Source organism: Aristolochia californica, unplaced genomic scaffold, assembly GCF_029961685.1.
Source record: "Aristolochia californica isolate CCGP_79_NKW_82.1479 unplaced genomic scaffold, dmAriCali1.0.hap1 SCAF_5, whole genome shotgun sequence".
Lineage (NCBI taxonomy): Eukaryota > Viridiplantae > Streptophyta > Magnoliopsida > Piperales > Aristolochiaceae > Aristolochia > Aristolochia californica.
Window position 1 is genome coordinate 42154438 of NW_027182214.1, and position 142241 is coordinate 42296678.

At 38.3% G+C, this 142241-nt stretch overlaps 13 protein-coding genes, 1 non-coding gene and 1 pseudogene across 19 annotated transcripts; 6 read left to right on the forward strand and 9 right to left on the reverse strand.

The window, feature by feature from the left end:
- Positions 1-5886: 5886 nt before the first annotated feature.
- LOC137966466 (protein SODIUM POTASSIUM ROOT DEFECTIVE 2-like) lies at positions 5887-7387 on the reverse strand. The gene is made up of 3 exons (XM_068813087.1): positions 6845-7387; positions 6682-6757; positions 5887-6273 (listed from the first exon to the last, which is right to left on the reverse strand). The coding sequence occupies exons 1-3, from the start codon at positions 7304-7306 to the stop codon at positions 6074-6076; spliced, it is 738 nt and encodes a 245-aa protein (XP_068669188.1). The 5' UTR covers positions 7307-7387; the 3' UTR covers positions 5887-6073.
- A 2784-nt stretch (positions 7388-10171) lies between these two features.
- On the reverse strand, positions 10172-20606 carry LOC137965049 (UDP-glucuronic acid decarboxylase 1-like). 4 transcript variants are annotated; one of them, XM_068811446.1, is made up of 8 exons: positions 20526-20606; positions 19492-20149; positions 18622-18768; positions 18388-18467; positions 17053-17136; positions 16866-16940; positions 10584-10676; positions 10172-10497 (listed from the first exon to the last, which is right to left on the reverse strand). In XM_068811446.1, the coding sequence occupies exons 2-8, from the start codon at positions 20120-20122 to the stop codon at positions 10306-10308; spliced, it is 1302 nt and encodes a 433-aa protein (XP_068667547.1). In that variant the 5' UTR covers positions 20123-20149; positions 20526-20606; the 3' UTR covers positions 10172-10305. The 4 variants fall into 4 exon arrangements, 3 of the variants coding, with proteins under 3 accessions (XP_068667547.1, XP_068667548.1, XP_068667546.1); XM_068811447.1 differs by lacking the exon at positions 20526-20606 and adding an exon at positions 20236-20327; XM_068811445.1 differs by lacking the exon at positions 20526-20606 and having other exon boundaries at positions 19492-20340.
- Positions 20521-22419, reverse strand: LOC137965364 (caffeoylshikimate esterase-like). Its single transcript, XM_068811667.1, has 7 exons — positions 22396-22419; positions 22253-22306; positions 22102-22153; positions 21632-21987; positions 21382-21519; positions 21175-21273; positions 20521-20823 (listed from the first exon to the last, which is right to left on the reverse strand). Exons 1-7 carry the CDS (start codon positions 22417-22419, stop codon positions 20521-20523), a joined length of 1026 nt encoding a protein of 341 aa, XP_068667768.1.
- Positions 22420-23300: 881 nt separating this feature from the next.
- Positions 23301-25844, forward strand: LOC137965657 (large ribosomal subunit protein uL29-like). The gene is made up of 4 exons (XM_068811945.1): positions 23301-23372; positions 23477-23612; positions 23723-23879; positions 25668-25844. The coding sequence occupies exons 1-4, from the start codon at positions 23369-23371 to the stop codon at positions 25740-25742; spliced, it is 372 nt and encodes a 123-aa protein (XP_068668046.1). The 5' UTR covers positions 23301-23368; the 3' UTR covers positions 25743-25844.
- A 1021-nt stretch (positions 25845-26865) lies between these two features.
- On the reverse strand, positions 26866-26939 carry TRNAR-UCG (transfer RNA arginine (anticodon UCG)). Its single transcript has one exon. It is a non-coding gene; the product is annotated as a tRNA-Arg (tRNA).
- A 23762-nt stretch (positions 26940-50701) lies between these two features.
- Positions 50702-52832, forward strand: LOC137966171 (exocyst complex component EXO70H1-like). Its single transcript, XM_068812717.1, has one exon. It carries the CDS (start codon positions 50816-50818, stop codon positions 52691-52693), a length of 1878 nt encoding a protein of 625 aa, XP_068668818.1. The 5' UTR covers positions 50702-50815; the 3' UTR covers positions 52694-52832.
- A 4916-nt stretch (positions 52833-57748) lies between these two features.
- LOC137966082 (ankyrin repeat-containing protein ITN1-like) lies at positions 57749-63412 on the forward strand. Its single transcript, XM_068812558.1, has 4 exons — positions 57749-57975; positions 58089-58634; positions 60050-60459; positions 62085-63412. Exons 1-4 carry the CDS (start codon positions 57954-57956, stop codon positions 62916-62918), a joined length of 1812 nt encoding a protein of 603 aa, XP_068668659.1. The 5' UTR covers positions 57749-57953; the 3' UTR covers positions 62919-63412.
- Positions 63413-67829: 4417 nt separating this feature from the next.
- Positions 67830-69074, reverse strand: LOC137966690 (probable membrane-associated kinase regulator 4). The gene has a single exon (XM_068813377.1). The coding sequence runs from the start codon at positions 68994-68996 to the stop codon at positions 67992-67994; it is 1005 nt and encodes a 334-aa protein (XP_068669478.1). The 5' UTR covers positions 68997-69074; the 3' UTR covers positions 67830-67991.
- Positions 69075-83588: 14514 nt separating this feature from the next.
- Positions 83589-89577, forward strand: LOC137965527 (isocitrate dehydrogenase [NAD] catalytic subunit 5, mitochondrial-like). Its single transcript, XM_068811791.1, has 8 exons — positions 83589-83858; positions 83974-84284; positions 87890-88210; positions 88315-88476; positions 88571-88645; positions 88857-88966; positions 89052-89124; positions 89194-89577. Exons 2-8 carry the CDS (start codon positions 84105-84107, stop codon positions 89383-89385), a joined length of 1113 nt encoding a protein of 370 aa, XP_068667892.1. The 5' UTR covers positions 83589-83858; positions 83974-84104; the 3' UTR covers positions 89386-89577.
- Positions 89541-98364, reverse strand: LOC137965526 (phosphatidate phosphatase PAH1-like). 3 transcript variants are annotated; one of them, XM_068811789.1, is made up of 12 exons: positions 98191-98364; positions 97142-97215; positions 95656-97006; positions 94954-95552; positions 94808-94881; positions 93790-93874; positions 93475-93561; positions 93079-93151; positions 90426-90469; positions 90187-90315; positions 89981-90079; positions 89541-89870 (listed from the first exon to the last, which is right to left on the reverse strand). In XM_068811789.1, the coding sequence occupies exons 3-12, from the start codon at positions 96992-96994 to the stop codon at positions 89814-89816; spliced, it is 2586 nt and encodes an 861-aa protein (XP_068667890.1). In that variant the 5' UTR covers positions 96995-97006; positions 97142-97215; positions 98191-98364; the 3' UTR covers positions 89541-89813. The 3 variants fall into 3 exon arrangements, with proteins under 3 accessions (XP_068667890.1, XP_068667891.1, XP_068667889.1); XM_068811790.1 differs by lacking the exon at positions 97142-97215 and having other exon boundaries at positions 94808-94854; XM_068811788.1 differs by lacking the exon at positions 97142-97215.
- Positions 98365-100328: 1964 nt separating this feature from the next.
- Positions 100329-101960, forward strand: LOC137965958 (protein CANDIDATE G-PROTEIN COUPLED RECEPTOR 7-like). The gene has a single exon (XM_068812369.1). It carries the CDS (start codon positions 100480-100482, stop codon positions 101788-101790), a length of 1311 nt encoding a protein of 436 aa, XP_068668470.1. The 5' UTR covers positions 100329-100479; the 3' UTR covers positions 101791-101960.
- Positions 101961-103967: 2007 nt separating this feature from the next.
- Positions 103968-110563, reverse strand: LOC137965515 (calcium-transporting ATPase 4, endoplasmic reticulum-type-like). Its single transcript, XM_068811775.1, has 8 exons — positions 108777-110563; positions 108189-108255; positions 107975-108096; positions 107572-107850; positions 107087-107464; positions 106649-106758; positions 104852-105080; positions 103968-104750 (listed from the first exon to the last, which is right to left on the reverse strand). The coding sequence occupies exons 1-8, from the start codon at positions 110184-110186 to the stop codon at positions 104178-104180; spliced, it is 3168 nt and encodes a 1055-aa protein (XP_068667876.1). The 5' UTR covers positions 110187-110563; the 3' UTR covers positions 103968-104177.
- Positions 110564-115557: 4994 nt separating this feature from the next.
- On the forward strand, positions 115558-115968 carry LOC137965365 (uncharacterized). Its single transcript, XM_068811668.1, has one exon. The coding sequence runs from the start codon at positions 115558-115560 to the stop codon at positions 115966-115968; it is 411 nt and encodes a 136-aa protein (XP_068667769.1).
- A 1671-nt stretch (positions 115969-117639) lies between these two features.
- Positions 117640-136365, reverse strand: LOC137965367 (protein RDM16-like; annotated as a pseudogene).
- A 30-nt stretch (positions 136366-136395) lies between these two features.
- On the reverse strand, positions 136396-139496 carry LOC137965600 (receptor-like protein kinase HERK 1). Its single transcript, XM_068811868.1, has one exon. The coding sequence runs from the start codon at positions 139160-139162 to the stop codon at positions 136673-136675; it is 2490 nt and encodes an 829-aa protein (XP_068667969.1). The 5' UTR covers positions 139163-139496; the 3' UTR covers positions 136396-136672.
- Positions 139497-142241: the final 2745 nt, after the last annotated feature.

Here is a 142241-nt window from a genome sequence, read left to right on the forward strand (position 1 = left end):
ATGACGAAAGCTTTCGGCATTCCAAAGAATTTCAATAAAGATCTCTTCCTGAAGATTCTTTGTTCGCAAAGCATCTCCACAATCTGCAGTCCTCAGCTCATTCAAGTCACATAACAGTGTTAAAATCATCAAAGGCCACCAAGCATGAAAATGGTGATAGACTGATAGTTGTTGTGAGTTAGATCGAAAGATAGAGGGAAACTTACAGCCAGGAAGACATTCTGTTTGTCCTTCCCACAGATTGCCCAAATCTCAGAGTGATGTGAAAGTTGAGCCCTCCCAAGTTGCCTACAAGAATTGTAGTTTAGAAACCAAGGAAAAAACACAAAATTCAGCTAAAGACACGTCAAAGCAAGTCCTTATGCTTCATACCGAAAGCATAGAGAATCTCTAAGGACTGCAAATAGAGAGTTTTTTCCTGAGTTAAGGAGCCGGTCAAAATTACCCCTTACTTCAGAACTGAGGAAGAGAAGATGCCAGAACCCTCATGTATCATCATGGATGTGACTGAAAGAGACTCCCTGATTTATGATCAGAACAATTTGATCTTGCACTTTTCCATAAATTTAGGATTTCTCTTCATCTTGTTTATTCCCAATACTATGGTTCTTAAACGTCGCATGTTTTTCACATCTCAAAGTAGTTTGAGATATTTTGACATATACACTGCATTTTCTAACAGAACTTTTATTTTTGTTCCTTTTCGTCGTCTTCTTCTTCTTCTTCAGCTTCTTTCACATTTACATCACATCTAATGAATCCCTTACACCTGAAACTGTAATATGTTTGTTGTTGAATATTATTCCAGGAAACTTCCTTGAAACTCCTTTGAAGCTTTTTTTCTCTGCAGTTTTCATGTTTCTATTGTTGTTTCTCGCTATTTGGCTTTGATCTGCTCCACCTGTTGTATGATCTGGTTTTTTCAAGACCGTTCTTTCTTTAAAATTCTGTCAGGATCTCAAGTTTAGTGTAATTTTTCCTTTACTGGGCTAATGTTTTATGTATTGTTTCAGGATTCATGTGCAGAACACTCTCCATTTATGTCCCGTTCAGATGTCAAAGAATCAGAATCTCCATAGAACTCTTAAAGGAGCTGAGCAACCTAGTCCTGTATCTGTTCTGGAACCCCTGTTTGAAGAAGAAAGAGAAATTCCGAATTATCATGCTCAAATCTGCTTCAAAGTTATGTCCCTAAACTGGAGATATAGTCCGTCAAAATGATCTGTAGTGCCGCTTCTAATTTGATAAAGAAAACCAGAAACCTCCTTGCTTGCACTAATTGAAACTGACAGAAGGTAAGAGTACCAACAAAATGAACAATAATGGCCTGACAGAAGGTTGTAAACACCAGCGAGTTAGACCATTTTCACTCTTAATAATCTTTTTCGCATTAAAAGATTCCTACTTGTTACATAGGTGTGAGCACATTGTCCCCCCGTCCTTTTAAGACTCCGAAGAATCTTGAAGCTATTATTTTAGCAATGTCAGAATCAGGATTGTTGTGTTGTTTGCAAATGTTGCTATACATCAGTATTTTTTGAGTAATTTCGTAAATCCGATATTCAAAAAAACCATCTATGTTCCATTCATAGATTCTTTTACCATCATAAAATTTTTTATCAAGATATAAATTTTCCTCATAGTGTCCCCATTGTAGTTGGGATTTCTTGTCATAATCCACAGATTTAATATATAAGAGAACTTACAAGCATAAACAGGCAACCTTGTAGACAAACTCAGACGACTTCTAAGTGATACCTTACACGGAGGGAGGTTCCATATTTATAGACATAAGAACCTTCAAGGCTACGTAAAGTTATTTGATGTATTTTTTTGCAATAAATATTTTGGAGTAATTCCCTCTCCTATTCTGTATTGGAGGTAAGAGTGCCAACGAAATGAACAATAATGGCCTGACAAAGGCTGTAAATACTATCATCGTCATTAGTTTGAGTGAGCTGACCATTTTTACTCTTAATAATCTTTTTGGCATTAAGAGTTTCTAATTGTTGCATAGGTTTGAGCACATTGTCTCACCGTCCCTTCAAGACTCCAAAGAATCCTGAAACAATCATTTTAGCAATCTCAAAATCAAGATTGTTGTGTTGTTTGCAAATGCTGCTATACATCAATATTTTTGCGAATAATTTCGTAAATCTGATATTCAGAAAGACTATCTATGTTCCATTCATGGATACTTTTACCGTCATAAGATTTTTTATCAAGATATAAATTTTCTTCATAACGGTCTAGGGTTTAGGTTCTGGAAATGTAAAACATTTTGTATGTTTTCCATAACCTAAACCCTAAACCCTAGACCTTAAAAACCCTAAAAGCCCGAAACTTTAAACCCTATCACCCCAAAAACCGAGAAACCTAATTTTTTAAAAAAAACCCTAAATCCTAAAAATACCATAAACTCTAAACCCTTAAATACCAAGCACCTAACCCTAAATACACTAAACCTTAATCCAGAAATTAAACCCTATAAAGACAAAATTGAACCATAAATACCATAAATCCTAACCCTAAATCTCACAATTATGTAACAATCAATACAAATTATGCATAGAAATTATAATTAAATCAAATACAATACTAAATTAATCAAAAAAATAGGGTTTAGGCTTACTTTCTAAAATTTGGGGAAAACTGAAGACAAAGGGTGAAATCGAAGCCGAATGGGGAAATCGAATTAGAATTGAAGAAAACAATGCCAAAATGTCAAAAATCAAAGAAAAACGAAATTGAAATGGGGGAAATCGGGAGGTATTTTGGAGGAAAAAATAGTAGCGATAGGGAGAAGGGAGTGGGAGGCCGAGAGGGAGAAGAGAGGGAAAGAGAGGGAAGCCGAGAGGGATAAGAGAGAGGGAGGTCAAGAGGGAGAGCGAGAGGGAGGCCGAGAGGACATTCACAGTGAGAGGGAGAAGGGAGCAAGGATATATATTGAAGGAAAAAAATTCGATGAGGGTTCGACGTGTCCCCCCGCTTCATCTGGATTCCCGAAATTAAACTGTGGAGATGATTTTTGGGTTCATCTGATTCATCAACATGAATTGGGCGTTGGTGCTCCACTAACGACATCAGGAGATGAACTGAATAATGCTACTGAAGTTCATCTCCTACATCAAGTTGACTAACCTCTCCCCCCTAAGTAGGAAGTGAAAGTGAATTACATAGTTTAGTGAAAAAATGAGTGAAAGTGAATTCACTCCATGAGACAAGTAAATTCACTTTTGGGGGATTAGTCAACAAACTTAAAATTTGAAGTTCATCTTCATCTTTTGCTTCAAATTTATTTTATTCATCTACATGAACTTCATCTTCAAACTTGGTTTTAGTGTGGACGAGTTCATGTGCACTGAAAAACAGTTTCCGGTGTTAATGCCCCAAAATGAGAAAAATATCAAGAGCAAGAGAATGGGTAAATTGTAACAGTATACTTAATTAAAACATAATATTTAAACCCCAAATTAGGTCAAACAAACATGATTACTACATGAATAATTAATTTAATGTATAATTAAAATATATTAATATATTAATGAATTAAATTAGATATTATATTATTTAATGATTGCAGTTTATTGTACATTAATACAATAATTGTGTGAGCCAATCAATTGTGCACATGATTAATTGTAAAAAATAAATAAATAACATAAACGAATATAATAAATTCAGTTATTAATTTATTAACAACATATTATATACTTTAACATAAAAAGGAATAATTAAACAGGAAAAATTGATCAAATGCTAACTTTAACACACTATATATTGTTACGTATTATTAATTAATAATATTTTTCTGTTAAATTTAAAACTATCGATTATATTAATTATAAAAATGGGTTAATTAAACCAAATTAATTGATCAAATGCTTATTTAACAATATTTTATTTACCACCATTAAATCGCTAATATATTACAGTAATTAAAATATATCTATAATGAATAAATAAAAAATATTTTATATTTCCACAAAAATAAAAATAATTAATTGATCAAATGCATACTTAACTATATTTTATTTACCAAACTTACATATCTAGTTTAATATAGTAATAAATTTTAATGAAAATAATAATTAAATAAATATACAACTTTATTAATAACCTAAGAAAGATTATTCAAATAAAGAGTTCGTGACTTTAATATTAAAATTATCAAGTTACAAGTTTAGTACATATGAACGACACATGTTCAAAAACAATAAGATACAACCATCATTTATCATTCCACTTACAAGTCGCTATAGCATTTTGAAATTGTGCGACTCTTGTGGATTCTAATGCACGCTACCTTTGAATGCTTATTGATTGACTATCCTCATCCACAAGACCATCGCTCATCATTGTCTGTATCACCCGTTGCACCTAATTGGACCCCATCATCTCCTCCACTAAGCTCGTCACCCGAATTATCATCTTCCAATTCAAATATAATAATTACATGTGACAATTGATAAAATAGTTTTATTTAAGTGGAAATTAATAAGGACTCTTAGGCTTCTAAAGTACTTATTTCAATATTTAAATACATATTCAAAATTAAGATGTCATGTTTTTTAATTATGATTTTGAAGATACATTTTTATTACCTAATATCTACAATATTGGACATTTATCTTTCGGAAAAATAATAAATGTTATGTCTCGAATCCTAAAAATTATTTTAGAGTTTAAAAATACAATTTATTTGTATAATTTTTATCACATTATTTACAAAATAATAAATTATTAAAAATATATATTAGTTAATTAAAAATCTTACAAAACCTTTTATTATCAATTAAAAATATTTATTAGCTGAAAAAATATAAAATTTTTACTTGAGTTTAAAAAATAAATGTATCGGTACACTGTTTATTACCTTATATTTAAAATAATAAGTTATAAAAAATCTTACTCTTACCATTTTAACACCTTTTTATTATCGATTTAAAAATTATTTTAATAAAAAAAAATTTACTCTTACTAATTTAACATATTTTATTATCGATTTAAAATATTTTTTAATTTTTTAATTGAGAGGGGGGCGTCGAGGACGAGGTTTGAGGCCGAGCGGCAGGCATTGCGAGAGGGGAGAGGAGAGGAGAGGAGAGGAAGCCGAGGCTGAGCGCCTGCAGCGAGCGGAGAGAGGGCGAGGCCAAAGGAGGCCGAGGCCTAGTGGCGGTGAGAGGGCAAGAGGAGAGGGGGAAAGAGGAGAGGAGCGGAGGCCGAGCGGCGGCGGCGAGAGGGCGAGAGGAGAGGACAAAGAAGAGAGGGGACACATAAGGCATTTAAAATAACCTATTTTGAAAAACAATGCAGTGGAATATGGTGAGGATTATTTAATTTTTATTTAGTGACCTGTCAGTTTACGTGTCAGACGACGTGTTGATCTATGTTTATGCACTAATGACGTTGCAACATATAAGCAGTCAAAGCTTATGTGTCGTTTTTGACTGCACACATAGGTATTTGACCGGTCAAAGTTGGGTAGTTTTAGAAATATTTTGATGAAGTCGGTATTTTTAAAAATATTTTATTTTAAATAGGTATTTAAGTGAAATTCCCATAAATCAATAAAAGTGTTATATTTACAGTATCCATTTCGTTTACGTGAATTTGGTTTTATTCTCTGTTATTTTCTTAAATGTTTTCCTGCGTAAAAATTATACGTCTAGGATTCGCCTTTGTTACGGGGGCCCCTACGCCAGATGCAGGAGGAGGGGGACCCTGTATGAATGGAGGAGCATCTCCATTAAAGCTATTGGTGGTCCGACCCAATAGCTTGACAGACACACGTTGCTGACAGAAGCAACCGACCTCAGAATCAGACCGTTTTAATTTTCAAATCGAAGCACTCAGATGACGCTGGTGATTTTTTTTGGGTTTTGATCCAAACCAAGGGCAAGTAGATTAACAGGAGTCTCAGTCGATAATTTTAAGTCTTAGTTATCTCCTCTTAAGTGAATCTACCACAGGCTGGGAAGTAGGAAATTCCATTACGTGAATCCCCGAATGCATCTACATAGGCTACGCTTACATGGGTCTTACAAGATTAAGTTAATTCCTCATCTCCTAATTATCGGTACACAGACAACGGTAACTGTAGTGTCGGAGAAGATGAAGACGGTTGTGTCGGTGGCGGTGGCGGCGGCGAAGGCGAAGGCCAGAACTGTGCATTTTTTACCCTTGATATGCTTGTGAGTACTCCTAACGGTGTGACGTCCCCGATCACTGTCACCTTCTTCGCTTGAAAATCAATGTCGAAAGATTTCACTCCTGTAAACAGTTGAAAAATCATAGTTACTAAAATGGAGAAATCATTCGAATAAAAATCTCATTTGAACTTTCCCAGGTTTGTCGTCTTTGACTACAGTTTATTCTTTTAAATGAAGCTGAGTGAGTGCCTTGTGTGAATCAGTTCATACGGTTTTTTCACGTGGGTTCGTCTAAATTAACTAATTAAGCCTGTAATCCCTTGATTCGCCCTGAGGGTCATTTAGATTCAATTCACAAGTCTCTGAAAAATTAATTCATTGGCCACTTATGCCTAATGGTAAGAAATGGAGTGGCGGCTCTGAGCTTCAATGGCTCTTCTGAAAATTAACCTTAAGCTATGTGGAAGACAACCAATTATGGAGATGTATAAATTTGCAGTGATTTTCGTTAAGCTTTGATAATTCTCACCTTGCATTCTGGAAATGTGCTTCTTGACCTTCATTTCACAGCCTTTGCAGTGTAAAGACACCCTCAAGACCACAACCTGTAAATATAGTCACCTCATCAGCAGATTCCAGAAACTGAAAGACGCAGAAGTAGAAGGGAGGTTGGAGGGGTAGGGAGAGAGAACCTGTTCATGTCGCGTTGGGGAAGAAGGCTTGAAAACCTCAGATGCTTCAGCCTTGTTCTTGATGGGTCGAGAGAGTACTACTTCTTGCTGGACTGGAACCAAAGCCGAAAGAGGGCCGAAATCCGGGAACACGTCAAAGTAAGAATCCTCCCTGAGGAGATATCTGGAGGAGCCTGGAGGGCTCGTTAGGCTCTTCTGCTTAGCAGAGCTCTTTCTCGATTTGGCTCGGTGGGGTTTTGGCTTAGAGTTTGGCTGTGAAGAAGAAGAGGAAGAAGAAGCACCAGCACCAGATGCAAGAAGGCTAGGCGGCCTCGATGACCTCCTACTGTCGATGATAAGCGGCGTGTGGCGATCGAGAACGCGGCTGCTATTCATCACCATCGACTTCTGATCCATGCTCACGCAAATGGCCGTCGACGCCGGAGATGCACAGAAGAGATCGATTCCTTTCATTCTTTTCATCTTTTCTGCCGCGAAAGAGAGAAAGAGAAGAAAAGAGGGTATTACAGACTAATGTAACTGCATTTTCTGTGAAGAGAGAGAGGGACAGCAAGCTAAGGAACTTCCTTGTGAAGTTGGCACTTGTGCTTTATAATGAGAGTTACAGAGAGAGAGAAAAGAAAAAGAAGAGCCCCCCCATGAATCAGATAAAATGACAACCCAATAAACCCTTTTATGTGGTCATAAACCTCTCTTCCCTTTGCTTTCTTCCATCACTCTTTTAACTTAATTAGTATCTACCCATGTACAAATCATTCAAATCATTCCATGTGAGGTCCCATACCAAGACTGACAGGCATCCGAAACTATAAATCACAGGGTTACACAGTGCATGGAGTTGTAAAAAGTTGCCAGACATTAAATGTGTTGGCCTCTGTTACACAGTGGTCCTTTCTGGTCTCCACCCACATGAAAATTTGTGAGGAACCTGGGTTTAATTTCCTTGTCCATGCCTTAACCAAAAGCTTCAGAAACCATTTCTTCTTTCAAATGAGGATGGGAGCAGATGGAGCATTTCTGGTCTGTTAAGATTAATGGAGGGAGTTAAACAAATGGGGATGCATATCTCTGTGAAATGCCAAGTTCAAAAGTATATTAAACTGTGGACTGGGTCTTCTGAATCGGAGAAATTAGTTTTTTAAACGCGAGTTTGGAATAGAAGAAAGCTTGTGTCACTGGTGACCAATTAATGGGGGAAAGCAAGTCACGCGAGACGATTTCTACCTTGTATTGGATTAATCAAACAAAGATGATAAGGTTTGGACTGGAACGATAAGGTCAATCCATGGTTTGGGCATCAGTTTCATAAATGGTGCCAAGAGCTACGTCAGTAACCTAACCCAGGTTTTCTTCTAAGACAATTGCAGGTTTCTGGCGCTAATCACTCGAAAAAAATAGCAAATCCAATCACACGCATAAGATTAAGGTCTTCTGTTTTGTTTTCGAACGTCAGATGTGCTGGTCTTAATCAGACAAATAGCAAATCCAAACTCGCTGAAAATCGGTTCTCAGAAGCAATTCAACCCAGTCTAGCGTACTCTTTCTTGTTTGATGCTGCTGTCGGTTTTGATCGCTTTTGATCTTATAGTACTAGGCTGGCTTCTGTGCTTATTAGAAATAAAATCTGGACTTGCATTATTTTATCTTGATGATCTACTTTTACACACAAATGATACTGATGTGAAGATATTATCGGTTATAACCATGAATTCTCAGTTTTTATTAGTAATCAAAGGCCATTACTGAATGGGGTTGAAGCTACAGTGTTGATCGATATTACAGTATGTTCTGGGCGGATCTGATCATCTTGTGCACACGAACAAACTAGTGAGAGAAAAAGGTTAGGTGATGGCTTGAGAAAAAATCCAAATCTTAATCGAAATTGGTGCTGCTTCACAGCCTTTCTTGCTGTTTCTGGAACGAGGACAAGTACAAAACGGAACTCCAGCATAAAGTTGCTTAACCATACTTTGTTGTTTCTTTTTCTTTTGGCAGGTCAATGGCTTGCATATACCAAGTGAGAACCAGGAGATATTTGATAGAGATAGAGATAAGTGCAGATTCCTGATCATGAACAAACGCTCACTGGTTTTCTACATGAAGGCGACAGGAACCCACTTTCTCTCAGTTCCATTGTCTGTTCCTGCTCCACCACAGCTTGGATAGAATCCGATGCCTTTCATCACTTTCTTCAGCTTTTCATCCTTTACCCAATTTGCTCTGACATCTTCCACAGTCTTCACCCGATTCCCACTCTCTCTCTCTCTCTCTCTCCCCGAGACCTTTCTTTCCTTCACTTATACTGTATCTAGTTGCCGACTTACCCCATTAACCGTTCTGCAGCGTCGTCACTGATTATTATTCTAATCAGACTTCTCTTGGTTCGTGGGTCCCCAACAACCCATTTTTCTCCTTCACGCTAAAGAATTGCCAGTACTTTAGTTAGTGAAAGAAGGATTTAGACATTTAAGTATCTTCCCGTTCTTTCTTCCTGGGTTCCTTTATCTTCTTCTTTCCTGCTCTGCACTAATGATGGCTTGATTCTTCAGAATCTTTAATTCAAGGGTAGGTGTTCCGCTTCCGCTGCTGCTGCTGCGTTCAGACAGCGGACGAAATTGTTTTAGTAAAAAGGCCAGACAATCAAAATGACGGAACTCTATTCTAACATTTCAGTTGCAGAAAGTTGTAAAAGATGAAAGCAGAGGTCCCATGGTAGGTGGATCGTTACTGCTCTTTTGACAAGATTGGTATTATTTGCCCGTGATTGTGAATGTGACGGGGAAGAAGAGGAAGAGAAGGGAAGGTTTAATAATCCAAAAATGCGGGTATATCGAGTAGACAAGATTGAGAGGCATTATCCGGGGGTTGTCCAGCAGATTTGCAGAAAGAACAAGAATTCCTGGTTATTGGGGCCTAATCTAATCTCTATTTAAAGAAGATGGTCGGGTGACTTTTAAATTTTAATCAAGAAATACAAGCAAGTTAGATTTGCTGACCAGATGCTGTCCGTGAATGGCAACATTTCAAGATACACAAACCATTGATCTTCTTCTATTAATAATTTACCTTTCTATTTCCACCAGCTTGATCATTTTCTTCCACCAAAGTAACTTCCCCTGTTTACCTCATGGTTAGAAGAAGAAATGAGAGTCATGGGAACATATTAGACCTGTTCTTGGTCCAAACAGAAGACATCAGGTGAGGAGCTTTTCATAACTGGTGCTGATACGACTGCTGTTAGTGCCTTATCCAGGAAATCCTATGAAACGATGATGAATTCCCATACATTCAACATTTCGAGACCCCTTTTCCTTTTCTAGAATAATAAGATCGAAATTTCATGGACTGAAATTTATGAAGACGATGAAGAAAACCACAAAAAGCACGAATAAGATTCCTAAGGGGATAGGTATATGCTCGTCTTTTCCATACTAATAACAGTTTCATTAGGTCAAACCAGTTTATTCCTCATTCAAGAGACGTTTCTGAAAATCTGTAACCATGCGAGGCAGACCTTCCTTAAGGGAAACTTTTGGTTCCCAGTACAGAAGCTCCTGAGCTTTAGTTATATCGGGTTTTCTTTTATGCGGGTCATCAGCGGTGTTTGGCTTGAACTCAATGGTCGCACCGGAGTCGATCACTTCTTTGACAACCTGGCGAATAAGTAGAGTATAGCTATTGAAACTCCACAAATTTCAAAAATAAAGAAGGAAAAAGTCAGTAGGCTGAAAGAATTGACCTCGGCAAGTTCCAACATGGTGAATTCTCCAGGGTTTCCCAAGTTGAAGGGTCCTACATGCTCACCTTCCATCAGCGCCACCAGTCCATCAACCTGTAAGTTTTATATGTACTCAAATATAATCTCAGCAAGTCAGCTACCGGAATATATGAAATTTGTCAGAAAAATTAAAGGTTTTTGTATGCACATTATTGACTCCAATGAGAACACATGTTAGAAGGCCAAAAACAACAAAATGAATAGATCAATTTTAACCAGCCAAATCACATTTTTCAAGTATGTTTATGTTGGGATATTTCACTATATTGGGAAATTTTATACAATCACCAATTTGGAAAAGTCAAGAAATAGCTTACAAAAGAAGCACCAGTTAAAGAGTTCAGTAAATCCCAAAATCCCTCTTTCTCTTTTATCTTCTTCCTCATCTTCTTCTTCACTCAACCACTCACACAGGGAGTCATTGCAGAGGCACTAAAAAACCCTTCGGCGGTGTTGTTCTCTTCGGGCAGCTCTTTTGTCCAAGCAACAGTAATTGGCTTCCCACTTAAGTGGTGGGGATGGGATCCAAGACATCCCACCTCCCAACATAACTTTCTCCGCCTTGGCTTGTATCCCATCCTCCACAAGACTCCTCTCTCCATTTTTCACCACCTCTCCCAGAGGCCTTCTCCTACCAACATGACTGGATATTAAATTCATGAACTTAGTAGCTGGCAGTAGTTTAGTCATCATTGTCTGCTGCATTATCACCTGTAAAGACTTCCTGTAACATGATTTGCCCCTTACACAAGCTCTTTAAGCTTATGATATCTCACGTCAATGAGCTTCTTTCTAGCATGATGCAGCAAATTTTTAGCCAAACTAATTGCACTCTGCTTATCATAATAAATGGAATCATATTTCTGACCAATCCCAAGCTCTCCAACCCTCCCTTTAACCCACTCTCCCTCCTTAGCTACTTCAATGGCAGCCATATATTCAACCACGGTAGAAGATAATGCAATTGGGTGCAACATAGACTTCCATCTAATAAAACCACCAGCCAAGACAAACAAGTAACTTGTCGTGAACCATCCCTTGCATAATCAGAAACTACATAACCATGCACAACACAACCCATGCTCCTATCCTACAAAATACATGTATCAATAGATCCTTTTCAGTAATGCAAGATCCATTTGATGACATTCCAGTGTGCTCTACCTGGATCAGCTAGATTTCTATGTACCATACTCACTACCAGTGACAAATCAGGTCTAGTAAAAACCATGACATACATTACTCATAACATTAGAATACGATACCTTAATAGGCACTACCAAATTTGACAATTGAAAAATATTTTCATAATGGAGTACTTAGTTTAGCTTCCGTCATATTGAAGTTAACTATAACTTTACACAAGTATCCTTTCTGGGACAACCACTACTTATTGTCTTTCCAATCTCTATGGATCTCCATACCTAGGATTTTCCTCGCTTCACCTAGATATTTCATGTCAAACTCTATGCTTAGCTCTTGCTTTAACTTCTTAATCTCATTCAAATCTTTAATAGAATTAAGCATGTCATCAACACATAATGTCAACCTACCAATAGAACCATCACGAAGAAACTAAAAGTAGACACACACATCATACCTGCTCTGTGAAAGTCATGACTCACCATGAAAATGTCAAACCACACACACCATTGCCTTGGGGATTGCTTATGGCTGTAAATAGACCTTTTTCAACTTGCACATGACAAGCCTCTCTTTACTCTTTAACCACAAAACCCTTTGGCTGTCATATAAATCTCCTCATCAAACTCACCAGGGAGAAAAAACATTTTAACATCTAATTGTTCAAGTTCCATGTCATATATAGTTACCATTGCAAGTAAGACCCAAATGGAAGTGTGTTTCACCACCAAAGAAAATTTTTCATTGAAATCTACACCTTCCCTCTATGCATATTTATACAAGTCCTGTCTTGTATTTCATTGGTTCTCCCTTTAATAATGTCACTTTCTTTCTGTAAATTCACTTACAACAAACAACCTTTTTCCCATTGGGAAGATCCACCAACTCCCAAGTTTGATACTTGTGAAGAGATTCTATTTCTTCCCTCATAGCATTCAACCACTCATTGCTATCTTCAACTATTATTGCTTCATCGAATGTAGTTGGATCACCCATACCCACTGTCAAGGCAAAAGAAACAATATCCTCAAACCCAAGCTGAACTGGTGCTCCTACATTTCCTTGTCCCTTCTTCTTAGCAATACAATAGGGCTCATGTAACTATGCATCCTAAACTCCACCAGAAGAAATATCAATATCTGACTCAGTAGCATCTCTTCTATCTTCATCATCAAAATCCTATCACCTTGGGGTTGCATACTAATTTTCTTTTTCTTTTCTTTTTCTCTTTCCAAGTCCAGTTGGACAGTAACTTTATCCTTCTTTTCTTCTTGGACTTCAATTTGTAAAATTTTTAGAAGAGAACCTTCATCAAACACTACGTCTCTGCTGATTTCAAATTTTCTTTGAATTAGAGTTCCACAACCGATAACCCTTCTCCCATATTCTAGAATAATACAATAATTTGATTTCGGGTCATGTTTTGACATTTGACCATCTTGCACATAAACTGTTAGGAATTAGACACCCTAATTCAATACTATCGAGAGAAATAATAATCACAGAAGAAGAAGTAATTGAGCACAAACACACAATATTTATACAGGTTTGCCTCAAGGTGAGACTATGTCCTATTCTTCAGCCGCTGCAATAATTCACTATGATGAAGAAGAAATTTACAAGAGAAATCGCACACACTCAAACTCTCTGTGTTTTTTCTCTAACCTCTCTATCACACAACTCAATATCATCAATCACCCTAATAACAGTGAAGGTTGATCCGCGTGCTGACTTTGTGTAAGGCATTAGTTAGACTCCACAACTTAACATAAACATAATCAACACATCCTAATATTCTCAAATTTGAGTAATCAACAAGCATATTTGACCATACTTCTTCTGGTGGCTTAAGAGTTTAATTGTTGTATAAGGTAACTATACTTCTTCTGGTGCCTTAAGTTCAATTGTGTGGAAGGCGACCTGTTAATGACATAGAAAGTTGTATTTACTACCTCCGAAACCCTGCAAGTAATCTCAAACACCTTGCCCGCTCAACTATTCATTCTTTCAACTATTCCACTATACTGAGGCATCCCTCGAGTAGAGAAATAATGCACAATATTCTTTCTTATAAAAATCTATAAAGCCACTCCAAGTGAATTCACCACCATTCCCAGTTCTCTAACACTTCACTTGTCTACCAGTTTGTTTTTCTACTTCTACTTTCCACTCCCTTATACTTCATAAAAGTTTCGGATTTTGGCTGCATGAAGAACAATCATACTTTCTTGAAAAATCATTGATAAATGACACGAAATATCAACCCCTCCTCTCTTTCTCTCTCTCTCTCTCTCTCCATGGATACCACTTGAGCTAGCCTCAAAATCTGCATGAACATACTAGAAACCTTAAAATTCACTCTATGTTTTTTTGTAACAACACAATCCTTAAAAAAATTCATCCTACAAGATTAATACCCTCTGAGTAAATTCTGGTTATGCAACTTTTGCCCCTCTCACTCATGTGAGCCAATCTCATATGCCAAAAGACCATAATATCATCACCATCATCACAAGATGCTACATTAGCTCCACCTATAATTGTCATCTTTATAAAGTGCTAAAGATTTCTCACTGTCTTTTCTCCTTTCTGACCACTATACTTCTTTTCTTTACTTTTCATGACTCTTCTCACTTTCTTTTCTCCCTTCTAACCATTATACTTCCTTTCTTTACTTTCATTATTCCATTGATTGCTATGCATCAACAACCATTAGAATCCAAAGCACCAAGGAAAATAAAGTTTTTCTTCAACTCTAACACATACCTTACATCCGCCAAACTCTTGACAATGACATCAAATATTCTAACCTTGATGGTTCCCATTTTCATAGTTATACACATTGCAATATTCCCCATAAGCATTGTATCACCATTATATGCTATAAAAGTGATAAACCAATTCCTATGAGGACACATATGATAAGAACAACACGAATCAAGAATCTAAGTATCATTGAGAGAATCTATACCTATGGAGATGGAAAGAATAGTCCCTTACTTCCAAATCCGAGACCAAACTAGCTTTGACCACATTTTCCCCCTTCTTTTGGTATTTAAACCGCTTCACACATTGCTTTTTCATGTGCCTTTCTCATTTGAAAAAATAACACTATGTTTTCCTTTACCCTTGGATTTGGACCTAGACTTTTCCTTATATTGTCCCTGCTCATTAGATCTTCCTCTCTCCTTACTAAATTTTTTCTCATATAATCCCTCTCCTTCAGTACTTGAGCTAGGTAACTTATTTGATAAGAGTGTACAAGTGATTTCTTCCATATCAATGTCTCTTTTCCCATACAATATGGTTATCACTAGATGCTTGTAAGACAACGGAAGAGAATTTAGAAGATACACTTTGTCATCATCTTTTAACTTTACATCCTCACTAGGAAGTTACATGACAATCTTATAAGCTTGCTCAAGTGGTCTAGAAGATTCTTCCCCTTTGTCATACAAAGGCGTACAACTGATTCTTCAAATACAGAAGACTCTTTATCATGTAAATTTTCACCAACTTTAACCACAAACCAGGTGCCAAAGTTTCATTTGTGACAATGTACGCTACATTGTTTGTCAAACATAACCTAATAATGCTTACCGCCTTCATCTCCAATTCCTCCCACTCATCATCTTCCATTGAGAAAGGTTTCATTCCTTCCAATTCTTTGAACAATCCCTTCTGCTTTAAAATGTCCTTCACCCTACTTTCCCACATTTCAAAATCCCATTTCTATTAAATTTCTCAATATCATACTTCAATGAGGACATTTCAATGAATGGTCACAATCCGGATCCCACACAAAAAAAAATTTACAAATGCCTTCTGTGAAACTGCTTTGACACCAATTGTCTGGGTATTTCACCCACCCAATATCACACACAACTACAATTGTGATAATTGTAATGCATTATATGAGAAATTGACAAGAAAATATGTAAAGTAAGACAAAATACAAAACCACACGAAAGACAAAAAATTAATGTGTTCGGTGAATATTGCCAATATCCACGGGGAGAGCAGAGAGCAACTTAACTATATTACAGAAATTTATACATGCACCAATGAGGAAGAGTCAAGAATTAGCTTAGAAAAGAAGCTACGTATGAAATAATTCAGTAAATCCCAAAATTCACTCTTTCTTCTTTCTTCTCTTCCTCATCTAGTTCCTCCCTTTCTATTTTTCCTTTTCTCCTTACTCAAACCTTCATTTTTGGGTTTCCCTTGTGCCACTGCCTCTGCACCAGCACTCTCTGTGTGAGAGGTTGACTGGCAGCACTAAAAAACCCCTCGGTGGCATTGCTCTCTTCAGGCAGCTCTTTAATTTGGGCGAGAGAAATTGGCTTCCCGCTATATGGTGGGACCCAGGATGCAAGACATCCTGCCTCCCAACATAACAATTTATTGTATTTTTAGTATAATTACCACTCAGGTTCCAGATAAAGGCTCCTCCCAAAAAGAATCCCTCTTGGCCAGTGGGCATAGTTCACATCTTCTAATCATGAACCAGCGGGAAGGTAAATACATCCTCATCTTGGGATGTCTGAAGTCCACAGGTATAGAAACTAGCAAAGTGCCTAAATCAGACCAGAGCATTTCAGCAATTCAGCTAAATTACTATCTACCGTAGGTTAATTAAAATGAAGCATGGCAGCAGAACACCCATTTTGCCTCATCTTGCACATTATGCCCCACTTGCACAAGTCAAAGCACATTGTCAAACATCTTACTTTTCATATCTCATATTATATACTATTCTTTCTTGTTCCATATTTCATTGTAAGACTGTGTTTTCTTATCCTAATACAGAAATATGAGACTCTTGGTGTGAAGTATAAAAAAGAACATGAAAATCACACACCACTACCCAAAGAATGGTCCTAAAAATTTGGCTACACTGATCATGACCAGTAAATTCTACTAAGCTTTACAAACAGAGATCTGATATCTAAACCTAATCTTCCTTTCACTACATGGAGCAATATGAATAAAATACAAGAATGTGATGATAATAATGAATTCAGAATCTGATCCGTTTTCTCTCTATACTGGAAGAAGATGTATATTAAACTCCTCAAAAAAGGCAGGCAAGTGAATTACCAAGTCAGAGACATACTGAAAGCTGCGTGTTTGCTTCCCATCTCCGTAGACTGTCAAAGGCTGTTTCCGTAGGACCTGTACATCTTAAGTACCACAGTATCACTATCAAATAGCCTACACTTTAAACCTATACAGTTCACTTCCTAAAACAACAATCAAGCAGACACAGAAGTGAAGATGAACTAACCTGAGCAACAAAATTGCTGACAACACGACCATCATCAATACTCATTCGAGGTCCATATGTGTTGAAGATCCGAGCAATACGCACCTGAACATACATATTTTCAAACCCAGTGGAACTTTTATTTGATTCAATTACATGGAGCACAATGCAAACATTTATGTACATTATTTGCAATAAACATTTGGACGCTTTCAGAGCAATGCCAGATGCAGGTACCTCTCCTCCTTTCACAACACAGTCATAAACAAGAATCTAGTCTCCTTTATATATTTATTTGCATTTTTCAATTTGGAATGTTATGAAGGAATTGACAATAAGACAGTACAAAAATGATATTTATAAAAAATGAAACACTTAGAAGTCCAAAAAAAGAATAAAGAAGCTAAAATGTACAGAGAATTTCATTTGCATCCCTGCAGATTCTGATTCTAGAAACTGCCATATGGATGGGAGACACAACGAAAACCATTCCATTCTGACTTTTTTTGTGAACATCCACATATTGAGAGCTTGCATAGACCAATAAATAACAGCTAACACTCAACATCCCTTGATCAACATGAGGTCCAGAACATCCCTTTCATGTCTTTTTATTCTTACTCATTATGATCTTGCCAGGAATGATCATATCCTAGAAGCATGACTGGAAACAAAAAGAAGTCATTTGACATAGCTTAGGCGTGTTTGACAACCACCTAGCAGTACACCACTTGAAGGGTTTTTTAGTCATGTTTGACAACCACCTAGCAGTACACCACTTGAAGGGTTTTGCCAAATTTAGTTCAGAGAACCACAAGAAATAAAGGAGGCCAAAAATCTAGTTGATGAAGAAGGATCCTTGCGGCCAACCTCAACATAGTTGGGGTCACCCCATGTTGATGATTATGACCCTGTTAACTTAAAAAGGAAAGCATCCCAGTTCATCATATGCATTTCTTTGTAAGAAAGGATACATGACTGTATGTATGACAAACCATCAGCAATACCACCTTACTTTTCAAGTATTCAGTGAAATAGTGTGCTCAAATAATCCTACTCTCCTAAATAAACTCCCTTGACTTCCTCTGTTTTACTCAGGTTTACATCGATGAAGTAGCTTGAAGTACACGTAAAGAAAATTTAGTAAGAATACTAGATTGCACAGACTCTATTGCATGGAACCTCCAATTTCCAACTTCAAAGAAATGTGAATAATTTCCTTGACCCATAATGTTTTTCCTTTACATTGGAAGAAAAATATGCATGCTCAAAGTTGGATCTAAAAAGCAACTAATAATACAATAAGTAAATAACTTCCACACTCAAAGTTATCAAGAATTCATCACTAGAAGTTACCTCGACTCCAGCACCACGATGGTAATCCATAGTTAAAGTTTCCGCTGTTCGTTTCCCTTCATCATAGCAGCTCCTTACACCTAAAAGGGCATAAACCCTTTAGAATTTAAAACACGTGCATTTTTGGACCCCAATCAGTTATTCAGATGAAATTCAAAAGTAGGAAAGTGCATAATACATGTGCAATTTTTGAAAGAGAAATAAAAAATAGAAACAGTTTATTTGATAGCTCACCTATAGGATTGACATTGCCCCAGTAAGTCTCCTTTTGCGGGTGTTCAAGAGGGTCACCATACACCTCACTGGTACTTGTCAGCAAAAATCGAGCCCCAATTCTTTTTGCTAAACCCAACATGTTTAGGGTTCCCATTACATTTGTCTTGTAATCATGGTTAAGATTTGGATTTCATTTTCATGAATGGGTGGAAATTATCATGCTCTAGTTAAAACACACATTATGAAAGTATTATCATAAACTCCTCTAGATGATTAAAAGACCCTCTTGTGTCAACAAACAAATTTGATATATCATGACATTCTAAGAACTGGTCCAAGTCAAATAACCGTGGGTTGAAGCACATCTTTTTACACTATTTTGAGAAACCTGAGTATTAGATCATATCATATATGTCAAGTAAGAATGTCCTTCCTAATTCCAGGACATCATTTTGGACACCAAAGCTGCTCCTGAGAGAAGCTGTTTCAGAAACCAAAAACTCATTCTTTTGAGAAACCAAACAAAGTCTTAACTTCTCAAACTCACACTACAAATACTCACGCTTACTAGATTTTTGATATACAATTATTCAATTTAACAAAATGAAACGAAGTTTTATATCAGCGCAACTGGCCTACATGTTGTCCAGACAGAGATAGACAATGGTACAGCTTGACAAACAACTTAATCAGTAGGGAAGAAATGGGAAACCACGACAATAACAAAATGGTGAGAACAACAAGCAGCATGCCTGAAAACAAATAACCAATTCAGCCGACATGTTCATTTAAATTCAGAGCAACATCTTACCTGAAGGGAAGTAACGCCGTGAGATATTCGTGAGCAAAACAACAACAGACCAAGAAAGAGATCAAGCTAAAAGGATATGATTGTCTTCACTGGGTTATACTTGTAATGCACTGGAGAAGCAGGGCATGCCAAGTGATAAATCTGATCAACCTCGAGCAGTATGGGCTCGACCACATCATGTCGGATTAGCTCAAATTTTGGATTCCCAAAGTGATGCATCACATTCTCCTTCCTCCCCGTAAAAAAATTATCAATCACGATCACGTTGTCCCCTCTTGCCAATAGTTTATCCACCAGATGGCTCCCAACAAAGCCAGCCCCACCGGTCACGACGATTCTCAGTGGCTGCTTACGAACACCCTTTGGCACACGAATCGTGGCGCCACCGACGGACGCGTAACTAGAGTATTCATTTGGGTATACTTGTTTGTGATCACCGACGCCCACATTGACGGAGTGAGGGAAGAGGCGGTTGGTTTCTACAGGTCCTAATTTCATCAGAGTAGGCTGGAGCATGAAGAAGGTGGAGGCAATCAGAATGCCGACGAGTACGAACAAAAGTCTTTGTTCCTTGAGCACGTAATTGACCGATCTGTACAGTGATCTAGTTCTCTGGGTTCTGCTAGAAAAAGCAGATGTATGTGACTGGACAGGCATTTCATCATCTCTTCTGTGGTTTAAGCTCGTCTGTTTGTGATACTGCTTCATCTCGCAATCTCGATACACGTGGGAGATCTGAAGAATTCACAGAGACAGATTCAGGTAACTTGCTGATGGACTACAGAGTGTTTGAAATTGAAGAGCAGGTGAGTATCTCTAACATCTCGGCTCTCTTACGACCTCAGAGCATCAGCAGCCCATAAATCGGCTTCACTGGGAACTTGGGAATGCAACGAAGACGCACCAGCTGTGTTATATCTACCCTTTGCCTATCTTATATCTACATCGTTGATTTCATCCTTACAACTTTATAAATTATTAAATATATATACAAAAAATGATTAATTAGGCTTCGTATGACGAAAAGAATCTAGTAACGTTCATTAACAGTTAAAACACATAATTATTTCCAATCTTTCTTCGTTCTTCGTTGCTAGCTATTTATCTTAACCTTCTATTTCGATCGTCTTCCATTGCGAGTCCGGAAATTGATCGTCGTGTTCGGCATTCCTCTCCTTCTCCGATCTCGAGCTCCTGTCTTCAGATCTCTCATCCAGCCAGGCGACGATGTCTGAGAAGACGTGCTCGATATCCTCCGGCGACTCGCCGGAAGTCAACGCGTGCCACATACTGGGATACATTTTCAAGGTCTTGTCCGTGCTCGACGCCGAGTTGTACAGCAGTTTGCTCACTTCTGGATCCGTCACGGTGTCGGCTTCTCCGTGAACGATCAGGAATGGCATTGTCACCTGTGGAGGAAAGAAACAAAGCTGAGTGCGTGAGTCGTGACCGAACTCGGACTCGACGCCCAAACGGAATTTGCTAATTTAACCGGCGTGTATTGAATACTCTTGTCGCGCTATGGCCATTTAAATTGACAGGAATTAAACGAACTGGAGAATCAGAAAGGACGCATGTGACGGTGGTTGAGTAGGACGGGTCCTGTTGATCAGGGCCATTGGCTTCTAAGTTTCCGTCGATGGTCAATTGATGACTCCAAGTAATTTGTCGAAAATCTATTATCTTTGTCGTCCAATTCTCAACCCTGACGTTTTACGAGATGGATTAAATGATGATCAATATAAGAAAATGCAGTTTACCTGGTCCAGCTTTTTTTCTATCTCCAGGCTGACCGTCAGCAGCTGTTGGGCGGTCCTCAACCGTGGCTTTCCCTTGTAGCAGTAAGGATTTGAACGTATCTGTGCATAATTTTATGAATTTGGATGATTCCGTTTATAAGAGAACAATCATAGAATTTAATTGAAAGGTGCTGGCTTAATTCTTGATTACTGTATTTCCTCATTTACCTCTTTTCTCTTCTCTGGATTCTTGAAGGCCATGTCGATGATATCTTGTGTTGGAACTATCTTCCATGTCGGGATGACCTTGGAAAGCTTTCTCAAAACTCTGATGACGAATGGGTGAGGCCTCAGTTTCTCTGCAATCTGTTCAAACGCAGAAATTTTGGAGAGAAAAAGATGAAGAGAGTACTCATTCCCGGTATCCGACGGTATATGGATTCAGAAAGAGTGGAGGAATTAGAAGAGGCAGCAAAACCTTGCACATGGGTGCCACCAGAATCGCTCCATCCCAGTACTTTGGCTTCTTGCAGTGGAGGAGAAGAGCAACTGCTCCTCCCATGGATTCTCCAAGGAGATATCTCATCTTGTTTTTGTATTGGATCTTCTCTGTAACGAAGGAGGAGGAAATCCCAGTTAATAACTGAGCAACAGAGGGGGAAGCGAGAACAGGTGTAGACGACTCACCGGATATGCATGTAAAATGCTCGGAGCAGTCATTAACGAGCTGATCGAAGCTGGGGATATAAGCCTGCAAACCAGACGATTTTCCATGTCCTACGTAATCGATTCCGTAGACTGCATAGCCAGCCTTTGCCAATCTTATACCAGTGCCTGATATAAAAAACCATTCCCAGTGCCGCTTCAGATCATAATTCCATTCATTCTAATGATTCCCACCAACAAATTATCGAAAAAGATGAGTAATTCGATCAAGCATCTATTCACCTCTCATGGTTATACTGCATTCCACGCCATATCCTACAGAAAATAATGGAAACTGATCAGAACAAACAATTAAAAAGCAGAAGAAATACCCAGAAGATGATTATCGAATACCATGGCAAAGAAAAACCACTGCCTTTGGCTCTTGATTAACCGGAAGCCAACGACATGTGAAAAGCTTCAATCCACGAGAATTCAATATAAATTCCTGAACAAAAAAACCAGTTAATCTCTCTACCGCATTTCAAATTACAGCACGAACTAACTCAAAAGTAATTCTAATCTTGCAAAAGTTACCTCTTCATATTTCATGTTCTCCATATCTTCACCCTGCAGAAACGAGCAGATTCATAAAAAAACAACTCCCATGCAATCGCAGAAACCGCAAAAACTATCAGAATCAGAGCCTTACAAATGAGCAGTAACGACGTGAGAATCTATACCAAAGAAGGAACGAACCCAATCCAGATCAACTGATATAGAAGGAAAGTGTAGGAGGAAGGGATGTGATGCTGCAGGGAAATAGCGGAGGATCAGATACCTTTTCGAGAAAGTCTGGGACAGTGAACGATAAGAGACTTGAACCGTAACTGAAAGGGTAGAATCACAATCCAGTCGAGCCGTGAAGGAAGGGCAGATACATTTAGTCTAGCCGCCACTGTTCCAAATGATCGAAATACTATTGAATTTATTTTTCCTCTGCCTAATCACAATAATTTGCCTGTCCGATAGTGATTAAAATTGAGACAATTCGCTTAGACCTTTAGATGATGGCTTATGATGTGCTAAACCTAAAACCACATATTGACTTAATGTGATATGACCCTACGATATTTTGTGTGTCACATAGGACGGGTGACCATTGTCAGAGTGGTTCTATCCACTCTTGTAGGCGATAACTTTCCGCACCTAATAGACCGGTCTGTTGGGTTGTATTGGCTAGCTACTGTCAACCATAATATCCATTTCTAGGGTGGTTTTTCCGAATGCTCATCAGGATAAGCCTCTTATAATAATTTTCAGTGGTTAATCTACATAATTCTAGTAAATATATAATTACTTTGACTGTCGTATTGATAAAGCCCACATGAAAAGCCCACACGACGAAACCTCAACTCCATCAAAGTAGCCCATGAAGCCCACTTTTGTTGTGGGTTTCTTTTTAAAAGCGGAAAAATTTCTGCTCCTATAAATATGTGTCGCGTCGCATTAGGAGCTCGCTCCGTTTAGGGTTTTACGAGGCAGATTTCGGAGTCCTCTTGCAGCCGCCATGGGTAAGCTCCTTCTCAATCTTTTAGGCGCGGTTTTCTCTCACTGTGATTCGCGTGTTCGTTAACGTAAGAGTTTGCTGATTCCATTTTCCTACTTCTGAACGCAGCCAGAATCAAGGTTCACGAGTTGAGAACTAAATCGAAAACTGACCTCCTGAGCCAACTCAAAGAACTGAAAGCGGAGCTTGCTCTGCTTCGCGTTGCCAAAGTTACCGGCGGAGCTCCTAACAAGCTCTCGAAAATGTAGGCCTCGATATCTTATATTTTTCTTCGGTCTATCAGAGGTGGCTTGTGGAAAGTTTGTTGATTTATTATCTGAAGAACTGTTGTTTCTTTTTATTCTTATGAACCAGCAAGGTTGTGAGGCTGTCGATTGCTCAGGTTTTGACGGTGATATCTCAGAAGCAGAAGGCTGCGCTGAGGGAAGCTTATAAGAATAAGAAATTCTTGCCCCTCGATCTGCGACCGAAGAAGACCAGAGCTATCAGGAAACGTTTGACCAAGCATCAGGTATTTTCTTTTTAATGTTGTTCGTATATTGTTGGAGATGTTATGTTAATTCTTTTTAGTGTTTTCTTCATTTTCTGGCTCCGTCATGGGAAAATATCTTGTAGTGACCCTAAGAAATGCTGCAGAACTCTGTTATGGGACAAACCAGTGGTGACATATGTGCCGTTTAGGTTAAATCCTAATGATTAATTATCTTATGCGCAGTTGGCTAATTGATATTCTTTCTCCGTGACGTGAGAATTACATTTTATTGGTTCATAAATATACCAAGTATTCTGATGTCATACAAGGGGTTTTCACTATTTCGCGCTCAAGTTCATTTACTCATGTACAGTTCTAGGGCATTCATGCTATTTCTGTATAATGTTTAACTATTTTGAGTTTCTTGGTTCATTGTTTATAACTAATACTTGCAAATTTGATCTTGATTTAGTATTTAGCTGGAAATTTTGATGATTGTGAACTTTTGAGTAATTCAAATGAAGATTTTGCGATGTTGGGCAACCTAATATGAGTAGTCATGTGCATAACTATAGTATGGAAGAATCTGTCTAATCAGTCTGGCAAAATATGCTTTTTGCATATAATAATCCTAGGATTCGGTAGAATGCTACACTCTTGAGCCTACCTGAAAAGAGAAGCTGCTGTAATATCATAATTCTAACTCTATACATTTACTTGAGTTCCTGCGGTGCCCCTGGCAAACATTTATATGCCCTTCTGTTCCATATACCGTATCTGATGAATGCAACCTCCTTTCATCTTCTCTTTTCCGTTTTAGTTTGTTTGTTTCCTCTATCATCTGTGAGAGCTTGATTTCTGAGACCAGAGGTAACTTAATGTAAAGTGAACCAAGAGGATGGGTAACCATTGTCATTTGTCACTGGGTTGCTCCTCTTATCTTTCTTTCTTTTGAGCAATAATTGTTCATTACCTATGTTATGCTCGCAGCCTAATTTTGTAAATGAGTTATTATTTTTTATTTTAAAAGGATGTTAGGTTTTATTCATGAAATATGACACAACGGGTGGTCCCTACTTTAGAGAGGGAGTACCCAAAGGCAGGGTGCCCTTGGGCAAGGTTCCCAGACACCTAATCTTTGCAAATGTATTATAATAGGAAGGTTGTTGATGCTACTCTACTAGACTCCTGTCAGTGTGTCCACAACTATTACTACTGGCTTATAAACTTCCTATATGGAATGGGTCCAGTTTTGGGGGCATTTGGACATCCCGTGTCAGCTGTATGTGAGGTGCCACCCCTTTAATGACTTGGAAATGCTGAAGTTATTTTCTTCTGATCTGTCTGCTCAAGTTAAAAAAAAAGAAAAAATTGCATCAGGTACAGGCATGGTCAAAGCAAGGCCTAGTGCTATGGTTATATGATTAATTAAGTTTGTGGTTAGGACAGGAAATGAGGAATTTGTGTTAGATGTAAGTGTCATATAATGTATAATTTGTTATACATATTGGTAGAAATGGAGACATTTTGGTGAGAAGATGTGTTTAATATGGGCAGAAGGTAGAGTTACAAATTTGGGTTTGAAGCAGTAGACAAAGTATACACACTATTTGGTAGGGTTTTCTGTAATAAGTCATTCTTGTGTGATACTCTAAAGAAGCCATATTTCTCGACGAGAATGCGATCTTTATGTATCTGGCTAGCATGTCCATGTCCAGCTTTGCAAAGCTAGGTGGTCTTTTTTGTAATTCATATTTATCTATGGTAGCTTAATGGTTGAGTCAGCCTTTTTGAGGTACTGATTTATTTTTGCATTGTATGCTGCAGGCTTCACTGAAAACAGAACGTGAGAAGAAAAGGGAATTGTACTTCCCCAAGAGGAAATATGCCATTAAGGTTTAGATGTATTTTTGGTTGTGTTTCTGCCTGACAAAACACTATTTATTTTGCGAGTCCATTTTGTTTCAAGACCATCAGATTAATTGACAGGGTTTTTGGTAGTTATTACGTGCTGAGATGATCATGAATCTTGTAGGAACTATTATTGGTTCATATCTTACTTGAATAGTTCTCTATGGAACAGTTGTTTTTGGCCTCGTGTTATTTCAATGAGCAGTAACTTGTCACGAAATAATACAGAATTGATGGGAGGTGTGATACTAAATAGCACTTCCATGGGGCACAGCTTCATATGCTTGTCTGAGTCACGGGGTTGTACGTGATTCAGATTTGTTATCATTGGAAACTCGGTCGTTATCTGAAGGATATATTCACATGGCATATGTCTAATCTTTGATGTGATTAAGTTACTGAGATACCAAAATTCTAAAAATATGGGCAATATGTCTAAGATGTTTTGTGTTTGTGCCGGGTTTTGATCAAGTGTTCAAAACCTGGAGAAATAATATTTCTCCTACAAGCAGAGAGCTGTTTGTGATACGGCTCTGAATATAGGAACTGTAATCCCTTTTTATTATTTTAGCACAGCAACAATTCATGTCTGCTTTTAAGAGAAATATTATTTCTCAAGGTTTTGAGATCAAAACCCAGTACAAACAAAAAAGATCGTTCGCCAATGCTGATTAATTACTCGATTCATTCGATATTTAGGAAGGAATTACAGGAATCAGAATAGATGAGGAGGTAAATTTTTTATCAATCAGTTAATCGAATAATCAAGAGAATTTAGACTTGAAAATTATCCTAAATTATTATGGAATAGTTACAAAGATTAAAAAAGAGATAGGGACAAATGTGGCCATACTAAACCTTAAGCTAGCTAGAGATTACTCGTCCACATGGGCTCGTATTTGTCTTTCATATCCAATATAAGCCGACCCAACACAACTTCCAAACAAACTAAGCCCAATTATTACTCACATTGCGTACGTTTTATACATTTTAAAATTTGAGAAAATTTGGTTTTTAATTCATGTCTGATTTTCAATTTGTTTCGGCTATTATTGCATATATGTGTAGTTAAATAAGGATGTCATATGAATCCTTTCTAAAACAAAAAGTAATCCGACCACAGTGGGAGTCGAACCCACGACCTTTTGATCCGAAGTCAAACGCGCTAATCCACTGCGCTATGCGGCCTTCCCTTAAGATCTTTCTAATTATTATATATCACACCAGTTTAAATTACGTTATAATTGGCTACCTTGATAAAACAATACTTTTATTTTCATAAATGCATATGGGTGACTCATGAAACTGATAAAAATATTATGGGATGGGAGTATAAGTACATCTACCATCATTTTAAGCCTGTATTAAATCATTTCTACTTCTATGAACCAACTATATATTTAAATGGAGGAATGTCTACATAATTTGGGTGACTTTACGACGGTATTATTATTTTAAAACCTAAGAGTTTATACATAATTATGCTATATTTTAGGGTTAACTTGGTATTAACCCTAAGAAAAGAGTTGAATGGTGTAATTCACTAAGTCCAAGGGCATGTGAGCAATAATTTTATCTTTCTTATGCACCCATTAAACCAAAGATAACGTCTGTCTTAGTTTAATCTGGAAGTATTAGAAAACCCAATCGAGACAAAAACTCCATCAAATTCATCTCTGCCTCATTGACTCAAGACATTTTAGCACAATATTGTGATGGGTCTTCAGTCAATTTTTTAGTTCCCATTCAAGTTCAGTCGTCGTCGTTTTCTATTTTGTTTTTTATAAGGCTCTCTTGCATTAATCAAAACCTCCAGGGTTGATTCCAAATATCGAGATAGAAAAAAGAGAAACCAGTTTGTGGTTAATCGAAGAGTTGAAATGGCGACCTTGTAAGCAAAAGCACGAGCAGTTTTGGATCTTTCTCTCTTGAGAGCTAACTCACGTTCAATAGTCTTCTGAGTTGAATTCCTTTGTTTTTCCATCTATACAGAAGCTACATTCTTGAGACAAAATGTAAGGATGGAACAAACTTTGCTGAAAGCTATGACAAATGAAGCGATTCAATCAGCAAGAAATGAATTCAATGATTTACATATTTTCTGGGAAATGAGGAACTGGGATTGCGATATTCGTCGTCCTTGACATTGTAGTAAGGTTCTGCCTCCATATCAGCCGATTTCACACCTTTATTCTCAACAAAAAGTGTGGAAGTTTCATGTTTCTGAGCGTTGATGTCTCCTTTGTAGAATTCTGCGATTAGAAAAATAGGATAGGGATGGGTGCATTCATGAGTCACGATTGCTGCTGTCTTCACGACCTGCTGCATTCATGATTCCCTTTTGGAGTTTTCTTCAGGGTGTCCATTTTTCCAAGGCAAAAACTCCAAAAGGGAAGTGCATGTCTTCTGCAATGGGAACCAAGTGTTTCGTAAATCAAGTAAGCATTATTATTTGTTTCAATCTCAGATGAGAAGTGACGTACTGCGAGAGAAGGAAAGAGACGATGAATTAAATCCCACAAAATTAATCAGAAACAAGCAAGTGAACTCGCTGCACAGTTTAGTGTCTAATGAACAATTTCGTTTTGTTTCCAGTTACGGCCATCAATGGCGCATAGGTATTAACCACGGTAAACAAAAAGATTCTGCTGAGCAAAACTGAAGCCATTGACAGGATATGCAAGATGATGGTTGATTTTTGGTTACATCCGAACTGGATATCAAATGTATGATCCTGTGATTAAGGGGATTAAATAAATTAATTAATATTGATGTATGAATTTGCCTCAATGATTTGGGATAAATAAAGAATATCTAGAGTATTTAGTGACCCCCGATAGAGATAAAGGATAATACTTATTTATTGTATCTAAGATAATCTTTATCTTGCAACACTTATCATGTAAGCGATACTTATTATGTAATCTGTAAACTATAAATACTTGTGTTTGATGAATGTAATACACAGAAAAAAATTTCTTCTCCCTTCCGATTCTTCTACATGGTATCAGAGCGACTGATCTCTCTAAATTCTTCTCTTTGGCATTGTTGAAGCACTAGAGCCGCAACTCTTAGTTCCTCCCTCTCTGTCATCGCCATATCTTTTGGCACTCATCTGAATTGCTGCTACCAAGGAACCCAACTCCGGCGAAACCTTTGAAAGTTGTCGACGATTGCTATTGAGCCAGTGCTCGGTCTTCTGACGCCCTGCACTAGCAGTCCTAGGGAAGATCCTATTATGACTCTTCGCCCGTCAAGTCTGCCACCACCTCTGTTATCGATGTCGGCGTCACCGTCGCCATTGACCTTCACGGCTGCTGTTGCTGCCAACTTTGCCAATAACCCCGTACCAATCGTGTTTCCCCTTCTTTCTCCTCCTTCGACATTTGATTAATCAAAAACTTTCTGACTAATCAAAGGAATAGGAGATAGCACATGTGCGAACAACACATGTGAGGCTTAAGTCATTCACACGTGTGGGAAAAAAAGGGAGGCACACTGCCCTCAATTCTACTTTGACGACTCCACATGTTCTAGTTTGATTTACGAGTCTGGGCTCATGGTTGATGGTCAACCCAAGCCCCGGACCTACATCAGACGCTGTCAGTGGTGTCATGCACAAGGACACACTGTTCCACAGTGTCCTGTGTTTTGTCAGATATATCCACACTTGTCACCACCTCCAATTACTCTTCAATGCCAACCACGATCATATCTTACAACTGCCACCACTTCTGTTGATTCCACTTGGCTCCTAGATAGTGGCACATTGCACCATTTTACATCTGGCTTGAGTAATCTCTCTGTTCACACTCCTTATGAAGACATTGATGACATCATAATTGGTGATGACATGAGTCTCCCTATTACAATGCCAGTTCCAAATCTCTCTCTATACCCTGCCACACTTTTTCCATAAATAATATTCTTTGGGTTTTTACCATGCAAAAAAAATCTTATTTTTATCTCCCAGTTCTTTCAATCTAATCATATTTCCATCAAATTTTTACTGATTTATTTTCATATGAAGATCTTCGCACGGGGCCAATATTTTTGCAAGGTCAAACTAAGAATGGTGTGTATGAGTGGCTGTCGTCCTCAGCTCTGTCTTCACCATTAGTAGCCTTTTTCAGTGTCAAGACCAATTCGTCTGTATTGTATTATCGCTTAGGTCATATGTCATCTCCAATTCTAAGGCATATTGTCTCTACTTTTCGGTAAAGTTTATCTCATCCTTTGACTTTTATTTTCAACTGCAATTCTTGTCATTGCAATAAGAGTTATACATTACCATTCTCCCACTCCTCTCTTGTCTCTTCTTCCCTTCTTCACATTATTTTCTCGGATGTCGAGAGCTCTCCTATTTATTCTATTGATGGTTTCAAATATTATGTTATTTTTATCGATCACTTTACAAAGTATATCAGGTTTTATCCTTTCAAACAAAAATCACAAGCTTTTGATACATTTGTGCAGTTTAAATCTCTTGTTGAAAACTTCTTTGGTAAACGGATTAAAACACTCTATTATGATAATGGAGGGGAATATAAAGCAATGCTTTCTTTACTAGTTACCAATGGCCTTTTTAATTTCATGTCTCCTCCACATACACCTAAACATAATGGGTATTTCAAACGACGACATCATCATATTTTTGAAACAGGTTTGTCTCTTCTTTCTCATGCATGCATACCTCTATCTTAATGGTCATACGCTTTCTCCATTCTTATTTATCTCATAAACCCTTTACCTACTCCCACTCTTAAATTTTCTTACACCATATGCCAAACTCTTTGGCACTCTTCTTAACTACTCTAAACTCCGAATTTATGGTTGTCTCTGTTATCTGTGGCTCAGCCATACTCTTCCCACAAACTCACTCTACGTTCCTCTCTTTGTGTCTTACTTGGGTAATCTACCACTCAAAGTGCCTATTTATATCTTAAACACGCTACCTCTCGTCTTTATGCACCACACCATGTTAAATTAGTTGACTCTATCTTTCCCTTCACTGCACTTCAGTCTCACCTCGATCATGCTTCGTCTGATACACTCTCCAACTAGTGTACCTTTGAGTCCTTATTTCCAGCTACCGGTACATCCACTACAACTTTGATCCATGTAACCTCTGCAAGCTCCATTCAAGACCTCAAACCTAACCCCACACACCTCCCTCATTGACCGACCCACAACCATCATCCCAACCTACTTCCTCTCTCCCAGTGTTATAGTCATCAAATCCAAGAACAACATTTACAAGCCCGTCCCAAAATTAAACCTCACAACCCAGCCTCCTACATCTTGCAACCACGAACAACCAACCATGACTCAAGCTCTCACCGATCCCAAATGGTGTCAGGCTATGTTTGATAAATATGATGCTCTTTTTAAGGATGGGACATGAGAACTTTTCCCTCAGATCCCTCACAGAATCTCTGCTGGCTCTATTGACAGGTACAAGTATCGCTTAGTTTTCAAAGAGTTTCACCAGTGCCCTGGGGTTGATTATCATGAAACCTTTATTCCCGTTGTCAAACCTACAACTATTCATGTTGTTCTTAGCTTTGAAGTAAGTCGAGGTTGGTCGCTTCGACAACTTGATGCCAATAATGCGTTTTTCTTACATGAGGATATTTTTTATGGCATAATCACCTAACTTCATTGATTGTGATCATCCCCATCATATCTACAAACTTTGCAAGGCTATCTACGGTCTCAAGCAAACTCTATATGGTTGGTATCATGAGTTGCGCCATTTCTCGTCACCTTAGCTTCACCAACTCTTATGCAGACTCCTCTCTATTTAGCTATCAGATAAGTATTGTTGTGCTATATATTCCGGTCTATGTGGATGACATTATTATTACATGAGATAATGATCAAGCTATGATAATGTTCATCCACCATTTTGCTGAAAGATTTTCACTTAAGGATCGTGGCTCATTGAGTTACTTTCTCGGAATTGATGTTTTTCCTTATTTTCAATGATTACTTCTGTCTCAACGTCTATGTATCTCTGATCTACTTGCTCGCACAGGCATGACAAATGTAAAACATGTACCTACGACTCTTGCCACATCATCTACACTCACATTTCAGTTTGGCATGACACTCTCTAATCCATTTGAATATCGGATTGTTGTTGGTAGTCTGCAATACTTGGCTCTTACTTGACATGACATTGCTTATGTGGTGAATAAGTTATCACAGTTTATGCATTGCCCTACTATTAACCATCGGATTATGTCAAAAGATTGTTGCACTATATTTGTGGGACTCTAGATCATGGTATTGTACTACATTGAATATCTTCTCTCCATGCGTTCTCTAATGCTGACTAGACAAGAAATAAGGATGATTTCATTTCCACAGGTTCCTATCTTGTTTGCCTAGGTCGCAATTATATCTCTCGGAGTTTTAAAAATCAACAGACTGCGGTGAAATATCGCTCAGTTGCAACCACTACAGTTGAAATCCATTGGATTTATTATCTTCTCATTGAATTTGACGTTTTTCTTCCACAATAACCAGTGCTTTATTGTAACAATGTCAGTGCTATAAATTTGTGCTCCAATCCAGTATTTCACTCTTGCGTGAAACTTGTACTTTGGACTACCACTTCATTGAACAAATTCAGAGTAGCGCTCTTCGGGTTACTCATGTCTCATTTGCTGATCAGTTAGCAGATGCTCTCACAAAACCGCTTCCATGAACACGCTTAATTCCCTTGCAGACCAAGATTGGACTCTCCTCTCGGAACTCCATCTTACGAGGGCGTGATAGAGATAACGGATAACACTTATCTGTTATCTCTAAGATAATCAATATTTTACAACACTTATCATGCAATCTGTAAACTATAAATACTTGTGTTTGATAATGTAATACACGGAAAATATTTTCTTCTCCCTTTAAATTCTTCTACAGCACCAACAACTTGATATTATATCGAATGCAACATCATGTCAAATTCATGCAATAGGCAGTGTTATAAAACTAGGAATGAACCTGGTTCATTTGGACCTAAACCCTCGTTTGGGTCATTATTCTCCTAGTCCCAAGCATAGTAGGGAAAGATGTTCTACCCCTACTTGTATATTTTTCTATTTTTTAATGAATTACACTATATATGACATTATCCGAGTTAATCTATTGTCAAACCTAGTTGACACTGGTTCACCAAACCTAGTTGACAAATCATGAGGCTCTCGATTTTTTTGTTTCAACAAATATCAACCATCTTTAAGAACAGTAGTGACGAGGATTCCGCACCAAATCCGCCCCACCCTAGTTTGTGCAAAGCAATTACAGGGAATAGGTGTCTTGTATGTCACCCAGTAGGGCACATGAAGCTTCCAAAATTAGAACCCTTATTTGATACAGACGCTTCTGAACCCAATTTAGAGCCACCTGAACAAGTCCAAGTATTTGTGAGGTCAATGTTTCACTCTTAAGAAAGTTTCCCTTGAAGGTGCTGACATTGCTAGGCATATACAATCACATTTCAAGCCAAACCTCCACATTACATTTTGACCATTCTCATCACCTATAAGATTCCGTCTTTGAACCTCCCACCGCGTCTTGAATTTCTCTCAGGCTTTCAGATATCGAACCGTTAATGCTTGTGGCTATAAGGCCCCAGTCTAGGGTATCCACACCCTGAAAATTGACCCTCCAACCGATGGGGAAGAAAGGGGCACCGTCATGGTCCCCATCCATGCCACGTTCGTATTCTCCTCCCTCCTGTCATCCCTGCAATGTGGACCTTAGCTTCATTATTCGTTTCAATCTCAGCTGGGAAGTGACGTACTGCGAAAGAAGGAAAGAGAAGATGAATCAAATCCCACAAAATTAATCAGAAACAAGCGAGAGAATTGGGCGCACAGTTTAGGGCCTGTCAGTGCACAACGTCAGTGTATTTCACTTACGCTGGGGAAAGTGGGCTGAAACCCATTAGTGCGCCCAGTAAATGACGGGGGAAAGTGAAATACAATTGTATTTCGCTTTCCCCCGTTTCAGGCATAAAACGATGGTAAGTGAAATCCGAGGGGTCGAGCTCAGATTTCACTTACCATCGTTCAAATACATCTCGCTGTCGGGGAGGAACCTTTGTCGAACGAGGTTTCGGAGAATTTTTTTTTTTCTCTCTCGCGACCTTCGGCTTCTCTTCTCTCTCGGCCTCCCTCTCCTCTCCCTCTCGACCTCCGTCGCAAAGCATGGGAGGCCGAGCCTCTCGGCCTCCCTCTCGGCGTACCATTGGAGCGCCGCCTCCGTCATCGTTGCTCGTTGGCCCGCCACCTCCGTCACCGTTGCCCGCTAGCCCGTCGTCGTAGTCTCCTGCCCGCTGAGGAAGACGACGCGTAGGAAGACAATGGTTTAATTTTTTCTAAGTTAGAAAAAATTAAACCGTCGTAAAAATAATAATTTATATTTTTATTTATAAAATGATTATTTTTATTTATTTAATATATTTATTTTATAATTACTATATTAAATTAGTGATTTAATAGTCATAATTAAAATATTGATAAAATAAATATTTGATAAATTGTTTTGGTTTAATTATCCCATTTCTATAATTAATTAAACCAATAGTTTTAAATTTTGTTACAATATATTATTAATTAATAATACATAAAAATATATTATGTTATTGATAAATATATATTTATTTATTATATTAAATTAGTGGTTTTTAATGTTAAAACATATCTTATATTATTAAAAAATAATTTATTTATTTATTATATTCACGTAAGTTATTTTTTATTTATTTATTTATTTTTGATAATTTATTTTAGTCGCACGTACTCAGAGGGAGTCTGCAGTACAATCTACAAGAACATCATATTATCGAGTTGTTTTAGAAATTTAGATGTGGCAAAATTATTGACTATTATGTTTTAATGCCACTAAATATTTTTTATGTTGTACTTTTGTATGAACAGATATAATTTTTTATATTAAAAAGGTGATTGAGTTATATTTGTATTATTTTTATTTTTATTATTACGATATTTGTGTAGTACACTATGTAGTACGATATTTTTATAATTATTTTATATTTAGATATTACAAAATTAAAATTTGATTACAATTTTAATAATATAAAAGTAAACATTTGTTTAATTAGTATATTTAATATATTTTATTTATTGACTAATATTAATTTAATTTTCTGATAGTCATATATATCAAAATATTTTATTTAATAAATAATCTATATGCACTTTACACCACACTTTCCATTGTGTACACTAACACAAACAAGTATAAAAAGTACTTTATACTGCACTTTCCATTGTGCACACTAACACAAACAAGTACTTTACATTCCCTCTCACATTCCCCAGGGAAAATACTTTTCATTGTATTTCATTTCCCTCTGCACTTACAATGTGCACTAACCCCCCTTAGTGTCTAATGAACAATTTCTTGTTTTTATTTCAGTTATGGCCATCAATGGTGCAGGGTTATTAACTACATTAAACAAAAATATTCTGGTATCAATTCTCATGAGATTTTCTGAAACAATTCCAGAATTCGATAGCTATGAAGTCATTCATTCATGTTGAGTATCCGAAAATTACTTTGAATGATATTCAACAGCTAGAGAATCCGATGAGCAAAACTGAAGCCATTGATAGGATATGCAAGGATGGTTGACTTTGATAGAGATAAGATAAATCTGATAGAATTTGAGATTGTCTCAAATTGTAACTCTAAAACAATGTAATCTTCTCTTAGGGCAGGTTAGTCAACAAAATGGATTTTTGAAGTTTATGTTCATCTCCAAAATAAAGATCATGTCAGTCATGTACATGAACTTCAACTTCGCACTTGGTGTTAGTGTTGACGACTTCATGTACACTGGAAAACATTTTCCAGTGTTAGTGCCCCAACATGAGAAAAACGTAAAAAACAAGAGAATCCCTAAACCCTTATAGTACACTTAATTACAACATAATCCTTAAACCCCAAATTAGGTAAAACAACCATTATTACTACACGAATAAGTTATTTAATGTATAATTAAATATATCAATATATTTATTAATTGAATTAGATATTTTCTTGTGCATTCACATGGTATTTTACATGAGCCAATGAAATACGCACATGATTAATTACAAATAATAAACAAATAACGTTATAAATAACAAAAACGAAAGTAATGCGTTAATTTATTAATAACATATGATATACTTTAACCTAAAAATGAATTATTTAAGAGAAAAAAATGATCTAATCATAACTTTAACACACTATATATTTGTACATATTATATTTTATGTATTATTAATTAATAATATATTGTCATAAAATTTAAAACCATTGGTTTAATTAATTATAGCAATCGAATAATTAAACCAAAATAATTTATCAAATATTTATTTTAACAATATTTTAATTATGAATATTAAATCACTATTTTAATATAGTAATTATAAAATAAATCTATTAAATAAATAAAAATAATTATTTTATAAATAAAAATTATAAATTAATGATTTTTATGACGATAGTTTAATTTTTTCTAACTTAGGAAAAATTAAACCATTGTCGTCTTCCTCAGCGGCGAGCCAGCGGGCAACGCCAACAGAGGCGGCGCTCCAACGGTACGCCGATAGGGAGAAGAGAGGAGACCGAGAAGCTCTACAACAGATGCTCGACCTCCCATGCGCTGCGACGGAGGTCGAGAGGGAGAGGAGAGGGAGGATGGCCGATGGGGGGGAGGAGGAGTGAGGGACGCCGAGAGAGAAGAGAAGTCGTCGCCGAGGGAGGAAGGTCTCCCTCCCTCTCCTCTCCCTCTCGACCTCCGTCGTAGAGCCTCTCGGTCTCCCGTACTCTACAACGGAGGTCGAGAGGGAGAGGCTGGAGAGAGGGAGACCGGAGAGGGACGGTGGAGACGAGAGAGGGAGCAAAGAGCTCGGGGAGAGAAGGGGTACGGGAAACGGAAATGAGCAAACTCACGGAGAGGGTGTGCAGCGAAGAGAGGGGCGCGCTGGTTTCATATACATGATTCTCAAAATTGGACGGAAAGCGCTTTCCCTCATTTATGCTTTGGACATGATCTCATGAGTCATGTTAGTCATGTACATGACTTGAACTCTGGCGCTCCACTAACGACATGAGGACATGAACTGAGTAATGCGGCTGAAGTTCATATCCTGATTCATGTTGACTAACCCCTCATTTGTAACCTATAAATACCTATATTGATGAATGTAAAGCATCAAGAAATATTTATTCTTTGTATTATCTATACAGTATTACAACAGGTACTCATATGTGGGTTTCACCCAAATTATCCACATGTAGAGCCACAAAAGAGGGCCTATGCGTGAGGGGGAGTATTAAGGAATAGTCTCACACGGATTAGTGAGTATAAAAATCTTGAGTTTATTAGTTGGGAAAATGGTTTCCTTAGTTGGTTAGTCATCATGGGATGGGCCCTCGACCCAACTTAACAGATTTTTGGTTATATCTAACCTAGATATCAAATGTATGATCCTATGATTAAGGGGATTAAATAACGTAATTAATGTTGATGTATGGATTTGCCTCAATGATTTAGGATAAACAACAAAAATTTGGAGTAGTTAGTGACACCAACAACTTGATATTAAATCAAATGCAACGACATGTCAAATTCATGCAATAGGCAGAGTTATAAAACTAGGATAAACCTGTTTCATCTGGACCTAAACCATCATTTGGGTCATTATTCTCCTACACCCATGTAGAGTTGGGGGAAATATTCTACTCCTATTTGTATATATTTCTAATTTTTTAAAGAATTAAAATGTATATGATTGTTGAAGAGAAGATATGGAAGACTCTTACATGACTCTCACAATAAGAAGTCTCACAAAGCTAGAATTAATATGGTAGAGTCTTACAAGAGTCTCACAGAAGAGTATCAATTTTGAAGGTATTTTAGTTATGTTAGTCTTTTATTTATGTTGAGTTGTTTAATTATACTAAGACTTATCTTTAAGTGTTAGACCTTGGGTGTAATTGGGACAAGGGTACTTCAATTGTAATTGGACTCTATTACTTTCTTCTATAATAAGTGAGTTGACTCGGTCAACCCACAAAGATAATGTGATCATTTTCTGATCAATCATCTCAAGTAGTTTAGGTTCATATTTATCTTTATTTCTCTATTTTCAGTTCCAATACCTGTTATTTTTCTTGGCGTTCGCACCTCCATACTAAGCTTTTCATATAGAAAACTATATATTAACAAAAAGATAATTAAATGTACTTTCCAACACAAAATGAATTTTGGCAATCAGAGTTCTCTAAAAAGATAAATAGATATTTAAAGCAACAAATGTTAGACTACAAGAGAAATTCGAACAACACTAGAAAGCTTATACTTTCGAGTCATCTTATAACATCAAGAACGAGATTTTATTGGGAGAATTATATATCCAAAGAATATCCAAAAGTTTATTTTCTTAAAATATCAACCAATTCTTAATCTAATTTTTGTATTGGGAGAGATTGATCTTGGAAGAACCAATAATCATGTTGGCTATAGAAGAAATAGTACTCAGTTATGCTAGATTACAAATTCCCAAAATATGTCAGCTTATTATCTCAAAATAACTACATTTTATGAAGTGAAGTTATACTTGGATGAAATATATTCAAGTCTAGTTCCATAAAGAGAAAATTTATCTCAATCTTATCTATATATAAGGAGATATCCGTATTGTGATCTGCAAGGGTCATGATACATAATGAAGATACTCAAGAGGTCATAAAATATTCAAGATCGGATATTTTTATGTCAATTTAGATATCAAATTAAATATATTTGAGTTTAGTTTCTTGATTAACAAATTGTTTGTGATTCTGACCTATATTTTTAGAGATATTGATATCAAAAGTATTAAATGTCAATTTATCAAAAATCTCTTTTTTTCCCTGTTTTCTCTCTTATTATCTCTCCAGGCATTGACGTGATTTGAGTTTTCTTTAACTCCTAAAATTTGAGTTTTTAGCCAAATTTGTCTTCTAATTAGAGAGTTTTGGTCCAACTTAATCACTTCATGATGTTCTAATTCAAAATATGCAATATCTTGCATCAATGTTGCTTTCAAGTTTTGCATTTTTGTTACTTGGTTGTATATCTTCTTCGTAGTTAACTCCAAAAAATTGTGATCACCCCAAAAAAGTTATACTTGGTCAAGTTTTTTAAGTTCTACCATTATAGGTTCCCTTATTTTTCCAAAAACAGAGGTCTCTTTGGAAGTATGAGTGTTGCATAGTCGCTTCCTTTCCGTTAAAGTTGTTTTCCTCAAATATTTCTTCAATTTATCATCTTTTGTTTTGATCACTTCAAAACAATGCCTAAACCCACTACCTAAAAAGTATAGGAGTGTACTCAACATTAATCTTGAATCAAGTCTTTTATTCTTCACCCTAGAGGTGATTTGTGTTTGAGCTACCCTTAAAAAGTGAGTAGTCTCTTTTTTTAGCCCTAAATTTGGGTTAGTTTTTAGCCTTTAAAATTGAGTGGAGTGTGTTTTAGACTATGACCGTTTTGACAGGTATATGGAGTTTTGTCGTACGACTAGGAATGATTTTCTTCTCCCATATTGTGTTTTGTCCAAGTTGGGTCTCTATGTCCTTTTTATCCTCAGTTTGAGGGGGAGTAGTAGAAAAAGTACAAGAAAGAGGTATTTTGTTCTACATGTTGTGGTAATTTTACGTGACCAAAATATTCAAGAAAGGGGGAGCGCAAAAGATGAAGTTTTTGCATCTATGAAGAATTTTTTGCGACAAAGAAAATTAAAGACCAAAAATCATTTTCATTACAAGCTGAAGTTATAAACTCCAACTTGAGGGGGTATTGAAGAGAAGATATGAAAGTCTCTTACATGACTTTCACAATAAGAAGTCTCACAAAGCTAGAATTAACATGGTGGAGTCTTACAAGAGTCTTACAGATGGTGGTCTCACATAAGGGTCACGGTTTAATTGTGTTTTAGTTATGTTAGTCTTCTATTAATGTTAAGTTGTTTAATTATGCTATGACTTATCTTTAATTGTTAGACTTTGGGTGTGATTGGGACCAAGGTACTTTAATTGTAATTGGACTCTATTACTTTCATCTATTATAAGTAAAACCTCGTGTACTTAGATTACATAAAGTTAGTGAAATTCTTCTCTTTTCAATAAATTCAACAATGACATTATCCGAGTTAATTTATAGTCAAACCTAGTTGACACAGGTTCTCCAAACCTAGTCACTTCACCAGATTGGTGACCCTGCTCGTTTGAAACAAATGAAGAGGCACTCACTTTTTTTTTGTTTCAACGAATATCAACCATCTTTAAGAACGGTAACGAAGAGGATTCCACACCGAATCCGCCCCACCCTCATTTGTGCAAAGTAATTACATGGAATAGGTCTCTTGTATGTGACCCAGTAGGGCACTTGACGCTTTCGAAATTAGAGTCCTTATATGATACAAAGCTTCTCAACCCAATTTAGAGCCTCATAAACAAGTCCAAGCATTTGTGAGGTCAACGTTTCACTCATAAGAAAGTTTCCTTGAAGGTGCTGACATTGCTAGGCATATAAAGTCATTTTCAAGCCAAACCCACATTAAATTGTGACAATTCTCATCACCTAGAAGATTCCGTCTGTGACATCTCCCACCGTGTGTTGAATTTCTCTCAGGCTTTCGGTTATCGAACCGTTAATGCTTGTGGCTGTAAGGCCCCAGTCCAGGGTATCCACACCCTGAAAATTGACCCACCAACCGATGGGGAAGGAAGGGGCTCCCTCATGGTCCCCATCCACGCCACGTTCGTATTCTCCTCCCCCCATGCCATCCCTGCAATGTGGACCTCAGATTGATTGTTTACAGAGACTTCAATGGTCTTTCAACTTCCAAGTCAAGCAATATCGTTCTCACTTCGTTTTCTGTCAGAAACGTGTATCAGATCATGACAAGGCTGCTTCCATGTTTTACTAAATCACGAAATGCACAGAAATATATCGGATTGGCGACTGAAAGCTTATTATAATCTTAGTAAAATCTTAAAGGATCTCCCTGTGGTTCTCCGTCCCCATCACTGCCGGGGCTCACCAGCGAAGGCGACCCATCACCTCTTGAAAATGTCCTACGCGGTTCTGAATGCTGAGATTCTCCAACATCGTCTCGTCTTTATCTCGAGCTAGGTCCCGTTAGTGAATCTGAATGAATATTTCAAAACCTCTCAACGTCTCCAAACTGAGTCACGGTCGGTCCCCTCCGTTGCAGAAGACGCCAAACTGATCAACTTCTTGAAATTGTCCATGAACTGAATTCCTCCAGCGCATCTTAAATAACATTCATGCTAGCTCCTGTGATAATACTAGGGCTAGCGGTGTCGAAGAAATTTTCAGAGGTTCTGTCCTCTTCCTTTGTTTGAACAGAAATCATTTTCGTCAAATCAAGAAAACCAGGCTCGTTCTCTCTTAAGAAAAAATTAAAAAAAAAAATCTGTAAAACGCATTAAACCTTCTTCGTCTTTATCTTCGTTTTCTTTTGACGAAAAAATGATCTGAAAACAGGGCCACGCAACTGGTTTCACGTTCGCAGATAGAGAAGTTATAACCAGAACTTGGTAACAATTGCTTCAGTCTACGAAAATTTGAAAACAATAACACGAGGTCGTGATTTTTCAAACGCATTAATGGATTGCATTGAAAGAGAAGATACCGTATTCGGAATCTGGAGCTGTTCAGACCTACTGAGTCGGATTTTACTTGTGCAGATTGGAGGGCTAAAAGTCTCTGAATATTACATTGGAGAGAAACGTTGGAGCTGCATGCATTCTTGAACCACATTTATCACAGGCTTTTTGGAAGACTTTCGAGGCCGGAAATGGTGGCCGAAGATTATGACAAATGAACCAACTCCCTCCACAAAGCATGAAGCTGCAAAGAACTAATAATTGAAACTTCTCCAGATCCAGCAGTTCATATCATGGAATTCCTCCTTTTTTGTGTTCACATTCGCTGCTGCTTGTTATCAGGGTTTTTACTTCCGGGATCTGGACTTCACCGGAGTTCTTCGAATGTCCAAGAACTGGACTCTGGGTCGGGGAGGGAGGGGAGTCCCAAAACAGAAGGGACAAGGCCAACCACTTCCATTGTTCTCCTTTCCTTTGCTTTGAGAAGTGGACAGCTTCAAACAAGTTGCACTCATATTTCAAAACTCCCTGACCCTATATTCTCAATGTCACCAAACTCTGGATCTTCCTAAAATAAGGTTTATTAGTTTAATTTAAACTCACATGAAGATCTTTAGTAGAAATTTGTGGCTCTCACCACCCACCAATTCCTAACCACTAAGTTGGCTAGACTTAAGTCTAGCCTCATCTCCCTCTTATAAGTCAAATGTGACAATGGGGAATCAAACATTGATTACACCAATCTTAGGGTGAATCTACCAAAATTTTCAACAACACTACTAATATAGCTTTGAAAATCAAGACACTTAAGAGTTTTAGAATTGCTTACAATGTGGAAATTTTTTAAAAACTGTCAATTGATGTGAAAATCAAGGGCCAAAATCCACAATTAAGAAAGCAAGAATGTAAATCAGATCTTAAAATGCTCATAAATACTTAGCTTTCATTGCCAAACTCAGCCAAAAGTACTTCTTCTCTACTCTTAATGACACTAGTATTTTGAGAAATCATGTGGGACACTTGAGAGCTTTGAAATTCATTTGCGAAAACATATCTTGAAGTTTGAGTCGAGTTTGACATACAACATTACAAAAACTAATGCTTGTAAGTTGATGAGGATATTTTTGGTATTTATAAAAAATAGGTAAACGTATACTCCAAAATTACAAATCCTATTTTTTTCTGCTAAACATGTTGGTAGGTCACTTAAAAAATTTATAAACCTATAGCCTTCTGAATCTGACTTTGACATTCTAAAAACTTGAAATTTTATATTGTGGGGTCGACTCTAGTGCATGAGGTTTGAATCCATTATCTCCAATGATCAGTTTTGAGGGCAAACCCTACTCTCTGAGCTCTCCCCCACATTATTTTTCTTTAAGACAAGCTTGACTCCATTTTTTTCAATGTGGTGTCCATCTAGGTGGGATGGACTCATATAGTAACATCAATGTTGGGGTCGACTCCATTTTTGGCTTTAAGCTCATTGCAAGTTGGATTCAAGCTCCGATTGCAACTATGTGTAGCACATGGGCTCAACTCCTTCAGTAAATGGTCGACTTCAACTTTCAAAAAAAAAATTATTCCAATAATTTTTGCATGAATTTCACTTATAGACCATACTTACATAACTTAGTATATTATCATCAAAATATTGGTCATTAATGGAACTTTGAATCTCAATTCCCACATCTTTCTCATTCAAAATAAGTAAAAATATCTTTAATATTTTTATCGAATTAAATCCTTAAAACTTGTATTAGATAAAATATACCATGATGATAAATGCAATTGCAACCAAATAATAAGCATGTTTTATTGGAAGGGTGAAAGAAACCATCTATCTGGTCTATCTTTAATGTTCGGTTTGAATTAGGTCTCATTGGAATGGGGAAGAAAAATCATGTCTAGATCTTAAGCAGTGACTATGATAATGTTTTTGCTTAAAACAATTTTTTTTTTTACCAATTAATGAGTTTCACAATAGTCTACAAAGTTTTTATCATGAACCAATTATTCATTTAATTTCAATTACAATATTTTTTTTGTCATGAATAAGATAGTTTATAATATTTTCATCATGAATTAATTATGTATTTAATTTAAGTAAAGTGATAAGAACTTATTTTTCTCTTTTTTCAACGATTAGTTAAGCAAAATTTGGATTAAGATAAATGGATTTTAATTTAAATTATGATTAACAATAATACATATTTCTATTTTTAAAATTTTAAACATTGTATATACTTTTGGTTTAGTATAAAATAGGGTTATCAAATTTTGATGAGACAAGCCGATCGAAATCCCCATTTCGTGTCTTCTATTTTTTCTTTCGATGTGAATAATTAAATGGTCATGGACAACTTAAGAAATAAAAAATGCCCAAAAAATATAATTTAGTGAAAAATAATTACAAATACAAAAGAAATACAAAGTGTGATGAAGCAAGGTTGCACTATTTTGGATCATGAATGGATTAAAATGGTCCTTTTTAAGCACATATAATCACCCTTTATGGATTGGGTTTTCTCAGCCTCTATGTTAATAGATAAGTGCATGATCTTAATTACATCTCGAGGAGTGCATGAACATATTTATGTGACCTAAAATGTGAATAAATAAAAAAAACACTTTTCTTAAATCTTAATTACCAATGTGACCTCTCGCTTCTTTCATGTTTATGACCGAAATACCCCTATAAAAATTGAAATAGTTTTTCCCATGGAAATTACCTGTGGTTTCTTGCGGCGCTTTTGCGTTCACCGGGCTGCGATCGTCTGAAGTCAACCCATCTTCGTCCCCGTTTCTGCCCACTTTTGCCACCATCGCGTTCTCACTCTTACCCCCTTCCTTCTTTTCCTCTTCCTCATGTCCAATCGTTAAATAACTACGTGATGGATCAACTGAGAAACCCCGCTTCCGGAGATTTTCGTAGACATGGACGTCTGGGAAGTTCTCCAGTTTTCTTCCCACTTCATGACTTACTAACCGCGAATCTGAACCTGTAAGCGTCAGAAGATTCAATTTCTTGGCGGTTCGACGCTCGGCTACGTTGTTGAGATTAGTTACCGTTTCTATGAACCAGACGCAAATTTCAACTCTATTACCTCCCGAGGGGAGCAAATTCTGCATCGTCTGCGTTCTGGGTGTCGACCTCGGTGGCGTACGTTCACAAAGATTGTTAGTCAGTAGTTTCACCAGAAAGGAAGCGCCGTGGTGACGAGAGATTAGTAACAAGAAACGAATCACGAGTGCAGATTTGGTTGTTAATAACAGTGCTGGAACAAGGAAAAGTCTTCGAAAATGATCTGTTTCAATCGGTTAACATAAGTTACTAGGAGAAACGATCTGCAATTCTTATCTCCTCTACGTGTGTAGGAGGAATCCTGTTTCAATTGATTCAAAATACCTAAATTTATACAAGAATTCATGCATTTACAGCTTTCTTATGCATAGTTCATTTACAACTATTACGCATTTATAGCTGTTTTATAGATTAACACTCCCTCTCGAGATGGGAGGTAATGCGAATGATCCCAACTTGAACCAAATAACATATAAGTAGTAATAAGCTCTTCCATCATAAACTCCCAATTTGCTACAAATGGTGTATAGGATATTCTCGTATAAAATGTCAGTCTTCCACATCTTCCAACACTCCCCCTCACGTTGGTGATCTCTTCCATGAGGCCAAGTTAGCATAAGATAAGTGAGGAAAAAATTACTCCAAGTTGTATGACATTGGTCCATACTCCAATCGTAACTCATGCTGGATTTAAGATATACTCCTATCTTCTATAAACAGTGGGTCTATACGCAATGCTCATAAGTGTAATAAAACTTCTATATCACCGTGTCCCTCCACAGACAACGACTCTCAAATAGTAGGAGTAATAAATGCCAATTAAGGGGGGAAACAGGTACAAACTTTCAAAGGGTAGAAATGGGTAATAAAACATAAATCGAAACCAACCCCAAAGGACTTCCAACAAATATAATGATAATAATCACTAAAGTGGGTAATGCGTGTCATTCACAAGATAGCAATAAAATACCCAAGGGTACCAATAAAAGATAGAGTGGGTCAAGTCTATCGTTCACAAGACGACAATAAAATACCCACAAGTACCAATAAAAAGCCTTAAAAGACTTAAAACACCCATATAAATAAAATGGACGAACCAAAGCAATGCTTGAAAAGGGTTTAAGTGATAGTCAAGTAAAAGGATGGTAGGAGGAAAACAGCCAAATAACCAATGGGTAATAGGTAAAGAGAAAGAGAAGATGTTGAGGCCACCATGGATAATTCAAATATAAACCAATGCCGACAACAGTCAGCAAATAACAAACCCTATGCAAGCAACCACGAAGTTCCTCTTCAAAAATAAAGTCTCAATCAAAGAGACACAATAGTAATAACGGAAATGGGTCAATATCAAAATAACATGTACCACATGTACAATTGTATAACAATGGATAACCAGTAAATAATAAAAGTCCTTAAGAATAATAAGTCGTAGCGAATCCATTAGGAAGTGGTGTCCAAAGTAATAAACTCTGATACCATGTTAAAAACGGGAAAAAAGTATTTTCTAGAATCTTGTTTCAATTGATTCAAAGCAACCTAAATTTATACAAGGAATCACGTTTACAACTTTCTTACATGTTTACAGTTATATCTAGGGAATTTTACCAAAATACCGGTTTTAAATAACTTATTTATGAAAATAACGAAGACCACAAATTATTTACAAAACTACCGAACTTTGACCGGTCCACCGTATATGTGGACAGTCAAAGGTGACACGTAAGCTTTGACTGTTTACGTGTCGCTCCATCATCAGTAGATGAACACATAGACTGCCACGTCATTATTATTGACACATCATTCGCCACGTCATGATAAAATTTTGAATAAATTTAAAAAAAATTAAAAAATCACATACACTTTTTATTACCTTATATCTAAAATAAAAAATTATTTAAAAAATTAATAAACAATTAAAAAATTAACTCTTACTTACTTAACACCATTTAATATCAATTAAAATATTTATTAATTAAAAAAATTATCGTTATACTTTTTATTTCTTCATATTTTACAAAATAAAATAAAATAAGTAAATTAATTAGATTTAAAATATTTATAAATTAAAAAAATACAAAAAAAATATTTTAGAGTTTAAAAATACTTTATTTGTATATTTTATCACCTTATTTACGAAATAATAATATTTACAAATTTTAAATATTTATAAATTTAAAAAATCTTACTCTTAAGTCTTACCCATATATTATCGATTTAAAATATTTAAAATTTTTAAAAAAATACAAAAAAACTATTTTAGAGTTTAAAAATATAATTTATTTGTATATTTTTATCACCTTATTTATAAAATAATATTTAGAAATTTTAAATATTTATAAATAAAAATAATCTAACTCTTACCCATTTACTATGGATTTAAAATATTTATAAATATTTTTTTTATTTTTAAGTCTTACCCATATATTATCTATTTAAAATATTTATAAATAGAAAAAAATTTACTCTTAAATCTTACCCATATATTATCCATTTAAAATATTTATAAATTAAAAAAATATACAAAAAAAATTGTTTTAGATTTTAAAAATATAATTTATTTGTATACTTTTTATCACCTTATTTACAAAATAATAAATTATTAAAAAATATATTATTTAATTAAAAATCTTACAAAACTTTACAATAATTTTAATTTGGCAAAAAATTTATTAACATAAAATCAGAAATTAAACAGTAAATCCATAAAAATCAATACAGTAATTAAACACCTAAATTCAAATTAATATTATAATTAAATAAAATAATTCTATTCAATTAACAAAAAGGGGAAGGGAAAGAACATCGGCGGCGAGAGGATGAACAGAGGGTTGAGCGGAGGGCGTCGAGGGCGAGGCCGAGCGGCGGCAGCGGGGACGAGGCCGAGGCAGAGCAGCGGCCGCAAGCGATTTTCTCCTCCACGATTTTCTCCTCGCCTCTCGTCTCGGCTGCTCTCCTCTCGTCGCTCGCCTTCTGCCGCCTCCCCTGCTGCCGCTCACCTCCCCTGTTGCCGCTCGCCTCCCCTGTTGCCGCCGCTCGGCCTCGGCCGCTCGCCTGCGGCCTCTGCTCTGCCTCGGCCTCGACCTCGCCCCTATTGCCGCCGCTCGGCCTCGCCCTCGACGCCCTCCGCTCAACCACTCTCTCTTCGTCTCAGCCTTATCATTCGTTCTTTTTCTCCGTTCCCCTCTGTTCATCCTCTCGCCGCCGACGTTCTTTCCCTTCCCCTTTCCTCTCGCCGCCGACGCTCTTTCCCTTCCCCTTTGTTCGTCCCGGCCATTCTCTCAAAACCTTGGGGTGATTTTTTAGGGTTTTTGTTAATTGGATAGAATTATTGTATTTAATTATAATATTAATTTGAATTTAGGTGTTTAATTACTGTATTGATTTTTATGTGATTTACTGTTTAATTTCTGATTTTATTTTAATAAAATTTTTGCCAAATTAAAATTATTGTAAAGTTTTGTAAGATTTTTAATTAAATAATATATTTTTTAATAATTTATTATTTTGTAAATAAGGTGATAAAAAGTATACAAATAAATTATATTTTTAAAATCTAAAACAATTTTTTTGTATATATTTTTTAATTTATAAATATTTTAAATGGATAATATATGGGTAAGATTTAAGAGTAAATTTTTTTCTATTTATAAATATTTTAAATAGATAATATACGGGTAAGACTTAAAAATAAAAAAAATTATTTATAAATATTTTAAATCCATAGTAAATGGGTAAGAGTTAGATTATTTTTATTTATAAATATTTAAAATTTCTAAATATTATTTTATAAATAAGGTGATAAAAATATACAAATAAATTATATTTTTAAACTCTAAAATAGTTTTTTTGTATTTTTTTAAAAATTTTAAATATTTTAAATCGATAATATATGGGTAAGACTTAAGAGTAAGATTTTTTAAATTTATAAATATTTAAAATTTGTAAATATTATTATTTTGTAAATAAGGTGATAAAAATATACAAATAAATTGTATTTTTAACTCTAAAATATTTTTTTTGTATTTTTTAATTTATAAATATTTTAAATCTAATTAATTTACTTATTTTATTTTATTTTGTAAAATATGAAGAAATAAAAAGTATAACGATAATTTTTTTAATTAATAAATATTTTAATTGATATTAAATGGTGTTAAATAAGTAAGAGTTAATTTTTTAATTGTTTATTAATTTTTTAAATAATTTTTTATTTTAGATATAAGGTAATAAAAAGTGTATGTGATTTTTTAATTTTTTTTAATTTATTCAAAATTTTATCATGTAATGACGTGGCAAATGACGTGTCAATAATAATGACGTGGCAGTCTATGTATTCATCTACAGCATCGCTCTGATGATGGAGCGACACGTAAGCAGTCAAAGCTTACGTGTCACCTTTGACTGTCCACATATACAGTGGACCGGTCAAAGTTCGGTAGTTTTGTAAATAATTTGTGGTCTTCGTTATTTTCATAAATAAATTGTTTAAAACCGGTATTTTGGTAAAATTCCCTTATATCTATTACGGGTTTACAACTGTTTTACAGATTAACAACTCTCTGTGTCAAATACGACTCACAAAAAAGCTTATCGAGGAATCGTAATATTTCTTCCTAGATCTCTTTGTTGTCAATGGTGATGCTCCACACTTTCAGCGATCCAATGCTTGTTCTCACTGTCATCACCAACCCCACGGAATGATGAGCTAAACAATGAAAAAAAGGAAAACCCTTTACAAAATTTTCTGCGGTGGTTAATGGCCGGCGCGGAAAAGACAGAGTTAAAGGTCTTCGAGGGATGATGACCCACGCCATTGACGAACCTCACATCGCACATAAAACGGAAAAAAACAAGTGGAAGACGTTAGATGATGTTGTAATCACTTCCCCGAAACTGGGGCAGGAGCAACAGGAAAAATGTAATGAAACGGAATGACTTGATGTAACTATGTACGTTTCACGAATTCAATTTATATAACCATAATCCAGGAGAAAGGATACGAAATTTCTCTTTTTCCCTTTTCGGTTTTATAATCAAGAATCACCAGTCGATCATTACATGTTGAACACTCTCACAGAGAATAATCATAGTTAAAAACTAACTGAAAAAACCTGGAGCAGTTAGATATGCACGGCATGCCTGTCTCACGATTTAGGAATTCAAGCTGGAGATTTGTAAGAAAGAGAGGGAGAGATAGAACCAGGTACAAAAATCAAATTTTCTAGTTATTACCCGGAGTAATCAAGTGCCGGCCATCACATTAAGGCGGAATTCTCGACAACCTGTTTATGATTGGCCGGTAAACAGGGGACAAGAAACGAATTTCCAGAATCCTCACCAGTTAATTGCTTAATTTCAGACAAAAAATACTCCAGGACAAGAAGGCTATCCACACGTTTTTGTTTTTGATGTTACTCTTTCAGGCGTCTGGGACCCTGACTCCCACCAAGTCGAAAAGCATCCATTAATTTATCCATCATCAAACGCGGTTCATAGGGGTCCGCTCGTCATTTCCTGCTCGCTATGGCCGCACCTCCGGCGGGAAAACGACGAGACGGAAACGACCCGCAGGTTGCAGAATCGCCAGCGGAAGTTCGATTCCTTCGCTGCGCTATATCTCCGTTCTCCATTAATGAAGTTTTGAAAAATCGTGACAACTTCACGCTGCGTTTTTGCACCAGAAAAGACGCGTTAGAGGGATATGGATTACAGAATTTTTGTAGCAGAACTGGTACTGTAGAATAATGGTTTCTGAATGATCCCGTTTCATTCAGTTTCAAATCGGAACTAAAATTAGAGCCGCCCACGGCCTTGTTCCATCTCAAAAAATGTTTAATTTCTCACAAATATAGTCATTATTTGGGTTTTCTGGACGGCGTTTCAAGGTTTCAGCATCATGAGACGCCCGCAAGAGGAAACGGATGTCAAAAGGGAGGCTATTTGAGGTTGAAACCCCGACACGGGGTAACAAACAACAGACCAGTAAAGGAGAAGAACACAAAGAACATGAGGAGAAATAAGTCATTTCATTCTATTCACACGTAGACAGATTCGAATAGTCAACGCTGTATTTTTTACTGTGTCACACGGACGAGCTTCGTCTCTATATATACACCCCTTCGCCTCTCTCGACTGGTTTTACAAAGCGAGCGATAGCCGACCAAGAGAGAGCAGTACCAGCGAAAGCTTCCGTTTCTTTTTCGCTCTTCAGTCTCTCTGAACCCAAAATTTCCCCAGTTTGATATTATTCGTTCTGGCGCATTTTCGACATCTGATGCCTCGTAAGGGAATGAGGAGCTTCTTCTTTTCTTCTCCTAAGAGAACCGCGACCACCGCCAATATGGCTCCCTCGTCCCCCAGGATCACCTTCTCGGAATATCTGATCGAGAATGATGTCTCCGCCGCGGAAGAGATTATCACCAAGTGGGATATCGACTCTTCCCCCTACGCCAAAATCACTTCGCTTTTCTACGACAACCGCGGGGAAGCCATGGAGTTTATCAAATCGGTGAGCAATTTGCAACATGCGATGCAAGTCTATGTATCCGCAGACTCCAGCTCTGAGAAGATTATTCGAGCTCAGAGCTTGATGCAGACGGCGATGAAGAGACTGGAGAAGGAGTTTTATCAAATACTAGCGGCTAATCGGGATTATCTTGATCCGGAGTCTATGTCGGAGAGGTCTTCCTCCAATACCACCGTCTCTAGTATCTCGGATATTGAGGATGATTTTGCCTCCGAGGACGACGTGCAGATTGCCGGGAATTCCATCCAGGAAGTTGAGAGAGTTTCTTCTATGGTGATGTCGGATCTCCGAGCCATTGCTGAGTGTATGATACAGTCCGGTTACGGGAAGGAGTGCGTGAGAATCTACAAAATTGTCAGAAAGTCGATCGTGGATGAAGGCCTGTACCGCCTGGGGTTCGCAAGGATGAGTTCTCATCAGCTTCAGAAGCTGGATTGGGAAAGTCTCGAGCATAAAATCAAAGTCTGGTTGCACGCGGTGAAAATCGCCAGCAGGACGCTCTTCACCGGAGAGCGAATCCTCTGCGATCACGTCTTCGACACCTCCGGCAATATCAAAGAATCTTGCTTCTCTGAAATCGCCAAAGAAGCGGCCGTGAACCTCTTCGCCTTCGCTGAATCCGTCACCAAATGCAAAAAGTCGCCGGAAAAGATGTTCCGGTTCTTGGACATGTACGACGCCATCGCCGAGCTCTGGCCGGACATAGAGTCGACCTTCTCCTACGAAACCACCTCCGCCGTCCGAATCCAGGCCGTTAACGCGCTGATCAAGATCGGAGAATCCGTCCGTGCCATGATTGCCGATTTCGAAACGACGATCCAGAAGGACTCCTCCAAGTCGCCGGTGCCAGGCGGCGGACTCCACCCATTAACCCGATACGTCATGAACTATGTCAGCTTCCTCGCCGACTACAACGGGATTCTCGTTGACATTCTCGCCGACTGGCCTTTACCCGTGAAGACTCCACCGATGGTCGCCTTAATTTCTGACGATTCCAGCAGCTTCTCCTCAGAAAATCCGTTCTACCCCTCGACAGTCCGTCTCGCATGGATCATCCTCGTCCTCCTCTGCAAGCTCGACGGCAAAGCCGAGCTACACAAAGACGTCCCACTCGCTTATCTCTTCCTACTAAACAATCTCCAGTACGTCATCACCAAGGTAAAGAATTGCAATCTGCGGCTAATTCTTGGAGAAGACTGGATCACCAAACACGAAGAGAAGGTGAGAGCATACGTGGCCAACTACGAAAGACAGGCGTGGCAAAAAGTTCAGATGGCGCTGCCCGACGATCCGGCAGGCCAACAGCTCTCCTCCGACAAGGTAAAAGAAGGTTTCCGGCGATTCAACCTAGAGTTCGAGGAAGCGTACCGGCGGCATTCGGGATGGCTGGTGCCGGACCGGAAACTTAGGGACGATATCAAGATCTCGTTAGCGAGGAAGATCGTGCCGAAATACAGGGAATTTTACGCCAAGTACAGGATGACGCTGAGAAATGAGAGAGGGTTGGAAGTGACAGTAAGGTTCCTGCCGGAGGACTTGGAGAACTACTTGTCTGACTTGTTTCACGGCGACGACGTCTTGGGATCCTCGACGCCATTGCATCAACCAGGCCGGAGATCCCAATGAGAGAGGGGTTGAGGGAAAGTAAACTTTTTACATCTTTCAGTATCTTTTTCCGGGCGATGTAAAATGGAAAATTCCGATAAGACATAACGAGTTCATACGCTGTATTTCATAGATCATATGTTTATTGGTTGCAGCTGGAAAATGGTCTATTCTCTTCTCTTCTCTTCTCTTCTCTTCTCTTTTGAAAATCTTATCAAGATAGGAACACATCTCCCCATTGACATGGGATTTCTCGTTTAAATTTTAAGTAAAAGATTCTACTGGCCGTCTCTGCATGGCCGAGACAAATGTACGGGACGGAGGAATCTTCCATCGTCAGCTCATGAGGAACCACAAAAATTTCTAGTTCCCTGCAAATAAGATTTCGGATGTCGATTAGAAAACTCTTTTGAGAGCATTCTGTCTCCTTCGCTACCAAAACTCAAATTTGTCTGTGGTGCAGATTTTGTGGCTTTTATTGATTCTGGAGAGAACCGATCACGACTACCAAAATGACTCGACTCCAGACACACCTCGGAGTCATCTCAAAGCTGCTGTTGATTAATGGGTATTAATGGATATAAGCGTGAATGAATGCACAGGTCCGAAGCAAAGTGAGGTCAATCTCTACCAAATCGGCCAAAAATTTCAAAATTCATTAATGGAAAGGTGCTTCTCTGATTCCTGAGGCCACAGTTGCGAATGCTTCTCATCATATCAGAAAAGCTGTCACTTCGGCACAACTTCGATTACGTTCCCATTAGTGATTTCGATTTCTGCAGTGAAAATTGTAGCGGAAGACGGACAGGCAAATCAATCAGTTGTTGGTATTAGTGCGGTAAATATAAAATACACCGCAATTTTTTGTTTTAATGCCCAAAATGAAAAATATTTTGAGAGAAAACATTACTTTTTATAATATATTTATTGAATTTATGAAAAAAAAATAATTCGTTGACTTATTATAATCAGAATATATGAACTTCTATTTATAATAGAGGAAGTTAATAGAGTCTAATTATAATAAAACTAATTTTGTCCCAATTACACTCAAACTTTAACACTTAAATAAATAAAAGATTAACATAACTAAAATACCTTTAAACTGAAACTCTTCTAGGGGCCCATCTTCCAATACTCTTAGGTAATATGGGTCTTCCTTGGTAGTATGGGCTTGAGCTCATCTTCCAATACTCCCCCTTAAGTTGGGGGTGAAAAAATATCATGAACTCTCGGCTTGCTACAAATGATGTATAAAATCTTTTTGTATAAAATGGCAATCTTCCGTATCTTTCAACATTCCCCCTCACGCTGGTGCTCTCGTTCATGAGGCCTAGCTAGCATAAGATAAGTGAAAATAAAATCACTTCAAGTTGTATTACATTGCTTTATAATCCAGTCAAATAACTCATGGTGGATGTTCGACACACTCCTATATTTTGTAGGTAGTGTCACTCTTGTTAATGTAGGTAGTGGGTTTATAAGCAATGCTCGGGGGGTATAACATAGATGTAGTAATAAGTTTTTCCATCACGGTGATGTAATATAGATGTAGTAATAAGCTCGTTCACATGATGTCCCAACCCGGGCATCGACTCTCATAGGTAGTAGATTTAGTAATAAGTTTCTCCCTCACGGTGATGTAACATAGATACTAAGGCCACCTCATTTTCAATAATAATGTCTTATCCAAAGAGACACAATAGCTGCAACTGAAATGGGTTTAGTCCCATATAACACAACCATTTTCTAACACATATAACATGAACCAAAATAATAAACCTTGTAAAATGACCCATGAAATAATCCGATATAATTTTTTTTCTTAGCTGCACAAGCTTCATTTGTACTCCCCCTTTCTTGAATATTTTGGTCACATAAAACTTATCTGCAACTTGTGGAATAAAATACATTTTTCTTGTACTTTTTGTACTTCACCCCTTCAAACTGGGAGGTAATGGTCATGATCCTAGCTTGAACCAAATATCATAGATGTAACAATAAACCCAAATAACATATATATAGTAATAAGCCCCTCAAACCAGGGAGAATTGAGATATTTTCCTGATATAGCAACTCAAAAAGTGACACAAAATAATTAGCTTAAATTCGGATTTTTCAATGTAACAGGATACCAACATGACCTTTGATTCTTCCAATGCGAATATATTTTTAAATATAGATCGGATTAACATGAAATTTTCTCCTTTTGAAACTAACTTAAATACCTTTCATCCATGTATAACTTCTCTTCATAAAATATAATTATTTTGAGATAAATAATCTGATAGATCTCGGTCTCTATAATCTGGCCGAACTAAGTATTGTTTTTCCTTTTGCTAGCATGACTATTGACTCTTCCAAGATCAATATCTCCTTATAAAAAACTCAGATAGAGAATTGGTTGAATAGGTAAGAAAATAGACTTACAGATATTTCTTTTGATATATAATTCTCCATATAAAATCTCGTTCTTGATAGCATAAAATACCTCAGAAATTGAAATTTTCTGCTGCTGCACGAACCTTTTTTTTTTCAATCTGACCTTCACTGCTTCAAATATCGATTTCTCTTTGTAGATAACTCCGATTGGAAAAAATAATTTTTCTTTGGAAAGTAGACTCGAACATCTTTCCGTCAATATATAAATTGCAATATGAAAAACTTAGTACAAAGGTGAAAAATATAAAACAACTAATGGGTATAGAGACAAAAAAAAAGAAAAAAAAATACGAAGCCTAACTGCTAGAGATAACAAATCAGAGAAAAATCACATTACCTCTATGGGTTACTGAGACAATTCACAAAACCTGCTCTGATACCATGTTGACTTTATGGGAAAAAATACTTCATTGACTTATTATAATCAGAGTATATGAACCTTTATTTATAATAAAAGAAGGTAGTAGAGTTCAATTATAATAAAACTACATTTGTTCCAATTACACCCAAACTCTTACGCTTAAAAGATAAGTCGCTGCATAATTAAATAACCCAAAATAAATAGAAGATTAACATGACTAAAACACCTTTAAACCGAATCCCTTCTATGGGTCCATATCTTATGGGCTTGGGCCCATTTTCCAACACTCTTATGTGAGTTTTCATTGGTCGTGTGGGCTTGAACCAATCTTCCAATAATAGCTAAACAAACATGGTTACTACCCTAATAAGTAATTTAATTTATTATTAAAATATATTAATATACTAATTAATTAAATAATATATTTCATTAATAAATAAAGATAATTTTATGTTTAATCTAAATTAATACAATAATTACGTGTGAAATTAACTGGTGCACTAATTAATTATTAAAAATAGGTAAAAAAAGCAATAAATATAATAAATAAATAAATAAAATTTTTATCAATAACATAAGATAGATTTTTAGGTAGTATAAATTAATAATATATTTCTACAAAATAAAAAATTATTAGTTTAATTAATTATAAAAATAGACTAATTAAATAAAATACTTGATCAAATGCTTACTTTAACAATAGTTTAATTATCACTCTTAAATCACTAATTTAATATAGTAATAAAAATAAATAATATAATCAATAAATAAATATATTATTTTATTAATAACATAAGATAAATTTTTATGTAGTATAAAATAATAATATATTTCCACAAAATTAAAAATAATTACTTTAATTAATTGTAAAAAATAGTATAATTAAACAAAAATACTTGATCAAATGCTTACTTTAAAAACATTTTAATTATCTCTCTTAAATCACTAATTTAATATTGTAATAAAAATAAATAATATAATCAATAAATAAATATATAATTTTATTAATAACATAAGATAGATTTTTAGTAATATAAACTAATAATATATTTCCAAAAAATAAAAAATTATTAGTTTAATTATTTATAAAAATTAGAATAATTAAACAAAAATACTTGATCAAATACTTACTTAACAATATTTTAATTACTTCTCTTAAATCACAATTTTAATATATTAAAAAAAGAATTAATAAAATTAATATATAAAAATAATATTTTATTAATGACATATGATAGATTTTTACGTATTAGTATAAATTAATAAAGACGGGAGGGAGGCCGAGAGCAAGAGGGTAAGAGGGAGCGTAGACGTAAAGGAAAATAGATGAACCAGGATTGACCGACTTTACTCATAAACGAGTATGTAAATGAACGGGTTCATCACTTGAACTCGCCTCCGGTGCGAGCACCAACACCCCCGGGTTCGAGAGCCACAGGTGGAGAAGGTCAATCTCTACCAATTTGGCCAAATCTTTTCAAGATTCATTTATTAGCCCAGAAGAACTCGTTAATGGCTACCTTGACAAGGCTTCGGTTGCTTCTCCGGTTCGTGATTTCCATTTCTGCTGCAAAATTTAATTGGTCGCGCGAGACAGAAGACTCGTACACAGGTAGCTATGCCCGTATCGGTGACCTTTAAATGTCTAATACATAAAATACCTAAAAATCCGATTATTTCCCTGTCGCGTTGCGTGTTAGAAATGCTTTGGGAACAGCATCTCCTCCACGTTCATGCATCAAGCCGCCTGCCTCGGTCCCCCCCCCCATGGATTTTTCTGAAAAGGCATCGCCACGACGACACGGAGAGCTTCTATAACCGATACATACGATACCGACATGCACTACAAATAACAGATCGTCGAGTTTCGGCGACGCGGCCAGGCGTCTTCGAAAGAATTTGTTGGGAAGCGAGGCGATGACGGGAGTAGGTTAACTGATACCAGAAAAGATTTCGCTCGAGTCGTTCTGGTAGCGGTGGACCAAACCGGGCCTGATGCAACTCTGGGTTACTGTTGATTTTCCTAATGGTTGGCCCACCTACTTTATTATGAACCGCATTGATAAATTTAAAAAAATTGAGAACCGGACCGGTAAAGTAGGGTGAACCGGTAGCGTGTTTTGTGGAGGGATCAAAGTCGGACCCACAAAATTTCAAGTCGCGTCGTACGGAGTCACACTGCTTGGCGTGAAAGCGCAAATGGATCAGAAAGTTTTAAAAGATGCGAGAAACTGGACCGTGGGACCGGCGGCGTCCTCGTGTTTAACAACTTGACGGGGGTAAGCGAAGACGCAGAAAGCGACGACCGAAACCACTTTTCCGCCCACCTGCGGCCTTCCTTATGCACTCATGGTCGCCCCACAAAACGGCTCTCCGGGCTCCTCTTCTTTCTTCTGCGGATGAATCTGGCTCCTGTCCTTTCTTCTGCGGATGAATCTGTAGGCTTCGGAGACTTAATAGCCGTCGCAGCTGCTGAAGATGGGTTACGAAGTCGAACACGGTAAGTTTTTCCTCGCTTTCCTTTCTTTTCTTCTTCAGTCTTGGGCGTCTTCTCGGCTGCTTTTTCGTCTGATTGCTCTTTGTTTTTTTTTTTGTTGTTTTTTTTTTAAATAGGAGAGGTAGATCTCGAGAAAGGTCCTGTCCCCAATTCTATTGGCGATCCAGTCCCCAATTGTAGCGGCGATCCAGTCCTCTCCCCGGGGAAGATCAGCTCTTCTTCGTTGTTCCCTTCTCCGTCACCGTCGCCCTCCTCCGCTACTGCTCCTGCCCTGGTTTTATCCAACTCTGGGAAAAGAATCGATCAGGCTGGCAAAAAGAAATACGTGAAGCAAGTCACCGGCAAGCATAATGATACGGACCTCCATTTGGCTGCACAACGCGGGGATCTTACTGGCGTGAGGCGAATTCTGGATGAGATCGATGCTCAGATGGTGGGCACGTTGAGTGGAGTGGAGTTTGACATCGAGGTCGCCGAAATCCGGTCGGCTGTTGTCAACGAGGTGAATGAATTGGGGGAAACAGCTCTATTTATTGCGGCGGAGAAGGGGCATCTTGATGTGATGAAGGAACTTTTGAAGTACTCGGATAAGGAGAGTATTACGAGGAAGAGTCAGTCGGGATTTGATGCGTTGCATAAAGCTGCCAGTCAAGGTCATCAAGGTAACGGCTTTGATTTTGTTTGTTTTCTATTTATTTTATTTTATGTTTTTTGGATTTCTATCGTGTTATTTTGTTTAGAACACAAATGGATAGGTGGAAACCATAAATGAACATCCAAATCATGTGCATCTATTTCCACTAGTTTAAGCTTGTCGGCCTTTTCCTTTACCTTCAGATTGGCATTGATTTCTGTTCACTTTCTGTCCTTTGATGTTATGTGTCCAATATTTTGGGAGTTATCTACAATCGACTTTTATTGCTATTGTCCTGGTTTAGATGAAGTATGCGACAGAAACCAGTGACACAGATTTTCTATTGTTCAGGCTTTGCATAGACTCATATGAAATGGTTCGGCAGTAGGTGAAATATGTTACCGATTAATTTTGGCTGTATTTTCACTTAAAACCTTAGTTTTGTGAGCTTTGAATTTGGTCAAGAAAGTGGAAGTGTGAATGATACTATGTAGGGGCTGACCATAGTCTTGCAAGAATGTGAGAAAGTTTATCATATTATCTTACTGTCTGAATAGACTCAAACAGTAAATTAAAAAGGAAAAATTATTGCTGAATAAAGAAACAAAAAGTTTTACGTTGTGCAGAGATTTGGAAAATAAGAATATCTTGTATATAGCTCCTTAATCTCATCTTCAGTGGAATTTGTTCCTGATTGGGTATTAACAAATCTTGTTTTGCCTTCTGGTTGGGCTTCTTCACATGTTTCTCTTTGAATAGTTGTGTGCCAGTGGGGTTGAATGTTGCTGAGTTTCTGTGGAAGAGATGATTGAAGTCTAAAGTTTGATGCTTTTCTCTTGTCAAGGACAATGAGACTAGATGGCAAAACTGGATATCTAGGACTACAGGAATTGGAGTGATGCTGGTGGGTTGGCGGGAAGAGAAAGAGGCCTTCAAGACTAGGATCTAGAGAAGGGGTAGCAAGTTTTCTTTATAATCATAAACATGGGTTGAAGTTCATGGGTATTTACTTGCAGGTGAAGTGCTTAGTATATTGAAGGCATGCTTGTGTTGAGCTTTGTTGAAAAGTTACAAAGCTTCCATGTTTTGTTCATTTTAGTTATCACGTAATGATAATTAGTCCTACACAGCCTTGTTGTAAACGTTTCTTTCCACATTAAATGTTTCCTGAGACCTTTATTTTGTTGGATGTTTCAACCTATTCTTGTGATTACTCTCATACTGCTGAAACATTATTTTTTGTTTGCAGCAACTAGTGGTGGAAGCAAATTATCAGTAATCACTTATCTATGTTTTTTGGTTGTTATTTTCTTTTGGCTAATAGTAGTTTTAATTGAGTGTCATTATTTGTTTTGATTGTCTTCCTTACTTTCTGAACTAACACCTTCACTTAAAGCAATGCACACTGAGGCAGCATGATTTAATATGATATGATTTATGCAGCCATTGTGCAGGTTCTTTTAGATCATGATCCTGGATTAAGCAAAACAGTTGGTCCATCAAATGCAACTCCTCTGGTATCTGCAGCATCAAGGGGTCACACAGAAGTTGTGAAGGAATTACTTTCAAAGGATTCTAGCTTGTTAGAAATTCCCAGAAGCAATGGTAAAAATGCTCTCCACTTAGCTGCTCGGCAAGGACATGTAGAAATTGTAAGCGCATTGCTTGAGAAGGACCCACAGCTGGCACGCAGGACCGATAAGAAAGGACAGACTGCTTTACATATGGCTGTAAAAGGAGTCAGCTGTGAAGTAGTAAAGTTGCTTCTTGATGCTGATCCTGCAATAGTTATGCTACCTGACAAGTTTGGGAACACAGCATTGCATGTGGCCACCAGAAAAAAACGTGCAGAGGTATTACTTCAAGACACTGTCCATTAGGAGTATGATTGACTGGATAATTTTCTCATTCTGGCTTAAGTTTGCTTGTTTTGTTCTTTTTTTGGGTTGTTTTTAATTTTCCATCGAAGCTATATACCGCAAATGAAATCGTTCATCTTTGCTAACAGTATTTATTGAGGTCTATATTTGTTGAGTGATCAGCTTCATATATGAAGTTTTCTTGAGGTTTGGGTTAAGATTGGTGAAAAGAACAAAACAAGCAATGCTTGTATCTCTTGATGGTTTCTTGCTTTTTTCACTCAGTTATATGTGAGGAAAATCTTGGATTTAACTGTTATTCATTAACCTTCGGATGTATAATATATCCAAAAGCCTATTTTAATAGCCATAGAGCCGTATTTGATGCAGAATTTTAGTTCAGGTTCTGCAGAACGTGTTTCAACCTACCCTGCTACCATTCTATTTATGAGCTGTGTGGGAGCCCAAAATCACATGCTGGCATTAGACTAGATTAGTGTAGAAGGGTTTCTTATCTAATTGGAAGTAGAAGTCTTTCAAGCATAACTGAGTGAGAGAAATTTATCCTCTGCTCCCTTTGGTCATTGTGATGCAAAGTGGCAGAGTTGAGAGCCCTCTTTGAGGGCCTTTGATTCGTCATGTACAGGGTCACTACTCCCTTCATTGTTGAGGAGATTCTGCGGTTGCCATCAAATGGGTTACTGGGGCCACAAGCCCCTGGGATTTTTTATTTTTTTTTTTGTTTATGAAATTGAACTGACTATCTCTTGGCAGCACACCCAAGGTGCGCTAACAACATGACAAACACTTTTGTTAGGGAAGGAGTCACACACAACTCCTCATCATTGGCACCTCCATCCCCGTTTAGCCTTTCTTTTCACGTATATTGGAGCTTTCTTTCTTTTGCTTGTAATGCTCGCTTGTATTTTCTCTGTTCGGAGTTTATTTGCTGTTGAATACTCCCTTCTCATTGTCATAAGGAAAATAACGTAAAGGAAATCTGACTCTCATCAGACTTTAGAATCTTAAGTGACTAATTTTCCTCGCCTTTTTTTATTACTTGGATAGACTTTTCAACTCCTCTTCTCTGTTTTATGTCATGGTACACAGTATGTATAACAATGGATATGATTGCTGAGACTCTCTCCTTCACCCTATCCTTTTCTGTGGACCTCTGTTTCCTCATTCTCATTTGTCATTAATTGACAAAAGGATATAAATCCACCTACTTAAAAGTTCTACCTCTGTACTTGGGTGGTTTGTTACTTCAGTGGATATTAAGTATCTGTTATTGGAGATTTTATAAGTCACTCTACTTTTTTGGATGCAATAAGCATGACTTACCATTTAAAGAAATCAAGTGTTCCTTTTTTTTTGGGAGAGAAGAGAGGGGTGGGGGGGGGGGGGGGGGGGGGGGGGGGGGGGGGGGGGTGCAGGTATCAGGATAGATTTATGATCATATTTGGACAGTATTTTAATGGATTTACATTTAAAGTAGCCATGGGTTTTTCTTTATTTATATTGTGGTAAAAATGTCTAGCTAATTGGAAATCTTAAAAATTGCCAACGGTATTGAATCATTTACCTTACTTTAATCAAAATCTTGTCATTTCTTGCAGATAGTAAATGAGCTCCTAAGCCTCCCTGACACCAATGTGAATGCTCTCAATAGGGACCATAAAACAGCCTTTGACATTGCAGAAGCTCTCCCCCTCTCAGAAGACGCTCAAGACATAAAAGAGTGCCTATCGCGCTTTGGGGCAGTTAGAGCTAATGAGCTAAATCAACCAAGGGATGAACTAAGAAAAACAGTGACAGAAATCAAGAAGGATGTCCATACACAGCTTGAGCAAACCAGGAGAACCAACAAGAATGTCCATGGTATTGCAAAGGAGCTTCGGAAACTGCACCGAGAGGGAATCAACAATGCAACAAATTCTGTCACTGTAGTTGCTGTTCTGTTTGCCACTGTGGCTTTTGCTGCAATTTTTACTGTGCCTGGAGGGGACACTGATTCTGGGGTGGCTGTGGTAGTAAATTATGCTTCTTTCAAAATCTTCTTCATCTTCAATGCAATTGCACTCTTCACTTCTTTGGCTGTTGTGGTGGTTCAGATTACACTAGTTAGAGGGGAAACAAAATCTGAGAGGAGGGTTGTGGAGATCATCAACAAATTAATGTGGTTAGCTTCCGTGTGTACATCTGTGGCTTTTATTGCCTCTTCTTACATTGTAGTTGGTAGGAAGTATGAGTGGGCAGCTATTTTAGTTACTGTTATCGGTGGAGTGATAATGGCTGGAGTTCTTGGCACAATGACTTACTATGTTGTAAAATCTAAGCGGACAAGGAAACTGAAGAAAAGGGAAAAACTGTCGAGGAGAAGTGGGTCCAGCTCATGGAATCATCAATCAGAGATAACTGATTCAGATATTAATCCAATATATGCAATTTGAGGCAGCCTGGTGTGGACATTCAATTGGCATTAGTTCAATATGCAGTTCAGGTTGTCAAGTTTTGAGATGTGTATATAGATCATCTGGGTAGCTACGAAGCTGACAAAGGTGCCTTGGGTTTTGCTGGAGGAATGGATTCTGCGGTTTTCTAAGAGATATGTGTTTGGGTGATCTGTTGTCTCCCAGCAACTAACCTGCTCTAGGTCACATTGAGCTCGACCTTTGGTTAGGTATATCTGTGAATGGATCATGCAATCCACTTTTTGTCTCCGAAGCTGTTTTTGTGCCTTTTAATTCGGAGTGGCAACTTTACTCGGTTTTGCCTCCAGATGATTGGAAACAATTCATATGGTGGGGATCCATGGTGATGTTGGCGGTTGCTTTGTTTGAGGCAAATTGACATCTCTATCAAATTCCAGGCTCAGTGTTGTTCCATTAAACTGATACTTTCCTTCGAGCCGATCTGCTATAAAAAGATAACATATTTCAAGAAAGTGAGCCTCATTTGCCATTCAAAAAGAAAAAAAAAGGGAAGCCTAATCTTGTTGTGATAAAAGTTAAACTATAACGATGTTGATGAGCAAAATATTTGTAGAAGTGACATAGTTTTACTGTACTCTGCTACATTTGTCAAAAGTGTGTTATTTCTAGGTACAGGAGCTCAATGCTATCTTCTTACATGGTGTCCTTTTGGACGATGACAATGCCAGTTTTAGTGAGTTCTGAAATTTGAAGCAAAAGGTTCTTGGAATGAGAGCATTATCTGTTTGGAATTTTTATAATTTTTTCCATGATTCCATTTGTAGCAAAGCCAGTGGAGGGTGGGATGCCCCATCCTCCTAGTTTCAAGTTTTGCTCTCCGTTTTTTTTATCTTGCCTTTCAGAATCGGTTTCTTTCTGTAATTACATCTCTAAACAAAACACTGATGTAGTAAACGTGGAAGCAACATCCATTACTATTTTATTCACTCTTATCTGTTTTTTTAAAAACCTTACAGTTGTTCTTCTTCTCTTCCTAAACTTCTTTTTACAATGTTTTTTTTTTTTTTAACTCTTTGATCCTCTTCAACTTTGATTATACATTATGGAAACTTAAGTTTTAACAATTATATTAAGTCTACCATCTCTAACCATTTTTTGTGAGAAAGCATACTTTTTGTCATGTTCAAGGGTTGAGATCTAGGGGCACTTTCATCTTTGTTGTAAACTTGTCTGCTTTTATTTTTTATGTTATTAGCTTAAAGCAAGTCACCGAGGCCAAATCTTCAATTGAATTTCTTTTTTTTTTTTTTTAATAAGGAGCTTCTTGTGTTTTGACTTCAGCTATGTTAAGTTCTAAGAGATCATAAATAAAATACCATGGAGGAATTTTATTCCCATGCTTTAAAAGAAAATTAATTTTTTTCAAATTGGGCTATTGAACTATGGATTATATGCTGGAATACTCTTAAATACAATGGTGCATTGAGTGAATGCTTCTTTGACAAATTCTCATGACATTATTTACTGTTAAGTTATGCAGGTTTTTTTTTAAAAAAAAATATTTTAAACACTGGTAGAGAAGGTTGTTCAAGTTGAGCACTTACATCACATCCTAATATTTGTCTCTTGTTTTTCCTTGACTCAATTGTCACATTAGGGCTTTCTAGTAGGCACATGCTAGACAGGGCTGGCATCAAGTGGAGCCAAGCTTGAACCTGCATATATTCGAGTTTGGCTTAATCTGAATACTTCAAACTCGAGCTCGAACCTAAATTTGGAATCAATCTCGAGCCGGGTTCGAGTTCCAACCTACATTTAAAACTACAAAAATAAAAAATTATAAAAATAAATAAAGAAAATATTATGACTAACTTAGTACCATTAAACTACAAGTTATCATAGAAGAGTCCAAGACTTTACAATGGAGCATACTAGTGTATAATAACTAGTTTAATAGATCTAAAAGAAAGAGTAAACACTTTCATCCATTAACCTAAAAGGGTTGAATAACCGATTGTCTTTGAGGTTTGAGGTAAATAAAAGCAACTATCAACCAACTAAAGAGGGAATTGGTGAAAACAATTAAAGTGTATTTTTATAAAAAAATTATGTTAACAAGTCGACTTACGAGTTAATAAGCCAAGTTTGGAAAATCTCAACCTTGGCTTGTTAACTTGTTATACTTAACAAGCTTTATTTCAAGTTTGATCATGAGCCAATTTATTTTTAACCGAGCTCGAACGGTTTACGAGCCAGTTTGGCTTGGTGTCACCCCTAATGCTAGACTTTAAATGGTAAAAATTGGATCAGGTAATGACTTTTTCGTAATACTTAATTTCATTATGCTTTTCATAGAAATGGGTAAATGGCGTATAGTGAACTGTGGAACGATTGTGTGGACTATTTATTTTCATGGTTTTGTTGGTCATACATGAGATGAGAGTATAAATGGGACCCAGAACCAGACAACTTCCAAGTTTCTAGAGATGAATCCTATAACTAGAAAAGCATTGCTTGGCTTTACATTTGTCAAAGCCATTTACAGCCTGAACTAGAATATTGTGTATTTCCATCAATCTTGGGTTCAAGTTTGAGTTTATATCCAGATTTTGATCCATACGTGAGGACACAACATAAAATTGGTGGGTGGAATGAGCTGAAAAGGGACAAAAGATCAGTTGATTAGGTGATTATTGTTAAGTCGTGGAGTCTAATTAATGCCTTATGCAGAGTCAACATACAAATGATTAAGGGTTAGTTTGGGGATTTTACACTTGTATTTCGGTTGTCCTAGTTTTCTCTTTATATTTGAGGGCATCATCATTAGGGTTATGATCGAAGATCGTGAGTTGCGGAAGAGAGGTTAAAGAAAAACACTCGAGTGTGTGTAATTTTTCTTGAAAATTACTTTATTATCATAGTGAATTATTGTAGCGACGGAAGACAAGACGTAATCACCTTAATTAGAGCATCCAATTTCTAACAATTAAAAGTTCCACATGATCCAACGATGTTCATTCTCATGCTTTCTTTCATTTTCTTCTATTTGTTAGCTAGGATGAGCCTCTTGTGGATGCTAGAGTGAAATTCTTTAATGACTCATGGGTGTACAGGGGTTTACATTCCTTAAAGCTGCCTCAAATTTGCAGAGAAATTTTCCTCAGAGATCCCAAGCTAAGAGAGAGTTCAGCAATCGTTAGAAGCATAAAACTTGTTTTGGTGTTCTAATCAAGTATTTGTGCACGGAGTGATACTAATATGTTGCTGCTTTGAAACTTTCTTCTTCTCCTGGTATTAATTGAAGCTTCATAGCAGGTTACAATGGCCGGCATAAAGCGACGCGGTAAGAAAAAGGGTACCTGGGATACGTTCATTTCTACTTCTCCCTTACATGCAGATTGGCTACGATTTCGCCGGAAGGAAGTGCGACGGGAATAAAGTGTTGCAGAACATGACAAATCCACTGAAACAAAAATAGAAAAGGTTGTTCTGGTGAAGATCTTCAGAACAAAAAATGAATCCGATACATCTTCCCTGACATTAGCCACATGCCTCAACTGCTTCTTCCTTGAAGTAGTACCAGAGGTATCTAGCTTATTTTGAATCGAGGAATATAAGGTTTTGGATCATCTTCTTCACTGTTGTTTATTCCGCTAGGAGAACCAGACATGAAGAGGAACAGTCAGAGCGACAAAGCAGTTATGATCGATCCCGTTCAACTTATGGTTCGTGTATTTGTCATCAAAAAGAGCCAAATGCGAAAAAGATATGAAAGATTGATTTACTTTTCTTCAACTATTTCATCGAGGGGAGTCTTTAAAAGATGAGACAGGCAAGGCAAAACACCAAATTAAATAATGAAACGTGGTTTTTCCTTGTTTTCTGCTACCAAGCAGTGTTGCTGCACGCTTATGCACCCGTGTTTGTACCTAAGTAGGTATTGCTTTTAACCAATTTCTTTTCTCTGGGCACTAATTTTGTCAAACTTTTCACTGACATTTTTGCTTGATTTGAGGTTCTGCGACAAAACCCAGAAGACACTTGGACCTCTCTTCAGTTTTCTGCTTTACAAGGTGGCTTCTCTGCGTTTAAGTGGGTTTTCCTTACTTGCTGATATTGGTATTTTAACTCCGATAATTGATAAGATTCAATTGCCATTACAGACGACATTGCTTCAGAGAGAAGCAGAAATCTTCCTTTGAATGGCACAAATGGGATCGATCTGTAATAATTTGGACACTGACCAGTACTAATCACTTCTGTTGATGAATATTAACTTTAATAATTTGGACGATGACGCCCTGCATTCATCAGCAGGCCAGTTTCAGGGCTTACACTGCAGAAGGAACAATGAAGGATAGAAGGTAGACCCACAGAGCGTTAATGGAACATCTGATGACTTCGAAAGAAAGTTGAGTGGTGCCAGTGGTTCTTTTAGGGTTTCCCGTCTTTTAACTGTTCCATCACTTTCTCCGTGTTGATCTAAACGCCATCAGAAGGCCAGAGTTGCTCCTGCAAAAGGTTTATTTCTTTGAAAGGGGAAAAGTACTTCTTTAGTACTTGAGACTGCTTTTCTTTTCCTTGTTCTTCAGTCAATGCCTTTTACCATGGGATTGAGGTAAAATGATAGGCATTTCTTCCCAGTGGGTATTGCAGAGTTGATTCTCTGGAATCTCCTGATTGGTTTTGGAAATATTTAACAATTTCTTCAGTGTAAAATTATTATTTTTCTTCCTGTCAATGTTTATCAAAGAGTAAAAAATAAAATTCGAGGATAATTTTTTTTAAAAATAAAAAAATAGAGAGAAGTAAATGGTGTTCCTCCTCTGGTAATCAGGATGGAAGGGAGAGAGGACTCCCTGGTTCGAACAAGAGGATTGAAGATGTGAAATCAGCAAGGAATGGTACAGATTGACATAAACAGTCGTAAGTTGGATGCACTTGAATTAATTCATAAATACATATTATAAGCATGCATTGGATTGGAGGCATCAAAAACAAAAAATCAGATGAGAATCTTCCATCCTATCCAATTATACTCTTATTTTTTGGTTCTCTGAAATCTTCATCCCCTACACATTCCTGGCCACTCTAGGTTTCACAAGCAGCAATTCTGGAAGCAGATATGGAACAGAACCCAACTTCACTTGCACTCTTTCTGGCAGAAAATAATTGCAGGGACTCTTTACAATGAGCTATGGCTCCTTGGATTGAGCTCTCCACCTCCGAATTGAAACTACTGCTTCTCTTGAGCATGTGTACCCCATTTGAACTTCCACTCGAGAAAGAAGAAGAAGAGCTCGATGATGATGAAGAAGAGGAAGATTTAGCTGCCAAGTTCCGTTTAATGATACATGAGAAAGACCTCCTGTGACTCCCATTGTTTTCAGCACTTTCTTCTTGAATATTTTTCAAAACAGTTGGGCTTGCTTGGTACCTTTCCCTGTGAATCTGCCCAAATGGGTTCCTCTTTGCCGCCTTGATGTAATTGTTGAGAGATTCCGTAGCCCTGGAAGCAGGTAACTCCTCTTTGATTTTTGCTGCATCAGTACTAGACTCATCCGAACACCCGGATTTGGTGAAGAAGTATTTCAGGTAAGAACGAGATGCTCTGAGCTTGTGGCTCAATGAAGACTGCTTGATTAGCTTGAGCTTCTTCGACCATGACTCCTTGGGATGGTTGATGAAACTTGAATCATCAGGTCCACATTCGTAGACATACTCATCTGGGTTGAGCTCTCGGCTGACTGGACAAGAATCGGCCCGAGAGATGTTGCAAGATTCATATGGAGTGGTGGTGGCACTGACGTAGCTCTGTTCCAAGGAGTCTACATTTTGTTCGTAAGAAGAGCTTGGGTTCTGGAGGAGCTTCTGGACCATCTGTAAACGTGGGGGCAGATGTAGAGGAAGGAGCTTCCCTTTGTAGAAGAGTTCATCGGCAGGAGAGGTGGTGGGTTCTCTTTCTGGTACATTTGATGACATCTGGAATTCGAAGTCTCTTGACGGGGGCGAGTAACAGAAGAAAGAGCTTGAACTGACATCCATTTCTATGTACTCTTCCTCTACCTGGTCACAAGAAAGAAGATCTCTGGTCATCTCATGTAGCTCTCTTTCCTTCTGTGTTGATGGTGTTGGAGAGATGGGGTTGAGACAAGGGAGGGAAGGGAGAGCATCCTTTAAAGTGGGAAGGAGGCAAATCAGAAAATAGTAAATAAACAAAAGGAAAATGTAAGACTATCAGAAATCGGAAAGCAGAGCAGTAACAGAATTCAGAAAATTATGGGGGAGTTTTTCTATGAGGCCATCATCTACTGTTCATGTGATCCATATCTTTTTTTTTTTTTTTCTACTGTGTCGTTTCATTTTCTTTTCTCCTTGCACCCAGTTTCTCTGACTCTTCTCTGAAATACTTTTATTTTTACCCAGCCGACTTGTTTTCTCTTTAGTATTGTTAAATTCATACTACTCAAAGCATGCCAGCAGTTGGGGAGGATATTAACTTCTTTTGATGCATCCCCTCAAGAAAAATCTAGGGGAGTATAAAACAAAGTTAGATTTGGTCAGAACAGCATTGATTACTGACTTCTATCCACTCACTATCATACAGCAGTCAAGACAGGCCCCAGCACTTTCTAAATGTTACAAGCTGCTCAGTGAGGTGGATTGGTGTCTCTGTCATCATCACTGTTCATTGGCAAAGGAGAACAACAGAATATATGTACAACAGATGTGGTGCACCAGTAAATCCCTTTGGATGAAAGCTGACAAGCAATCTATTTGATTCCCAAAAGAAAGACCCACCAAACTAGTAAGAGAAACAAATCTCTAAGTTAGTTCTCTTCTTCAAAAGAGGACAGGAGAAACTGTTAAGTTGTGAGTCTAATAGCTGCTCTTAGGGTTATCATCGAGGATCATCAGTTGTTGTAGAGAGAGGTTAAACACTTTGAGTGTGTGTGATTTATCTTGTAAACTACTTCATCATCATAGTGAATAGCGAAAGACAGAATATAGTCTCTCTTGGAATCGAACCTGTATAAATCTTGTGTTTTTCGTATTTGATTATTTATTTTTCTGCGATAGCAAAAGATGAACCTTCTCTAAGTCACTGCAACTCTTCTTCATAACCCAGCTCACATCTCAAAACTCGATAAACTATAAGAATGATTATAATACTTCAAATCTATAGACTGCTGCCAACTTTGACAGTAACCAAGCTTCTCAGCTTTTAGTTTATGCATATTTAATACAAAACATACTGGAATAAGATGAAGAAAGAAGAACTCTCCAAGGGGTCTCATTCACTTTATCATTTATTTTCTTCTTACTAAGTTACTGGATTCCTGGCATTGCCTTTTAACTTGTTGTTCCAATTGTTTATCCTCTTCTTTCTTTGACTTGTCTAAAGTGAGAGAAGGGGTGAGGGATCTATTTGTGGATGTTAAACATTTTATTTTACTTCACTGTGGCTGTTGCCTTCCGACATCTGTTTGTGGGTAACACTGGAGCCTAAAAAAATGCAGAGCTCGAGGCTTTCTCTGCCCTCCCAACGCTCTCACCTTTTCAAGATGTGAAAAATAAGGATCTTCTTGTATAAACATTTCTTCTTGCTGGGTATTTTCCTAGTTTGGTTTCTTTGATTAAGGAATTGAGAGTCACTGCTTGTTAGCACTAGTCAATATTCATAACGTAGCAGTAACGAAAATTTAAATGCTGATTTACCCTTTCGAGGTCGAATCTCAGCCATTTTTAACTACGCCAAAGGTGATTTTTATATTGGAAAAGACCAGAGTCTGCTATCACCTAATGCTGATAAAAGTAGCCAATGAGTTGGTAGTGATCATGGAGGGCTGCAACTGCAAGCAGCTTCTGCATATACAGAATTTCAGTGTGTAGCAAACCCATCAACAGTCCCCACCGAGAGATCCAGCAAAAGCTAAAGATCTGAAAGTTTGGCTGTACCGGTCGGAGACAACGAAGACCGGAAGTGGACAAGGCTTTATACCAGTCGCTCTTACTGGAGTAGAGGTCACTGTTGGTATGGCTTTGGGGGTGTTAATCCCACTTGGTTTTGTTTCTCATCATGAAAACATGGAAGCCCTGTGACAATGATGATGCTCTTCAAGATGGCAAACAATACCCAGATGCCTTAACTAGAAACCTTTTTCTTCAAAAGAGTGATATTTATCAGAGAATCACATAAAAGTTGTGGCTTGCATAAGATGGGTCATTTTTAATAGACCAGAACATAATTCGTTTTCTTTTTTCTCTCTTGACAGCATTGTGCTCCCTTTGTTGATTTCTGGCTGTAAGAAGACGAGAAGAGATAATCAGTCAGTTTCTCCAACATGGGGAAAGGCAGAAAAATAACCTAATATTATTTCAGGCTCAACTCAGGACACTTGAGATCCAATTATTGGATTACTAAGAGACTGATGTTATATAAAGATGCTGTTTCTTAGGTGTAAAGTATAGTCAATTCTAATGCTGGTCCCAGCACTAGAAATCTGATTTTACTCTAGATCTCATGGACCAAGCAGGACAAGGAAAAGAGAAAAAAGAAAAAAGAATCAGATGGGTTCTCTAAATTTTCTTGCAAGTATCATTACAACCATTAGTCTTGACAATCCTCCTGTCCTACATAGTCTGACTTGGGTTACTCAACTCATGATACAGAGAAAAAGTAATCAACATTTTCTACAAGCTAGTGTTGGATGCAGAAGAAGAGACTGGACGATGGTACCCAGCAATCTTATAATTACATTCTGAGTTCAAAAACTTTACATTCAATTCACAAATTTAAAGAGAACTGTTACACTTCTTCAAAAATCTACCTAAGAAAGGCAGTTACATACAGCTTAAATCTATCATACTGATGAAAACCTTTCGGTTGTTTGGTGATGTGTAATTCCCGTTTTTAACATCAGAACAAAGAGAACCAAAACTATTTATTTGTGGTAGGTGCACCGGATGTCAATTCCTGTTCAAGCTCATCAAACTCCCAGCCTCCTATCTCATCGGCTGTATAATCTCTGCTCACAGTCCCAAACTCTGACTCTAACTTCGCCAGTTCGGCTGCAGGATTTAAGGATTGCTCAGCACTGGCAGGTGCAGTTGCCTTAGGAGAGACTGTCTCAATGTTGTGCTTGGAAGTAGGAGTTTCTTGAGACTTCATCGTAATATCTCCTATGGCAGGAGTCTCAATTTGCAATGTTGGTCTTTCAATTGCATCAAATCCATTTCTAATTTCTGCAACAGCATTAAATAGTTCTTTAATTCGAGAATCATCCTTCCTGCATTGATGCAGGATGTTTTAGAATTTTTTGAGAAGGATGAATGCATAAATCAGACATTCACACAACAAAAAGGAAAGACTTTGATTCAAGAAATGACCTGGGAACATTCCCATGGAGAGCATAAAACTGCTCTTGCATGTTGTCAACAACGCCAAACGTAGTTACAATCTGAAAAAATTGAAATCATATACATCATTTATAGAAAAAGAAATAACAAATAACCATTTCTATAAAAGAATAAAACAAAAGTCAGAACTGAAATGTCCAGACAGAGATATCATTTACCTTTGCCTCGTTTTTCAGATAATCCTCTTCAAGATGTGTCCTTTGGTTTGAAATCTCATCATCGCTAATGGAGTTCATGTCTGACCTGTAAAACGATATCCACTTTCGATTTATTCAAATGAACGATTGGAACACCTATTGATTCTAACAACTGATTGCAGACTTGATCATTCAAACTTTTCAATTTGGTGAGGAGCACATTGTTTTGTGTATAGCTTTAAGCAAATATTGGACAGGTAATATGAGTTTCTGGATCCACCAATAAAACATCCCAAACGTAGATATATTCACCAAAAAAGTTAATTGAAAATTTACATTTACCTATTATTCAAATTCCTCAGATCATCCATAAGTTTCCTGATAGTGCTAACGAAAGGGCCCAACTCTTCCTATAAGAGGAGGGACAGCATACAGAAACAGAAAAGTTTGAGTGAGACAACACATCATCTTCTTTGTGATTCAAAGATTTTCAAAATATTATAATTAATAATGGAAAAGAGAATACCCTATATGCAGAAAGGTGATCAATGACCAGATCAGCAAAATAGTTCTCACACTTATCCAACTCTTTGCTGAAACATGAAAAGAAACTCTAGATCAAAGAATTTTATCAAGTCCATACAACAAAATATTTATCAAGCAGAAAGGAAAGAAGCTCAAGCTACAAATGAACTACAAAGACAAGAAGCAAATTCAGCATAAGAACACAATATGCAGCATTAACTGGCTTCTACCTAAGAAGAATTCAGACACATCAGATGTCACTAAGGCCCTCGAAGTACCATGGTACTTACTTGATCTGCGTATCTTTCCGTTTTGTATGAGCAGATTGAAGCACCCGTGTAAGAAATTGATCCATGTATGGACAACATCAGCCTCTATCTTACATGAAGCTACAGATCTTGAAAGTTCGTCTTCCTGAAATTGGAAAAAACAGGTTCATGGCTATTATGATTAGTCACTAGAATGGGACACGAAAGTTAAAGAGTGAGCAGTATTCACACCTTTGTTTTGAAGTGTGATACAATTTGATTGCTTGCTACATCAAATTGTTCTCGCTCCTCACGTGTATTATGAAGGCGTGCAAGAGCTGCAGCCAAGGAGATATATACCTGCATCTCGGCTCAAAAAGTAAGTATGTGTGCATCAAATGAATGGACACGCCTTTTCACAGAACACTGAACAAGAGGAGGGAGAGAAGGCACTATCATGGAGCCCTTAAAACAGATGAGTTAATGCAATAAATAAGCTAAGCAGATCTTTTTCTTTGTGTAGCTAGAGTGGAAAAAATTTTGTACTGGTGTCTCAAATACAAGAATATGATACAGGCTCTACTTGGCATGTTTCAAGAAAACTCACATCTCTTACAATCAGTGCCAACCTATAAAAATGGATGAGCATACAAGTGAAATTGCTCAAATTTTATCTCTGTTACTGATACAATAGCTGATGCAATACTGCCCATCAAATAATGCTAATTGGGTCTCTAGCATATAATTTTAACTTTGATATGGGTAATTGACCCTTGCGTCTCCAACTTTGGATTACTTTCAATCACTGATTGATGTGGGATCCTTAAGAGGTCTGACATACACCTATCTTGCCTTAACATATTGATTCGACTTTTTCTGATGTTGGAAACTGGTGAAAATTGATAATACATATGTATATGCATCTGTACATCTAACAATTAAGATAAAAAGTAACATTTTTTTTAATGTTGATGAACAGTAACAAGCCATAATACCTTCTTTAGCTCGGCTTCAAGGGTGTCTCTTTGTTTCTCAAGTACTGAAATCTCAGATGCTATTTCCTGTAAAATTATCTCTCAACATCAGCCACTGTCACGTCTTTTTTTTACATGTACATCACGTAAAACTGATTTTTCATCTTTGATGTTTAAATAAAAAAAATAACATCCAGCTATCATAGCAGGTGAAGATCTAACCTTCTCAACTTCCCTAACTTCATTAGCTTTAGCCACACGGAAGTTTAAGTGCCTCTTCATTTTGGGTCCTGTTGAAAGATTAATGTAAATGATGAAAAAGTTAAAAGACCAGCCCTACAAATGGAGGCAGCTGCATGGTATCGATAAAGCAGGCAACATCTTCTGTGGGAAGTGAAACAAAGTTCAAAAGAACTTTTAATTCCTATTGCAAATGGACTGAAGTCGCTCAAGACAGCAATTAGAAATTATTTAACTAATTAATTATTCTAATAAATGACTAAATGCAACAAGTGTGGGTATGGTAATTCCTTAACAAGACCTGTGATCTGAAATTCGTCTCTCTGCCTTTGAGGTGGAGTTAGCAAGTGATTCTGCCAAAACCTTCAGCTTATTAACCTGCATATTATTGTTGACACCTTTCAAAAAACAAATATCTACAAGAACAAGAAACATATTACTAGAATATCACTCTTAATTACAGGCAGTAATTATCATATTTATAAGAAGAAAAGGCAGCGATTCAAAATTTGAACTCAACAGATAAGTTTCATCGAGCCCAACACAATGCAACAAAGTACAAGTCTGTCATATCACAACATTTCCCAGTCATTGTTTTGATCTTTTTTGAGGATAGAAAATTTCCCAGTTATTCTTTCCTTTATCTTTTCAGAGGAGACCATTACTACCTTAAGAGAGAGTTTTACAAGATCTTAAAGTCATAATCAACATGCAAAATTAGGAAAAGTGAAGATGATTCATCTTCATTAAAGCAAACCATAATATTCCGCATAAGGTTTGGAGAGAGAGAGAGAGAGAGAGAGAGAGAGAGAGAGAGAGGACCTTCTGAGAATGAACCTCTGGAGAGTCTCCAATAGTAATAAATTTCTTATTCAACAAAAGGGCTTCCAACCTGGAACACAACCGAACTTCTGCTAGGGCTTCCTTTAAATCCTAAAGATTCAAGTATAAACATCTTGTGTTAGGTTTATAATAAAATTCTGAAACATGGATAATGAAGGTTTTACATAGACTGATAAATGAACATGTCACAGGCCTGCATAGGTATACAAAGCATTTGAAAGACCACGTGTACAGGCAATAGGTTTAATCTTGGATGGTATTTTCTGAGAGGAATTGACAAGTTATAAATTTTTTTACAAAAGATAAATAAAATAGCCAGACTCAAAATCCAAGAACAAACTGCAGCATTTGCACTGTTCACAAAAAAAAGGGAAAATAGCAAATTTGATAAGTGGAACAAGATTATACATGTAATGCATTAATAACCTGACAAGAATACATGCAAGCATCAGAAAAACCATTTGCACAAAAGAGAGGCTTGTTTCACTTCAAAGAACCCACAATGTAGTGAAGCCAGAAGAGGCATATGCCACAAAAAAGTCCATATATAATGTACTTTGAACCAGGCATAGCTGGCTTATTTAACAGCTAAAGTCAATTCAGTTAGCCCTTATTCCAATTGATTGAAGAAGCCTCCTTTATGTGCATCATCATTTTCCCATTTGGCTCATGGAGGAATATTATTATCCAAGTCAAGAGAGTACATCGGTTAAATAAACACAGTCGATTTGGTAATTGTGTAATGTCTGATCCATGATTTAACCCACCAGACACAGTCAGAATGAACTGTATCATGCTTTCAAAATCAACTTCACAGTAGAAAATGATGCAAACTGTTCCATCAGATCTTTCCTCCCAATAAAGCAATCATATTACATGCCAAATCATCCTTCATTGGAAAGATTGGGAGAATGAATTCCAATGATAAAATCCCAGAGGTCAGATTCATATCTTCTGGAGAAAGAGGCATTATCACAGTGTCAAAATGTAAAATAAGAAGGGAAAAGAGAAGAAATTGAAGGAGAAAAGAAGGGAGAAGCAAAAGAGAGAAGGAGACTTTTTGGGAGAAGTCTCGTTGGGGGCCGAGCTCAACCCCCCATCTATTTAATAAGTGAATTTGAGAAAATTAGAAATATGCCCCTTACATACTTAAATGACTTAAATCCTTATATCTCCCATTCTACATAACAAAAATACATGAAATTAAGTCTAGAGACATAATAAAAGATGTAGAATAAGATGGTGAGGAAATCAGGAACATCTGTTTATGAAAATGACCAAAATACCCTTCAGTAGCTTTTCTAACTCTCAGGCTAGGCACTTTCTGGCAGAACCTGTGCTGAATTATCCTTATAGACTTGTGGTGGCAGAATCAGTGCCTGATTATTCTTTTTATATATTTTTTATTTAGAATGTTGATTACATACAACACACTTTACCTCCTGTGAGACTTGAACCCAAGTTCTCAAACTAGAAACCCTCCAATGTGACCATTGAACCAAAGGCCCAATCCATTTCTTTCCATATAGCCTACTTATAGATTTCATAAGCCTTTCTCTAAATTATTTCTCCATTTTACCTGTCTTTTCTAAATATTCCTACTCTAAAATTAGTTAAAAATTTTAGCAGTAAGTGATGTATTTAGCAAGACAATGTCAGCCAACACCCACACCCACACCCCTTTGAGGAACAGTAATCCACCAGCTACACGACATTCATCATACCTCTAATGCTGCAGGTGTTGGTTTCTCCACTCCTTTTTCTTGACCTTCACTCATAGGCACTTGTTTTGCTTTTATTTCTTCAAGTTTTTGGCTCAATGTTGAGACTTCAGCATCTATTCTGCGACCAAAATACATTTCACAAAACAAAAGATGAAAAGCAATCAATTGGACCGTGTTGAACTCACTAAAACCCAGGCTTTGTTTCTAGTTGCTCAATGCAAATATAAATTTAACTTAAGGACACAATTAGAAAGAAGGAAATGAAAAAATAATAATAAGACCATAAAACTACAAGCACAACAATTATCCATATCAGAAAAAAAGTCTGAGAAACTGAATCAAGCAGGAAAAAACATTTATTATTTGAGATTTAGAAAACAAAGATGTGATGCCAGGATCCTCAGTGTTCTGATCCATTTGGATCCTTGTAATGTAACTAGGGCAGGCACCCTGGCAGCTTCTTGATCGAAACGACCATACTCTATCATCCCACATTTAGACACATGTCCTGACTCACGGGAAGGCTGTCCAAATAGCACCATATAGTCCAATTAAATTTGGCAGCTAGAAAAAGTTTGAAGGCCTCGTCCCATCACATTCAAAGCAAAATGAATTACTTCTGAGACACTTGCAATAAATCCTCCCAATCCCACATTGAAAATCGAAAGATGATTTTTAAAGTATGATGTAGAGATTTTTTTCACCTTACCGGGTGTGGAGAAAACTCATCAAATTTAATTAGGATCTCTACTGGGAGAACAAGCAATCTGACATTATTAGCAGATAAGTGACAAAATTGCTAAACTTGTTTCTTATTTTACAAGCAAACTTTACTAAGCAAGAAGAAATACAATGGAGACACAAGAAATGAAATACCAAAGAAATCGCTTTTAAATTACATTAAAATAAGATAATAGTTATTGATGATAAACCTGAATTAAGCAAGAAGAAAATACAAGGGGGACACAAGAAGAAAAAACTTAAAAGTAACTACTTTTAGATTGCATTAAAATGTGATAAACTTTTGTGAACTTGGATAAGGTGGATGTCAAATGGAACAATGCAAATATGACAAGTAGTAATGGAAATAAGAGAAAAACTGAGGATGGAGAAACTAAAATCCACTCATGTGCTTACACAACATAAAAGTAGAATATTTTACTATGAAGATACAACTGAAATATGCTTTTTCTCATTCTCCTAAAAAAGTTGTCATAAGTTGAAAGATAACGTGCCACAAGAAACCCAACAAAAGCAGGAGTCTCGTTAAAAAGAACATTACTATTCAAACATTCAAACAAATAACATCAGATAGTTCCTAGGATATGGAGCCAGAATATCTATCATGTCAAATTTACTGATCTTTCCCCACAGTAGTGGGACAGGACTTCTTGAGGCTGCATGTGGATTTTGTTGCATAACTCAAAATGGCCCCTATCAAGGTACTCCGAATCAACATCAAGATTTTTTCGTCAAATGGTGTAGCAAATCAACATCAAGATGTCAACATAACAGCCTTAAATAGTGATATTTATGAGTTGATATGAACTAGTCTGTTACTTTGTATAGAGACTGCCATAACTAACATGGGATTACATTGGCATGTTTTGAGTTAAATACATATTGGCCGGTAGACTTGAAAATATAATGACAACAAACCATGCCCTTGGCAGTTCTTTTCCTTGAACTAAGCATCAAGCAACTTATCAGAGTAAGTCTCTTTAATGATATGCAGTACATCAGATTAGTCCTGATACCGAATCAACATCTTCAGCATGAATTTAAGAGAAACAAACCAATACAATGAAATGAATCTCATGGCCCCTCAAAATTAGCATTTCAGAGACTTAATTCTTTCTTTACTGTCAGCAATTTGTAGTTTTTCTGCCAAGTCTAGTTCTGCTCTCAAAAACCAAAAACATAGGTTTCATGTGTCCTGACTTATGTGATCCACCAAGTAGGGATCAACCATCACAGCCCCTGGATCTAATCAAACATAGAGATGCCATGAAAATATCTACTAAAGATGCAAGATCAATTTCACAATCCGAAATAAGATGTTTGTAAACTACCTTATTCTAGCAACTTACATACAAGTCAGTCTTTGTATTATTGTATGAACCTCAAATTGAGGCCAATGAAAGAAATTCTCACTATTCCAGAGTTATATTTAAAAAAAAAAAAAATTGTAGTAAGTTAGAGGAATTCCTCTCCTTCTGTCTTCTAATTTGGTCCATCCTGAAAGTAATGTTCTTTTTCAATGAAACCTGTGTAACGTAGCATCCAATGATTTCTTGTGAAGCACCAGAAAATCCAAAAGCTGCTATGTTTGAAAGATGGGGACATCTTAACCATGCTCAGTTTGCATGATATCTATGAAAGCATAGTTTTTACATTCAAAAAAAAAAAAAAACATATGATGTCATCCAAACCGAGCTCACCAAGCAGCAATCGGTGGATTCCTTGTACACAACACTTCAGAAGTGAAAACATACGGCGAAAGGGGCGAAATCATTACCATGTGATCTTGCAAAATCTTGGCTCCTTCGGCAACAACTTGACCAATGGAATCAGCTGTAAGTACCCAACCAATACAACCCGAAAAAACTAGTCGATTAAGGTGCGCAAAACCAAGTCTTAACACAGACCACAAACACTAACACCCACCCCACCAAATGCAAATGCAAAACCCGTGCCAAACATGAAAACGTGCGGGGGTTCGAACGCGGGACGTGAGACAAACCTGCTCTGATACCATGTAAGTACCTAACCAATACAACCCGAAAAGACTAGTCGATTGGTCAAAAACAAAAGAAAGAATACGATTAATCAAATAAGTGGCAGTATGAAGGGTTTCCCCCCAAAATTCAGAAGGGACAAAGGCATGGAGTAGTAAAGAGCGAGCGGTTTCAATAAGATGACGATGTTTGCGTTCTGCAACACCATTCTGCTGAGGCGTATAAGGACAAGACAACTGATGAATAGTACCCTCAGACTTAAGAAAATCATTCAATAAATATGACATATATTCACCACCCGAATCAGAGCGAAAAAATTTAATGTGAATGAAAAAATGGGTTCTCACCATAGCACAAAATTGAACATAAATAGAAAAAAAGTCTGATTTTCAATGCATAAGAAATATCCAAGAGAAACGAGTAAAATCATCGACAAGCAATGCATAATAGCGGGCCCCACCTTTAGTGGATACAGATGCAGGTCCCCAAACATCGGAATGAACAAGATGAAAAGGAGAAGAAGTAACAGAATGACTTATTGTAAAAGGTAAATGACATTGCTTGCCAAGATTACAACTAACACAATCACCAATAGTGGAAAAATTAATAGTAGAATCTAACATATTATTTGTGATCATAAACTTTAAACGAGAAGCAGAAACATGTCCCAAACGAGAATGTCATAAGTAAAAAGGATTATTTATAGAAAGCAAATCATGCAACAAGGATTGAATTGAAAGACTAGACGCCTGCAAAGGTACTTGCAAATTCAAGTCATTAAGCAAGTAAAGACCACCTTCTCTATGGCTTATCCCAATCTGCCTCCCGGACTTGCGATCCTGTATAAGACAATGATCAGAAGCAAAGGCAATAATAAGACCTAAATCAGTAAGTTTGCCAATTGAAAGAAAGTTAACAGCTAAATGGGGAACATGGAAAACATCAGACAAAGACCAAGTAGGGTGAGTGATAGTTCCAACCGAGGCTAATGGCATGGGATAGCCATTAGCAGCATGGATGTTAACTGGTTTAGGAGGCTGAACACAATCATGTAACATAGACAAATGGGGTGTCATATGGTGTGTGGCCACATAATCTAAAATTCATTTATGAGTGTCACTGGAGCCAGCCAAACAAGACATACCTGCATGAGATGCAAATTGAGTGCTAGGAGTAGACGACTTGCCAAGAATGCGAGCGATCTTGGCTGCTAATGATGATAGATCAAGCGTAAAATCACTGCTAATAGGAGCATGGGTAGAAAGTGCATCCGAATAATCCAAAGATCCAATGGCAATAGATGGACGAAAACCTTGATGCTGAGGTTGACGACTAGAGTCATGACGTTGTTTAGGATTGAAATGACCTTGATTTTTATTGTTTAATATGGGGCACTGCTGTTTCCAATGACCTTTACCATGACAGTAGGAACATTCATCTGTTGCAACTTTCCCTTTAGACTTCCCTGAGGACTGATGAGCATTGGAGTGTGTTCCAGAAACAAGTACCTGTGACATATCAAGAGATGATGTTTTACTGGAAGAAAGCCCACCCAAAAACCTCAACCGCGTTTCCTCAGCCAACAACTCAGATACAACTGCAGACAAGGTGGGTAGAGGATTTCTATGGATTATGGATTCTTTTATTATTTCAAAATCACTGCGAAGAGCCATAAGAAAATCAGTAAGCTTGCGATCATCACATGCTCTGGTATATTCAGGTAGCTTCCGAAATGAAGGTGGATCCATCATATATAATTGATCCCAAAGAGGTGTCATAAAATAGTAGAATTCTTGAATGGTACGGTCACCTTGCTTAGCGGATCGAAGTTCTATTTCAATCTGATACTTTTTTGCAAAGTTTGTCTGTTCATACAGAGTTTCCAAATAGTCCCATATTTCTTTTGCAGTCTCATACTTCAAAAGTTGCAAGTTGATAGATTGATCAACAGAGTTGCTGATCCAGGTGATGATTTTTGCATTATCAGTCAACCACTTCTTATTTTCTTTTATGAAGTCAATGGATGTAGATTCTGGAGCAGTAATATTTCCATCAATGTAATCCCACAAGTCTTTCCCAACTAAAAAATTTCGCATCACAAACTTCCAAAGAGAGTAATTACTCCCATGTAACCGGACAGAAATAACCTTCAAATCATTTGCGTTACTAATAGAATCCATAGAACCCAATAATAACCAAATATCACATATCCAAATGGCAACTACAAAATCCAACAGAAATGCAACAAAGCCCGAAGCCCCTAACTCTTTGCCAACGGTAACCAAAAATGGAAAATTATGTCAATATCCAGCACCTTGAACCGAAAGCAGCAGAGTCCTAAAACGTTTCACGGAAACGCAAACTCTGCAATTCAGGACCCGGGGAACAACAAACTGAAGCTTGAAACAACAAGCTAGGCCACTGGCAAGCGCAAACCCTAACCCAACAATTTCACTTCAAAACCAGACGCACTTTGCCCTAGCTGGGGGTTTCAAATCCATCGAATACCTGCAGTAAGTCGCCCCGACCCGGCCAAAAGAACAAAAAAAATGTCCGAGAGCCAACGAAGCTCCAACCTCTCTGCCACGGAACCCCAACGGAATAAAAACCCACGAAAACCTCTCGGGACAGAAACCCAAACACCGAAATCCGACGAAACCCCAACCTCTCTGCCAACGGAAATCCAACGAAGCCCCAACGAACTCAGACAGAGCCAAGAACGTGCACCGAAAGCACCGAAAATGTCGAAGACTACGAACCCCTCTCTGATACAATGTAAATTATTCTGTGCCAGTAACAGTAGCAAACTTGTCGTTGGGACGATGAAAGAAGTTAAAGATTCTTAAACTGCACTTAAATCTTGTCTACCATCTTATGTCTGTCTCGTGTTCGAGCGAGTTTTATTTTGTGTTTTTTCATTATTTTTATAATGTTATTTTAAATTATTTAAATGATAGAATTAATATAATATAAAAAATCATTTGGTGTGAAGCATGCGAAATAGTTATCTCAATTGTTCTACTATGATCGAATGGTTGAGATAGTCGTTGATCGAATGATTGAGATAGTCATTAATCATAATCGAACAACTGAGATAGTATTTTACATGTTTCACACTAACTCGCTCTCTCTCTCTCTATATATATATACACACACACACACACACACGTGTACAAAGGTAACTAAATGAAAAAATAATAAAAATTAATAATAAAGTTGATAAAATTCTTAAATTTTTTAAAAATATTACAACATGTTTATAATATCTAAAGACATTAAAAAATATATAATAGCATGCATAATAAAGTCTTCCCACATAAGTTATGTAAAAATTAATAATAATACCTTTACATAATTGGTAATCGAGTAAATAGGTATGGAACAGGTATTACTCGATTTTGTTCTATTTAGTATTTTGGAAAATATGTAAAATTACCTGATATGTATACGAGTAAGATTTTTGTATTCCATATTTCATCAACATTGATTAACTATCAAAATTGAAGGAACTTGATCGCCAATTGATTGGTAGTCAAAATCAAATATATTGATTGAAGGAAATTAGTTTATCGGTGATCAAAGTCAAAGATCTTGATAGTCAAAATATAAAGATTTTTTAAAATAATCATTCAATTGTCAAAATTTGGATCGATTATTGAGATCAAAGCCTAATTGACAGTCAAAATAATAGATTGTAACAAGACCACTACAGAATCAAATCAGACAAAAACTACCTAAACACCACACAAGTAAACAAGATTTTTTTTTTTTTAACATAAATCAAAGTTGTTCATCTCTAAAGTTTCTCCTCTTATTTTTATCTCTAGGCACAAGCTTGATCAGTGTCTTTGATGATCAACAGTCGTTGTTAATGAATTAAATAATGGAGAAAAGGTTGATTTCGCAGCGTCCGAATCGAGCGACTGCAAGCTTCTGAAGAAGGGTGATATCATCGATCGCTTAAGCCCTCCTCGTTTCTACTTCCTCGCCAGCTTTCACGTGGGGCTCCAATAAAAAATATCTTCCTCACGAATTCCTCAGATGAACGCTTCAAATCGCTCCCCATCATGGTAGGCCACGAGAGAATATAAAGCACTCGAATGGTTCTGGTAAAGTTCGTCCCATTAGAATCGCAGCATGCGATTACGTGACGGTTTGAGTTGAGTTGATTCTATTAAATCATCTGATTTCGAAAACATTTGTGTGTCGTTCGGATTTGTGCAGATGATCTCCAATCCCCGGGCGTATGAAGGTTGAGCTCTCTCGAAGCCATAACGCGGCGGGGTTTCATTGAAAATCCTGTACAGCGTTTTGAGCGTGAATCTTCCTAGAGGTCCTCAGTCGTGTTATTTGCAATGGCTTCCCAAATTGCGAGGCGTTTTCTTCGCGGCCATCGTTTCGTCGGTGGGATCTCAAACTCAGCCAGGATTTGGACTCGATCACTATCTTCATACGATTCTCCATCTCTTCCTATTTGTGCTACTCTTTTCCCGGGCGACGGAATCGGCCCCGAAATTTCAAAATCCGTTAAGCAGGTCGCCTCTCCATCTCCCCCTCTATCACACTCACTCTCTTTGAGTGTTTACGTGGTTTTTCGTTCCTTTTTTTCGGCATTCTCTCTTTGATATTTTCTAACAATAACATATATCAACGTTTTGTCTTTTTGTTTTTTCAAATTTCATAACTCCTCTGAATCGAATAAGAAGAGAGTGTAAACGACATCACCCCGGTTAGTGTTAAATTTCTCATCTCGTGCACCTGTTTGCAGTTTAGAAAGAGGTTACTATTTGAGAACTAATGTTACCTCTTGCAATGTCACTGTGGAGCATGACAAGCTATGTTGAAGTTCCCAACACGTTTTTAGTTCCTTCACATAAGTGTTCCATGACCTTTGGAATAAATATCTGATAATTGTTTCAATTGGTAGAGCAATGCCTGTGGTTGGCTTATGAATCCTGGTTTCATGTTGTAAGATACAGGAAAGTTTAACATCAGTTGTCAACCTACCTGACGCAAGGTTCCTTTACCAACCAACATCTAAATATTAGCTTACAAAGTTAATATACCAGATAATATGAAAGGATAATAATCTTGGCAACCCTCTTAGGCCATCCTTTTTGTATAAGGGTGTTTTTAAGTCCATTGAGACTTTTCCTATTGGTACCCTTTGGGTTTTTAATGCCGTATTTTGAGTGACAAACACTTTTGTTCGAAATCCTTTGAGATTGGGTTTGACTCCGACTTTATCATCCATGTTTTTTACTTTTTGAGAGTCTATATCCGATTGAGTATTTATCCTTGGGACACCTTGATAGAGGAGATAATTACTACAACTATTTTTTTTTTTGTTTCAAGTTGGGATGATTGCTATTACCTCCCAGCTTGGTGGGGGGTATAAAAGAAGAAGTTTGAAGGATAAGATTGGAAGTTGAATGTTGCAGTGGTTGCACTTTTTTCGAATTGAAATATGAGTGTTGCTATCATGAGAAAAATAAATATAATCTATAATGAAGAATTCTACGTGTTGTAGTAATCAAATTTTATGTGACTAGAATATCCAAGTAAGGGGGAGAACAAGATGAAGACTATAAATAAGATATGAACAAGAGCAAGATGAATTAAAGCAAGACAATCAATTTTTTTTTCTAGTACATAAGTTTATAGATCAAAATTATTTGCAAAGTGAAGTTACAAACACTAGCTTGAGGGGGAGTTCTAAAAGACACCCACGTGTGTAGGGGTGGCATGACTAGTAAATAAGGAGAACTTTAATAGAGATGACATAAACTTGTAATTATGCAAGCTGGTGTATGTCCTTTTATGTGTTTTTCCTTTTGAAGAATGTAACCCTAAGGGCATTTTAATTATTGTAAACACCTTCCCACGACTATAAATATAACCTAAAGGCATTGGGTAGAACATTCAAGCCTCTTCCTCTTGGCTCAGATTCGTTCTTACATTTCTCTCTCTTTTCCTCTTATTTCTCTCTCTTGATTTCTTCTCTCATCCCTTCTAGGAGCTAGAATTCCTATCTTCTTTCCTTCCCTTGAGATCTCTTGTGTTTATGTGTTAACCCTAGAAATCAACAAATAAAAAGGAGTTGGATATTCAACAAATATATATTGCAGGTGTCTACATGAGCTCCTTGAGGGTTTCGTAAATTGGATCTTCAAGGTACTGTCATAATTTAAAAAAAAAATTATATTGGGCATCCAATATAGGATTAGAATCCTGATGTCTCCAGGACCTAGTTGGAGAAAGTCTCATGCATTTCTCTGCCTAAGCCATCTTTGAATCCTCAACCATCTTGGAATAATAGCAGAATTAGGGACAGGTAAAGATGGCTGTGTTTTCTGCTGAAGAGTGAGTAGTTCTTTTTTTGAACCTAAAGAGTGACTAATCTTCACAAAGTTGGCTAGAGTAGGGAATATTAGAGATAAGATTAGCTGCTATGACTGTTTTGAGACAGAGTTCCTTGAGACTTTATTGTGATTCATACTCTGCTTCAATTGATGTTGAGGGGGAATCTACAGTTGTGATTAGCTGGATAACTGGACTGTCATCCCCCTTGGCATCTTCATTGCTTTTTTCTCGAGGTATGGTCATTGCCTCTCAGTCGGAGATCACTTTTGACCCACATCCCTCGTGAAGCCAACCAGTCGGCTGATATTTTTGCTTGTGATGGAGTCTCTGGGCAACACCTTGTTGTTCGAGATTCCCCCCCTCTCACTTCATATTAGACCCTCAGTTGGCTGCTTTTGACCTTTTTAGTTTTCTTTTTGGTGTTTCTGGTTTGTTATTTCTTTTCCTTCTGGTTACTGTTTGCTTTTCGTTTTGTTGTTTACTTTTATGTCTTTTGTTGTTACACAAGGCCCCCTGTGCTTTCTCAATCTCTCTCATGATCAATAGAATCCTTCTCTTGCTGTCTTCGAAAAAGATTAGTAGTTATGATGTTTGAGATAACCTACTTAAAAGAATTTCATGATCCCAAACATATGAATGACTAAACTGGATTAATTTTCTTCTTTCCTTCTTCTCTTCTTCTTCTTTCTTTTAGTGGGACTTAATCAATGACTGTGGCAAGTTGCAATATGGGTCCATGCTTTATTGGTATTGGAATAGGTGGTGACTGACTGCTGGGATCAACTGGCTAATTTGGATTGCCTTTTTCTAATCTTTTGAGGGTCAATGTCAGAAAATACGGGATGTGTTGGGTGGAGAAAGACCAGATGAGTAATTGGGGCATCCAGATCTTTGAAAAAGTTCAGATGGTTTGCTGCCACTACTGATGGTGAACGAACTATAAGCGATAAAGAAGCTTATGAGGATTAAGGTTCTAGCAGTTTGAAATGTTGATAAGGACAGCCATTGACAGGTGGAGGGGAAACCATTTACTCGGTTTCCAATATTTGGGCAAAAGTAAACATTCAAAAAAAGAAACTGGACAAAGAATGAGGCTGGATGCCCTCTATATGTTTAGGAAAATTTGTGCAAATGTGGCGGCTATTTATTTATTTGAGGATCGTCCAGCTATGTTGGTAAGGTTTCTCCGTTGTGATGTGAAGAAACTTTGACAGCATGATTTATTGGTCAGAGATAGGAGTATTATCACCCAGCTGAAAGACAATAATTGTTGATGAAGATTTGAGTTCATTTTGTTTTCAGCAAGAAACATCTGCTATCACTTTTGATTTAAATACCAAACTTCGATTTAAAAAAAAAAAACCACAATATAATTGAGGAAGAACATCTCATTATAGGAGACATCCTTCTGATTGAATATTCATTTTTCTTGCAGATTTGACGCACTTTGGTTTCTTTTATGCTTTTTTTTTAATCTTTTTTTATTCTCTTGATATCCTGTATCTCTCCCTCCGGGCTACTCATGTATCTGTCCTTTCCCTCTCTTAATGAATCATATTTCTCATTATTAGTCAAAGAAAATAGTATTTTCTGGTGGATGGATCCTTGAGATGTTATTCGTTTTTTTTAATGTACTTGGCACTTTGATGGACAGTGTGTCCATAACCACTATACTATAAACAAAAAGAAAAATATACTCTGGACATGTGTTTCAGTCTTACAATTCAGGGATTTAGAATTCTTTCATTGTTTTCTCATATATTATGTGCTAATGCAGGTATTCAGAGCTGCGGAAGTACCAATAGAATGGGAGGAGCATTATGTTGGGGACACAGTGGACCCTAGGACTCAGAGTTATCTAACATGGGAGAGTCTAGAGTCTGTACGTCGAAATGGTGTGGGTTTGAAGGGCCCCATGGCTACACCAATTGGGAAGGGTCATAGGTCTCTGAACCTTACTTTGAGAAAGGAACTTGGTCTGTACGCCAATGTTAGACCCTGCTACAGCTTGCCTGGATATAAAACTCGGTATGATGATGTGGATCTGGTTACAATACGTGAAAACACAGAAGGGGAGTATAGTGGCCTTGAACACCAAGTGAGTTCTGCTTAATATTAAGAGGATTTCATGATTATTGCTGGGAAAAAAATCTGAGATAATTGAACATTGTGCCTAATCTCAGTTGTTGTCTGTTTTATCAGGTGGTGAAGGGTGTTGTTGAAAGTCTTAAGATCATCACCCGGCATGCTAGTCTGAGGGTTGCAGAGTATGCTTTTCACTTTGCCAAGGCACATGGTCGTCAAAGAGTTTCAGCCATACATAAAGCTAATATCATGAGGTTATCCGATGGTCTTTTCCTTAAGGTTAGCTGATCATAAGCTTGCACTAATCTTAACTTTGTTATTGCAATTCATATTTTTAACCAAAATGACAAAACTTCTGGTACCGAGTCTGCAGTGTTGCCGGGAAGTTGCAGAGAAGTACCCTGAGGTTACTTACGAGGAAGTAATCATAGACAATTGCTGTATGATGGTAAAGCTAAATTCAGCCCTTTCACTATGATCATTATATCTTGGATGTTGATTTTCTAAAACCCAATCTCTTTCCACATACAAATGTGAACTGTGGGTATTTGTGTATGAATGTATGTAGAGAGAAAGAAAGGCCATGGATTTTTCATGCTCTGAGGAGTTATAAAATGAGAAACTTATGATTCTTCTCACATTTTCTCTGGTTTCCCCAGCTTGTGAAGAACCCTACAGTTTTTGATGTTCTGGTAATGCCTAATCTCTATGGTGACATAATCAGTGACCTGTGTGCCGGACTGATCGGAGGATTGGGATTAACACCCAGGTATCAGTTCGTTACTTCTTTCTTGGTATATTCTATGACAAGTATATTTTCTATACTGTCTAACCTATCTGTTGTCTTCATTCAGCATCAATATTGGTGAGGGTGGCATTGCTCTGGCTGAGGCTGTCCATGGTTCAGCACCTGATATTGCTGGAAAGGTATGACTCTCTCTCTCTCTCTCTCTCTCTCTCTGAGTATTTTTTGAACTTCTGTTAACTGTTCTTCAGAATCTTGCAAACCCCACTGCATTGTTGTTAAGTTCCGTCGAGATGTTGCGACACTTGAAACTCCATGACAAAGCGGAGCAAATCCATGGTGCAGTTCTGAAGACAATTGCTGAGGGAAAGTACAGAACAGGTGACCTGGGCGGTACTGCATCCACCACTGAGTTCACAAAAGGAGTTTGCGACAACCTTTGACTTACTGAGTATCGTACCCGGGCCATCTCTTTAAATGCCCTCTCTTCCACATTTTTTCATCTTTTTGAAATAATGATTCTCTTTCCGTTTGTTTTGCAATAATCTGCAGTTTATATGAAACAAATTTTTTATTTCTTTAAGGTTTTACTCGGATAACTACAATAACGAACAGCAAGAATTTTTTACTGTGAATTGGATCCTTTATTATGTCACAGACCTTGAGATCAATCCATCCCTTAGAATTCCCAAGGACAAACCAATAGTTACAAATTGCATCGTCCTCAATATTGATGGACGAAGCGGAAGAAAAAAAAAATAGGCGGCAAAAATAAGTGAGAGGACATCCCCTGTTAAAAAGATATACCGGAGGTCCTCAAAGCCACTGCTCAGAAGTGAAAGAGATGCAATTATCAAGTGTTAATCAGACCTTAGCAGTCGATAGTAGGCAATGGAGTTCTCCAGTAATTCCAAGAGTTAAAAGCTTCCTGCAAAAAAAACACAACCATTAGGTTTAAAACTTGATATGAAACATAAGGGTAAATGATAAACTTCATTTTTATAGCCCTAATTCCAAACAATAAGAATTTGAAGTAACCTGTTCAGCCAAAGAAGTGGGTGGAAACATGTCATTGACAAGTGTATGCAGAGAGATGTATGATTTTGCATCAATGCACTGGTGAATTGCTACCTCGCCCTGCATTTTAGAAATTTTAAACTTTAAGTAATTCAAATTTATGGCTATTTTCTTTCTTCCCATACCTCCAATTATATGATATTTTAACTTCATGGGTGAAAAATTACCTTGGGGTTGATTATGAATATTTTCCCCTTTGGGATCCCAATCTTCAGATAACTAATCTCATCGGTATCTCTGTTCCCAAAGCCTGCATAAAATGGATTGTAGTCCGAGGGGAAGAGTGCTCTGATGTCCTGAAAAAGATTAAAAAAAAAAAAAAACGAATCAGATGAAGAACTATTTGCCAGAGAATTGTGGTACTGTAAAGAAGTGATATCACTCCACATTGAGGATTCAGATTTACCTCCAGACATGCAATCTTGAACTCTTGAGGCTTTCTTCTTATGACTGTAACAAGCAAGACAAGCTATTCAATTGTGAGTAAATGAACCACAAAAATACCATGATTTCCAAATAAAGACACCAGTTTAATAGAAAAAAAATATTTTTGGAAGACTCAAAGGTTGTGCCTTAAACTAAGGGTTAATGACTTGTGCCGTTGATTAAAGAAGTTACTGTGTGGTTCTATGATCCTGTGAGGATCAAATGAATTCCTGAAAAGCAATCTGGAGTTCTCCTGTCTATGTCACCTAATCTGGAACATAGGTTTGCCTGCACAGACTAAAGTGGGTCTCTTTTGATGTTATTTCTTCCTCAATTAACATAATTGCTACTAAAAGAGGATTGTTGAGTGTCAAATCTAGGTCGTTTATAAACCCTAAGTGGATTTTAGGGGTGTGGGGCCCATAGGTATTTGCATACATCAATTTGCTATTTTGGAAGGAAGTGGTCACTAGGTGTTTGTGAATTGTTCAGACTCATTATTATTGCTGGTTTAGTGGCTATTAGTGAGAAGTATTATGGCAATTCTAGACAGGTTATTACTCCTTTTAGAACTACAGAGTCAGTACAAAAGAAAGATTACATTGATAACTTATGTGAAGCAACTCAGAGAATCTTGCATATTTGAAGGGAGCTCCAGGCAAGGACCTATTATAAACCCCTCATGATTATCTCAAAATTGAAGGGTACTCGGATGCAAACTCTATCGGATCTAAACATAGATAGAAAATCCACTACAATCCACCACAGATTTTGTGTTTTTGGGAAAAATTGATTAATTGGAAGAGTAAAAAAAGCAAAACATAGTAGTATGTCCAATACTAAGGTAGAGTATCAATTGATGACCCACATAGTTAGTGAACTCATGTGGATTCAGTCAGTGTAAAGGGAGTTCAAACTTGCTTTTGAAGAGCCTATAGTGCTTAAGTGTGATAATCAAGCAAGTATCTTTATTGCAAGTAATTTGTTTTTTCATGAGAGAACAAAGCATATAGAAGTTGATCTTCATTTTTCAGAGATGCCGCGATTAGTAGCTATGTAAAACATCAATAACTTTGGTACAAAGCTGGGGTTACTTGACATATACGCTCCAGTTTGAAGGATAGTGTTAGATGTTGGGGGTATTTTGGTAATTTCATGAGTCGGTGAGTCTGCACCATTGCAGCTAGAAGGGCCCATATTAGTAGAATGGAGTTAATTATTTTGTAAGTTATAGATTAGTTGAAGGTTGTTTCTACTCATGTACACGTCCCTATGTGAAGGGCAATCTTGTCTTTCTATAAACAACTTAAGTGACTTTGTAGATGGGGGTCGACTAAATCCCTGTCAATTAGGCTCTCAACGCAGCCCTCTTCTCTCAATTTTTATTTCTTTTTCTTTCTTTTCTCTTTAGTTTCTCTTTTGTCTTTCTACTTTACAGTTATCATGTGGAATGTACAAGAAACTAGTTCAATGTAGTTGCAGGATAATTAGAGTAACTCTTTGTTCAATCAGCAAAAAATATACAATAGGTTCCTGGGGAAAGGCAACGGAATACCCACCTACCCTGACCTTATCAGCATGTTTTCTAGGGTACAGTGTCACATTAACAAATTGCACCATGGAAGATTGGTCTTGAACAATGCATAATGCATTTTACAAGGTACAACCTACAGGTGACATGTTTTAAGCTTTTCACATCATATTGCGAACACCAGAAAACTGACTTATCAATCTATTCCCTTATCACAAAACAATGGGAACCTCATACATTTTCAGAATATGAACGACCATTATTCTATTCACTGAAGGAGAACAAAAGGATCATATAAAGTATTCTGTGGTCTTTAAATTCAGTAGGAGGTTCACTAAGACATCCATAATCTTGAAAAAATAAAGGAATTGTTAGAAGGCAATTTAGAGAAGAGGAGCTACCTTTAAACTGTTCTACACTATTGGTAAGAATTCCAACATGGAGCAATGTAAGTAATCCATTGTGCATTCAACTAGGTATAACTTACAGGTGGGATTTAACTTTTTAAATCATATTGTAAAGATCAGAATCTTATCCGATCACTCTTTTCTTTTTATGCAACAATAAGAGAGTATCATGTAATTTATTTATTTTTTTGAGAAAGAATGAAATTTATTCAAGGCACATCAAGAACAAAACAAGCACACAAACAACACTAGCAAAGGAGCTCTCCGTTAACAACGAGGAGCTGGACAGAGGCTCCTTGCATAGCAAGGGACTCAGCTAAAGCGTTAGCTACCCAAGGAACATGAATCCAATTACAATTAAGAAAAGAAGAAATATCAACAATCTCATGATAAAGGCGTATATTGTAATTAGAAACTTCAATTCCCCCTACTGAATCTAAATGGCCTTCCAAAGTGAAGCCCAGGCCTCTCTATTTGCCATTTGAGTGAAGAAGATGAACAAAGGAGTATGGAAAGCTTTGTCCAGTTTTAGCCTCAGATGGAAGCTATGGAGAGACTCATAATGGTAAACACTATGGAATGGATAAAAAGTAATTTAGCGGTTTAGAGCTACTTTATAAAATGTTAAGAAAAGAAGCAGCGCAGATTATTGGATCATGACTAAAAATATATAAAATACTAAGAGGAAAATTTACCTTCTCGATACAAGGAGGGAAATAAGCCATTGGGAGAAATGACAACAGGCCCATTTGGTAAGCCTTTCCCATCCTGAAAAATCATATGTAACAGGTACAAGAGTTTATGTCAAATAACAAGACCATGCATTCCAATGAATGGAGTAAATCTTTTGGATGGCAAAATCCTGTTTATTATTGATATCTTATCTAGGCGGAATTTTTATTTCTCAAAATAAACCTCAAGAAGGTCAATTTTCCCAAGGAACAACTGCTAGTCCTTTTTTCTTCACCAGCTTTTATGAGCAATAAACCCATACAAGGAAATAGTAAAGTGAACTGGAATATGACTTGTTTGCTGGAGAAAGTATGAATGGTCAAACAGATCATGTTTAATAAGTTAAAAAGTAGAATTACCTGCTTGAGGTTCAGAAGAAAGTTTCTGGTAAGATATGCCTGCACAATTGCACGTGCACTAAGAAACAGTAGCTGATAACCATTTTCCTACATTTAAAAGCCACAAAGACCGAATATTAGTATTGTCATGCTCAATCTACATCCTCCTTTAAAGTGGTCATGAAGCATTGTAAGAGCTATTACAGTGAAGTCAACGAACAATGGGGAAAAATGTTTCTATTCATTTAGAAGGGGCAGTAACAACAATGGCACCACTCACAAAGATGAACATTTAACAAGGAGAAGAACACAAAAGTAGTAGAGATACATAAATACCTTAATAGCAGAGAAAAGTCGTGCTACACCAGATTGAGTCCAATCTTTCCCAAGCAAAGGCATGAACTGTCCCAGAACATCAGATCTAAAACAGAGGCATAGATTCAGTAAAAAACAACTCCGTTTCCATTATATAATATAAAGAACCGTGAATGAAAAAAATGCTTCACAAGAATTAAAAAAAAGGCAAAGAGCTTTTGATTGGATTACTATATGCTTACAGCATTAAAATAGAAAATTGAAAAAGATGAGAGAAAAAGAGAGAAATCTGAGGGAGAAAATATCTGCAGAGAGAGAGAGCTCCAATGCAGCAGTGGCAGCCAGTTAGTCAATCTCTCCCATTATCCTTATCACACAGATCTACATTTGAAGTTAATCACAACTATAGCCTCATTTAATACAATGGGACTCAACAACTGCATTAGAGCAGATTCTCGTATTAAACTTGTTTAATTTCCAATAGTAAATAAAAGTGGCATTTAAACTTTAATTGTCATTGCCACCTGAAGAGGAAATATGAGCAAGAAGGTGAGTACTTAAAAGAGTAAAATTTCATTTCATCATAATGATTCTGTTATTGTTGACTACAATTGACTTTTTAACATTCAGTCCACTAAAAAAAAACAAGTGCTTTGCCTAATCAAAATTTTAGAGGTTCATGTGCCATCCCCCTGCCTTACAATGCTTCCATCTTACTAGAGCACTGATATTTGCTAGCATGTCTTTAAAAGCCTATGTGATGCAAATTGGAGAATATCACTACACTGATAAAATGAGCAACATACGTCCTAAAGATCAATAAATAACCAAGTGCTAGTCAAAAAACCAAAATTGATGACTTTCAGAAATGAAATGTTCCTCTTAAAGCCTGCTTAAATGATTAGCATAAAAACAGAAATTTATGATCTATTCTGTGGGCAAAATATGATATATTGCACTCTCTACAGGAAAAACAACAAGTTGCACACCACCAGAACCACCAAATTAGCAATAGCCAAATAGTGATTTATAGGATTACTTTGTAATGGTCCCATCAACATCTGAGATTACGATTCGAGCATTCCACTTCCACAAGTAAACATGGGCATCAACCTGTTGAAGAAACAAGTCATAAGTCTTCAACAATACGGAAGAGCACCCAACAAAGCATATGAGATAGAAAACCTGTTGCTCTCCAAGAACCCTGGTTGAGAAGCTGAAAGCAATCTTATTCTGACCATCTTTCAGATTCAAAGATGCAATCTCCTCACTGGTTGGGATATTTGTTCGCAGAAGTTTTTTTTCAGGAAGCTTCTTAGCCACATAGTTGGTTGGAGTGGGTCCTGAACGTGGACTCTCCATACCAGACTCAGTATCAAGAAATATGTCCTCACTTGAGGCATTGCTATTGGAGTGCTGAAGGGTTTTAGTCCTTCTAAAAGGAATTGGCCATAGTCTCCATCTGTGGCTACGGGTGGAAGAGAGTTCAGAATTATATTGATCCTCAACCTTTGGTTGCTCATCCTGTTCAACAGGAATAGCACCTTCTGGTTCAGCAGGAAAATCTAGACCAAATGCAACCATCCCAAGAAGGATAGAAGCAGCTCTGTCCCAAGGCAAATACCTATCTCTGTATCTAACAATGAGGTTTTCATTCTTTGTGATTGATGCACCAGAGTCCATGAACTTCTCCTTAGTCACACGATGTGCATTAAAGGCCTCTGTTGCAGAATCCAGACCCATACCAGCATGAAGTAAGTTCCCACAAAGTGAGACTTCAATACCTGCATGTCATAAGAGGGAAGCATGAAAGAAAAAAACAGTATATATAGGCTACAAATGTGAAAAAATAATGTAGCTACTATTACAAATATTTGATATTCCTACCAGTGTCTATTCTTGCATCAACTGGTTGTGATTTGGGAATTTCGGCCCAACACCGAGACTCTCTAAGATCTTGGGCTCCACCCAGCTGTTCACCTTTCTGCTCTAAACTATCAGAATCTTCACAAGCTTTAAATCCTTTATCCCTTCCATCAGTATTTTCAGATGCATCCTTTTGTATTTCAGTTGGAGAACTACTATTACAGAAAGCATTAGGTTCAGAAAGCTCTGCATTTTCACTCTTTTGGATTTCAAGATTAAGCATAGCTTTCTCATTCTCCATGGCCAGATGAATGTATGAAGACTTTTTTGCTCCACCATGTTCGTTCCATTCAGATGTCAGAGAGTGTGAATCATGATTGACATTTTCCTCAGAATTGGCTGTCAGTTTAGAAAATTCCAAACAACTTTTAAAAATTTCTTTTTTGCTCATGTTAGAAGAATCTTCTGAACAACAGCTTTCTGCATTGGGGCTGTCATGTGCCCGATCAGAAAAATTCCTGTCACCAGCACAGTTTTTGCTTGGAATTTTAGAAGTTTTATCATCATCACATGCAGCAAGAAAATCCTTAGATGCGCTATCAGGGTTGGATGGCCTAATGTCACCGAGTAAACCTGCTTCCCATGAGTCTTCTCCGGTGCCGATATCCACATTACTTCCAGTAAACCCTGAAGAATCATGCAGCTGATCAATTGCCACTTCTCCAGCTTCACCAGGGTAGAGGTTAAAATGTGGTGTGCTTAGTTGCAAATTATCGTTGTTACTGTCACTTAGAGAAATAGGAGCAAGCAACACATGGCCATCCCCACTCACTAAGACTACTTCTGAACCCTGAGATTTCACTATATTCTCCACATGATCTAAACTTTCATAGTGATAAGCACCATATTCTGATGTTCCAGTTGAACTTATTTCAGATAGATGGTCATGAAATCCACCAGAGGCTTCAAAATCATCGTTACAGGAATTTTCATTTGCTTGAGTACTTTCAGTATTATCTTCTTGAAAAGTTTCCATTGTGTCTGAATGATTAAAATCCTGATAACTCTCATTCTCTTCTTGGCTATCGATCTCTCTGACAAAATAAGCTTCTCCAGAGTTATCAAGATTCATGTGAAAATTTGCTTCAACACCATTAACTATGATCTTTACATTTTTTTCAGCACCTTTCAAGACTCCTTGGAATTTACCAAAGCGTACATACCAAGGTGTACTTCTGAAGGTCCCATCTTGTTGCTCAACAACAATGATGTCAACAGCCCCTCCAAAGGGATGGAAAGGAGTGGCTACAGAGTAAACACCTTGTGAAATTATACTCCCAACTCTACCAACCACATTCATCTCGTCTAGTTGCTGGCAACAAAAAAAGAAAAAAAGTGAATAGTGACTTGTTTGATCAGAATACCAAACTTGACACAACAGGTCACCCCCAGAAAACTGATGTGGGATTTAAATTATAGATCAATTGATTTGATAACTGTAAGTTACTTGTTGTTCAATTCAAGACTAACAGAAGCCTCTGTTTTGAGCTTTCAAAGTATAACCCACTCCAACTGAGAATTCTGCAGGAGAATGTATGCCCAGTGAGCACCGGTAAATTTACAGTTGCGTAGCACGTATTTAGTAATTTAAGGTAAAGAAACTTAATGTTAGAACGGGATACATAATTTAACTTTTGGTCAGTCAGTAAGCAAGCATTCAAAAAATTAGAATGAGATGCATAATCACTTTGAGACTTGAATTAGAGTTCAGCTATCGATTCTTTAAAACTAATAAACAAAAGGATGAGGCAAATTTGGTTAAAAAAATTTAGCATGAGAAGAAATTATTACGTATCATTTCTACTACTTCAAGCGGTATTCAACAAAAAAATTTGTCAGGATAAAACCACGGCTGGACTTTCATAAAGAAGGACAAGCGAGATAATTGAGACAAAGAAAATCTAAAAGATTAATACTGAACATCTCAAAAACTGTAAATTACACCTATATTTTTCTAGCTATAATCACTTCTGCAGTTGACTATTCCCAAATGAAATCAGAGATAGAGAAAGAAAATCAAATGTATTTTCAAAAAAAAAAAAAAACAGAAAGAAAGAAAGAAAATCAAATGTCCGTAAGTACTCCTAGGATATACTCACCAAAACCACCTCTAGTCGGCTAACCATCTAAAGGAAGCCCCAGAGCCATCCGGACATGCAATTGGAAACATTTGAAAAGAATGCAAGCATGACCAATACAAAATGGGACGAGACCAGAACAGCATAATAATTCAGCAGAAGCGTATTCCCGTGAAGGTATTCCCCTAAAGAAATTAAACCTCAAATGTCAAAAACCGAGCAAAAGACCAAGTACATGCAGCAAAACAACCATTTCAAGGAACATATAAGCATCCGACGAGCGCAACAGACAGGAAGAACTCATAATTCCCGGTTCAAAACCCTCAACGCAAGGAGCTCTTAGAATTTGAAAGAAACAAACAAGAACCGCCAAAAATGATAACTACCTTTAAGCAATTCGAAGAAAACAAAAACTTACGAGCAATTCAAAAGGAGTTGCACTGCTAGATCAATCGATTCCTCGATGAACAAAACTCCGATCCCAATGAACTGAACAGAGTCCCGCCTACCAATACAAGGAGGACTCCACCAGACTGACAGGCGAGGCTCGTTTTCTGTCTCAACTCTCAAGCTTTGAAAGCTCGGTCGTGAGAAATCGGTAGGTGGGCGTCGGATCGGATAACCAGCGAACATAGCTATAAATATGTACCTACCCGCCATTCGAATCTCTAATAATTAAAATGTCCAATGTTTTAATACAATTACCAAATTGCCATTTCTAATTATCCCGCCGCCCGCCGCCCGCCGCCCGCTGCCCGTCATAACCTGTGTTTTTCTGTTTGTATATTAACTAAAATTAAATTAAAATTAATAATAATACTTAAAAAAATATTTTAAATATTTATTTAATTAATTTTTATTTTTTTGCTAAGGAGATAGATTTTTTCGTAATATTTTCTTATTATGAAGAAAATATCCTCCTTTTTTATCATTAGTTAGATTAGGATAAATTAAATACGAGGCAGTTTTGTAATAAAGAGTGATTAGAGAGGGCAAGAGCGAGTGATGGGAGGAGGGTAACGGGCGGAATCGAGGAAGGGCACGGGAGAAGGATTCGAATATGTTATGTAATATTCCACGTATCGGTGTCGGAACAGTGGCTGCTCTGTTGGGTCAGGGTCAGGGTCCAAACCGTCCACCTCAGGCTCAAATGTGTTGCACGAGAGGCTCAAAATGGGTCTCTCTATCTGACCGCAACGTTGTCGGACTACTTCAAGTCCCGTCCTTATTCGAGACCGTCCATCCTGATGTCACCATCTGAGTGACCTTTAGTGAACGGTCTATTTTCTTGGTAGAATAGTCAAAGGGCGAGGGCTCTTTGTATTTGACTCATCTTGTGCTTCATTCCAAGTTTTCAACTCTTTGCGTCTGAGAATGCTTGGTTCATCAAATTGGGTTTTTGGGTGTGGGTTAGACTTGGGGGAAGGTTTGGAGAAAAACTCACCTATTATATAATAAAGAAATTTGTGCAGCCTTGGCTTAGACTTGGAGCGGGTTAGGAGAGAAATTTGCACAATGTTGAAAACACAAGAGATCTTAAACGAAGGAGAGAAGAGATAAACTTTAGTTCTGTTATGCATTTAGCTAATACTATCCAAAAGACCAACCTACTCTAGTGACGGCCCATGGTGTGGGAACACACTCAGGTCACCCTTTCCGCATATAGCGGTGGCCCATTGGTACGGGAAGCATACTTTAGTCGCCCCTTCCGCTAGGTTGCCCCCTCTGGGATTCGAACTTGTGACGTAGCGTTAACTCTGATACCAAATGTTATGCACCTAGCTAATACTACCCAAAAGACCGGCCTATTAGGAGCGGAAGACATAGGTACTTAACCTAGGACCATAATAAGTTTAAGAGAGGAAAAAAAAACATAAGGAGAGAAAGAAGAGGAAAATAGGGAAAGTGTAAGGACGGATTTGAGCGAGGGAGACTTGAATGCTCTATAAAATGCCTTGAAATTGTATTTATTGTTGGGTCCCGATTTCATTCGGGACATGACTATAAATACTGGTCTTGTTTAGACCTTTTATGTAATTTCAATATGAAGTATTTAACTTCTTGTAACTTAGGTTTACAGTGAATAATAAAAAAGAATTCTCCCGCTCTGTTTCCCTCTGGCCGTCGTCGTCTCTTAGAAAATTTCTCGTCGCCGTCGTCGTTGTGTGAAAGTTTTTATAATAACTACAATACCTTTCAGTCTCCATGCTTCAAAAGGAAAATGATATAAGAGAACATACACTAGCTTGTATAATTAAATTTTTATGTCTATCTCCATAAAGTTCTCCTTATTTAATAGTCATACCACCCTTACACATGGGTGCCTTTTAACACCATTAGGGCTCTTCAAGAAATTTGGGCGTCTTTTAACACCATAAGGGCTCTTCAAGAAATTTATGTTTTATGCTTAAGATGAACAAATTTGTTCAAATCAAATTGGTTTTATGATACTAATTCGATCCGGTGTTAAAAATTAAATATTTTGAATTAATTGTTTGAATTCTACAGCTAGAAATAATTTAGAAACGACAAAGATGTTAATCCAGGGAACGGCTATCTTCCAATTCCCTAGTCCAGCATTGTAGATCTCGTCTTCTTCCATCTTCTGCTCCCCTCTCGCAGTGGCAGCAGGGAAGACTTCCAAGTAGCAGACTGGATCTTCGTCTTTCCTTTGGTGACAGAAGAGAAGGTACACATCTTCGCCGCCATGGGAAAACCCGGAATCCTGTGTGTAATCCTCTCGCTTTTTATTTCGATCTCTCTTATTCCTCTTGCCTTTTGTGAGATCAAAACCCTAAAAATCGTTTCCGATTCCCGCTCACTTATCCTCTTTGAGAAATTCGGTTTCACCAATACGGGTCATGTAAACATCTCTGTCTCTTCGGTCTCCTTCTCTTCGTCCCTCTCTTCTCCGGACCCTAATCTCTTCTCCTTCTTTCTGCTCTCGCAGGACTCCCTTTACCATCTTCTCATCGAATCGCAACAATCGCCTCAATTCTGTCCTGTCACTTCTCACTATGTTTTGAATCTGTTGACTTTCAAGGGTCTTGATGAGAATCTCTCGTCCGATCGCTCTCTCCCCGTCCATGTCCCTGGTGAGTATTCTCTCTTTTTCGCCAACTGCAACCCGGAGACCCTGGTCACCATGGACGTTCGCACCGAGATGTACAACCTCGATTACTCCGGAGCCCGGGACTTTCTCCCTGCCGGTCAGACCCAGCTTCCGTCCCTCTACCTCTTTTTCTTCCTCGCCTACTTTGCTTTTCTAGGGGTATGGATCTACGCGTGTTACAAGAACAAACTCTCGGTTCATCGGATACACTTCCTTATGGGAGGATTGCTTCTTATAAAAGCTATGGATCTTCTCTTTGCTGCGGAAGACAAACACTATGTTAAGGTCACTGGGACTCCACATGGTTGGGATGTGCTTTTCTACATTTTCCAATTTATCAAGGGGGTTTTGCTGTTCACGGTGATCGTTCTCGTTGGCACTGGGTGGTCCTTCTTGAAACCATTTTTGCAAGAGAGGGAGAAGAAGATTTTGATGATTGTGATCCCGCTTCAGGTTCTTGCCAACATTGCATCGGCGGTGATTGGTGAAACGGGTCCGTTTCTTAGAGATTGGATGACTTGGAACCAAGTTTTTCTTGTCATTGACATCATTTGCTGCTGTGCCATTATATTCCCGATCGTATGGTCCATAAGGTCGTTAAGGGAGACATCGAAAACTGATGGCAAGGCTGCAAGAAACTTAGCAAAATTGACCCTATTCCGCAAATTTTATATGGTCGTGGTGGGATACTTGTATTTTACTAGAATAGTTGTTGCTGCACTGAAGACAATTGCAGCTTATAAGTATCAATGGGTGAGTGAGGCAGCTGGGGAGTGTGCTAGTCTTGCATTTTATGCAGTTATGTTTTATATGTTTCAGCCAGTGGAGAAGAATGAATATTTTGTTGTTGATGATGAAGAAGAAGAGGCGGCTCAATCTATTCTACAAGAGGAGTTTGAATTGTGAGTTCAAGTGTCATCAAAGTGTAACATACAGTGGGTTGGTTTCTTGGGTTTTGATTAGAAACGATAACTATGGGTTTGCTGCTTTGGTTAACTTTTGTACTCTCTGCTATAAGGAGAAATTTTGAATTAGTTATGAATTCAATCACATTTTCTGCACTTCTACAGCTTTAACATTGAGGAAGCTTCTTTTACTTGTACCTCACAATAACACCTCGAGTTTGTGTTAGAAAATATTCTGCTAGGGTGTTGTCGCATCCAACTTGAACCTTATAAAATCTTTTGTTTCTCATCCAGTATTACTTTTAGAACTGAAATGTTTCTTTGGTTTTTTTACAAGTTGATTTACCTCACTATATCTTTACCATGTAGTTACAGGCTTAACAGAATAGAACTGATAAGATAATGATATATGCATGGAAATAATATGCTTGCAATGGATTCTTCATTGTCAAATGTTGTTTCATAAACTTTTACGTTTTGCAGCCTACTCCTATCAAACAATGGATGCCACTGAATCTTATAATAGGTTGCTTGGATTTAGTTGACTTTGTTCTAGTGTTGGTATGGAAATTTGCCACTATATTTTTGTAAGCAAAATGATTCAGGTGACTAGTGGTATAGAATTTTGATAAGAAATAAAAAAAAGGATTTGTGCAGACTTGTTAGTTAGATTACTTGTGATTTTTTATGTCAATCTGAATTGGTTAACATGGAATCTGTACTTTATACTTCACCAGCTGAAGAAGTAATAGATATTTGGTAAATGTAACATAGTGAAGTGATTCAAATTTCTATATACAAAGAACATTCTGGGTTGTGAGGTAGCTACAATTTGCTAATTGGTATTTGTTGCATGAAAAATTCCTCTGCTTGTCTAGAAAGGATAGCATTGAGCTGCGTTAAAAGAAAATGCAATTTTTTTTTTTAAAGGTCAATACAACCGACTATCTTTGTTCTGATATTGCGAGTTTAAGAAGCTTACTTAGTGGACAGTTGATAACTAAATCTAGCTGGCTTCGAGTTTCTGAAGGATATAGTACCATCGAGCACAGGATCTTAACATTTCAATGTTCTTTGGCAAAAAAAAAAAAAAATTAAGGGTTAAGTGCTGGCTTGACCTTTTCCCCTGTAAGTAGTAATTGAAAGTGTCACATGTTGGGCTAAGTTTCTAGAGTATGTCAAGAACTTCAGTAGCAGAATCAGGTGGGCTTTCTCTGAATCATGAAATTGGTTCTAGTTCTGCTTGCAAGGTTTTTTTTGTGACTTATTGATTGCTTACAATTAGGTCTTCTGATGTATCTTTCCTGAGCTGGTCAGCTGCTGCAAGTGTAGTTTACTTTGTTTGTATTAAGTTTCATGGACTTGAGGCCTCCTTCCATGGCAAACCAGTGCTATCCCAGGTGACATCCAAAAGAAAAAAAAAGGAATGCTGCTTGTGTTTGATGGTCTTGCATCCCAAAGTCTTCCTGGGGTATATCTATCTGTCTACTGAGTGGAATTTAGTGGAGTATCCACTACATTGGGATTGCCATCATTTTGAGAGTTACTGGTGCTGCTTCCATTTTTGTAAATTGTGAAAGTTTTATAGTTGCCTGAGCATGATAAGTAATTACATGGTTACAGCCATGTAATTGATGTTGTTGGCCTCAGACTACCAAATATCAATCTAGTCGTCCACCGGCCATTCCAACTCTTTCACATGCAAATCTACCAACCTACCCAGCTTTTGCCCACGCCTCTCTCCCTCTTTCACCAACCAATCCCTATTTATGGGAAATTTTATTGTCTGCTTGGTTTTTATAGCAGTTCATTCACTTCATTGCGTTTTCATATTACTGATAACTGTTCCTCATTTTCCTGCGAGAAATCTCTCTTTTTTTTCCCACTTTCTCACCGTGTTCCTATTGATGGAGGATCTCTCGTACTCCCAACTGCTCTCCCCCTTTCCACTTTCTTTCATTGAATTTGCACAACTACGTAGACTGAGTAGCTTAGTGATTCGTATAGGAAGGTTGAGAAAGCCAAGGCTTGAATGCCCGCGGAAAGATCAAGATTACAGAACGAAGCGCCTTCTTAATAAAGAGATGTCTTCGCTGAATATTTCAAGCAAACTGCAAAACTGCCCCATATTTTTGCTATGTCTAAATTATGAGTTTAAAAACACGAAAAGTCACAGAGAGAAGCAATTTGTCTCTTAGACTCCATTACCAAGTCGGTTCACTTCCCTTCTCTGATGCTCCAAACCCGCCTTCAATATTAAAAGATGAGGGCTTGGGAGCAATAATGCAGTCCACAAGAATATGAATCTTGCACTCCAGACATGTTATAGAGATCGCCTCTGTCAATGAAAGTCAGCATCAGCATCTACCGTGCCCTAGTCGCCTATCCTCACTCATGCTTGTGTTTCACAGATGAAACCTGCCGCCCACTTGTATTTCGTCCGATGAACTTGAGCACTTCATCAATAAGGATCACTGGTAATGCAACCGCCACCACCAAAAGCCACTCATTCAGGCTCAAGGGCACAATCCCAAAGACTTCAGCAAGGAAAGGAACATACAGGATCAGAAAGTGGAGGCCAAAGGAGACTGACATGGCAAGAAGAAGCCAAGGATTGACCCATGGCGGCATCGACAACAGGCTACCATCCTCGGAGAGTGCATTTAGTGAGTTGAACATCTCAATTGCAACCAACACAGACAGAGAGAGAGTCATAGCCTTCACTTTGCCAGATTGGAAATAGTCACAAGGGTTGGTATCAAACGAGAAAACCCGGGACCCTGCCGTGAAGGGAGAGACCAGGAAACCTTCCCAAGAAGGACACTGCCCCCAATTTGAGAGCTGAGAGTAGGAGACAAGTGAGTGCCCGTCACCACTCAAGTCAATACCCAAGAAGGATCCATGAGTGTACCATATGATGAAGACACCTACAGTTGCCAGACCAACATACAGCCCGATTACCTGCATATCACAAAAATGGAAAGAAACCACTAGTTAGTATATCCATTTGCCCAATTAATCCACACTTAGATCTTAGTATCAAAGAAAAATAAATGTCATACCAAGTATCTGAACAAAATCCAAGCACTTATCAATGAATCATCACTTCTTCGAGGCGGTTTCTTCATTATATCCCTATCTGGGGGATTAAATCCCAAAGCAGTTGCAGGAGGCCCGTCTGTGACTAGATTGACCCACAGAAGCTGAACAGGTATTAGTCCTTCTGGAATGCCAAGAGCCGCTGTCAGAAATATGGAGGCAACTTCACCAATATTTGAAGAGATCATGTACCTGAAATAATGTAAAATAAAATTCAACAAGGAAATTCTGTGCACCAACTAAATTTCAAAGAAGAGTCCAAGGCATACAAAGTAAACAAGCTTCTAGAATAATAACAGACAAATCCATGTTGCTTCTACAAGATCATAGTTTCATTCTAAATGGTGAAGTGCCAAATCCATGTTGCTTTTAGAAGATTATAGTTTCATCCTAAATGGTGAAGTGCCAATACGTGTGATCTCAAGTAAACATGTGTATACATTTATTACAACAGCAGAAAAAATTTCTTCTCCAAGGATAAGCTAAAGAAGGGAATCCAAGGCGCAATATTCCATTTCAGCGATACATGATCTCAACTGCAATACCCATTTCTCAACAATCTGTCATCAGTAGCAACATTCAAGAAAATTAGGAAAATTAATATCAACATAAACTCTTCTCATTTGTCAAACATGCACAAACATTCTTTTTTTTAAACATTTTCACCGTCAACTCATCTGTTAAAGAAACAGCCTTCTACATCCGTTCTACTATTAAATATCGGTGAAAACTGGTTTGATTTGGCTAGGATGCACTAGGGGACAAAGGTCCGGATTATGCAGGAATGGACCTCTCCTAATCCTAGTTACCTTAAGTTGAACTTTGACGACTCTTCTCTTGGTAATCCCGGGCTCTCTGGATTCGGCGGGGTTCTCTCGGATCACTTAGGCAACCAGCTTTACTCATATGCCGGCCCTTTAGGAATCAACAACTCTACGTCTGCAAAGCTTCATGGTCTTCTCAACGGGCTCCGTGTTTTTAGAGATAAATGCACAGGTCCCCTCCATATTGAAGGGGACTCAAAGGTGGTCATTGGATGGTGCGAACGTGCATCCCCTCCCCCGTGGCGCCATTGGGACATTTTTCAGGAGATTATTAAAATTTCTTCATTTTTATCTTGTATTTGGTCTCACATTCCGAGATCCGCAAATTCGGCAACCAATGCGCTTGCTAAGCACGGAGCTACCCTACAATCGCTGGTTGTCAAGGATATGCTCCCTTCTCTGTAAGTTCTGTATTTTTCTTGTTTATATATATACATCTTTTTCAAAATAAAATAAAATCACCACAACAATATAACACATAAAGCCCATAACATAAAATTGTATGTTAACGCTTTGTGTAGAAATTGAAGCACATGAGCATTGTTAGTAAGCTCCTAGCAAATATAATTTCAATTTTCCATAGCAGATACCAGAATAACAGTTTAGCACCAAGCTGTGTAGAAACAAGATCAGAAATATATAGCACTCTTCTGGTTGTTATTTGACCAAAGTAATGCAGCTTCGTATTAGGATGTAGGACCACTAAGTTAATCTAAATGCTATAATCAGTGCTTAACTAACTCTTCACTGATTAAAATTTCATCACAGAAGCATTTAGCTACAATGCTAATACATGCATAAAATGGCCACTTAGGGGGATTTTCTAGTGAGGTTCAAATCTCACCTGGGTAGGGATTTGACATTCAGAGAATAAAATAAAGAAAAAAGGCCGAACATCTTACCGATACAACAACTGAATGAACTATGCAATAATACCTGATAAAAGCTTTCATGTTGTTGTAGATGGATCTACCTTCCCCAACAGCAGCAACTATAGTGCTAAAGTTATCATCAGCTAGAACCATGTCAGCTGCTTCCTTTGCAACCTAGAAAAGGAAAATATACAGGTAGATTAAGAATATGAACAGGATTTTAGCAGAAAAAAGAGACAACCCTATATGGACTTGAATGTAAAAAAAAAAAAAAAATCAACAGTCAGGATGTCTGTGTGTAATCAGCATTTACTTGGTGCTGTCACATCACATAAAAAAATATTGTCTTTCCTAAATCCAAGGTGTAAAGTTTTTGTGGCTTGGCCTTCGGCTTAATGGTGACAAGGGGTGGTCCTGAGTCCGCGTCTCACAAGGGTAAATAGGGGTGTGTAATTAACATTAAAAAAAAAACACAAAGGAGTTGAGGTTTCTGAAAAGGTACCTCAGTTCCAGCCATGCCCATTGCAATACCAATATCAGCCAACTTCAAAGCAGGGGCATCATTCACACCATCACCAGTCATAGCAACTACTTCACCATCTTCTTTTAGCAGCTTCACAATCTCTTGCTTGTGCTTTGGTTCAGCCCTAGAGACAAGTAGTCCACCTGTTTGTCTTAGGTACTCTTTAGGATTTTTCAGTAACATAAACTCTCTCCCTGTTATGCTCTTTGAACTGATGTCTTCACCATGTTGGAACACCCCAATTTCCCGGCAGATAGCTTCTGCAGTGTTCTTATTATCTCCTGTAATAACCATCACTCGGATTCCTGCTACTCTGCAGTCTTCAATGGCTTTATGAACCTCTTCTCGAGGTGGATCCTGTAATGGTTTTGAATTTATAACACAAGACTTGTCACTTGCATGGAAGCACATAAACTAATAAAATAGGAAAAAATAAGGAAGAACAAACTTAATTCCCAACTCACCCTCAGGCCAACCAAGCCAACAAAGATCAGATCACTCTCAATTGATGAATAGTTAGAAGGATCAAGTAAAAGCTTATGAGCAGGATGATTTTCCCCATCATATGTTGCGAAGTCAGTAAGGTCGCCTTTGTATGCAAAACCTAAACAACGCAGAGCATCGGTTGACATATCATTAAGTGCCTGTAAGATTACATCTTTTGAAGTGCTATCCAAGGTATCAATAGAGCCATCAGACAGCTGAATATATGAGCTTCTCTCCAACAAATTCTCCACTGCACCCTGCAAAAGTAAAGCTTTTATTTCAGGACACAATAATTTATGAAATTATAAAAGTAACTGATAACTCATTATAGATCAAACAGGACTGCCAATGTGCACTCAAATGCAAGTTATGAAAGTATACCTTCACAAGCAGCACATTTCTTCCAGTGTTTGACTTCACAATCACACCCATGGACTTTCTAGTGCGGTCAAATTCAAGAGTTGCAATCCGTTGTTCCCTCTCGTTCCAACGTTCACAGCAAGCTTCATTGGTAGAAGAAATACAAAATAATAAATGACTATACATGCTGTCTACGAAGATAGACGTAAGAACCAAGTTTGGCAATTCAACTTACGTAAAGCACCAGATCCTGAAGACAACCTGTCAAACCCAGAAGGAGGTCCCATCTTTTCAACTAAAACCTGAAAAAAAGACAATTTCTAGTTATCATTTTGAATCATATGAACCTCCGCAAATCAACATACTACTGAAAGCAGACACAAGATTTTTTGAAAAATAAAGCAAGGTTCTATCCAGCAACACCCTATTGGGTCATTTGAAAAGCGAGCAAAAACAGAAAAATTCAGTTGCAAAGATATTTATATAGATGACCTTTTGGAACCTGAATCATCATCTTACATGAAAGATACGAAGGACAAGTTGGTCTCCCACCTCAAGTTATCGACTGCAGTGCAATAAAAAATTCCAAGAGCATTTGCTCTAAGACATTAACATCGATGTGCCATTAAGACTATTTTTTAGTTATCTATTTTTCTTATGGACGTTCAAACTGTCTTTTTTGTGCACGATCTCCCTGCTTCTGCAACGAACACGTTAGCTTGCTCTAATTTTGTGATGTATGCTTCAACAGGATCAATATGAGACCTACCATATAAAAGAAAAAACAGTTTTCTATCCTTAAACAAGCAGAACAGATTCTCACCTTCAAGGCTGCCTCAGTTGGCATGCCATTGGCTAAGTACTGATGACCTGAGTGTGTGACGCTTGCATCATTACAAATTGCTGCTACCTTTGCAATCATCTGAAGATTAGCATCCATATGACCTGGCCAATCGTGTATTGTACCATGATGAGGAACATAAGTGGTTCCCTCCACTTTAAAAGTACGAACACTACCAGCTGTGTGTCCCATTGCCACAAGCTTCGCGACTGACATTTGATTGGTTGTCAGGGTGCCCGTCTTATCAGAACATATCACCGTAGTACAACCCAATGTCTCCACACTGGGCAATTTTCTTACTAAGGCATTCTTCTGAGCCATCTTGCGAGTCCCAAGAGCTAAACAGGTTGTAATAACTGCAGGTAAACCCTCAGGTATAGCAGCCACGGCCAGAGCAACTGCAATCTCAAAGTAATATGTACACTTCTCAAAAGAAAACTTAAAATTACTTGGCCACCCATCAACGTAATCCCAGGTTAAGAAGTATTTCAAGTTTATTAGCCAAACTAAAGCACAGACCACTCCAATTATAGCAGTAAGTACCTCCCCGAACTCATTTAACTTCTTCTTCAATGGTGTATCTTCATCATGCTGCGCTGCTTCATGGATCTGAGAGTGTACCTTTCCAATCTCAGTATTCATTCCTATTTGAGTAACTAAACAGAGACAGCTACCATTCACCACGGTGGTTCCTGCAAAAACCATGCACTCTTTGCCCTGAATGTCTGCATCTTCAGAAACCTTGTGATGGGTTTTATTAACTGCCATACTCTCCCCCGTTAACGACCCTTGTTCAACTCTCACAGTGGAACTTATTAGGCTTATGACCCTCATGTCGGCAGGAACCTTATCTCCGACCCTGAGTTCAACGATGTCACCCGGGACGAGTTCCTTTGCAGGGAGATTCGGTATTACTTTCCCGTCACGCTTGACTGTAGCGTGCTCGGACTGGATTTCCTTCAGTGCTTCAAGGGCTTTTTCAGCATTATTCTCTTGCCAAACTCCAACTATGGCGTTTACAATTAGGATCAGAAAAATCACCAGGGGCTCAACAAAGGCAGTAATTTCCATTTCTCCCCCCTCATCTCCATCATACCAAGCAAGGATAAAAGAAATTACAGCAGCAACAAGCAGAATTCTTACTAAAGTATCGTTGAACTGGTCGAGGATGAGTCTAAAGATGGAAGGACCCTCATGCTTCTCTAACTCGTTCCAACCGTGTACCTTGCGACGTGCATCAACTTCCTCAGATAAAAGTCCGTTCACAGTAGAAACCTTGTATTCCGCCTCGCACTCCCTGATATCCCGCGCCCACGCTGGAAAGACGCTCCGATCTACAGCAGAAGGCGTATAAAGTGCCGGATTTCCTTCATCCTCCCCTCCCTTCCCCATTCTGAACCAATCTTTAGGTCAAAAAAGCTAACAACGAAACAAAAACACCAGTCACCACCAAAATCCAGCAACCTCAGCGGGACAATCTCACTCAACAACGGTTCCAGACAAGAATCACAAAAACACGGGAACCAATAGCAGAACCCAATCAAGAAATCACAGATCCCAACCCAGCTCCGAACAGAAGATACAAAAAAAACCACTCGCAGAAACACGAGAACAAGAAAAGGGGGTTGCAGAGAGGACTAGGGCTTTCCTATATGCCTCTCAGATCATAAGATCCTGAGCTTACAGAACTGGATCCTACAAACCTTCGCTAGCTTCTGTCTCTTCCACAGCTCCTCTTCTTCTGTAAATACACAGAGAGAGAGAGAGAGAGAGAGGCAGAAGGCTTCGGTAAAGTGACGCATAGAATCCCTTAAAAAGAAGACGGCTCCCTCCTCGCATCGGGAACTGGAGAGTGATCGACTCGCAATTTTTCCGCTTCTTGTTTTCTTTCCCTAATTAATTACGGTTTAAGGAAAGTACTCAGAGGTTTCGCTCGATGACGTCACCCGACTCCTCACCTCGGCGATTAATTGACGAACGATCAGTTCCTCGTGCAATTATTGGCCTGGTGATGCCGTCTCAGTCATAAACTCTCGGTTGCGGGACCCTTGGTTGGGTCACCAGATCAAATATCAACCGTCAGATCCTCACGTTAGCAATTAGTCAAATCAATCTCGCTACGGACGGTTGGATTTCAGGGCGACCTTTTTCAGCGACGCTCGTCAGTCGTCACTAGTGGTGGCTGCTTCTCTTTCTCCATTCCATCGAGGGAGCAGGTTTCCTATTCCCGTCCGTTCTCCACCATTGAAATCTCGACTCTTGCAGAGTCCACTAGTGAAGGAAAGCCTCCACCGAAGAAAGTTGGAGTTTACGTATCTGGAATTCTGTTTCATTGACCTCCTTTTCTCTGATGGGGACTCGCTCGGAAACTTCCTCGATGGTCAATACAAGTTGTTGATTTTGAAGCTTATTCTTCAGTTCTTTGCTGCTACTGAGGGTTTTGGTTTTTATAGACAGGTTCTCAACGACAAACTCTTCAATATTTTATGTATTTATTTCAGCTAACAAATAAAATATGCCCACTTTTCATATATTAAGTGATATGATGTGGGATTTTAGAGTGGAAGACGAAGACTGGATACGGGAGAGTTGTTTCCTGCAACTTTAATGGACCCAGTTTAGATTTGGCCTTTTTGTTGAACTTAACATGTGATGTTACAGGAAATTTATAGCTGCTTTCTCTTGTAAAAATTCATGGCTGCAAGGAACTGAACTTTCTTGTCCTGTTGCTTGATGCCCTCCCATGAAAACAGTTATGGAACTTGTTCTTTCTTTCCTTGTTTTCTAAGAAACCTTTCAACAACTCACCACATGAAGGGAAATGAGAAAGCAGAAGCAGCTTCACGAAGTAAGGAAACTTTACAGCCATTTTCAGAACATCCGTTTCTTGACTGGGTATCTAAAAAAATACAGTTTCTTCTTACTTCGGAGAAGTAGCAGTAACAGACAAGGGAGGCTTCTCAATCATCCCGTGAAATGGGTGAAGATGAGACACCCCAAAGATTGTCTTCCGCAAATGAGTTATGTTTGGATTTGGACGAAACTTTATTAATAATGGAGCTGCAACTTCATCTTTTGTCTTCATCTCTTGGGTTGGCTGCTTATTTTCTCACTTTGTTTACTCGTTGGTTGGAATGTTGCATCGACGGATATTGTCAAATTGTAAAATGCTAAGAAGCTGATCGAATCATTTATCCATATGATTCTTGGAAATTCACATTTTCTATATAAAATAATAATGAAAGTCGCGGTGGTTTCGTTATTAATATATACGATGGTTCCATTATTAATAATATACAGATGCGCGCCTAAAGAATTGTGATATAATTGTTTCAGGAATGATATGTAACCCAAGTGGGAGATTGTTAGGAAATTTACATTTCCTATTCTAATTTAGGTAATATATTTATTATATAATTATATTTTTTATTATTAATAAAATAGACTGAAATTAAGTGATCTAATTTTTTTAAACCCATTAAAGAATGAGCCATGAATATGGGCCAATTGAATAGATATCATAGGGAATTATGGGAACCCTAATTCTAGTATCAGAAGGCGAAATTTACGGAATGGATCCAGGTATGTTTTCAATCCTAATATTCTAACATATTGTAAATTTTAAATTAAAATTTACTATTACGGATTCCAACATCTAAGGTTCCGAGACTCAATTTATAGTAAATTGGGTGAAGTGGAAGCAATGTGTCAAACTCAACGACTTGCTTTATCTCTTTCTTCTCGAGTGAAATCATGGTCGAGGGAGCAATCTTTATCTTTTACCTCTCTGTGTTTTTTTCACAGAATAATGATTCAAAGGCGAAATCGTTTTTACTGGGTGTAGCTTTCTGGCCTCTCTTTGCTCGTCGCCTTTATCGATCTATAGTGATTCGTGCTGAAACTCTTTGTTTTGAGAGATTTTAGTGAAATGTGATCGATTTATGGATCATCGAAGTGAAGCTGGAAGCCTTTAATTACAGGGAGTGAGTTTCTAGAGATTGCGTTAAAGAGAGGAGAAAAAGAAAAGGGAAAAGCTTGGTTTCCCAATAAGAGATAAGAAAAAACAGCAGATTTGGTGGATGGATGGAGCGGCGACAGGTGGGTTCAGTGTGGTTGAAATGGCATTAATTTTCACCTGATTCGAACCCTATGTATTGAGGCACCAATTAAGGGGGGGGGGGTTAGTCCGCAAATCATCTTAAATGAATTGATTCAAGTGCAATGAAAAACAGATTCTAGTGTTAGTACCCAAAAATAAAAAATAAGATATAAATAAGAGAATGAGTAATTTTTTTTATAATATATTTGAATGTAACATATAACTAAATAGATAATTAACCAAAATAAACATGGTTACTGCGCTTATAAGTGAGATAATTAATTATAAAAATGGGATAATTAAACCAAAATAATTGATCAAATATTTTCTTTAACAATATTTTAATTACAAGTCTTACATTTCTAATGACCGAAAAATAGGTTTTATTAAACCAAAAATAAAAATGGGATAATTAAACAAAAATAATTGATTTTATAATATTTTAATTACCACTATTAAATCACTAATATAATATAATAATTAATAAAATAAATATAATAAATAAAAAACGTTTGTTTAATTTTTCCTAACTTAAGAAAAAATAAATCACAACATGGTCTTCCTCACGACGTCGATAATGGCAGGGGCTGGCCAACAGGCAACGGCGACGAAAGCGATGCTCTAACGATACGTCGGAGGCCCTACAACTACCACCACTCCGACTAGATGCTCTGCGACGGAGCGGCCGAGAGGGAGAAGAGTGGGAAGCAACTACGACTGAGTGGCCAAGAGGCTTGACTCTGTGACGGAGGCCAAGAAGGAGAAGAGAGGGAGAAGATAGTAAAAGTAAATAAGAGAGTAAAGTAAGTGTTTGTTTCAATTTTAGCCACTGAAAATTTTAAGAATCTTGTTTTTAAGAAATTTGGCCTAGTTAATTTATTTAATTTTTGTAAGGAATTCTTTAATTCCACCCACATTGTCACTTGATTGATCACCACTTCTTTTACCGGCCCATGTAGTTTCAAATGATAAGAATGCATCTTTTACTGTTAGTCTTCTCTAATGGAACCTGAGGGCACATTTTTATTTTCATATTTCTTGACACCTTTAAGACCAGTCATGTCCACACTGTAAATGGTGTGATCATGTCTGTGGGACTATGGGGCATCATAATAGTGATAACCATCCTATTGCGTATGTCTAAGTGCACTCCATGGAATATGAGGGCCCTTTTTCATTGAGAGGTATAATTGCTTACTTTTATGAGACCATAGTGGATGAAGGTTGTAGAACGAAAAAACCCCTTTCCACATTATTTTACGGTGGTTCGGCTGTGCCTTCGTCCATCGGAGCGATGGCCTGTAATTTGCACTCAACTTTCAATTAGGGTTATATTTGTATTTTATATTAAACCCTACACGTATTTGGCTCCAACAAAGGTATTAGTTTGAAAGATGTTAACTTATAATATTTTTGTAGGTTTCTTAATCCAAGATGGGATTAAGGGTCTTCCTTAAACCAAACAAGGTGGACTCCCTTGTCCCCCATATGACTTTCTACACCTAATTCTTGTACTTTTATATACGACCAGATAGCTTATTTCTAAAGACATTCTTTATAAACTTTAAAAAACTCAAATTAGATGTAGGGTACTATGCCTTAAAAACTTTAAACTTTCTAAAGATTATCTTCAGAAATAAGTGTTAAGACATAAAGTTCAGGTTCGGTTTCGCCCCTCTTATACGTAGTTGCGCCTCTTTCTAAAAGGTCGATCTTTTAGAGCAAATGGTGTTAATATGGTATCAGAGTGGGTTTGTTCTAGGTTCTATTCTCCGCATTGTCATCTGGGCGTTCCAGTGTTTATGCTGGGGTTCCCAATGTTCATTCCAGACTCCGTGTCTCCCGTGAGGGGGAGTGTTGAGACATAAAGTCCACGCTCGGTTTCGTCCATCTTATAAATAGTTGCGCCTCACTCTAAAAGGTCGATCTAACATTGGAAAAAAGATGAATAAGATGTACACAGAAAATGGTTATTTGTAAGGTGAAGTTTCTCCCCCTTCTCTTTTAGTGTTTGTTATTCACTGGAACTATTTCAAACAAAAAATTCAAATGCTACATGTTATGAAGAAGAAACAGAAATGTATAAGAAAGAAAGCTTAATTAGGGACACTTCCAAGAACAAACAAAAGCACCACTTTCATCTGCAGCAGACAGCCAAAGCAATTCGATAATTTCCAGATTTATGGAACTGTAGTTCCAGTTATCGTCCCTTTCCCTTTCAACTCTCGACACGTAAATAGCTCCAGTTACATCAATTTCTGCAAACGAAAACTAAAAGGGAAAGCGACGCAGCCTTGTATCCGTAATCTCCGACTCCTCCTCTGAAGAGTTGTTGCAGAAATTACCAGAAAACTCTTCTCTCAGGGGCATTGTCGTTACTAGAAAACCCAGAATGGCCTCAGCCATTTCTTCCCTGTCCCTGTCCCTTTTGGACGCCTGCCCTTTAATAAAATCCCCCATAATCATCTCCAAAACAGTCATAACTAATGATGCTGAATCATTCGTTCACACTCTCTCGGTCACATATAGAAAGCAAAAAATTTCCTTTTCTTGCAATCTAAGCTTACATCCATTTTATAGCCGAAGAAGCATCACTACAAATCGCCTATTCGGTACAGCGGATTGTCTGGGGAAATACTATTCTCATCCTCCCGGCGAAGATCGATGAACTCCGGTTGCATCTCCAGTTGCGTCGACGATGCTCGGGCGCCGGTCAGAGTGACCTACGTGAACCTACACAAGTGGCCGGAATCCGACGCCGAGTTCGTGAAATCGGTGGTGTACGGGGAGAAGGGAGCGGGGCCGAGGGTGGTGGATAGCTACTCGTGCAGGCAGATGTACCTGAGGAGCTACACGTTTTCCAGGGAGGAGACTGTGCCCGAGAAGACGATGAAGTGCTTTGGGAGGGTGAAGCAGAGGGTGTCGATCAAGAAAAAGAAGAAGGGAGCGAGTGGGAACGGTAAAAAGAAGTGTTTCGTGATGAGGAGGATGAAAGAGGTTTCTTGTTCTGCGTTTTTCACCATCTTCAGTCGCCTCTTGTCGTGCACCACCAGTATCGATGTGGTGGATCGTTAACTCCTTGTTTGCTCTACTTTTCTTTCAGGTTCTTTGTTTACTTCTTATATTCTGCTCTTTTACTTCTTTCCCTTATTTATTTTGAGAAAATGGGTGTGTTCAATGTCGAAACAGAAAGAGTTATGACCTGCTGTACGAGCGTCTCTCATGGTTTCTCTACTTGTAGATCGAATCAGTACCCCAAAAGAGTTCTCACTGAGAGATTGGATATGAAAGTTGCATATTTGCAGGGTTTGTTGGAGATCTGATGTAGTTTACATGTGTTTTACTGAACGATCAACTGGTAATATTTGCTCTTACTTTTCTTGTTCCAGAGCGAAAAATGAAGTAATCCGTGCGGACTGCGGAATCTTTGTTCTCAGTTCTCTCTGCTACTGTTACGATAGTTGTCTTTGTGTTCCTCGTATTGCTCCATAGGCATCAAGTTTTGCTTTTTATCAGTTTCAGGAGCTGATTCAATTCGAAAAACCGTAAAATGTAAAAAACATCAAAGAAGAGACTCAAAGAGCACGATGCCGTTACATGACAGTAAACGTATTAATGGCCCATTTCTTGAGATTCCATATTTTGCTTAGCTTTCTGAAGCTATAAACGAGTCAAGTGTCAAAAGAAAAAATCCACTTCCACCATTCTTCTCACGTTTCTGCTTGCTGGGTTCTTCCTAGTCAAATATAATATATGAAAAGGATGCTCAGCGAGTCGTGATGGAAATGGCATCTTGACCATTCGAGGCAGAAGACCCAGATAAAAAAAACTCAAGAAACAGCAGCAGCCTCAGTGATTATTACCCGTCTGAAAATAGCACTTAGAAACAAATTATGAATTTTTTTTCCCATGGCTCATGTCCTTGAATCCATTCGACGAAAACCCTCAGTCAATTGCTGCTCATCCTCAAGTTGAACCACCCGAAACCAAGTTGGTCGACGAACTCTCTTTGCTTCCAATGGTGGCGCATCCATTTACAAAAGGAAGGTAAGGCGTTCGAACTTTCTTAAATCTATTCTTCTCCATTACCAGATTAAAAAAATCTTAAAAACAAAACCCATAACAAAAAGACAAAAAATTAAACACAGCAGAACTTCTCATCCTCCCCGATCAATCACCTCTGCAATTCCCACCGCAACCATCATTTAATACAAACATCCATCATTCCCATTCATCCTCTTTAATTATACTACAGACGGTCGTTCGTTACATTCCGTTCTAGAGAAAACTTAAAAAATATATCTTGGCTGGGCAATGATAGTATCAGACGAAGGGGATCGATGAGGCCGATGGGTTTCAGGTAAGAGTTTGGCGGAGTTCCCAGAGGCATGTGGCCGTTGTTTATGATTACTTTTAAGAGGGTCGTTAAGCTAAAAAGTTGACAAGAGGGATGCAGTGGGAGAGAGGGAGAAGACAAAAGCCTACTGCTGCTTACGGATAGGATTCTCTAAATTTGCTGGGTTTTTTGTTCTAAGAAAAATAATGTAACATAGGCTGGAACGAAAGGGTGGGTAGGGCTCAGCATCAAGTACACGTCGCTTATAAGATTGGTAGTGGGTTGGTTACAGGAGAACATGATGGAGAAATGGTCCAAGACCAAACAACTGTAAATTTATCATAGGACACGCATCCTTTAAGATGTGGGTGATTTAAACAATGAAAAGGATTTTAGTAATCAGGTCAGATTCATGTTTGACACTGTTGATGATCTTCGTTTGGGACTGCAGCAGCCCAGTTGATTCGTCTAAGCATCAATTTTCCATACACCTTCCACAACTACAACACTAAGTCCATCTGAAATCACAGCACAGCCTGTCAGCCGGTTCTCCTGTGCATTGACATCAACCTTAAATCTAGTCTGAGAATGTGAGATATCATTGATCTTGTAAACAGACACAAGTGTCTCAAGAGTATTTGGGTCATCGAACAGTTTCCTCTCTTTCTTCTCTCGGCTCTCTGCTGGGGTTAGCTTGCTGGCTATATTTCTATCAACATGGGCTTGTTCACGTTCAGGTGCTGTGCTCCGAATTTCCATTTCCATCCTAGTAGGGTCTGGAGTTGCTTCAGCACCAAGTACTTTTCATGAGATTACTCATCTTCACTTTGGGTTTGGGAGGTTCTAAAAGCCCCTGTCTGATCATTTCTTGTCTTATCTTTTTCCTTAGCAAGACGACTCTGTGTCCTTAGCTTTTTCTGTTCCTTCTTAGTTAGCTTCAGAGGTTGTGGAGGTGGTGGTGTAGGCTCTGCTGGCGATTCAATCGGAAGAGGGTGGTCAACATACATGGTTATTTTATCCATCTTTAGTTTATCTTCAACATTATCTTCCTCGGTATCAAGGTAAGCAGCTGATTTTAGGAGTGGCAGACACCTGTTTTAGCACAAGAATAGAACAGAAACTAGTAAACGGAAGCCAAAATAACTCTTAGCATTCAAAATTAATTGGAAGAAGGAATGAGATATTTAAAAAATAAAAGAAAAATGAAATATTAATAAAAAATATGATAGAACGTCAAATATCTTCAAGTAAGTTGCTCAAGTAAAATATAAGGAACCTTTTAAAAAAAAACAGAAAAGAGCAACAGAACATATTCGGATGAACTTAGAATGCCATATGCAGAATTCTGTCTTGAAATGATCACTATGAAAAGTCCTGATGCTAACACTCAAGAGTCGAGGAATTCAAGAGAATAAATTTCCCAACAGCTCAAATCATTATAAAACCAGAAAACTAGATTTCACAAAATCAAAAGCCCAAGGTGATGCATCATGTTGGACTGTCTATATGTTGGCAATGTCGTTGACAACATCAAGTATAACTGCATGAACCGCTCAATTTGATGAGTCACTCTGTGTTACTTGTTTTCTTGATAATGCACTCAATGCTCCAAGACCCAAAATGGACTCGGGATACCCACCCAAAGGAAAGTGAAGGTGCATGTAAACAGTTCCAGATGCTGAGTAAACTACAGATCTGTCCAATACTACATACAATTGAAAATCTTGACAATGACTAGCAACAACTGAAACATTAAACCACCCCTGCTTGAGGGTCAAGATCCATTGTTCATCTGAAACTACTTTAATCTTTACCGCTGTCCATCAAATTACCATCTTCGATACCATCAACAAGCAAATGTTTGGAGAAGCCAAAGTTAAGGATGTTGAGGGGAATGGAAGCAACAGTCATCATCTGACATGAAATTTTTTAAATCAAATTCTAAAGGAAATCAACACATACATAATCACATTTCTGATTAGGTAGCTCCATGGCAGGAGAGAGTGGAGCATCAGCTCCTCAGGCACTGGCAACCACTGTCACCAGACAATGCACTCGGCAGGATCCTTCCTGCTCTAGGACAGGAACTGTGGACACATCATTCAAACTTTTTAGTGGCAGTAAAATCTGATGGGTTCAGGTTGTTCAAAAGAATCCCCATAGAGCAGATGAACAATTTTCTAGAAGCTTTTGAGAGACATCCTATGGCAGCATAATGAAAGAAAAAAAATTCGGTTGAGTCATATGGTATGTGGTTCTATCATGCAAAGCCATGTAGGGTGACTGTAACAATCTCAGAAAGGCACAATCAGGAGTTCATTGCCTCCTCTGTCACACAACAACTCTAACAGCCATGGCTGGAGTTGGCTAGTAAACAGCCTGATTACCATAAAAGAAGAAGTTTCAAAAATGAGGCTAAGAAAAGCAAAGCACGGCACTGGTAAGAAATGCCTTGCCTCCTCCACCATTGACAACCTATCTGGTTCTTCAAGCAAGTCCAAACTATGTAGTCAAAATTGCTCCTCCACTGCCATGCCCACCACACATCCCAGACTACAATCAATCTACAAAAAGGCATTGCTTAAGGAAAAAATGGCCACACCATACCCAACACAGTATGCGCATACAAATCAGAGGAACACATTAAACAATGCTATGGAGGCAACCACCGAAAGACTCAACAGGCTAAAAGCTTGCCTTATTCTTAAAAGTTGGAAAGAAGACATTGAATGGGACTGTTGAAGACCAGCACTCATGAGTAATTGAAAACAGTAGCAAAACCTGGGGTACAGCCCATTTATGCATGAACTCCTGGCTCATCTTCTTGCTACAGTGAAGGAAGAACATAGAAGACAGCATTGGGCCCATGCATCTCTGAAATTCTGGAATTGCACCCAGATAAAAGGGAATGAAGAAAACTGCTGGGTAACTATTCGTGGCATTCCTCTACATCTATGGTGCAAGGAAATTTTCAGATTTATTTGCAAATGTTTTTGGAGAAACAATTGAGGTTGACAATGAAGCAATAGACCAACGGGGTCAGGTGCCTTCAGTCACGCAATGTGAGGAATGGACCAAAGCAGACAAGCAAGCCTCAGAACCCGGTCAGCAGAGCTCAGAACCTGGTTCAATTGGCCATCATGTCCATTAAACTCCTCACTCCTTGAAGGTATATTGTTTCGAGTACCAAGCTACTAGACTAATAGCCAAGATCACTAGGAAACCTGGCACAGTGATGGTGAAAATCCAAAAAGAAAGGATCAGCAAAAGAACCCTGCTCCCAAACTTAAACCCTGCTGAAATGGAAAATCCAAAGTCTTTAAAACCTCCAGACTGAGAATATATAAAGCTCTGGCCGGTCTCTGGTTGCCAGAAAAAGCAAATCTTACAACAGATCCCTGAAGGGCTTGATGCAGCCTTCTCAACTTGTTAACTACAGCACTTGTCCTAACCAAGAATCAGAAGAGCAAGTCTCAGACCCAATTTAGATTACTTGTAAGAAACTTACTGCAATGGCTGGCCCACTTTGGAGCCACCATCAGGTGCTCCAAAGAATCAATTCACAGATTACACACCAAACTAGTCTTATTTCCATGTTCCACAAGTGAGCCATGTCCCTGAATCTCATGTCATGAAATGCAACAGACCCCCATAAAGAGAAATAATCAGAGAGCATCTCAAAAATCATACAATCATAGTAGTATAACAGAAGGGAAAGAAAGTCCAGTGTATGACAGAGTTTAAGGACATCTGGTATGAAAGAAACACAGAATGGACAGTGTGAAATGTCATAAGCTCAGCAGGGGGAATGGCAATTGTGTGGGATAAGGATCAGGTGGAATTCATTCAAGACAGCATAGGGGAATTCTCAATTGCAGTCCACCTCATCCAAAAGATTATAGAATTCAATGGGCAGCAATTACAGTATATGGAGCTTCCCACTACATGCAGCAGAGCCTCTAGAATGAACTTAGAAAGCAAATTGATATATGTCAGCTCACATGTGTTTGTTAGGGACTTCAACATAATTAGGTCCTGCAATGAGAGCACAAATGCACCTACTAGAACAAATGCATTGATATAATCCTTTTCCGAATTCATAAAAAACAACAGGCATGCTGTCATACCAGTTGCAGGAGCCTCCTTTACATGGACTAATAAAAGGTGAAACACACATGAACAAAAATTAATAGACTATTGGCCCTCAATCTTGGCAATTTCACTTTCCTCTAGGAACTAGAAGAATCCTGCCGAGACCAACTTCAGACCATTCACCCATCCTCTTTGAAAGGAAATCACAGTCACGAGGCCCCCTTCCCTTTAGGTTTGAGAAGATGCGATTACTGGATATTACATACATACTAATCATTGGGAATGATGGAAAGAAAATCAGCCAACAGGCTCCTTAGGTCTGAAGCTTGCCAAGAAGCAGAAAATATGTAAATGGAAGATAACAAAATAGTGTCGAAGCAAGTTTGGAACTATTGCACAGAAAAAACATTATTACAACAGATCCAAAAATATGATGTGCTTAAAGAAAGGTGAAGCCTGGATCATATAGAGCAGTTACTGAGAGATACATGGAAAGAAGAATTTGGAAAACACAATCTCACAAGAAAGAGTTTACTGGAAACAAAAGGTGAGGTTCAGATGGATCAAAGAGGGTGATGCCAATTCCAGTTTCTTCCATGCCATACCATCTCCATACCAAAAAAAGAAATAACATTTCCTCCCTCACAAGAGATGGATATCTGCAACCTGCCCTTGAGATGGAATATGTCAGAGACTTATAATACTGGCTTGTAATTTTTCTGCGATGAAATGGTAGTCTACCTCAAGATGTTTTATTTCTCATGGAAGATATATAATAAGTAATTCAACATAGGTTCAACTATGTTTTCAATTAAGCTAGAATTGACCCGGGTATTTTAAAACCAGGGTAGAGTCAGCTGAGTCTGATCAGATTGGCCGAGTCTAATGGGGTCATCTGAACTCGCCCCAAAATAAAAAGGGGTATCGGAAATCACAGGGTTTGGCAGAAAATCCTTCAACAGTTCCAAGAATGAAAGAAAAATGGTGTTCAGGAGCTTCACACAAACCTGTAAATGGAAACCTAAATGCGAGGGTCAATTCAAAGTCTTGATATTCAAGCAGCAGGAAAAGTGAAAAGATCAATTAATGGTAGTTAAATTCACCAGTGAGAGACTATCTGGCCCTTCAAGTTTCACCTCTATAAATTGATCTGGCCGTTTGACGACGTTCACATACTTTTTCTGTTTCAGACTCGGAAGTGACGACGATATGAGTGGAAAGGATAATAGTGGTGGAGGAGGCGGCGGAGACAAAGTAGGAAATGCTGGCAATGGAGGCTCAGGCGGGTCTGGCGGCGGAGGAATGATGAAAGCTCCGGGAGGAGCAGGTGAATTTATCGATAGAAAGGGGTTTGAGACTAACCCCAAGGAGTACTTTGATCAGCTTCACGGTAGAAACAAGTAGCAAGCAGTGCTTTGTACTGGTGCTCTGGTTGATACGTCCAATTAAATAAATTGAAGCAGATATGCAAGTTATCTATTAGTTTTTTTCTCTCTTTCTTTCTACTATTTTGAATATCTTGAATCATGGGCTTGTTGAATTGATTGATGTGTTCAGGAAGACGACTTAATCCATAAAAAAATTAAGAGTAATTTGAGGGAACTTGATGAGATTTTTGAATTAATATCTTTCTATCCCAGTAAAGAAAGAGGATCATGAGAATTGGCAGTGGAATCCCTCTGGGTGCTCTGTTGCCTAGACAATGCTTATTTGCTGCCGTTTCTTGAATTCAGCAACAAAACCAGTGTGTTTTTACAGGGCTCAGAAGATCTAACACGAAACCTTTCCTTTAATTTGGAGCTCTTCGCAATCTTCTCTAACGATTCAAACCCAGGATTATCATTCACAAAATTCCAAAATCTCAACTGCAGACAGTACCTGTTCGTTTTGTCCAATTTTTTTTATGAACATTCGATCATCTTGTGTTCCGCAAAAGTCAGTTCCAGACTCACTGATCAGCTTGCAAACTATTTCCGTCCAAAATACTTCACAAATATGTCCGCACTATAATTACAGGAAAAATTAATTTATCAAAAATACAGCGCCGTGAACTAAAAGATTAAAAATCAAACTGACTCTTCCTTCAATGCAGAGTACCATCCAACCACCGGAAATGGCAGGGAGACAACCAGTACCTCCCAAGCTTCGCACATAGGGGAACATCTATTTCGAGTTCTTTCACCTTCTTCACCGCCGTCACTACCTTCCTTCAGATTTTACCAACTGTGAAAAAACTCTACTCATCGACACACCCAAGAGATCTTCAACCAGTACCTCCCAAGCTTGGCAGATATGCAAGGATTAAAGCTTTATTCACTAGGATCTTTACAAACCATTATGTCACATATTTATATACAAAATTGTAAACTAAAAAATTCTAATTCTGGCGTTGTGATCTGTCTATGTCGGATCTTTGATCTGTCGGTTTCGACGGACAGAAACCTAGTCTGCAAGCTTCCTTTGCATTGCTGTTCACACCCCCCCGGCAAGCTGAGCGTTGGATTGGAACAGACGTGAAGTTTGGATTGAAAAAATTCAAAAAGAGCGTGGAATACTTTTGGTGAAAATATCTGTAATTTGTAGGTGAGATGACACATATTGTGTGTGAAGTTTGTCTACAACAAGTTCTCAAAGGAAATGATAATTTAACTCAACATATTTGGCGCTTTTGTGAGATACTGGATTCGAACTGAGGAAAATTGCACTTTTGTTGTTAGATAAGAGTAGAGGTGGTTGTGGAAGTGGAACATGTAGATCGGTAAGAAGATGCATAAGCCAAATAATTTCAGCTGCAGTGTGCGCTAGAGCACGATACTCAGATTCACAGTTGGAACGAGATACCAATGGCTGCTTTTTAGCACTGCAAGAAATCAAATTGTCCCCAAGATAAATGGAGTAACTAGAGGTGGAGCGACGAGTATTAGAACACCCAACCCAGTCAGCATCAGAGTAACCGACTACAGCAGCAGGAGTAGCGGATGGATGAAAAATAAGGCAAAAAGTGAATGGTACCTTTGACATAACGTAAAATACGTTTAACAACAAGAAAATTATCTTCAGTGGGAGCATGCAAGTATTGGCTAACAGAGTTGACCGCATGAGCGATGTCAGGGTGAGTGATGGTCAAGTATTGAAGGGCACCAACGAGAGACCTGTAGAGTCTGGGATTCAAAAAAAGTGAACCATCTACGGATAGATGTTGTGAAATGACCAAAGGCGTAGGAACCGGCTTGCTATCAAGTAGCTGAGCGTGAGTAAGAATATCCCGTGCATATTTGAGTTGACCGATAAATAAGCCATCAGTTGTTGGCGAAGCTTCCAGACCAAGAAAGTAGCTGAGCAGACCCAAATCTTTAGTTGCAAACTCAAAATAAAACTTATGAGTGAACCTGGTGATAAGGGCTGAGTTGTTGCCAATAATAATTATGTCGTCAACATAAAGGAGCATATATATAGTGTCTGAATGCTGATGAAAAACAAATAGAGAAGTGTCAGCACGACTGCAGGAGAATCCAAGTTGAGTGACAAGGAATTGAAGCGTTGGAACCAAGTACGAGGAGCTTGCTTGAGACTGTAGAGATCTTTTTTTACCTGACATACATGATGCGAAAAACGAGGGTCAATGTACCTAGGAGGCTGTTCCATGTAAACATTTTCAGTGAGAGTAACGTTGAGGAATGCGTTCTTGACATCAAGTTGGTGAAAAGGCCATTTGTTGGTCACAACAAGAGAGAGCACAATCTGGACAGTAGTAGCTTTTACCACAAGGCTAAAGGTGTCAGTGTAATCAAGGCCAGGGATTTGAGTGTAGCACTTGGCAACGGGGCGTGCTTTGAGACGCTCAATGGATCCATCAGGCAGGTGTTTTGTTTGAAACACCCATTTGGAACCCACAATATTGGTGTTTGTAAGTCGAGGGACTACAATCCAGGTCCGATAATTTTTTAGAGCTCGAACTTCTTCATCCATGGCAGCAAGCCAAGCTGGATTCTTAGCGGCAGATTTGAATCCTTCCAGCTCAATAGCGACAAGGAGAGCAGAGAGAAGTCCAGAGGAGCCCACGATACCGAGGTTGGCCGGATGACGAGGTTTGAAAATGCCAGCTTTACCTTAGGTTAGCATAGGATGAGAACCCAATGGAGTAGGAGGAGTGATTTGTGTCTCGGGCGGTGTCAGACTGAACATTTGATGCGACGAGGAGGGACCTGTAAAAGAATCAGTAGTCTGCATGGATGCATCGACCGGATCAGTACAGGTTGAACATGGGTATAATCCGGATTGAGTAATGTACGGAGAATGGTGTGAGGAGGAAGGAGGAGTTTCTGTATGGATAAGACTGGGTTCCAGAAAGTTGGAAAAATGGAGAGAGGAAGGGGGGTGAGCATGAGATGATTTTATTAAAGGAAAGTTGGTTTCATCAAATTGGGCATGGCTGGTGATGTAGAGTCGTGAGGTGATAGGATCAAGGTAGCCAAACCCTTTATAAGAGGGACTATAACCTAAAAAAATGCATGGAAGACTACGAGGTGAAAGTTTGTTAGTCATATAATCACGTAAGCAAGGATATACACAACAACCAAAGGGATGAAAATTTTCATAATTGGGAATAGAACCATATAAAAGTTCAAACGGTGATTTATCGTCAAGAAGTAATGTGGGCAAACGGTTGATGATGTAAGCTGCAGTGTTGAAGGTTTCAACCAAAAAACGAGGAGAAAGATGAGAATGAAAAAGAAGTGTCAAACTAGTTTCAGTCACATGACGGTGTTTGTGTTCTGCACGTCCATTTTGGGCAGGTGTATGTGGGCAAGAAATTTGATGATGGATTCCAGAGGTATGAAGATGTGTCTGGAAGGAAGTACTTGTAAATTCTCCTCCAGCTTCATTTTGAAATTTTTTAATATGTGCCGAATATTGATTTTCATAAGTTTTTCAAATTGGGTAAAAATATTACAAAAATCTGATTTGAATTTCAAAGGATAAAGCCAAGTGAATCGGAAAAAATCATCAATGAAGATAACATAATATGCATATCCTAAATGGGATTTGACAGGTGAATGACCCCTTATGTCACAATGAATAAGGACGTGTGGATAAGGTATACGATGATTTTTAGCAAGTTGACATGAACTACATAAGGATGGAGAAGGCAATAAAGAGGTAAGATAAAGATGTCCTTGTTTATGTAAATAAAAAATAACAGAATGATTTACATGTCCTAGGCGAGCATGCCATAAGTTATAGGAAGCATGTAAAAATTTATTTTTAAGGACCGAAAGAAGGGTAGGGTTGCCACGCTCCAACACATATAAGCCTCCATCTCTCTTTACCGGTTGCCACCACCATTCCTGTGAGACGATTCTGAATTGTGAAAAAATTGTTAGTAAAGGTAACGGTGAGAGGAAAATCAGATGTTAATTTACAGATGGAGATAAGTTTTTTTAGTGAGATGTGGAACAACTAAACATCTAACAACTAAATATTTGGGGTAGGAGAGAGTATGGGAGATAGGTAAGGAGGCACCATTCCCCACAATTACAGAGTCCTTACCCGTGTATGGAGCAGACTAATCCAGGATGGATATGTTATTGGATATATGAGAAGATGCCCTAGTGTCCAAGAACCAGTCAGAGGGTGCTGATCCAGTGAAAGAACATGATCCTGTGAACGCCTCGGCAAGATGAGCACGAGACTCATTTGTCTCACCGTGGGCATAACTTTGATTGCATCGATCTGCATAGTGACCATCAAGATGGCATATCTGACAATGAGGAGGTCAGTGGCCTTGTGTTGAATGAGGTCGGCCTTGGTTGGCATAATTGCGACCAAAACCATTTGTTCGTCAATGGGTACGACCAGAGCTGCGGCGGATCGACTGGTTTGATCCTCGGGTCGTGGTAGCAAAAGCAGCAGTAGGAGAGACAGAGCTTTCGAGTGATTTTTAAAAGAGCTCAAAGCTCTCTGCTCGGGAGACGAGGTTACACAAGAGAACGAGAGGCAAAAGGGCTATTTGTGTGACGGAGAAGGCGGAAAATTCGATGCCAAGTCCACGGAGAAATCAATGGGGTTTGTCAGTGTTGTCGACTAGTCTGTCGATTACGTGAAGTTGATCGCAGAAACTCTTGAAAGTGCGTGTATAAGCGACAACAGATTGATTTCCGCACTTTAACTGTTGAAGATTGTCTTTGAGTCGGATTTTTCGAGCCTTCGACCAATGACTGAAGGCATTTTCTAATGCGAGCCAGACCTCACGTGCATTGGAAATGCCAACGACTTCGGCCATTGCTTCCTTGGTGAGGGAGGAAAGGAGTATGCTAAGAATGAGTTGATCCATTCCTCTCCATTGCAAATATTCAGTAGAAGGAATGGTAGAATCAGTGGTAGCAAACTGAGGTTGTGGCGTGAGGGTTCCATCCACATAGGGGAGAAAATTATTACTCTCCAAAAGAGGAAGAAGTTGGCTTTTCCACAAGATATATGTTGTGGAAGAAAGTTTAATGGTAATCATATGGATGAGGGTATGGAAATGGAGAATTTGAGAAAAGTATTCGGCAGCTATTTTGTTTTTACCTTACTTGTTGGACCTAGCCGGGTTCGGTACGAACCCGATTTGTTGTGCGAACCAGAGTGGTAGCGCGACAAAAGCGAGACGTGCGGCTCGTCTCCTTCGTTTCCCACAGCGGGCAGCCGGTGTTTCGGCGAATGTCTGAGACGTTGCAGTTCGTCTCCGATAGATTTCGGCCAGCATCACTTTTCGCACCGGTGAGGTCGCCGAGAGATTGCGCTCTCTGGCCGAGGGTGGTGGTAGCCGAAGAAAAATTTTCAACATAGGTTCAACTATGTTCTCAATTAAGCTAGAATTGACCCAGGAATTTTAAAACCAGGGTAGAGTCAGCTGAGTCTGATCAGATTGGCCGAGTCTAATGGGGTCATCTGAACTCGCCCCAAAAACTAAAAGGGGTGAGTCCGAGCCCTGACTCGATCTGTCCCTTGAAAAATCGGGTCAGGGCCAGGAATCCATGCGATCGCCACCTCCGGAGCTGTAAAGACTGAAAAGCTTGATTTCCTCTTGCTAGTCAAATGAGCCTCAATGTGATTTGGTTTGCTACTGTTATGGCCATTTTCACTTCCATGGCTTTCTGTAAAGGTAAGAAATAAAGTAAAAAAATCCTAATCTGGATTATGGAAAAAATAAAAATGTATCGGAAATCACAGGGTTTGGCAGAAAATCCTTCAACAGTTCCAAGAATGCGAGAAAATGGTGTTCAGGAGCTTCACACAAACCTGTAAATGAAAACAACCTAAATGCGATGGTCAATTCAAAGCCTTGATATTCAAGCAGCAGGAAAATTGAAAAGATCAATTAATGGTAGTTAAATTCACCAGTGATAGACTATCTGGCCCTTCAAGTTTCACCTCAATAAATTGATCTGGCCGTTTGACGACGTTCATACTTTTTCTGTTTCAGACTCGGAAGTGACGACGATATGAGTGGAAAGGATAATAGTGGTGGAGGAGGCGGCGGAGACAAAGTAGGAAATGCTGGCAATGGAGGCTCAGACGGGTCTGGCGGCGGAGGAATGATGAAAGCTCCGGGAGGAGCAGGTGAATTTATCGATAGAAAGGGGTTTGAGACCAACCCCAAGGAGTACTTTGATCAGCTTCACGGTAGAAACAAGTAGGAAGCAGTGCTTTGTACTGGTGCTCTGGTTGATACCTCCAATTAAATAAATTGAAGCAGATATGCAAGTTATCTATTAGTTTTTTTCTCTCTTTCTTTCTACTATTTTGAATATCTTGAATCATGGGCTTGTTGAATTGATTGATGTGTTCAGGAAGACGACTTAATCCATAGAAAAATTAAGAGTAATTTGAGGGAACTTTATGAGATTTTTGAATTAATATCTTTCTATCCAGGTAAAGAAAGAGGATCATGTGAATTGGACCAACTGGAGAAATCAGAGAAATTCTGATTTCGATCTTCTAAGTTGTGACTCAGAAATAATCTAACTCGACAGTGGAATCCCTCTGGGTGCTCTGTTGCTTAGACAATGCTTATTTGCTGTTGTTTCTTGAATTCAGCAACAAAACCAGTGTGTTTTTACAGGGCTCATAAGATCTAGCACGAAACTTTTCCTTGAATTTGGAGCTCTTCGCAATCTTCTCTAACGATTCAAACCCAGGATTATCATTCACAAAAATCCAAAATCTCAACTGCAGACAGTACCAGTTCGTTTTGTCCAATTTTTGTGATGAACATTTGATCATCTTGTGTTCTGCTCAAGCCAGTTGCAGAGTCACTGATCAGCTTGCAAACTATTTCTGTCCAAAATACTTCACAAATATGTCCATCAAAAGAGGACTTAATGGGTGTCTTCCGCACTATAATTACAGGAAAAAAATATTCTTAATTTATGAAAAATACAACGCCGTGAACTAAATGATTAAAAATCAATCCGAGTCTTCTCTCAATGCATAGTACCATCCAACCACCGGAAATGCAGGGAGACAACTAGTACCTTTCAAGCTTCGCAGATATGTAAAGATTAAAGCTTTATTCACTACTATCTTTACAAACCATTACATCACATAGTTATATACAAAATTGTAAACTAATAAGTTTTAATTCTGGCGTTGTGATCCGCCTATGTCGGATCTGTGATCTGTCGATTTCGGCGGATGGAAACCTGGTCTGCAGGCTTCCGTTGCATTGCTGTTCACACTCCCTCGCAAACTTAGCGTTGGATTAGAACAGACGTGAAGTTTGGACTAAAAAAAATTCAAAGAGAGGGCGTGAAATACTTTTGTTGAAAATATCTGCAATTTGTAGGTGAGATAGACACATACTATGTGTGAAGTTTGTTTGCAGTAACAAGTTCTCGAAGGAAATGATAATCTAACACAACATATTTGGCGCGTTTAAAATACACTGGATTCGAACTGAGGAAGATTGCACTTTTGTTGTCACATAAGAGTAGAGGTGGTTGTGGAAGTGGAACATGTAGATTAGTAAGAAGATGTGTAAGCCAAATAATTTCAGTTGCAGTGTGCGTTAGAGTACGATACTCAGATTCACAGTTGGAACGAGATACCATTGGCTGCTTTTTAGCACTCCAAGAAATCAAATTGTCCCCAAGATAAATGGAGTAACCAGAGGTGGAGCGACGAATATCAGGACACCCAACCCAGTCAGCATCAGAGTAAGCGACTAGAGCAGCAGGAGTAACGGATGGACGAAAAATAAGGTCAAAGTGAATGGTACCTTTTACATAGCGTAAAATACGTTTAACAATAATAAAATGATCTTCAATGGGAGCATGCAGGTATTGGCTAACAGAGTTGACCACATGAGCGATGTTAGGGCGAGTGATGGTCAGGTATTGAAGAACACCAACGAGAGACCTGTAGAGAGTGGGATCCGAAAAAAGTGAACCATCTACGAATAGATGCTGTGAAATAACCATAGATGTAGGAACCGGCTTGCTATCAAGTAGCTGAGCGCGAGTAAAAATATCCCGTGCATATTTGAGTTGACCGATAAATAAGCCATCAGTTGTTGGCGAAGCTTCCAGACCAAGAAAGTAGTTGAGGAGACCCAAATCTTTAGTTGCAAACTCAGAATGAAACTTATGAGTGAACCTGTTGATAATGGTTGAGTTGTTGCCAGTAATAATTATGTCGTCAACATAGAGGAGCATATATATAGTGTCTAAATGCTGATGAAAAACAAATAGAGAAGTGTCAGCACGACTGCAAGAGAATCCAAGTTGAGTGACAAAGGAGCTGAAGCGTTGGAACCAGGCACACAGAGCTTGCTTGAGACCGTAGAGATCTTTTTTTAACTGACATACATGATGCGAAAAATGATGGTCAATGTACCCAGGAGGTTGTTCCATGTAAACATTTTCAGTGAGAGTACCGTTGAGGAATGCGTTCTTGACATCAAGTTGGTGAAGATGCCATTTGTTGGTCACAGCAAGAAAGAGCACAACCCGGACAATAGTGGCTTTTACCATAGGGCTAAAGGTGTCAGTGTAATCAAGACCAGGGATTTGAGTGTAGCCCTTGGCAATGAGGTGTGTTTTGAGACGCTCAATGGATCCATTAGGCAGGTATTTTATTCGAAATACCCATTTGGAACCCACAATATTGGTGTTTGTAGGTCGAGGGACTAAAATCCAAGTCCGATTATTTTGCAGAGCTCGAACTTCTTCATCCATGGCAGCAAGCCAAGCTGGATTCTTAGTGGCATATTTGAATCCTTTCAGCTTAGTAGAGACAAGGAGAGTAGAGAGAAGTCTAGAGGAGCCCATATTGAGGTTGGCCGGATGGTGAGGTTAAAATGCCAACTTTACCTCGGGTTAGCATAGGATGAGAACCCAATGGAGTAGGAGGAGTGATTTGTGTCTCGAGCAGTGTCAGACTGGACATTTGATGCGACGAGGTGGGACCTGTAAAAGAATCAGTAGTCTGCATGGATGCAGATTGAACATGGGTTTAATCTGGATTGAGTAATGTGCGAAGAATGGTGTGAGGAGGAAGGAGGAGTTTTTGTATGGATAAGATTGGGTTCCAAAAAGTTGGAAAGATGGGTGGGGGGGGTGAGTTTGAGATGATTTTATGAAATGAAAGTTGGTTTCATCAAATTAGGCATGGCGGGTGATGTAGAGCCGTGAGGTGATAGGATCAAGGTAGCGAAACCCTTTATAAGAGGGACTATAACCTAAAAAAATGCATGGAAGACTACGAGGTGAAAATTTGTTAGTTATATAATCACGTAAGCAAGGATATACACGACAACCAAATGGATGAAAATTTTCATAATTGGGAACATAACTATATAAAAGTTCAAACGGTGATTTACTGTCAAGAAGTGATGTGGGCAAGCGATTGATGATGTAAGCTGTAGTGCTGAAGGCTTCAACCCAAAAGGGAGGAGAAAGATGAGAATGAAAAAGAAGTGTCAAACCAGTTTCAGTCACATGACAGCGTTCTGCACGTCCATTTTGGTCAGGTGTATACGGGCAAGAAATTTGATGATGGATTCCAGAGGTACGAAGATGGATCTGGAAGGAAGTACTTGTAAATTCTCCTCCACCTTCACTTTGAAATTTTTTAATATGTGTCGAATATTGATTTTCCACAAGTTTTTGAAATTGGGTAAAAATATTACAAAAATCTGATTTGAATTTCAAAGGATAAAAGCCAAGTGAATCGGGAAAAATCATCAATGAAGATAACATAATATGCATATCCTAAATGGGATTTGACAGGTGAAGGACCCCATATGTCACAATGAATAAGGTCTAATACATGAGATAACCTATGTTCATGACGTGGATAAGGTATACGATGATTTTTAGCAAGTTGACATGAACTACATAAGGATGGAGAATGCAATAAAGAGGTAAGATAAAGATGTCATTCTTTATGTAAAGAAGAAACAACAAAATAATTTACATGTCCTAGGCTAGCATGCCATAAGTTATAGGAAGCATGTAAAAATTTATTTTTAAGGACCGAAAGAAGGGCAGGGTTGCCATGCTCCAACACATATAAGCCTCCACCTCTCTTAACGGTTGCCACTTCCATTCCTGTGTGACGATTCTGAATTGTGAAAAAATTGTTAGTAAAGGTAACGGTGAGAGGAAAATCAGATGTTAATTTACTGATGGAGAGAAGATTTTTAGTGAGATGTGGAACAACTAAAACATCTACCAACTGAATATTTGGGGTAGGAGAGAGAATACCAGTATGGGAGATAGGTAAGGAGGCACCATTCCCCACAATTACAGAGTCCTTACTGTCAGAGTGGTTCCGTCCACTTTTGTTAGAGTTTATGGTCTGAGTTAGGTACTTGGCTTTCCGCACCTTAAACGGTTAGTCTTTTCGGGTTGTATTGGCTAGGTATCTGACTTAGAACTTCGTAGTTAAGCGAGCCTAGGCGAGAGTAATTCTATGATGGGTGACATCCTGGGAAGTAGTCTTGCCTAGGACTTTGACATGGTATTAGAGCTAGGCACGCCACGGCCCGCGTTTGTATCCCGTGAGAAGTAGCTCTAGAATGGGCTGGGTGGGTGTCAGAGTGGTTCCGTCCACTCTTGTTAGAGTTTATGGTCTGAGTTAGGTACTTGGCTTTCCACACCTTAAACGGTTAGTCTTTTCAGGTTGTATTGGCTAGGTATCTGACTTAGAACTCCGAAGTTAAGCGAGTTTGGGCAAGAGTAATTCTAGGATGGGTGACCTCCTGGGAAGTACTCTTGCCTAGGATTTTGACACTTACTCGTGTACGGAGTAGACTGATCCAGGATGGATCTGTTATTGGACATATGAGCAGATGCCCCAGTCGGAGGGTGCTGATCCAGTGAGAGAACATGATCCTGTGAACGCCTCGGCAAGATGAGCAGGAGACTCATTTGTCTCACTGTGGGCATAATGTTGATTGCATCGATCTGCATAGTGACCATCAAGACGACACATCTGACAGCGAGAAGGTCGGTGACCTTGTGTTGAATGAGGTCGGCCTTAGTTGGCATAATTGCGGCCAGAACTATTTGTTCATCCATGGGTATGACCAGAGCCGCGGCGGATCAACCGGTCTGATCCTTGGGTCGCGGTAGCAAAAGCAGCAGCAGGAGAGACAGAGCTTTCAAGTGATTTTTGAAAGAGCTCAAAGTTCTTTGCTCGAGAGGCGAGGTCAAACAGGCGAGGGAGAGGCGTAAGGGCTATTTGTGTGACGGAGAAGGTGGAAAATTCGACGCCAAGTCCACGGAGAAACCAGTGGAGTTTGTCGGTGTTGTCGACTGGTCTGCCGATTACGTGAAGCTGATATCAGAGACTCTTGAAAGTGCGTGTATAAGCGACAACAGATTGATTTCCGCACTTTAACTACTGAAGATCGTTTTTGAGTCAGATTTTCCGAGCCTTCGACCGATGACAGAAGGCATTTTACAATGCGAGCCAGACCTCACGTGTATCGGAAAGGCCAACGACTTCGGCCTTTGCTTCCTCGGTGAGGGAGGAAAGGGGGAGGCTGAGAATGCGTTGATCCATTGCTCTCCATTGCAAATATTCAATAGAAGGAATGGTAGAATCTATGATAGCAAACTGAGGTGGTGGCGTGAGGGTTCCATCCACATAGGGGAGAAGATTATTACTCTCCAAAAGAGGAAGAAGTTGGCTTTTCCACAAGATATATCTTGTGGAAGAAAGTTTAATGGTAATCATATGGATGAGGGTATGGGAGGGGAGAATTTGAGAAAAAGAATCGGCGGCCATTTTTTTTTTCACCTTACCTGGTGGACTGAGCCGGGTCCGGTGCGAACCTGATTTGCTGTGTGAACCAGAGTGGTCTGAGCGAACCCGGTTCTGGACAGCGCGACAGAGCGAGACGTGCGGCTCGTCTCCTTCGTTTCTCACAGCGGGCAGCCGGTGTTTCGGCGAATACTCGAGACATTGCAACTCGTCTCCGACAGATTTCGGCCGGCGTCGCTTTTCCCACAAGTGATGGGGGGATACTCGTTTCCGACCGCGTGAGGTCTCCGAGAGATTGCGCACTCTGGCCGAGGGTGGTGGTAGCCGAAGAAAAATTTTCAACATAGGTTCAACTATGTTTTCAATTAAGCTAGAATTGACCCGGGTATTTTTTAACCAGGGTAGAGTCAGCTGAGTCTGATCAGATTGGTCGAGTCTGATGGGGTCATCTGAACTCGCCCCAAAATAAAAAGGGGTGAGTCCGTCCGAGCCCAGACTCGATTTGTCCCTTGAAAAATTCAGGGGCCAGGAATCCATGCGATCGCCACCTCCAGAGCTGTAAAGACTGAAAAGATTGATTTCCTCTTGCTAGTCAAATGAGCCTCAATGTGATTTGCTTTGCTACTGTTATGGCCATTTTCACTTCATTGGCTTTCTGTAAAGGTAAGAAATAAAGTAAAAAAATCCTAATCTGGATTATGGAAAAAATAAAAATGTATCGGAAATCACAGGGTTCGGCAGAAAATCCTTCAACAGTTCCAAGAATGCGAGAAAAATGGTGTTCAGGAGCTTCATACAAACCTGTAAATGAAAACCTAAATGCGATGGTCAATTCAAAGTCTTGATATTCAAGCAGCAGGAAAATTGAAAAGATCAATTAATGGTAGTTAAATTCACCAGTGAGAGACTCTCTGGCCCTTAGTTTCACCTCTATAAATTGGTCTGGCCGTGTGACGACGTTCACATACTTTTTCTGTTTCAGACTCGGAAGTGACGACGATATGAGTGGAAAGGATAATAGTGGTGGAGGAGGAGGCGGAGACAAAGTAGGAAATGCTGGCAATGGAGGCTCAGGCGGGTCTGGCGGCGGAGGAATGATGAAAGCTCCGGGAGGAGCAGGTGAATTTATCGATAGAAAGGGGTTTGAGACCAACCCCAAGGAGTACTTTGATCAGCTTCACGGTAGAAACAAGTAGGAAGCAGTGCTTTGTACTGGTGCTCTGGCTGATACGTCCAATTAAATAAATTGAAGCAGATATGCTAGTTATCTGTTAGTTTTTCTCTCTCTTTCTTTCTACTAGTTTGAATATCTTGAATCATGGGCTTGTTGAACTGATTGATGTGTTCAGGAAGGCGACTTATCCATAGAAAAATTAAGAGTAATTTGAGGGAACTTTATGAGATTTTTGAATTAATATCTTTCTATCCAGGTAAAGAAAGAGGATCATGTGAATTGGACCAACTGGAGAAATCAGAGAAATTCTGATTTCGATCTTCTAAGTTATGACTCAGAAATAATCTAACTCGACAGTGGAATCCCTCTGGGTGCTCTGTTGCTCAGAGAATGCTTATTTGCTGTTGTTTCTTGAATTCAGCAACAAAACCAGTGTGTTTTTACAGGGCTCATAAGATCTAGCACGAAACTTTTCCTTGAATTTGGAGCTCTTCGCAATCTTCTCTAACGATTCAAACCCAGGATTATCATTCACAAAAATCCAAAATCTCAACTGCAGATAGTACCTGTTCGTTTTGTCCAATTTTTGTGATGAACATTCGATCATCTTGTGTTCCGATAAAGCCCAGTTCCCGAGTCACTGATCAGCTTGCAAACTATTTCTGTCCAAAATACTTAACAAATATGTCCATCAAAAGAGGACTTAATGGGTGTCTTCCGCACTATAATTACAGGAAAAAAAACTCTTAATTTATAAAAAATACCACGCCGTGAAGTAAAAGATTAAAAATCAAACTGAGTCTTCTGTCAATGCAGAGTAACATCCAACCACCGGAAATGGCAGGGAGAAAACCAGTACCTTGCAAGCTTCGCAGATAGGGGAACATCTATTTCGAGTTCTTTCACCTTCTTCACCGCCGTCACTACCTTCCTTCAGATTTTACCAACTGTGAAAAAACTCTACTCATCGACACACCCGAGAGATCTTCAATAGAGTCAGTCTGATAGCTCTCGGCTGCTGCATCATGCTCCGAGTTTACAACAGCTTCAATACGCGGTGAAACTGCGGGCAGCCGATTAAGACTACTGTCTTCTTCTCCTTCCATCCCTGTTACAGCCTCTTGAAGCTGTAAAGTGTATTCAAGATTCCATAACACATCCCCCATTGACGGCCGATCAACTCCGAAATCAGCCAAACACTTCTCAATTGTGTCGCCGAACTTCCTTAAAGACTCCGACCTGATTTGTCCGGCTAAACGGGGATCTATAATTTGATGCAGTTGACCTTTCGTCTGCCATTTCAGGCCCCATTCTGCTAAGCTCACCATCTCCCTTGGTAGGGTAGGATCAATAACAGGTCTGGCACATATAACTTCGAGCAAGACAACGCCAAAGGAGTAGACATCCGACTTCTGTGTTAGCTGTTGCCTCCGGAAATACTCAGGATCGAGATACCCGAAACTTCCTTTCACTGCTGTACTGACATGGGTCTGATCGAGCTCAGGACCTGCTTTTGAGAGCCCAAAATCTGCCACTTTCGCCATGAAATTTTCGTCGAGCAGGATGTTCGCAGATTTAACATCGCGGTGGATGACGGCCTTGGAAGAGCCAGTATGAAGGTAGTGCAACCCTCTAGCAGCACCTATGCAGATCTGAAGTCTGTCCTTCCAGCTCGGACTGGGGCAATCAGACCCGTACAGGTGACTCTTCAGAGTACCATTTTCCATGTACTCGTAGACCAGAATCATCTCGTTCCGTTCATCGCAGTAACCGATCAGCGCGACCAAGTGCCTGTGGCGAAAATTCGATAACGTCTCGATTTCAGTACGAAATTCCCTGAGACCTTGCTGGGAGCTTGGATTACCTCTCTTCACCGCCACTTTAATTCCGTCCTTGAGAACTCCCTTGTAAACGTTCCCAAAACCTCCGACTCCAATGATCCGATCCTCGTCGAAGTTGTCTGTCGTTTCCAGTATCATCGACAGAGGGAACCGCAATCCGCCCCCAGCATCAAGTATTGATATGGTGGAAAATGTTCCATTAGAGTACTTACTTCCCATTGTATCGGAGAAAGGAAGCCATGTCTTGGTTTGATGTTTCCGCTTCAGTTTCCTTCTTCTGCGCATCAAACAAAGACAGGCGGCAACCATGATCGCGACGAATACTCCGACAACGGAACCCACTATGATTCCGATGTTTGTCTTGGAACCCCCCTGCGCGGATGGGCTCAAAGGGCTAAACCCATCCAGACTGCTGACCGAATTGTTCAACTTCATGATCTCCAGTCCATTCAAGATGGCATTTGAAGAAGTTCCATCAACAGGGGTAGGACCAATACTCACCCGAAGTTTATTTGACCCATCGGCGATTTCTGTTACAAAATCTTTGAAGTAAGGTGCAGCCAAAGTATAACCTGTAACAGTGGAGAGATCCAGGGTGCGGATGGCAATCTCTTCATTGATATAGACATTGAAATAGAGCTCACTGATCGCATTACTCACAATATCACAGAAATGAAAACGCAGCAGATATTTGAAAGAGGGATTCACATCGAACTCCCAAGTCATATTGAAGTTCGCATTTGGGACATTCGCGGAGTTCATTTCTGCGCACGTACTGTAGACCTGATGCGGTGCGGTGTCTTGTGTAGCCCCGCCCTTCAAATAATTGAGGGTTCCTCCGAAGGAAACCGATTTGGCGAGAGTCTTTGTCAAAAGGAATTTCTGATCAGGATACCAAGTTCGAGAGAGGGTATCAGCAGATGGAGAAACCAGAGGTCCGCCCATATTAATCCGATAGACAGTCTCAAAGGCGTTGTTTAACAGCCCCTGGAATGTAGCCGGTGGATCGATACTCGAGGCATCGTCCGACAGAAGGTTGTTGGGGACGGAAACCACTTCTAAGGCATTAACAAAGGCAAAAGAATTAGATGCAGGGATGAAACGGAGATCGAGGGTGTTCGAAGATATGTTGAGCAGATACTCCTTGAACAGAGTTGTGGTATTTTCCTCTGCTTGGAAGTCGCTGAGGAGGACGAAATCTTGGGTCGAAATAGAGAACTTGAAGGTTTTGAGATTGTAATTTTGGTAGGTGAAAGGGAAGAAATAGAGACGAATCCAGTGCCAGCCTTGCTGATTGATCGGAAATTTGTAGGTAGAGGGTCCCTTAAAAATTCGGGCTGTTCGGTATAGAGACGAATTTGAACCCGAAGTTGCAAGAACATTTTCAGGGGTCGAAAGCACCTTGGAGAAGAAGCCTTCTGCAACAAAGACACGGCCATCGGCTGTTGTATTTGTTTGCGATCCGCAGTCTATAAGATAGTTATCTGCAGGATCATCTGCCCCAGAACTCAACACGAGAGAAAGAATGAATGAAACCCAGACAAGAATCTTAGGCTCCCTACAGATACCCATCGACACCAAACAGAGGATAATGCAAAAGGATGGAAACTTTCAAGACCCCCGAATCGCAAATATGAACATCGGCATAAAATGAAACTCTTTTCCTCTCGATTTTCAAAAATGTCAAACACCCATCAGAGAAAATGCGACAAGGTATATACAGATGGCACCGTTGAGCTCATCTGAAGTCTTAATCAATTGAAAAGAGCAACCCAGTTTTATTTTTTCAAATGGGTTCTCCCTCTTCCCAAAAAAATATTAACACCGACGTTTATCTGCCAAAAAACACAAATGGAAAAGAAAAGGAAAAAAACAGAGAAGAAAAAGGAATTTGGTATACGAGGAGGACTAGACAGTTTTGATCGATTCGTGTATGAAATGGAAGAAAACGACTCAGACAAACAAAGGGGGGGTTAGTGCACATGACTCAGGACATGATCTTCATGCGCATTACGCAGGTCATGTCCTGATGTCGTTAGGGAACGCCCAAATTCATGTCATGTACATGAATATACATGAATCAAGAGTTCATGTCTCAAGAGTAAAGGGCGGAAAGTGCTTTCCGCCCAATTTTGAGAATCATGTACATGACTCTCGCGCGGGGCTGTCTCTCGGGGATCTCTCTGCCGCACACCCTCTCTGCCGTTGCATTCCGGCAGCCCTCTCTCTTTCTCTGCTCCCTCTCTCGTCTCCTTTCCCGCAGCCCTCTCTCGTCTCCGTTCCCGCAGCCCTCTCTCGTCTCCGTTCTCCGTTCCCGCAGCCCTCTCTCGTCTCCGTTCTCCGTTCCCGCAGTCCTCTCTCGTCTCCATTCCCGCAACCCTCTCTCATTCTCTGCTCCCACTCTCATTTCCGCAGCCCTCTCTCGTCTCCATTCCCGCAACCCTCTCTCATTCTCTGCTCCCTCTCTCATTTCCGCAGCCCTCTCTCATTCCCGCAAAGCACGGGAGGTCAAACATTTGCAGAGCTTCTCGGCCTCCCTCTCTTCTCCCTCTCGGCGTACCGTCGGAGCGCCGCCTCTGTCGGCATTGCCCCCCGCCGCCGTCGCCGGCCATTGCCTTTGCCTTTCCCGGCCCCGTCGCCATCGCCCCGCTGGCTCGCTGCTGAGGAAGACGAAGATGTTTAATTTTTCCTAAGTTAGGAAAAATTAAACTATCTTCATAAAAATTATTATTTTATAATTTTTATTTATAAGATAATTATTTTTATTTATAAAATAATTATTTTTATTTTACAATTACTATATTAAAATAGTGATTTAATAGTTATAATTAAAATATTATTAAAATAAATATTTGATAACTTATTTTGGCATAATTATCCGATTGTTATAGTTAATTAAACCAATTGTTTTAAATTTTGTGATAATATATTATTAATTAATAATACATAAAATATATTATGTACAAATATATAGTGTGTTAAAGTTATGATTAGATCAATTTTTTCTCTTAAATTATTCATTTTTAGGTTAAAATATATCATATGTTATTAATAAATTAATAACTTAATGTATTACTTTTGTTTTTTTATTTATAATGTTATTTATTTATTATTTGTAATTAATCATATACGTATTTCACTGGCTCGTGTAATTACCATATTAATGTACAATAAAATATCTAATTTAATTAATAAATATATTAGTATATTTAATTATACTTTCAATAACTTATTCGTGTAGTAATAATGGTTGTTTTACCTAATTTGGGGTTTAAGGATTATGTTGTAATTGAGTGCACTGTAAAGGTTTAGAAATTCTCTTGTTTTTTATGTTTTTCTCATGTTGGGGCACTAACACTGGAAACTGTTTTCCAGTGCACATGAAGTCGTCAACACTAACACAAATTCTTACTTGATCTTCATGTACATGACATGACATGATCTTCATGTTGGACATGACTTGATCTTCAAGAATCCACTTTCGGGCACTAACCCCCCCAAAAACAAAAAAAGATAAGTCAATGGTATAGAACTGTCAGAAAAACAAGAGTCCAGCTATTGAAGATCTAACATTTTCTTTGGAATGCGTGAGTTGGGGAATGAAGAACCTCCGCCTCCAATAAAATATTTAGCAGAATGGAAGACAGCAGAGCCATTTTAAAAGTTGGTGGGGATCCACTGCTCGAAAGAAAGCATGGATGAGCCTTTCAAGTGACTGAACCAACCAAGAAAAAAGTGTTAACAGAAAGAAACTCAAACAGATTGGTAAAGAATACTGAATTTACAGACACTGTACAAAAGAAAAAAACATATTTCTTCAATAGAAGCGGCAACATTTGGCAAACATCTCCTCCATTAATTTAATCTAGAGGAAGAGAGGTAACAACACCTAGCTTCTACTGTCCACCGTATCAAGAATATTAACTTGGAATCCGTCGCTTGCACAGCAGAGAGGGCAGCACTCATCAATCAACCTTTCTTGTCTGGGTTCAATTTTTGTTTTATATGGTCTCTGTGCAAGCAATTTTGAGATTCCGCTCGATCACAGCCAATAAAGAGGCTGACTACAGCCGTCCTCATGCATCGTCTCCGACTTGAATTAGTTTTTCTCGAAGGGAAGAGGGCCCGGGTGAAAGGTACACAACTGTAGAGGCTTCTGCAGTCTCTTCAACTGTTGCACGGCGGCCATGATTAGCCAACCAATTCGCATTAAAAAAACTGGTCTGGATTTTAAAGAACGGAGAGAACAAAAAATTATTAATTTGTATCAAATCTGGGATTTTGAAGGAGACGCGTGAAACGTCTCATTCTGTTAATGGAGGCCCTGCAATTTGTACAAGTTCACCAACCGTGGAAAGGTTTTCCCTGGATTGGAGAAGACCAGTGCGAGTAGCATAAATATTCCAAGGATGGAAAGCATTTAGTATAACAGATTACAGAAGCCATTAGCTGTGCGATAATCAGAGGGAAGTCATTGTCAATGCAGAGTATTATCAGATACAAGAGAGTGATTCTCGGAGAAGAAGTGTAGAAAGGGTGTGGAACGTCGCGGTCGTGGGGACGAAGGCGACCTTTGAACAAACCCACCTTGCTTTTTCAGGTGGGCATCTAGTCGTCGCGTCAAGCCCACTGTCTGATTCAAATGTCCCTT

What these genes read in the sequence shown, in the direction of transcription:
- LOC137965365 (XM_068811668.1), top strand. Translation starts at nt 115,558, where the DNA reads ATGAACTCCGGTTGCATCTCCAGTTGCGTCGACGATGCTCGGGCGCCG.
- LOC137966466 (XM_068813087.1), bottom strand. Translation starts at nt 7,306, where the DNA reads ATGAAAAGAATGAAAGGAATCGATCTCTTCTGTGCATCTCCGGCGTCG. An exon ending in CCCCAACGCGACATGAACAG is followed by an intron (nt 6,758 to 6,844) that starts GTTCTCTCTCCC and finishes CTATATTTACAG; the next exon opens with GTTGTGGTCTTGAGGGTGTC. An exon ending in GCACATTTCCAGAATGCAAG is followed by an intron (nt 6,274 to 6,681) that starts GTGAGAATTATC and finishes AACTGTTTACAG; the next exon opens with GAGTGAAATCTTTCGACATT.
- LOC137965049 (XM_068811446.1), bottom strand. Translation starts at nt 20,122, where the DNA reads ATGAAGCAGTATCACAAACAGACGAGCTTAAACCACAGAAGAGATGAT. An exon ending in TCAGCAATTTTGTTGCTCAG is followed by an intron (nt 16,941 to 17,052) that starts GTTAGTTCATCT and finishes TAAGATGTACAG; the next exon opens with GTCCTACGGAAACAGCCTTT. An exon ending in TTCAGTATGTCTCTGACTTG is followed by an intron (nt 10,677 to 16,865) that starts GTAATTCACTTG and finishes TAAAACTTACAG; the next exon opens with GTTGATGGACTGGTGGCGCT.
- LOC137965958 (XM_068812369.1), top strand. Translation starts at nt 100,480, where the DNA reads ATGGGAAAACCCGGAATCCTGTGTGTAATCCTCTCGCTTTTTATTTCG.
- LOC137966171 (XM_068812717.1), top strand. Translation starts at nt 50,816, where the DNA reads ATGCCTCGTAAGGGAATGAGGAGCTTCTTCTTTTCTTCTCCTAAGAGA.
- LOC137965526 (XM_068811788.1), bottom strand. Translation starts at nt 96,994, where the DNA reads ATGAATGTGGTTGGTAGAGTTGGGAGTATAATTTCACAAGGTGTTTAC. An exon ending in TGATGCAAGAATAGACACTG is followed by an intron (nt 95,553 to 95,655) that starts GTAGGAATATCA and finishes TATGACATGCAG; the next exon opens with GTATTGAAGTCTCACTTTGT. An exon ending in TCAAGATTGCATGTCTGGAG is followed by an intron (nt 90,316 to 90,425) that starts GTAAATCTGAAT and finishes AATCTTTTTCAG; the next exon opens with GACATCAGAGCACTCTTCCC.
- LOC137966082 (XM_068812558.1), top strand. Translation starts at nt 57,954, where the DNA reads ATGGGTTACGAAGTCGAACACG. An exon ending in TGCCAGTCAAGGTCATCAAG is followed by an intron (nt 58,635 to 60,049) that starts GTAACGGCTTTG and finishes TGATTTATGCAG; the next exon opens with CCATTGTGCAGGTTCTTTTA. An exon ending in CCAGAAAAAAACGTGCAGAG is followed by an intron (nt 60,460 to 62,084) that starts GTATTACTTCAA and finishes CATTTCTTGCAG; the next exon opens with ATAGTAAATGAGCTCCTAAG.
- LOC137966690 (XM_068813377.1), bottom strand. Translation starts at nt 68,996, where the DNA reads ATGACCAGAGATCTTCTTTCTTGTGACCAGGTAGAGGAAGAGTACATA.
- LOC137965657 (XM_068811945.1), top strand. An exon ending in CCTAACAAGCTCTCGAAAAT is followed by an intron (nt 23,613 to 23,722) that starts GTAGGCCTCGAT and finishes CTTATGAACCAG; the next exon opens with CAAGGTTGTGAGGCTGTCGA. An exon ending in AACGTTTGACCAAGCATCAG is followed by an intron (nt 23,880 to 25,667) that starts GTATTTTCTTTT and finishes TGTATGCTGCAG; the next exon opens with GCTTCACTGAAAACAGAACG.
- LOC137965527 (XM_068811791.1), top strand. Translation starts at nt 84,105, where the DNA reads ATGGCTTCCCAAATTGCGAGGCGTTTTCTTCGCGGCCATCGTTTCGTC. An exon ending in ATAGTGGCCTTGAACACCAA is followed by an intron (nt 88,211 to 88,314) that starts GTGAGTTCTGCT and finishes CTGTTTTATCAG; the next exon opens with GTGGTGAAGGGTGTTGTTGA. An exon ending in TAGACAATTGCTGTATGATG is followed by an intron (nt 88,646 to 88,856) that starts GTAAAGCTAAAT and finishes TGGTTTCCCCAG; the next exon opens with CTTGTGAAGAACCCTACAGT.
- LOC137965364 (XM_068811667.1), bottom strand. Translation starts at nt 22,419, where the DNA reads ATGGAGAACATGAAATATGAAGAG. An exon ending in TGGTGGCACCCATGTGCAAG is followed by an intron (nt 21,520 to 21,631) that starts GTTTTGCTGCCT and finishes GCGTTTGAACAG; the next exon opens with ATTGCAGAGAAACTGAGGCC. An exon ending in TAGAAAAAAAGCTGGACCAG is followed by an intron (nt 20,824 to 21,174) that starts GTAAACTGCATT and finishes TTTCCTCCACAG; the next exon opens with GTGACAATGCCATTCCTGAT.
- LOC137965515 (XM_068811775.1), bottom strand. Translation starts at nt 110,186, where the DNA reads ATGGGGAAGGGAGGGGAGGATGAAGGAAATCCGGCACTTTATACGCCT. An exon ending in GAAATGTGCTGCTTGTGAAG is followed by an intron (nt 107,851 to 107,974) that starts GTATACTTTCAT and finishes TTACTTTTGCAG; the next exon opens with GGTGCAGTGGAGAATTTGTT. An exon ending in AACATGAAAGCTTTTATCAG is followed by an intron (nt 105,081 to 106,648) that starts GTATTATTGCAT and finishes ACATTATTTCAG; the next exon opens with GTACATGATCTCTTCAAATA.
- LOC137965600 (XM_068811868.1), bottom strand. Translation starts at nt 139,162, where the DNA reads ATGGGTATCTGTAGGGAGCCTAAGATTCTTGTCTGGGTTTCATTCATT.